This window comes from Ixodes scapularis, unplaced genomic scaffold (assembly GCF_016920785.2).
Source record: "Ixodes scapularis isolate PalLabHiFi unplaced genomic scaffold, ASM1692078v2 PGA_scaffold2__306_contigs__length_199485367, whole genome shotgun sequence".
Classification (NCBI taxonomy): Eukaryota; Metazoa; Arthropoda; class Arachnida; order Ixodida; family Ixodidae; genus Ixodes; species Ixodes scapularis.
This window is the reverse complement of record NW_024609857.1, coordinates 155,723,502-155,867,680: the sequence shown is the minus strand read 5'-3', so window position 1 is coordinate 155,867,680 and position 144,179 is coordinate 155,723,502. Positions and strand designations below refer to the sequence as shown.

At 47.5% G+C, this 144,179-nt stretch overlaps 1 protein-coding gene across 1 annotated transcript; it reads right to left on the bottom strand.

Annotated features, from left to right (window-relative positions):
• Positions 1 to 48,588: 48,588 nt before the first annotated feature.
• On the bottom strand, positions 48,589 to 80,869 carry LOC8039081 (glucoside xylosyltransferase 1). Its single transcript, XM_040219341.2, has 5 exons — positions 80,728 to 80,869; positions 74,218 to 74,349; positions 68,350 to 68,542; positions 60,747 to 61,060; positions 48,589 to 49,312 (listed from the first exon to the last, which is right to left on the bottom strand). The coding sequence occupies exons 1-5, from the start codon at positions 80,866 to 80,868 to the stop codon at positions 49,136 to 49,138; spliced, it is 957 nt and encodes a 318-aa protein (XP_040075275.1). The 5' UTR covers position 80,869; the 3' UTR covers positions 48,589 to 49,135.
• Positions 80,870 to 144,179: the final 63,310 nt, after the last annotated feature.

Here is a 144,179-nt window from a genome sequence, read left to right as displayed (position 1 = left end):
GTGGAACACCATCGACCGTCAACTATCCATCGGACACCGGGCATTAAATCTTGGCTGGCACGCTTCCGCTTCATCCGATGACGGAGCAATTCGTTTTTGTGCCAGATTGCAACAGTGTCTGGCAACGTGGCACATCGACCGACTGGCATCTACAAAAGCGACCGCACCGGGACTACCAGTTGGGGCACGACATCGACAAGAGAACACCTATGTCATCCTTTTCCGCACTTCAGGTGCTGTTGACCGCTGTCCTGGCAGCGGGATCCCGTGGAACACCATCGACCGTCAACTATCCATCGGACACCGGGCATTAAATCTCGGCTGGCACGCTTCCGCTTCATCCGATGACGGAGCAATTTGTTTTCGCGCCAAATTGCAACAGTGTCTGGCAACGTGGCACATCGACCGACTGGCATCTAGAAAAGCGACCGCACCGGGACTACCAGTTGGGGCACGACATCGACAAGAGAACAGCTATGTCATCCTTTTCCGCACTTCAGATGCTGTTGACCGCTGTCCTGGCAGCGGGATCCCGTGGAAGACCATCGACCGTCAACTATCCATCGGACACCGGACAGATAATCTTGGCTGGCACGCTTCGGCTTCATCCAATGGCGGAGCAATTCGTTTTCGCGCCAAATTGCAACAGTGTCTGGCAACGTGGCACATCGACCGACTGGCATCTACAAATGCGACCGCACCGGGACTACCAGTTGGGGCACGACATCGACAAGAGAACACCTATGTCGTCCTTTTCCGCACATCAGGTGCTGTTGACTGCTGTACTGGCAGCGGGATCCCGTGGAACACCATCGACCGTCAACTATCCATCGGACACCGGGCATTAAATCTTGGCTGGCACGCTTCCGCTTCATCCGATGACGGAGCAATTCGTTTTTGCGCCAAATTGCAACAGTGTCTGGCAACGTGGCACATCGACCGACTGGCATCTACAAAAGCGACCGCACCGGGACTACCAGTTGGGGCACGACATCGACAAGAGAACACCTATGTCATCCTTTTCCGCACTTCAGGTGCTGTTGACCGCTGTCCTGGCAGCGGGATCCCGTGGAACACCATCGACCGTCAACTATCCATCGGACACCGGGCAGATAATCTTGGCTGGCAGGCTTCCGCGTCATCCGATGACGGAGCAATTCGTTTTCGCGCCAAATTGCAACAGTGTCTGGAATTGCTCCGTCATCGGATGAAGCTTCCGCTTCATCCGATGACGGAGCAATTCGTTTTTGCGCCAAATTGCAACAGTGTCTGGCAACGTGGCACATCGACCGACTGGCATGTACAAAAGCGACCGCACCGGGACTACCAGTTGGGGCACGACATCGACAAGAGAACACCTATGTCATCCTTTTCCGCACTTCAGGTGCTGTTGACCGCTGTCCTGGCAGCGGGATCCCGTGGAACACCATCGACCGTCAACTATCCATCGGACACCGGGCATTAAATCTTGGCTGGCACGCTTCCGCTTCATCCGATGACGGAGCAATTCGTTTTTGCGCCAAATTGCAACAGTGTCTGGCAACGTGGCACATCGACCGACTGGCATCTACAAAAGCGACCGCACCGGGACTAACAGTTGGGGCACGACATCGACAAGAGAACACCTATGTCATTCTTTTCCGCACTTCAGGTGCTGTTGACCGCTGTCCTGGCAGCGGGATCCCGTGGAAGACCATCGACCGTCAACTATCCATCGGACGCCGGACAGATAATCTTGGCTGGCACGCTTCGGCTTGATCCAATGGCGGAGCAATTCGTTTTCGCGCCAAATTGCAACAGTGTCTGGCAACGTGGCACATCGACCGACTGGCAGCTACGAAAGCGACCGCACCGGGACTACCAGTTGGGGCACGACATCGACAAGAGAACACCTATGTCGTCCTTTTCCGCACTTCAGGTGCTGTTGACCGCTGTACTGGCAGCGGGATCCCGTGGAACACCATCGACCGTCAACTATCCATCGGACACCGGACAGATAATCTTGGCTGGCACGCTTCGGCTTCATCCAATGGCGGAGCAATTCGTTTTCGCGCCAAATTGCAACAGTGTCTGGTAACGTGGCACATCGACCGACTGGCATCTACAAATGCGACCGCACCGGGACTGCCAGTTGGGGCACGACATCGACAAGAGAACACCTATGTCGTCCTTTTCCGCACTTCAGGTGCTGTTGACTGCTGTACTGGCAGCGGGATCCCGTGGAACACCATCGACCGTCAACTATCCATCGGACACCGGGCATTAAATCTTGGCTGGCACGCTTCCGCTTCATCCGATGACGGAGCAATTCGTTTTCGCGCCAAATTACAACAGTGTCTGGCAACGTGGCACATCGACCGACTGGCATCTACAAAAGCAACCGCACCGGGACTACCAGTTGGGGCACGACATCGACAAAAGAACACCTATGTCATCCTTTTCCGCACTTCAGGTGCTGTTGACCGCTGTCCTGGCAGCGGGATCCCGTGGAAGACCATCGACCGTCAACTATTCATCGGACACCGGACAGATAATCTTGGCTGGCACGCTTCGGCTTCATCCAATGGCGGAGCAATTCGTTTTAGCGCCAAATTGCAACACTGTCTGGCAACGTGGCACATCGACCGACTGGCATCTACAAATGCGACCGCACCGGGACTGCCAGTTGGGGCACGACATCGACAAGAGAACACCTATGTCGTCCTTTTCCGCACTTCAGGTGCTGTTGACCGCTGTCCTGGCAGCGGGATCCCGTGGAACACCATCGACCGTCAACTATCCATCGGACACCGGGCAGATAATCTTGGCTGGCACGCTTCCGCTTCATCCGATGACGGAAAAATTCGTTTTCGCGCCAAATTGCAACAGTGTCTGGAATTGCTCCGTCATCGGATGAAGCTTCCGCTTCATCCGATGACGGAGCAATTCGTTTTCGCGCCAAATTGCAACAGTGTCTGCAACGTGGCACATCGACCGACTGGCATCTACAAAAGCGACCGCACCGGGACTACCAGTTGGGGCACACATCGACAAGAGAACACCTATGTCATCCTTTTCCGCACTTCAATTGCTGTTGACCGCTGTCCTGGCAGCGCGATCTTGTGGAACACCATCGACCGTCAACTATCCATCGGACACCGGGCAGATAATCTTGGCTGGCACGCTTCCGCTTCATCCGATGACGGAACAATTCGTTTTCGCGCCAAATTGCAACAGTGTCTGGCAACGTGGCACATCGACCGACTGGCATCTACAAAAGCGACCGCACCGGGACTAACAGTTGGGGCACGACATCGACAAGAGAACACCTATGTCATTCTTTTCCGCACTTCAGGTGCTGTTGACCGCTGTCCTGGCAGCGGGATCCCGTGGAAGACCATCGACCGTCAACTATCCATCGGACGCCGGACAGATAATCTTGGCTGGCACGCTTCGGCTTGATCCAATGGCGGAGCAATTCGTTTTCGCGCCAAATTGCAACAGTGTCTGGCAACGTGGCACATCGACCGACTGGCAGCTACGAAAGCGACCGCACCGGGACTACCAGTTGGGGCACGACATCGACAAGAGAACACCTATGTCGTCCTTTTCCGCACTTCAGGTGCTGTTGACCGCTGTACTGGCAGCGGGATCCCGTGGAACACCATCGACCGTCAACTATCCATCGGACACCGGACAGATAATCTTGGCTGGCACGCTTCGGCTTCATCCAATGGCGGAGCAATTCGTTTTCGCGTTAAATTGCAACAGTGTCTGGCAACGTGGCACATCGACCGACTGGCATCTACAAATGCGACCGCACCGGGACTGCCAGTTGGGGCAAGACATCGACAAGAGAACACCTATGTCGTCCTTTTCCGCACTTCAGGTGCTGTTGACTGCTGTACTGGCAGCGGGATCCCGTGGAACACCATCGACCGTCAAGTATCCATCGGACACCGGGCATTAAATCTTGGCTGGCACGCTTCCGCTTCATCCGATGACGGAGCAATTCGTTTTCGCGCCAAATTACAACAGTGTCTGGCAACGTGGCACATCGACCGACTGGCATCTACAAAAGCAACCGCACCGGGACTACCAGTTGGGGCACGACATCGACAAAAGAACACCTATGTCATCCTTTTCCGCACTTCAGGTGCTGTTGACCGCTGTCCTGGCAGCGGGATCCCGTGGAAGACCATCGACCGTCAACTATCCATCGGACACCGGACAGATAATCTTGGCTGGCACGCTTCGGCTTCATCCAATGGCGGAGCAATTCGTTTTAGCGCCAAATTGCAACAGTGTCTGGCAACGTGGCACATCGACCGACTGGCATCTACAAATGCGACCGCACCGGGACTGCCAGTTGGGGCACGACATCGACAAGAGAACACCTATGTCGTCCTTTTCCGCACTTCATGTGCTGTTGACCGCTGTCCTGGCAGCGGGATCCCGTGGAACACCATCGACCGTCAACTATCCATCGGACACCGGGCAGATAATCTTGGCTGGCACGCTTCCGCTTCATCCGATGACGGAAAAATTCGTTTTCGCGCCAAATTGCAACAGTGTCTGGCAACGTGGCACATCGACCGACTGGCATCTACAAAAGCGACCGCACCGGGACTAACAGTTGGGGCACGACATCGACAAGAGAACACCTATGTCATTCCTTTCCGCACTTCAGGTGCTGTTGACCGCTGTCCTGGCAGCGGGATCCCGTGGAAGACCATCGACCGTCAACTATCCATGGGACACCGGACAGATAATCTTGGCTGGCACGCTTCGGCTTCATCCAATGGCGGAGCAATTCGTTTTCGCGCCAAATTGCAACAGTGTCTGGCAACGTGGCACATCGACCGACTGGCAGCTACGAAAGCGACCGCACCGGGACTACCAGTTGGGGCACGACATCGACAAGAGAACACCTATGTCGTCCTTTTCCGCACTTCAGGTGCTGTTGACCGCTGTACTGGCAGCGGGATCCCGTGGAACACCATCGACCGTCAACTATCCATCAGACACCGGGCATTAAATCTTGGTTGGCACGCTTCCGCTTCATCCGATGACGGAGCAATTCGTTTTCGCGCCAAATTACAGCAGTGTCTGGCAACGTGGCACATCGACCGACTGGCATCCACAAAAGCAACCACACCGGGACTACCAGTTGGGGCACGACATCGACAAGAGAACACCTATGTCATCCTTTTCCGCACTTCAGGTGCTGTTGACCGCTGTCCTGGCAGCGGGATCCCGTGGAACACCATCGACCGTCAACTATCCATCGGACACCGGGCAGATAATCTTGGCTGGCACGCTTCCGCTTCATCCGATGACGGAGCAATTCGTTTTCGCGCAAAATTGCAACAGTGTCTGGAATTGCTCCCTCATCGGATGAAGCTTCCGCTTCATCCGATGACGGAGCAATTCGTTTTCGCGCCAAATTGCAACAGTGTCTGGCAACGTGGCACATCGACCGACTGGCATCTACAAAAGCGACTGCACCGGGACTAACTGTTGGGGCACGACATCGACAAGAGAACACCTATGTCATCCTTTTCCGCACTTCAGGTGCTGTTGACCGCTCTCCTGGCAGCGGGATCCCGTGGAAGACCATCGACCGTCAACTATCCATCGGACACCGGACAGATAATCTTGGCTGGCACGCTTCGGCTTCATCCAATGGCGGAGCAATTCGTTTTAGCGCCAAATTGCAACAGTGTCTGGCAACGTGGCACATCGACCGACTGGCATCTACAAATGCGACCGCACCGGGACTGCCAGTTGGGGCACGACATCGACAAGAGAACACCTATGTCGTCCTTTTCCGCACTTCAGGTGCTGTTGACTGCTGTATTGGCAGCGGGATCCCGTGGAACACCATCGACCGTCACCTATCCATCGGACACCGGGCATTAAATCTTGGCTGGCACGCATTCCGCTTCATCCGATGACGGAGCAATTCGTTTTTGTGCCAAATTGCAACAGTGTCTGGCAACGTGGCACATCGACCGACTGGCATCTACAAATGCGACCGCACCGGGACTACCAGTTGGGGCACGACATCGACAAGAGAACACCTATGTCATCCTTTTCCGCACTTCAGGTGCTGTTGACCGCTGTCCTGGCAGCGGGATCCCGTGGAACACCATCGACCGTCAACTATCCATCGGACACCGGGCAAATAATCTTGGCTGGCACGCTTCCGCTACATCCGATGACGGAGCAATTTGTTTTCGCGCCAAATTGCAACAGTGTCTGGCAACGTGGCACATCGACCGACTGGCATCTACAAAAGCGACGGCACCGGGACTAACAGTTGGGGCACGACATCGACAAGAGAACACCTATGTCATCCTTTTCCGCACTTCAGGTGCTGTTGACCGCTGTCGTGGCAGCGGGATCCCGTGGAAGACCATCGACCGTCAACTATCCATCGGACACCGGACAGATAGTCTTGGCTGGCACGCTTCGGCTTCATCCAATGGCGGAGCAATTCGTTTTCGCGCCAAATTGCAACAGTGTCTGGCAACGTGGCACATCGACCGACTGGCATCTACAAATGCGACCGCACCGGGACTACCAGTTGGGGCACGACATCGACAAGAGAACACCTATGTCGTCCTTTTCCGCACTTCAGGTGCTGTTGACTGCTGTACTGGCAGCGGGATCCCGTGGAACACCATCGACCGTCAACTATCCATCGGACACCGGGCATTAAATCTTGGCTGGCACGCTTCCGCTTCATCCGATGACGGAGCAATTCGTTTTTGCGCCAAATTGCAACAGTGTCTGGCAACGTGGCACATCGACCGACTGGCATCTACAAAAGCGACCGCACCGGGACTACCAGTTGGGGCACGACATCGACAAGAGAACACCTATGTCGTCCTTTTCCGCACTTCAGGTGCTGTTGACCGCTGTACTGGCAGCGGGATTCCGTGGAACACCATCGACCGTCAACTATCCATCGGACACCGGGCAGATAATCTTGGCTGGCACGCTTCCGCTTCATCCGATGACGGAACAATTCGTTTTCGCGCCAAATTGCAACAGTGTCTGGCAACGTGGCACATCGACCGACTGGCATCTACAAAAGCGACCGCACCGGGACTAACAGTTGGGGCACGACATCGACAAGAGAACACCTATGTCATTCTTTTCCGCACTTCAGGCGCTGTTGACCGCTGTCCTGGCAGCGGGATCCCGTGGAACACCATCGACCGTCAACTATCCATCGGACACCGGACAGATAATCTTGGCTGGCACGCTTCGGCTTCATCCAATGGCGGAGCAATTCGTTTTCGCGCCAAATTGCAACAGTGTCTGGCAACGTGGCACATCGACCGACTGGCATCTACAAATGCGACCGCACCGGGACTGCCAGTTGGGGCACGACATCGACAAGAGAACACCTATGTCGTCCTTTTCCGCACTTCAGGTGCTGTTGACTGCTGTACTGGCAGCGGGATCCCGTGGAACACCATGGACCGTCAACTATCCATCGGACACCGGGCATTAAATCTTGGCTGGCACGCTTCCGCTTCATCCGATGACGGAGCAATTCGTTTTCGCGCCAAATTACAACAGTGTCTGGCAACGTGGCACATCGACCGACTGGCATCTACAAAAGCAACCGCACCGGGACTACCAGTTGGGGTACGACATCGACAAAAGAACACCTATGTCATCCTTTTCCGCACTTCAGGTGCTGTTGACCGCTGTCCTGGCAGCGGGATCCCGTGGAAGACCATCGACCGTCAACTATCCATCGGACACCGGACAGATAATCTTGGCTGGCACGCTTCGGCTTCATCCAATGGCGGAGCAATTCGTTTTAGCGCCAAATTGCAACAGTGTCTGGCAACGTGGCACATCGACCGACTGGCATCTACAAATGCGACCGCACCGGGACTGCCAGTTGGGGCACGACATCGACAAGAGAACACCTATGTCGTCCTTTTCCGCACTTCAGGTGCTGTTGGCCGCTGCCCTGGCAGCGGGATCCCGTGGAACACCATCGACCGTCAACTATCCATCGGACACCGGGCAGATAATCTTGGCTGGCACGCTTCCGCTTCATCCGATGACGGAAAAATTCGTTTTCGCGCCAAATTGCAACAGTGTCTGGCAACGTGGCACATCGACCGACTGGCATCTACAAAAGCGACCGCACCGGGACTAACAGTTGGGGCACGACATCGACAAGAGAACACCTATGTCATTCCTTTCCGCACTTCAGGTGCTGTTGACCGCTGTCCTGGCAGCGGGATCCCGTGGAAGACCATCGACCGTCAACTATCCATCGGACACCGGACAGATAATCTTTGCTGGCACGCTTCGGCTTCATCCAATGGCGGAGCAATTCGTTTTCGCGCCAAATTGCAACAGTGTCTGGCAACGTGGCACATCGACCGACTGGCAGCTACGAAAGCGACCGCACCGGGACTACCAGTTGGGGCACGACATCGACAAGAGAACACCTATGTCGTCCTTTTCCGCACTTCAGGTGCTGTTGACCGCTGTACTGGCAGCGGGATCCCGTGGAACACCATCGACCGTCAACTATCCATCGGACACCGGGCAGATAATCTTGGCTGGCACGCTTCCGCTTCATCCGATGACGGAGCAATTCGTTTTCGCGCCAAATTGCAACAGTGTCTGGAATTGCTCCCTCATTGGAAGAAGCTTCCGCTTCATCCGATGACGGAGCAATTCGTTTTCGCGCCAAATTGCAACAGTGTCTGGCAACGTGGCACATCGACCGACTGGCATCTACAAAAGCGACTGCACCGGGACTAACAGTTGGGGCACGACATCGACAAGAGAACACCTATGTCATCCTTTTCCGCACTTCAGGTGCTGTTGACCGCTCTCCTGGCAGCGGGATCCCGTGGAAGACCATCGACCGCCAACTATCCATCGGATACCGGACAGATAATCTTGGCTGGCACGCTTCGGCTTCATCCAATGGCGGAGCAATTCGTTTTAGCGCCAAATTGCAACAGTGTCTGGCAACGTGGCACATCGACCGACTGGCATCTACAAATGCGACCGCACCGGGACTGCCAGTTGGGGCACGACATCGACAAGAGAACACCTATGTCGTCCTTTTCCGCACTTCAGGTGCTGTTGACTGCTGTACTGGCAGCGGGATCCCGTGGAACACCATCGACCGTCAACTATCCATCGGACACCGGGCATTAAATCTTGGCTGGCACGCATTCCGCTTCATCCGATGACGGAGCAATTCGTTTTTGTGCCAAATTGCAACAGTGTCTGGCAACGTGGCACATCGACCGACTGGCATCTACAAATGCGACCGCACCGGGACTACCAGTTGGGGCACGACATCGACAAGAGAACACCTATGTCATCCTTTTCCGCACTTCAGGTGCTGTTGACCGCTGTCCTGGCAGCGGGATCCCGTGGAACACCATCGACCGTCAACTATCCATCGGACACCGGGCAAATAATCTTGGCTGGCACGCTTCCGCTTCATCCGATGACGGAGCAATTTGCTTTCGCGCCAAATTGCAACAGTGTCTGGCAACGTGGCACATCGACCGACTGGCATCTACAAAAGCGACCGCACCGGGACTAACAGTTGGGGCACGACATCGACAAGAGAACACCTATGTCATCCTTTTCCGCACTTCAGGTGCTGTTGACCGCTATCGTGGCAGCGGGATCCCGTGGAAGACCATACCGTCAACTATCCATCGGACACCGGACAGATAATCTTGGCTGGCACGCTTCGGCTTCATCCAATGGCGGAGCAATTCGTTTTCGCGCCAAATTGCAACAGTGTCTGGCAACGTGGCACATCGACCGACTGGCATCTACAAATGCGACCGCACCGAGACTACCAGTTGGGGCAGGACATCGACAAGAGAACACCTATGTCGTCCTTTTCCGCACTTCAGGTGCTGTTGACTGCTGTACTGGCAGCGGGATCCCGTGGAACACCATCGACCGTCAACTATCCATCGGACACCGGGCATTAAATCTTGGCTGGCACGCTTCCGCTTCATCCGATGACGGAGCAATTCGTTTTTGCGCCAAATTGCAACAGTGTCTGGCAACGTGGCACATCGACCGACTGGCATCTACAAAAGCGACCGCACCGGGACTACCAGTTGGGGCACGACATCGACAAGAGAACACCTATGTCGTCCTTTTCCGCACTTCAGGTGCTGTTGACCGCTGTACTGGCAGCGGGATCCCGTGGAACACCATCGACCGTCAACTATCCATCGGACACCGGGCATTAAATCTTGGCTGGCACGCTTCCGCTTCATCCGATGACGGAGCAATTCGTTTTCGCGCCAAATTACAACAGTGTCTGGCAACGTGGCACATCGACCGACTGGCATCTACAAAAGCAACCGCACCGGGACTACCAGTTGGGGCACGACATCGACAAGAGAACACCTATGTCATCCTTTTCCGCACTTCAGGTGCTGTTGACCGCTGTCCTGGCAGCGGGATCCCGTGGAACACCATCGACCGTCAACTATCCATCGGACACCGGGCAGATAATCTTGGCTGGCACGCTTCCGCTTCATCCGATGACGGAGCAATTTGTTTTCGCGCCAAATTGCAACAGTGTCTGGCAACGTGGCACATCGACCGACTGGCATCTACAAAAGCGACCGCACCGGGACTACCAGTTGGGGCACGACATCGACAAGAGAACAGCTATGTCATCTTTTTCCGCACTTCAGATGCTGTTGACCGCTGTCCTGTCAGCGGGATCCCGTGGAACACCATCGACCGTCAACTATCCATCGGACACCGGGCAGATAATCTTGGCTGGCACGCTTCCGCTTCATCCGATGACGGAGCAATTCGTTTTCGCGCCAAATTGCAACAGTGTCTGGAATTGCTCCCTCATCGAATGAAGCTTCCGCTTCATCCGATGACGGAGCAATTCGTTTTCGCGCCAAATTGCAGCAGTGTCGGGCAACGTGGCACATCGACCGACTGGCATCTACAAAAGCGACCGCACCGGGACTAACAGTTGGGGCACGACATCGACAAGAGAACACCTATGTCATCCTTTTCCGCACTTCAGGTGCTGTTGACCGCTGTTCTGGCAGCGGGATCCCGTGGAAGACCATCGACCGTCAACTATCCATCGGACACCCGACAGATAATCTTGGCTGGCACGCTTCGGCTTCATCCAATGGCGGAGCAATTCGTTTTAGCGCCAAATTGCAACAGTGTCTGGCAACGTGGCACATCGACCGACTGGCATCTACAAATGCGACCGCACCGGGACTGCCAGTTGGGGCACGACATCGACAAGAGAACACCTATGTCGTCCTTTTCCGCACTTCAGGTGCTGTTGACTGCTGTACTGGCAGCGGGATCCCGTGGAACACCATCGACCGTCAACTATCCATCGGACACCGGGCATTAAATCTTGGCTGGCACGCTTCCGCTTCATCCGATGACGGAGCAATTCGTTTTTGTGCCAAATTGCAACAGTGTCTGGCAACGTGGCACATCGACCGACTGGCATCTACAAAAGCGACCGCACCGGGACTACCAGTTGGGGCACGACATCGACAAGAGAACACCTATGTCATCCTTTTCCGCACTTCAGGTGCTGTTGACCGCTGTCCTGGCAGCGGGATCCCGTGGAACACCATCGACCGTCAACTATCCATCGGACACCGGGCATTAAATCTTGGCTGGCACGCTTCCGCTTCATCCGATGACGGAGCAATTTGTTTTCGCGCCAAATTGCAACACTGTCTGGCAACGTGGCACATCAACCGACTGGCATCTAGAAAAGCGACCGCACCGGGACTACCAGTTGGGGCACGACATCGACAAGAGAACACCAATGTCATCCTTTTCCGCACTTCAGATGCTGTTGACCGCTGTCCTGGCAGCGGGATCCCGTGGAACACCATCGACCGTCAACTATCCATCGGACACCGGGCATTAAATCTTGGCTGGCACGCTTCCGCTTCATCCGATGACGGAGCAATTCGTTTTCGCGCCAAATTGCAACAGTGTCTGGCAACGTGGCACATCGACCGACTGGCATCTACAAAAGCGACCGCACCGGGACTACCAGTTGGGACACGACATCGACAAGAGAACACCTATGTCATCCTTTTCCGCACTTCAGATGCTGTTGACCGCTGTCCTGGCAGCGGGATCCCGTGGAACACCATCGACCGTCAACTATCCATCGGCCACCGGGCAGATAATCTTGGCTGGCACGCTTCCGCTTCATCCGATGACGGAGCAATTCGTATTCGCGCCAAATTGCAACAGTGTCTGGAATTGCTCCCTCATCGGATGACGCTTCCGCTTCATCCGATGATGGAGCAATTCGTTTTCGCGCCAAATTGCAACAGTGTCTGGCAACGTGGCACATCGATCGACTAGCATCTACAAAAGCGACCGCACCGGGACTACCAGTTGGGGCACGACATCGACAAGAGAACACCTATGTCATTCTTTTCCGCACTTCAGGGGCTGTTGACTGCTGTACTGGCAGCGGGATCCCGTGGAACACCATGGACCGTCAACTATCCATCGGACACCGGGCATTAAATCTTGGCTGGCACGCTTCCGCTTCATCCGATGACGGAGCAATTCGTTTTCGCGCCAAATTACAACAGTGTCTGGCAACGTGGCACATCGACCGACTGGCATCTACAAAAGCAACCGCACCGGGACTACCAGTTGGGGTACGACATCGACAAAAGAACACCTATGTCATCCTTTTCCGCACTTCAGGTGCTGTTGACCGCTGTCCTGGCAGCGGGATCCCGTGGAAGACCATCGACCGTCAACTATCCATCGGACACCGGACAGATAATCTTGGCTGGCACGCTTCGGCTTCATCCAATGGCGGAGCAATTCGTTTTAGCGCCAAATTGCAACAGTGTCTGGCAACGTGGCACATCGACCGACTGGCATCTACAAATGCGACCGCACCGGGACTGCCAGTTGGGGCACGACATCGACAAGAGAACACCTATGTCGTCCTTTTCCGCACTTCAGGTGCTGTTGGCCGCTGTCCTGGCAGCGGGATCCCGTGGAACACCATCGACCGTCAACTATCCATCGGACACCGGGCAGATAATCTTGGCTGGCACGCTTCCGCTTCATCCGATGACGGAAAAATTCGTTTTCGCGCCAAATTGCAACAGTGTCTGGCAACGTGGCACATCGACCGACTGGCATCTACAAAAGCGACCGCACCGGGACTAACAGTTGGGGCACGACATCGACAAGAGAACACCTATGTCATTCCTTTCCGCACTTCAGGTGCTGTTGACCGCTGTCCTGGCAGCGGGATCCCGTGGAAGACCATCGACCGTCAACTATCCATCGGACACCGGACAGATAATCTTGGCTGGCACGCTTCGGCTTCATCCAATGGCGGAGCAATTCGTTTTCGCGCCAAATTGCAACAGTGTCTGGCAACGTGGCACATCGACCGACTGGCAGCTACGAAAGCGACCGCACCGGGACTACCAGTTGGGGCACGACATCGACAAGAGAACACCTATGTCGTCCTTTTCCGCACTTCAGGTGCTGTTGACCGCTGTACTGGCAGCGGGATCCCGTGGAACACCATCGACCGTCAACTATCCATCGGACACCGGGCATTAAATCTTGGCTGGCACGCTTCCGCTTCATCCGATGACGGAGCAATTCGTTTTCGCGCCAAATTACAACAGTGTCTGGCAACGTGGCACATCGACCGACTGGCATCCACAAAAGCAACCACACCGGGACTACCAGTTGGGGCACGACATCGACAAGAGAACACCTATGTCATCCTTTTCCGCACTTCAGGTGCTGTTGACCGCTGTCCTGGCAGCGGGATCCCGTGGAACACCATCGACCGTCAACTATCCATCGGACACCGGGCAGATAATCTTGGCTGGCACGCTTCCGCTTCATCCGATGACGGAGCAATTCGTTTTCGCGCCAAATTGCAACAGTGTCTGGAATTGCTCCCTCATTGGAAGAAGCTTCCGCTTCATCCGATGACGGAGCAATTCGTTTTCGCGCCAAATTGCAACAGTGTCTGGCAACGTGGCACATCGACCGACTGGCATCTACAAAAGCGACTGCACCGGGACTAACAGTTGGGGCACGACATCGACAAGAGAACACCTATGTCATCCTTTTCCGCACTTCAGGTGCTGTTGACCGCTCTCCTGGCAGCGGGATCCCGTGGAAGACCATCGACCGCCAACTATCCATCGGATACCGGACAGATAATCTTGGCTGGCACGCTTCGGCTTCATCCAATGGCGGAGCAATTCGTTTTAGCGCCAAATTGCAACAGTGTCTGGCAACGTGGCACATCGACCGACTGGCATCTACAAATGCGACCGCACCGGGACTGCCAGTTGGGGCACGACATCGACAAGAGAACACCTATGTCGTCCTTTTCCGCACTTCAGGTGCTGTTGACTGCTGTACTGGCAGCGGGATCCCGTGGAACACCATCGACCGTCAACTATCCATCGGACACCGGGCATTAAATCTTGGCTGGCACGCATTCCGCTTCATCCGATGACGGAGCAATTCGTTTTTGTGCCAAATTGCAACAGTGTCTGGCAACGTGGCACATCGACCGACTGGCATCTACAAATGCGACCGCACCGGGACTACCAGTTGGGGCACGACATCGACAAGAGAACACCTATGTCATCCTTTTCCGCACTTCAGGTGCTGTTGACCGCTGTCCTGGCAGCGGGATCCCGTGGAACACCATCGACCGTCAACTATCCATCGGACACCGGGCAAATAATCTTGGCTGGCACGCTTCCGCTTCATCCGATGACGGAGCAATTTGTTTTCGCGCCAAATTGCAACAGTGTCTGGCAACGTGGCACATCGACCGACTGGCATCTACAAAAGCGACCGCACCGGGACTAACAGTTGGGGCACGACATCGACAAGAGAACACCTATGTCATCCTTTTCCGCACTTCAGGTGCTGTTGACCGCTATCGTGGCAGCGGGATCCCGTGGAAGACCATACCGTCAACTATCCATCGGACACCGGACAGATAATCTTGGCTGGCACGCTTCGGCTTCATCCAATGGCGGAGCAATTCGTTTTCGCGCCAAATTGCAACAGTGTCTGGCAACGTGGCACATCGACCGACTGGCATCTACAAATGCGACCGCACCGAGACTACCAGTTGGGGCAGGACATCGACAAGAGAACACCTATGTCGTCCTTTTCCGCACTTCAGGTGCTGTTGGCTGCTGTACTGGCAGCGGGATCCCGTGGAACACCATCGACCGTCAACTATCCATCGGACACCGGGCATTAAATCTTGGCTGGCACGCTTCCGCTTCATCCGATGACGGAGCAATTCGTTTTTGCGCCAAATTGCAACAGTGTCTGGCAACGTGGCACATCGACCGACTGGCATCTACAAAAGCGACCGCACCGGGACTAGCAGTTGGGGCACGACATCGACAAGAGAACACCTATGTCGTCCTTTTCCGCACTTCAGGTGCTGTTGACCGCTGTACTGGCAGCGGGATCCCGTGGAACACCATCGACCGTCAACTATCCATCGGACACCGGGCATTAAATCTTGGCTGGCACGCTTCCGCTTCATCCGATGACGGAGCAATTCGTTTTCACGCCAAATTACAACAGTGTCTGGCAACGTGGCACATCGACCGACTGGCATCTACAAAAGCAACCGCACCGGGACTACCAGTTGGGGCACGACATCGACAAGAGAACACCTATGTCATCCTTTTCCGCACTTCAGGTGCTGTTGACCGCTGTCCTGTCAGCGGGATCCCGTGGAACACCATCGACCGTCAACTATCCATCGGACACCGGGCAGATAATCTTGGCTGGCACGCTTCCGCTTCATCCGATGACGGAGCAATTCGTTTTCGCGCCAAATTGCAACAGTGTCTGGAATTGCTCCCTCATCGAATGAAGCTTCCGCTTCATCCGATGACGGAGCAATTCGTTTTCGCGCCAAATTGCAGCAGTGTCGGGCAACGTGGCACATCGACCGACTGGCATCTACAAAAGCGACCGCACCGGGACTAACAGTTGGGGCACGACATCGACAAGAGAACACCTATGTCATCCTTTTCCGCACTTCAGGTGCTGTTGACCGCTGTTCTGGCAGCGGGATCCCGTGGAAGACCATCGACCGTCAACTATCCATCGGACACCCGACAGATAATCTTGGCTGGCACGCTTCGGCTTCATCCAATGGCGGAGCAATTCGTTTTAGCGCCAAATTGCAACAGTGTCTGGCAACGTGGCACATCGACCGACTGGCATCTACAAATGCGACCGCACCGGGACTGCCAGTTGGGGCACGACATCGACAAGAGAACACCTATGTCGTCCTTTTCCGCACTTCAGGTGCTGTTGACTGCTGTACTGGCAGCGGGATCCCGTGGAACACCATCGACCGTCAACTATCCATCGGACACCGGGCATTAAATCTTGGCTGGCACGCTTCCGCTTCATCCGATGACGGAGCAATTCGTTTTTGTGCCAAATTGCAACAGTGTCTGGCAACGTGGCACATCGACCGACTGGCATCTACAAAAGCGACCGCACCGGGACTACCAGTTGGGGCACGACATCGACAAGAGAACACCTATGTCATCCTTTTCCGCACTTCAGGTGCTGTTGACCGCTGTCCTGGCAGCGGGATCCCGTGGAACACCATCGACCGTCAACTATCCATCGGACACCGGGCATTAAATCTTGGCTGGCACGCTTCCGCTTCATCCGATGACGGAGCAATTTGTTTTCGAGCCAAATTGCAACACTGTCTGGCAACGTGGCACATCAACCGACTGGCATCTAGAAAAGCGACCGCACCGGGACTACCAGTTGGGGCACGACATCGACAAGAGAACACCAATGTCATCCTTTTCCGCACTTCAGATGCTGTTGACCGCTGTCCTGGCAGCGGGATCCCGTGGAACACCATCGACCGTCAACTATCCATCGGACACCGGGCATTAAATCTTGGCTGGCACGCTTCCGCTTCATCCGATGACGGAGCAATTCGTTTTCGCGCCAAATTGCAACAGTGTCTGGCAACGTGGCACATCGACCGACTGGCATCTACAAAAGCGACCGCACCGGGACTACCAGTTGGGACACGACATCGACAAGAGAACACCTATGTCATCCTTTTCCGCACTTCAGATGCTGTTGACCGCTGTCCTGGCAGCGGGATCCCGTGGAACACCATCGACCGTCAACTATCCATCGGCCACCGGGCAGATAATCTTGGCTGGCACGCTTCCGCTTCATCCGATGACGGAGCAATTCGTATTCGCGCCAAATTGCAACAGTGTCTGGAATTGCTCCCTCATCGGATGACGCTTCCGCTTCATCCGATGATAGAGCAATTCGTTTTCGCGCCAAATTGCAACAGTGTCTGGCAACGTGGCACATCGATCGACTAGCATCTACAAAAGCGACCGCACCGGGACTACCAGTTGGGGCACGACATCGACAAGAGAACACCTATGTCATTCTTTTCCGCACTTCAGGGGCTGTTGACCGCTGTCCTGGCAGCGGGATCCCGTGGAACACCATCGACCGTCAACTATCCATCGGACACCGGGCAGATAATCTTGGCTGGCACGCTTCCGCTTCATCCGATGACGGAGCAATTCGTTTTCGCGCCAAATTGCAACAGTGTCTGGCAACGTGGCACATCGACCGACTGGCATCTACAAAAGCGACCGCACCGGGACTACTAGTTGGGGCACACATCGACAAGAGAACACCTATGTCATCCTTTTCCGCACTTTAGGTGCTGTTTACCGCTGTCCTGGCAGCGGGATCCCGTGGAACACCATCGATTGTAAACTATCCATCGGACACCGGGCAGATAATGTTGGCTGGCACACTTCCGCTTCATCCGATGACGGAGCAATTCGTTTTCGCGCCAAATTGCAAAAGTGTCTGGCAACATGGCACATCGACCGACTGGCATCTACAAAAGTGACCGCACCGGGACTACCAGTTGGGGCACGACATCGACAAGAGAACACCTATGTCATCCTTTTCCGCACTTCAGGTGCTGTTGACCGTTGTCCTGGCAGCGGGATCCCGTGGAACACCATCGACCGTCAACTATCCATCGGACACCGGGCATTAAATCTTGGCTGGCACGCTTCCGCTTCATCCGATAACGGAGCAACTCGTTTTTGCGCCAAATTGCAACAGTGTCTGGAATTGCTCCGTGATCGGATGAGGCTTCCGCTTCATCCGATGACGGAGCAATTCGTTTTGGCGCCAAATTGCAACAGTGTCTGGCAACGTGGCACATCGACCGACTGGCATCTAGAAAAGCGACCGCACCGGGACTACCAGTTGGGGCACACATCGACAAGAGAACACCTATGTCATCCTTTTCCGCACTTCAGGTGCTGTTGACCGCTGTCCTGGCAGCGGGATCCCGTGGAACACCATCGACCGTCAACTATCCATCGGACACCGGGCAGAAAATCTTGGCTGGCACGCTTCCGCTTCTTCCGATGACGGAGCAATTCGTTTTCGCGCCAAATTGCAACAGTGTCTGGCAACGTGGCACATCGACCGACTGGCATCTACAAAAGCGACCGCACCGGGACTACCAGTTGGGGCACACATCGACAAAAGAACACCTATGTCATTTTTTCCCGCACTTCAGGTGCTGCTGACCGCTGTCCTGGCAGGGGGATCACGTGGAACACCATCGACCGTCAACTATCCATCGGACACCGGGCAGATAATCTTGGCTGGCACGCTTCCGCTTCATCCGATGACGGAGCAATTCGTTTTCGCGCCAAATTGCAACAGTGTCTGGCAACGTGGCACATCGACCGACTGGCATCTACGAAAGCGACCGCACCGGGACTACCAGTTGGGGCACGACATCGACAAGAGAACACCTATGTCATCCTTTTCCGCACTTCAGGTGCTGTTGACCGCTGTCCTGGCAGCGGGATCCCGTGGAACACAATCGACCGTCAACTATCCATCGGACACCGGGCAGATAATCTTCGCTGGCACGCTTCCGCTTCATCCGATGACGGAGCAATTCGTTTTCGCGCCAAATTGCGACAGTGTCTGGCACCGTGGCATATCGACCGACTGGCATCTACGAAAGCGACCGCACCGGGACTACCAGTTGGGGCACGACATCGACAAGAGAACACCTATGTCATCCTTTTCCGCACTTCAGGTGCTGTTGACCGCTGTCCTGGCAGGGGGATCACGTGGAACACCATCGACCGTCAACTATCCATCGGACACCGGGCAGATAATCTTGGCTGGCACGCTTCCGCTTCATCCGATGACGGAGCAATTCGTTTTCGCGCCAAATTGCAACAGTGTCTGGCAACGTGGCACATCGACCGACTGGCATCTACAAAAGCGACTGCACCGGGACTAACAGTTGGGGCACGACATCGACAAGAGAACACCTATGTCATCCTTTTCCGCACTTCAGGTGCTGTTGACCGCTCTCCTGGCAGCGGGATCCCGTGGAAGACCATCGACCGCCAACTATCCATCGGACACCGGACAGATAATCTTGGCTGGCACGCTTCGGCTTCATCCAATGGCGGAGCAATTCGTTTTAGCGCCAAATTGCAACAGTGTCTGGCAACGTGGCACATCGACCGACTGGCATCTACAAATGCGACCGCACCGGGACTGCCAGTTGGGGCACGACATCGACAAGAGAACACCTATGTCGTCCTTTTCCGCACTTCATGTGCTGTTGACCGCTGTCCTGGCAGCGGGATCCCGTGGAACACCATCGACCGTCAACTATCCATCGGACACCGGGCAGATAATCTTGGCTGGCACGCTTCCGCTTCATCCGATGACGGAAAAATTCGTTTTCGCGCCAAATTGCAACAGTGTCTGGCAACGTGGCACATCGACCGACTGGCATCTACAAAAGCGACCGCACCGGGACTAACAGTTGGGGCACGACATCGACAAGAGAACACCTATGTCATTCCTTTCCGCACTTCAGGTGCTGTTGACCGCTGTCCTGGCAGCGGGATCCCGTGGAAGACCATCGACCGTCAACTATCCATCGGACACCGGACAGATAATCTTGGCTGGCACGCTTCGGCTTCATCCAATGGCGGAGCAATTCGTTTTCGCGCCAAATTGCAACAGTGTCTGGCAACGTGGCACATCGACCGACTGGCAGCTACGAAAGCGACCGCACCGGGACTACCAGTTGGGGCACGACATCGACAAGAGAACACCTATGTCGTCCTTTTCCGCACTTCAGGTGCTGTTGACCGCTGTACTGGCAGCGGGATCCCGTGGAACACCATCGACCGTCAACTATCCATCGGACACCGGGCATTAAATCTTGGCTGGCACGCTTCCGCTTCATCCGATGACGGAGCAATTCGTTTTCGCGCCAAATTACAGCAGTGTCTGGCAACGTGGCACATCGACCGACTGGCATCCACAAAAGCAACCACACCGGGACTACCAGTTGGGGCACGACATCGACAAGAGAACACCTATGTCATCCTTTTCCGCACTTCAGGTGCTGTTGACCGCTGTCCTGGCAGCGGGATCCCGTGGAACACCATCGACCGTCAACTATCCATCGGACACCGGGCAGATAATCTTGGCTGGCACGCTTCCGCTTCATCCGATGACGGAGCAATTCGTTTTCGCGCAAAATTGCAACAGTGTCTGGAATTGCTCCCTCATCGGATGAAGCTTCCGCTTCATCCGATGACGGAGCAATTCGTTTTCGCGCCAAATTGCAACAGTGTCTGGCAACGTGGCACATCGACCGACTGGCATCTACAAAAGCGACTGCACCGGGACTAACTGTTGGGGCACGACATCGACAAGAGAACACCTATGTCATCCTTTTCCGCACTTCAGGTGCTGTTGACCGCTCTCCTGGCAGCGGGATCCCGTGGAAGACCATCGACCGTCAACTATCCATCGGACACCGGACAGATAATCTTGGCTGGCACGCTTCGGCTTCATCCAATGGCGGAGCAATTCGTTTTAGCGCCAAATTGCAACAGTGTCTGGCAACGTGGCACATCGACCGACTGGCATCTACAAATGCGACCGCACCGGGACTGCCAGTTGGGGCACGACATCGACAAGAGAACACCTATGTCGTCCTTTTCCGCACTTCAGGTGCTGTTGACTGCTGTACTGGCAGCGGGATCCCGTGGAACACCATCGACCGTCACCTATCCATCGGACACCGGGCATTAAATCTTGGCTGGCACGCATTCCGCTTCATCCGATGACGGAGCAATTCGTTTTTGTGCCAAATTGCAACAGTGTCTGGCAACGTGGCACATTGACCGACTGGCATCTACAAATGCGACCGCACCGGGACTACCAGTTGGGGCACGACATCGACAAGAGAACACCTATGTCATCCTTTTCCGCACTTCAGGTGCTGTTGACCGCTGTCCTGGCAGCGGGATCCCGTGGAACACCATCGACCGTCAACTATCCATCGGACACCGGGCAAATAATCTTGGCTGGCACGCTTCCGCTACATCCGATGACGGAGCAATTTGTTTTCGCGCCAAATTGCAACAGTGTCTGGCAACGTGGCACATCGACCGACTGGCATCTACAAAAGCGACCGCACCGGGACTAACAGTTGGGGCACGACATCGACAAGAGAACACCTATGTCATCCTTTTCCGCACTTCAGGTGCTGTTGACCGCTGTCGTGGCAGCGGGATCCCGTGGAAGACCATCGACCGTCAACTATCCATCGGACACCGGACAGATAGTCTTGGCTGGCACGCTTCGGCTTCATCCAATGGCGGAGCAATTCGTTTTCGCGCCAAATTGCAACAGTGTCTGGCAACGTGGCACATCGACCGACTGGCATCTACAAATGCGACCGCACCGGGACTACCAGTTGGGGCACGACATCGACAAGAGAACACCTATGTCGTCCTTTTCCGCACTTCAGGTGCTGTTGACTGCTGTACTGGCAGCGGGATCCCGTGGAACACCATCGACCGTCAACTATCCATCGGACACCGGGCATTAAATCTTGGCTGGCACGCTTCCGCTTCATCCGATGACGGAGCAATTCGTTTTTGCGCCAAATTGCAACAGTGTCTGGCAACGTGGCACATCGACCGACTGGCATCTACAAAAGCGACCGCACCGGGACTACCAGTTGGGGCACGACATCGACAAGAGAACACCTATGTCGTCCTTTTCCGCACTTCAGGTGCTGTTGACCGCTGTACTGGCAGCGGGATTCCGTGGAACACCATCGACCGTCAACTATCCATCGGACACCGGGCAGATAATCTTGGCTGGCACGCTTCCGCTTCATCCGATGACGGAACAATTCGTTTTCGCGCCAAATTGCAACAGTGTCTGGCAACGTGGCACATCGACCGACTGGCATCTACAAAAGCGACCGCACCGGGACTAACAGTTGGGGCACGACATCGACAAGAGAACACCTATGTCATTCTTTTCCGCACTTCAGGCGCTGTTGACCGCTGTCCTGGCAGCGGGATCCCGTGGAACACCATCGACCGTCAACTATCCATCGGACACCGGGCATTAAATCTTGGCTGGCACGCATTCCGCTTCATCCGATGACGGAGCAATTCGTTTTTGTGCCAAATTGCAACAGTGTCTGGCAACGTGGCACATCGACCGACTGGCATCTACAAATGCGACCGCACCGAGACTACCAGTTGGGGCACGACATCGACAAGAGAACACCTATGTCATCCTTTTCCGCACTTCAGGTGCTGTTGACCGCTGTCCTGGCAGCGGGATCCCGTGGAACACCATCGACCGTCAACTATCCATCGGACACCGGGCAAATAATCTTGGCTGGCACGCTTCCGCTTCATCCGATGACGGAGCAATTTGTTTTCGCGCCAAATTGCAACAGTGTCTGGCAACGCGGCACATCGACCGACTGGCATCTACAAAAGCGACCGCACCGGGACTAACAGTTGGGGCACGACATCGACAAGAGAACACCTATGTCATCCTTTTCCGCACTTCAGGTGCTGTTGACCGCTGTCGTGGCAGCGGGATCCCGTGGAAGACCATCGACCGTCAACTATCCATCGGACACCGGACAGATAATCTTGGCTGGCACGCTTCGGCTTCATCCAATGGCGGAGCAATTCGTTTTCGCGCCAAATTGCAACAGTGTCTGGCAACGTGGCACATCGACCGACTGGCATCTACAAATGCGACCGCACCGAGACTACCAGTTGGGGCACGACATCGACAAGAGAACACCTATGTCGTCCTTTTCCGCACTTCAGGTGCTGTTGACTGCTGTACTGGCAGCGGGATCCCGTGGAACACCATCGACCGTCAACTATCCATCGGACACCGGGCATTAAATCTTGGCTGGCACGCTTCCGCTTCATCCGATGACGGAGCAATTCGTTTTTGCGCCAAATTGCAACAGTGTCTGGCAACGTGGCACATCGACCGACTGGCATCTACAAAAGCGACCGCACCGGGACTACCAGTTGGGGCACGACATCGACAAGAGAACACCTATGTCGTCCTTTTCCGCACTTCAGGTGCTGTTGACCGCTGTACTGGCAGCGGGATCCCGTGGAACACCATCGACCGTCAAATATCCATCGGACACCGGGCATTAAATCTTGGCTGGCACGCTTCCGCTTCATCCGATGACGGAGCAATTCGTTTTCGCGCCAAATTACAACAGTGTCTGGCAACGTGGCACATCGACCGACTGGCATCTACAAAAGCAACCGCACCGGGACTACCAGTTGGGGCACGACATCGACAAGAGAACACCTATGTCATCCTTTTCCGCACTTCAGGTGCTGTTGACCGCTGTCCTGGCAGCGGGATCCCGTGGAACACCATCGACCGTCAACTATCCATCGGACACCGGGCAGATAATCTTGGCTGGCACGCTTCCGCTTCATCCGATGACGGAGCAATTTGTTTTCGCGCCAAATTGCAACAGTGTCTGGCAACGTGGCACATCGACCGACCGGCATCTACAAAAGCGACCGCACCGGGACTACCAGTTGGGGCACGACATCGACAAGAGAACAGCTATGTCATCCTTTTCCGCACTTCAGATGCTGTTGACCGCTGTCCTGTCAGCGGGATCCCGTGGAACATCATCGACCGTCAACTATCCATCGGACACCGGGCAGATAATCCTGGCTGGCACGCTTCCGCTTCATCCGATGACGGAGCAATTCGTTTTCGCGCCAAATTGCAACAGTGTCTGGAATTGCTCCCTCATAGAATGAAGCTTCCGCTTCATCCGATGACGGAGCAATTCGTTTTCGCGCCAAATTGCAGCAGTGTCTGGCAACGTGGCACATCGACCGACTGGCATCTACAAAAGCGACCGCACCGGGACTAACAGTTGGGGCACGACATCGACAAGAGAACACCTATGTCATCCTTTTCCGCACTTCAGGTGCTGTTGACCGCTGTCCTGGCAGCGGGATCCCGTGGAAGACCATCGACCGTCAACTATCCATCGGACACCGGACAGATAATCTTGGCTGGCACGCTTCGGCTTCATCCAATGGCGGAGCAATTCGTTTTAGCGCCAAATTGCAACAGTGTCTGGCAACGTGGCACATCGACCGACTGGCATCTACAAATGCGACCGCACCGGGACTGCCAGTTGGGGCACGACATCGACAAGAGAACACCTATGTCGTCCTTTTCCGCACTTCAGGTGCTGTTGACTGCTGTACTGGCAGCGGGATCCCGTGGAACACCATCGACCGTCAACTATCCATCGGACACCGGGCATTAAATCTTGGCTGGCACGCTTCCGCTTCATCCGATGACGGAGCAATTCGTTTTTGTGCCAAATTGCAACAGTGTCTGGCAACGTGGCACATCGACCGACTGGCATCTACAAAAGCGACCGCACCGGGACTACCAGTTGGGGCACGACATCGACAAGAGAACACCTATGTCATCCTTTTCCGCACTTCAGGTGCTGTTGACCGCTGTCCTGGCAGCGGGATCCCGTGGAACACCATCGACCGTCAACTATCCATCGGACACCGGGCATTAAATCTTGGCTGGCACGCTTCCGCTTCATCCGATGACGGAGCAATTTGTTTTCGTGCCAAATCGCAACAGTGTCTGGCAACGTGGCACATCGACCGACTGGCATCTAGAAAAGCGACCGCACCGGGACTACCAGTTGGGGCACGACATCGACAAGAGAACACCTATGTCATCCTTTTCCGCACTTCAGATGCTGTGGAACACCATCGACCGTCAACTATCCATCGGACACCGGGCATTAAATCTTGGCTGGCACGCTTCCGCTTCATCCGATGACGGAGCAATTCGTTTTCGCGCCAAATTGCAACAGTGTCTGGCAACGTGGCACATCGACCGACTGGCATCTACAAAAGCGACCGCACCGGGACTACTAGTTGGGGCACACATCGACAAGAGAACACCTATGTCATCCTTTTCCGCACTTTAGGTGCTGTTGACCGCTGTCCTGGCAGCGGGATCCCGTGGAACACCATCGATTGTAAACTATCCATCGGACACCGGGCAGATAATGTTGGCTTGCACACTTCCGCTTCATCCGATGACGGAGCAATTCGTTTTCGCGCCAAATTGCAACAGTGTCTGGCAACGTGGCACATCGACCGACTGGCATCTACAAAAGTGACCGCACCGGGACTACCAGTTGGGGCACGACATCGACAAGAGAACACCTATGTCATCCTTTTCCGCACTTCAGGTGCTGTTGACCGTTGTCCTGGCAGCGGGATCCCGTGGAACACCATCGACCGTCAACTATCCATCGGACACCGGGCATTAAATCTTGGCTAGCACGCTTCCGCTTCATCCGATGACGGAGCAACTCGTTTTTGCGCCAAATTGCAACAGTGTCTGGAATTGCTCCGTGATCGGATGAGGCTTCCGCTTCATCCGATGACGGAGCAATTCGTTTTGGCGCCAAATTGCAACAGTGTCTGGCAACGTGGCACATCGACCGACTGGCATCTACAAAAGCGACCGCACCGGGACTACCAGTTGGGGCACACATCGACAAGAGAACACCTATGTCATCCTTTTCCGCACTTCAGGTGCTGTTGACCGCTGTCCTGGCAGCGGGATCCCGTGGAACACCATCGACCGTCAACTATCCATCGGACACCGGGCAGAAAATCTTGGCTGGCACGCTTCCGCTTCTTCCGATGACGGAGCAATTCGTTTTCGCGCCAAATTGCAAAAGTGTCATGCAACGTGGCACATCGACCGACTGGCATCTACAAAAGCGACCGCACCGGGACTACCAGTTGGGGCACACATCGACAAAAGAACACCTATGTCATTTTTTCCCGCACTTCAGGTGCTGCTGACCGCTGTCCTGGCAGGGGGATCACGTGGAACACCATCGACCGTCAACTATCCATCGGACACCGGGCAGATAATCTTGGCTGGCACGCTTCCGCTTCATCCGATGACGGAGCAATTCGTTTTCGCGCCAAATTGCAACAGTGTCTGGCAACGTGGCACATCGACCGACTGGCATCTACGAAAGCGACCGCACCGGGGCTACCAGTTGGGGCACGACATCGACAAGAGAACACCTATGTCGTCCTTTTCCGCACTTCAGGTGCTGTTGACTGCTGTACTGGCAGCGGGATCCCGTGGAACACCATCGACCGTCAACTATCCATCGGACACCGGGCATTAAATCTTGGCTGGCACGCTTCCGCTTCATCCGATGACGGAGCAATTCGTTTTTGCGCCAAATTGCAACAGTGTCTGGCAACGTGGCACATCGACCGACTGGCATCTACAAAAGCGACCGCACCGGGACTACCAGTTGGGGCACGACATCGACAAGAGAACACCTATGTCGTCCTTTTCCGCACTTCAGGTGCTGTTGACCGCTGTACTGGCAGCGGGATCCCGTGGAACACCATCGACCGTCAACTATCCATCGGACACCGGGCATTAAATCTTGGCTGGCACGCTTCCGCTTCATCCGATGACGGAGCAATTCGTTTTCGCGCCAAATTACAACAGTGTCTGGCAACGTGGCACATCGACCGACTGGCACCTACAAAAGCAACCGCACCGGGACTACCAGTTGGGGCACGACATCGACAAGAGAACACCTATGTCATCCTTTTCCGCACTTCAGGTGATGTTGACCGCTGTCCTGGCAGCGGGATCCCGTGGAACACCATCGACCGTCAACTATCCATCGGACACCGGGCAGATAATCTTGGCTGGCACGCTTCCGCTTCATCCGATGACGGAGCAATTTGTTTTCGCGCCAAATTGCAACAGTGTCTGGCAACGTGGCACATCGACCGACTGGCATCTACAAAAGCGACCGCACCGGGACTACCAGTTGGGGCACGACATCGACAAGAGAACAGCTATGTCATCCTTTTCCGCACTTCAGATGCTGTTGTCCGCTGTCCTGTCAGCGGGATCCCGTGGAACATCATCGACCGTCAACTATCCATCGGACACCGGGCAGATAATCCTGGCTGGCACGCTTCCGCTTCATCCGATGACGGAGCAATTCGTTTTCGCGCCAAATTGCAACAGTGTCTGGAATTGCTCCCTCATCGAATGAAGCTTCCGCTTCATCCGATGACGGAGCAATTCGTTTTCGCGCCAAATTGCAGCAGTGTCTGGCAACGTGGCACATCGACCGACTGGCATCTACAAAAGCGACCGCACCGGGACTAACAGTTGGGGCACGACATCGACAAGAGAACACCTATGTCATCCTTTTCCGCACTTCAGGTGCTGTTGACCGCTGTCCTGGCAGCGGGATCCCGTGGAAGACCATCGACCGTCAACTATCCATCGGACACCGGACAGATAATCTTGGCTGGCACGCTTCGGCTTCATCCAATGGCGGAGCAATTCGTTTTAGCGCCAAATTGCAACAGTGTCTGGCAACGTGGCACATCGACCGACTGGCATCTACAAATGCGACCGCACCGGGACTGCCAGTTGGGGCACGACATCGACAAGAGAACACCTATGTCGTCCTTTTCCGCACTTCAGGTGCTGTTGACTGCTGTACTGGCAGCGGGATCCCGTGGAACACCATCGACCGTCAACTATCCATCGGACACCGGGCATTAAATCTTGGCTGGCACGCTTCCGCTTCATCCGATGACGGAGCAATTCGTTTTTGTGCCAAATTGCAACAGTGTCTGGCAACGTGGCACATCGACCGACTGGCATCTACAAAAGCGACCGCACCGGGACTACCAGTTGGGGCACGACATCGACAAGAGAACACCTATGTCATCCTTTTCCGCACTTCAGGTGCTGTTGACCGCTGTCCTGGCAGCGGGATCCCGTGGAACACCATCGACCGTCAACTATCCATCGGACACCGGGCATTAAATCTTGGCTGGCACGCTTCCGCTTCATCCGATGACGGAGCAATTTGTTTTCGCGCCAAATTGCAACAGTGTCTGGCAACGTGGCACATCGACCGACTGGCATCTACAAAAGCGACCGCACCGGGACTACTAGTTGGGGCACACATCGACAAGAGAACACCTATGTCATCCTTTTCCGCACTTTAGGTGCTGTTGACCGCTGTCCTGGCAGCGGGATCCCGTGGAACACCATCGATTGTAAACTATCCATCGGACACCGGGCAGATAATGTTGGCTTGCACACTTCCGCTTCATCCGATGACGGAGCAATTCGTTTTCGCGCCAAATTGCAACAGTGTCTGGCAACGTGGCACATCGACCGACTGGCATCTACAAAAGTGACCGCACCGGGACTACCAGTTGGGGCACGACATCGACAAGAGAACACCTATGTCATCCTTTTCCGCACTTCAGGTGCTGTTGACCGTTGTCCTGGCAGCGGGATCCCGTGGAACACCATCGACCGTCAACTATCCATCGGACACCGGGCATTAAATCTTGGCTGGCACGCTTCCGCTTCATCCGATGACGGAGCAACTCGTTTTTGCGCCAAATTGCAACAGTGTCTGGAATTGCTCCGTGATCGGATGAGGCTTCCGCTTCATCCGATGACGGAGCAATTCGTTTTGGCGCCAAATTGCAACAGTGTCTGGCAACGTGGCACATCGACCGACTGGCATCTACAAAAGCGACCGCACCGGGACTACCAGTTGGGGCACACATCGACAAGAGAACACCTATGTCATCCTTTTCCGCACTTCAGGTGCTGTTGACCGCTGTCCTGGCAGCGGGATCCCGTGGAACACCATCGACCGTCAACTATCCATCGGACACCGGGCAGAAAATCTTGGCTGGCACGCTTCCGCTTCTTCCGATGACGGAGCAATTCGTTTTCGCGCCAAATTGCAACAGTGTCTGGCAACGTGGCACATCGACCGACTGGCATCTACAAAAGCGACCGCACCGGGACTACCAGTTGGGGCACACATCGACAAAATAACACCTATGTCATTTTTTCCCGCACTTCAGGTGCTGCTGACCGCTGTCCTGGCAGGGGGATCACGTGGAACACCATCGACCGTCAACTATCCATCGGACACCGGGCAGATAATCTTGGCTGGCACGCTTCCGCTTCATCCGATGACGGAGCAATTCGTTTTCGCGCCAAATTGCAACAGTGTCTGGCAACGTGGCACATCGACCGACTGGCATCTACGAAAGCGACCGCACCGGGACTACCAGTTGGGGCACGACATCGACAAGAGAACACCTATGTCGTCCTTTTCCGCACTTCAGGTGCTGTTGACTGCTGTACTGGCAGCGGGATCCCGTGGAACACCATCGACCGTCAACTATCCATCGGACACCGGGCATTAAATCTTGGCTGGCACGCTTCCGCTTCATCCGATGACGGAGCAACTCGTTTTTGCGCCAAATTGCAACAGTGTCTGGCAACGTGGCACATCGACCGACTGGCATCTACAAAAGCGACCGCACCGGGACTACCAGTTGGGGCACGACATCGACAAGAGAACACCTATGTCGTCCTTTTCCGCACTTCAGGTGCTGTTGACCGCTGTACTGGCAGCGGGATCCCGTGGAACACCATCGACCGTCAACTATCCATCGGACACCGGGCATTAAATCTTGGCTGGCACGCTTCCGCTTCATCCGATGACGGAGCAATTCGTTTTCGCGCCAAATTACAACAGTGTCTGGCAACGTGGCACATCGACCGACTGGCATCTACAAAAGCAACCGCACCGGGACTACCAGTTGGGGCACGACATCGACAAGAGAACACCTATGTCATCCTTTTCCGTACTTCAGGTGATGTTGACCGCTGTCCTGGCAGCGGGATCCCGTGGAACACCATCGACCGTCAACTATCCATCGGACACCGGGCAGATAATCTTGGCTGGCACGCTTCCGCTTCATCCGATGACGGAGCAATTTGTTTTCGCGCCAAATTGCAACAGTGTCTGGCAACGTGGCACATCGACCGACTGGCATCTACAAAAGCGACCGCACCGGGACTACCAGTTGGGGCACGACATCGACAAGAGAACAGCTATGTCATCCTTTTCCGCACTTCAGATGCTGTTGACCGCTGTCCTGTCAGCGGGATCCCGTGGAACATCATCGACCGTCAACTATCCATCGGACACCGGGCAGATAATCCTGGCTGGCACGCTTCCGCTTCATCCGATGACGGAGCAATTCGTTTTCGCGCCAAATTGCAACAGTGTCTGGAATTGCTCCCTCATCGAATGAAGCTTCCGCTTCATCCGATGACGGAGCAATTCGTTTTCGCGCCAAATTGCAGCAGTGTCTGGCAACGTGGCACATCGACCGACTGGCATCTACAAAAGCGACCGCACCGGGACTAACAGTTGGGGCACGACATCGACAAGAGAACACCTATGTCATCCTTTTCCGCACTTCAGGTGCTGTTGACCGCTGTCCTGGCAGCGGGATCCCGTGGAAGACCATCGACCGTCAACTATCCATCGGACACCGGACAGATAATCTAGGCTGGCACGCTTCGGCTTCATCCAATGGCGGAGCAATTCGTTTTAGCGCCAAATTGCAACAGTGTCTGGCAACGTGGCACATCGACCGACTGGCATCTACAAATGCGACCGCACCGGGACTGCCAGTTGGGGCACGACATCGACAAGAGAACACCTATGTCGTCCTTTTCCGCCCTTCAGGTGCTGTTGACTGCTGTACTGGCAGCGGGATCCCGTGGAACACCATCGACCGTCAACTATCCATCGGACACCGGGCATTAAATCTTGGCTGGCACGCTTCCGCTTCATCCGATGACGGAGCAATTCGTTTTTGTGCCAAATTGCAACAGTGTCTGGCAACGTGGCACATCGACCGACTGGCATCTACAAAAGCGACCGCACTGGGACTACCAGTTGGGGCACGACATCGACAAGAGAACACCTATGTCATCCTTTTCCGCACTTCAGGTGCTGTTGACCGCTGTCCTGGCAGCGGGATCCCGTGGAACACCATCGACCGTCAACTATCCATCGGACACCGGGCATTAAATCTTGGCTGGCACGCTTCCGCTTCATCCGATGACGGAGCAATTTGTTTTCGCGCCAAATTGCAACAGTGTCTGGCAACGTGGCACATCGACCGACTGGCATCTACAAAAGCGACCGCACCGGGACTACTAGTTGGGGCACACATCGACAAGAGAACACCTATGTCATCCTTTTCCGCACTTTAGGTGCTGTTGACCGCTGTCCTGGCAGCGGGATCCCGTGGAACACCATCGATTGTAAACTATCCATCGGACACCGGGCAGATAATGTTGGCTTGCACACTTCCGCTTCATCCGATGACGGAGCAATTCGTTTTCGCGCCAAATTGCAACAGTGTCTGGCAACGTGGCACATCGACCGACTGGCATCTACAAAAGTGACCGCACCGGGACTACCAGTTGGGGCACGACATCGACAAGAGAACACCTATGTCATCCTTTTCCGCACTTCAGGTGCTGTTGACCGTTGTCCTGGCAGCGGGATCCCGTGGAACACCATCGACCGTCAACTATCCATCGGACACCGGGCATTAAATCTTGGCTGGCACGCTTCCGCTTCATCCGATGACGGAGCAACTCGTTTTTGCGCCAAATTGCAACAGTGTCTGGAATTGCTCCGTGATCGGATGAGGCTTCCGCTTCATCCGATGACGGAGCAATTCGTTTTGGCGCCAAATTGCAACAGTGTCTGGCAACGTGGCACATCGACCGACTGGCATCTACAAAAGCGACCGCACCGGGACTACCAGTTGGGGCACACATCGACAAGAGAACACCTATGTCATCCTTTTCCGCACTTCAGGTGCTGTTGACCGCTGTCCTGGCAGCGGGATCCCGTGGAACACCATCGACCGTCAACTATCCATCGGACACCGGGCAGAAAATCTTGGCTGGCACGCTTCCGCTTCTTCCGATGACGGAGCAATTCGTTTTCGCGCCAAATTGCAACAGTGTCTGGCAACGTGGCACATCGACCGACTGGCATCTACAAAAGCGACCGCACCGGGACTACCAGTTGGGGCACACATCGACAAAAGAACACCTATGTCATTTTTTCCCGCACTTCAGGTGCTGCTGACCGCTGTCCTGGCAGGGGGATCACGTGGAACACCATCGACCGTCAACTATCCATCGGACACCGGGCAGATAATCTTGGCTGGCACGCTTCCGCTTCATCCGATGACGGAGCAATTCGTTTTCGCGCCAAATTGCAACAGTGTCTGGCAACGTGGCACATCGACCGACTGGCATCTACGAAAGCGACCGCACCGGGACTACCAGTTGGGGCACGACATCGACAAGAGAACACCTATGTCGTACTTTTCCGCACTTCAGGTGCTGTTGACTGCTGTACTGGCAGCGGGATCCCGTGGAACACCATCGACCGTCAACTATCCATCGGATACCGGGCATTAAATCTTGGCTGGCACGCTTCCGCTTCATCCGATGACGGAGCAATTCGTTTTTGCGCCAAATTGCAACAGTGTCTGGCAACGTGGCACATCGGCCGACTGGCATCTACAAAAGTGACCGCACCGGGACTACCAGTTGGGGCACGACATCGACAAGAGAACACCTATGTCGTCCTTTTCCGCACTTCAGGTGCTGTTGACCGCTGTACTAGCAGCGGGATCCCGTGGAACACCATCGACCGTCAACTATCCATCGGACACCGGGCATTAAATCTTGGCTGGCACGCTTCCGCTTCATCCGATGACGGAGCAATTCGTTTTCGCGCCAAATTACAACAGTGTCTGGCAACGTGGCACATCGACCGACTGGCATCTACAAAAGCAACCGCACCGGGACTACCAGTTGGGGCACGACATCGACAAGAGAACACCTATGTCATCCTTTTCCGCACTTCAGGTGATGTTGACCGCTGTCCTGGCAGCGGGATCCCGTGGAACACCATCGACCGTCAACTATCCATCGGACACCGGGCAGATAATCTTGGCTGGCACGCTTCCGCTTCATCCGATGACGGAGCAATTTGTTTTCGCGCCAAATTGCAACAGTGTCTGGCAACGTGGCACATCGACCGACTGGCATCTACAAAAGCGACCGCACCGGGACTACCAGTTGGGGCACGACATCGACAAGAGAACAGCTATGTCATCCTTTTCCGCACTTCAGATGCTGTTGACCGCTGTCCTGTCAGCGGGATCCCGTGGAACATCATCGACCGTCAACTATCCATCGGACACCGGGCAGATAATCCTGGCTGGCACGCTTCCGCTTCATCCGATGACGGAGCAATTCGTTTTCGCGCCAAATTGCAACAGTGTCTGGAATTGCTCCCTCATCGAATGAAGCTTCCGCTTCATCCGATGACGGAGCAATTCGTTTTCGCGCCAAATTGCAGCAGTGTCTGGCAACGTGGCACATCGACCGACTGGCATCTACAAAAGCGACCGCACCGGGACTAACAGTTGGGGCACGACATCGACAAGAGAACACCTATGTCATCCTTTTCCGCACTTCAGGTGCTGTTGACCGCTGTCCTGGCAGCGGGATCCCGTGGAAGACCATCGACCGTCAACTATCCATCGGACACCGGACAGATAATCTTGGCTGGCACGCTTCGGCTTCATCCAATGGCGGAGCAATTCGTTTTAGCGCCTAATTGCAACAGTGTCTGGCAACGTGGCACATCGACCGACTGGCATCTACAAATGCGACCGCACCGAAACTGCCAGTTGGGGCACGACATCGACAAGAGAACACCTATGTCGTCCTTTTCCGCACTTCAGGTGCTGTTGACTGCTGTACTGGCAGCGGGATCCCGTGGAACACCATCGACCGTCAACTATCCATCGGACACCGGGCATTAAATCTTGGCTGGCACGCTTCCGCTTCATCCGATGACGGAGCAATTCGTTTTTGTGCCAAATTGCAACAGTGTCTGGCAACGTGGCACATCGACCGACTGGCATCTACAAAAGCGACCGCACCGGGACTACCAGTTGGGGCACGACATCGACAAGAGAACACCTATGTCATCCTTTTCCGCACTTCAGGTGCTGTTGACCGCTGTCCTGGCAGCGGGATCCCGTGGAACACCATCGACCGTCAACTATCCATCGGACACCGGGCATTAAATCTTGGCTGGCACGCTTCCGCTTCATCCGATGACGGAGCAATTTGTTTTCGCGCCAAATTGCAACAGTGTCTGGCAACGTGGCACATCGACCGACTGGCATCTAGAAAAGCGACCGCACCGGGACTACCAGTTGGGGCACGACATCGACAAGAGAACACCTATGTCATCCTTTTCCGCACTTCAGATGCTGTGGAACACCATCGACCGTCAACTATCCATCGGACACCGGGCATTAAATCTTGGCTGGCACGCTTCCGCTTCATCCGATGACGGAGCAATTCGTTTTCGCGCCAAATTGCAACAGTGTCTGGCAACGTGGCACATCGACCGACTGGCATCTACAAAAGCGACCGCACCGGGACTACCAGTTGGGACACGACATCGACAAGAGAACACCTATGTCATCCTTTTCCGCACTTCAGATGCTGTTGACCGCTGTCCTGGCAGCGGGATCCCGTGGAACACCATCGACCGTCAACTATCCATCGGCCACCGGGCAGATAATCTTGGCTGGCACGCTTCCGCTTCATCCGATGACGGAGCAATTCGTATTCGCGCCAAATTGCAACAGTGTCTGGAATTGCTCCCTCATCGGATGACGCTTCCGCTTCATCCGATGATGGAGCAATTCGTTTTCGCGCCAAATTGCAACAGTGTCTGGCAACGTGGCACATCGATCGACTAGCATCTACAAAAGCGACCGCACCGGGACTACCAGTTGGGGCACGACATCGACAAGAGAACGCCTATGTCATCCTTTTCCGCACTTCAGGGGCTGTTGACCGCTGTCCTGGCAGCGGGATCCCGTGGAACACCATCGACCGTCAACTATCCATCGGACACCGGGCAGATAATCTTGGCTGGCACGCTTCCGCTTCATCCGATGACGGAGCAATTCGTTTTCGCGCCAAATTGCAACAGTGTCTGGCAACGTGGCACATCGACCGACTGGCATCTACAAAAGCGACCGCACCGGGACTACTAGTTGGGGCACACATCGACAAGAGAACACCTATGTCATCCTTTTCCGCACTTTAGGTGCTGTTGACCGCTGTCCTGGCAGCGGGATCCCGTGGAACACCATCGATTGTAAACTATCCATCGGACACCGGGCAGATAATGTTGGCTTGCACACTTCCGCTTCATCCGATGACGGAGCAATTCGTTTTCGCGCCAAATTGCAACAGTGTCTGGCAACGTGGCACATCGACCGACTGGCATCTACAAAAGTGACCGCACCGGGACTACCAGTTGGGGCACGTCATCGACAAGAGAACACCTATGTCATCCTTTTCCGCACTTCAGGTGCTGTTGACCGTTGTCCTGGCAGCGGGATCCCGTGGAACACCATCGACCGTCAACTATCCATCGGACACCGGGCATTAAATCTTGGCTGGCACGCTTCCGCTTCATCCGATGACGGAGCAACTCGTTTTTGCGCCAAATTGCAACAGTGTCTGGAATTGCTCCGTGATCGGATGAGGCTTCCGCTTCATCCGATGACGGAGCAATTCGTTTTGGCGCCAAATTGCAACAGTGTCTGGCAACGTGGCACATCGACCGACTGGCATCTACAAAAGCGACCGCACCGGGACTACCAGTTGGGGCACACATCGACAAGAGAACACCTATGTCATCCTTTTCCGCACTTCAGGTGCTGTTGACCGCTGTCCTGGCAGCGGGATCCCGTGGAACACCATCGACCGTCAACTATCCATCGGACACCGGGCAGAAAATCTTGGCTGGCACGCTTCCGCTTCTTCCGATGACGGAGCAATTCGTTTTCGCGCCAAATTGCAACAGTGTCTGGCAACGTGGCACATCGACCGACTGGCATCTACAAAAGCGACCGCACCGGGACTACCAGTTGGGGCACACATCGACAAAAGAACACCTATGTCATTTTTTCCCGCACTTCAGGTGCTGCTGACCGCTGTCCTGGCAGGGGGATCACGTGGAACACCATCGACCGTCAACTATCCATCGGACACCGGGCCGATAATCTTGGCTGGCACGCTTCCGCTTCATCCGATGACGGAGCAATTCGTTTTCGCGCCAAATTGCAACAGTGTCTGGCAACGTGGCACATCGACCGACTGGCATCTACGAAAGCGACCGCACCGAGACTACCAGTTGGGGCACGACATCGACAAGAGAACACCTATGTCATCCTTTTCCGCACTTCAGGTGCTGTTGACCGCTGTCCTGGCAGCGGGATCCCGTGGAACACAATCGACCGTCAACTATCCATCGGACACCGGGCAGATAATCTTCGCTGGCACGCTTCCGCTTCATCCGATGACGGAGCAATTCGTTTTCGCGCCAAATTGCGACAGTGTCTGGCACCGTGGCATATCGACCGACTGGCATCTACGAAAGCGACCGCACCGGGACTACCAGTTGGGGCACGACATCGACAAGAGAACACCTATGTCATCCTTTTCCGCACTTCAGGTGCTGTTGACCGCTGTCCTGGCAGGGGGATCACGTGGAACACCATCGACCGTCAACTATCCATCGGACACCGGGCAGATAATCTTGGGTGGCACGCTTCCGCTTCATCCGATGACGGAGCAATTCGTTTTCGCGCTAAATTGCAACAGTGTCTGGCAACGTGGCACATCGACCGACTGGCATCTACGAAAGCGACCGCACCGGGACTACCAGTTGGGGCACGACATCGACAAGAGAACACCTATGTCATCCTTTTCCGCACTTCAGGTGCTGTTGACCGCTGTCCTGGCAGCGGGATCCCGTGGAACACAATCGACCGTCAACTATCCATCGGACACCGGGCAGATAATCTTCGCTGGCACGCTTCCGCTTCATCCGATGACGGAGCAATTCGTTTTCGCGCCAAATTGCGACAGTGTCTGGCACCGTGGCATATCGACCGACTGGCATCTACGAAAGCGACCGCACCGGGACTACCAGTTGGGGCACGACATCGACAAGAGAACACCTATGTCATCCTTTTCCGCACTTCAGGTGCTGTTGGCCGCTGTCCTGGCAGCGGGATCCCGTGGAACATCATCGACCGTCAACTATCCATCGGACACCGGGCAGATAATCTTGGCTGGCACTCTTCCGCTTCATCCGATGACGGAGCAATTCGTTTTCTCGCCAAATTGCAACAGTGTCTGGCAACGTGGTACATCGACCGACTGGCATCTACAAAAGCGACCGCACCGGGACTACCAGTTGGGGCACGACATCGACAAGATAACACCTATGTCATCCTTTTCCGCACTTCAGGTTGGTTACCTTTGAAATGCCCACTGTTCTTGAAGTAACGATACCTGTCTTATAACGGTGTCGTGTCCCAACGACGTATTTCAGTGTTTGAAGCGTTTGCTCTGTTGCCTGGCCAAATGTACATATTCTGTATGCCTAACCCATTTACTACTTGAACTGTCGGGGGACTCCGAAATGAATCCTGGGCCCTCAGAGCTGGAAGACATTTTGGCTATCATAACAAGAATTGAGAAAAATCAGGGCTACATGCTTGCTGAAATTAAAACCCTTAAGAACGATCTACGGGAAACGGACGGACGCGTAAATGAACCTGTAAGTAGAACGTGCACACCGTCTGGGTAAGTTTTCGACAAACAAATGTCGACCCATAATTGTTAAGTTCGCACATTTCAAAGACAAGCAAACCTTTTTATTTTCAAGTTCTAAACGAAAAGATACGAATTTCGCAGTGCGTGAGGACGTCACAGAAAAGGTTCTTTTCGCACGCAATCAGCTGTTTCTTTTTGGGCAGGCTAAAGGAATGATGTTTAAGATCCGTTTTGACAAGCTATATGCTAATAACGCATGCTACTACTACGATACAGTAGATGAAACTGTCAAAGAATTGCATAGATAACGACAAAAAACTGGGAATATTTCTCGCAATACTGCTAGCGTTTTGATAAAAGAAACTACTGTTCATTCTGTCACCTTCGCGAACATAGGCAGCTTCATGCAAAAACGTGATGAAATATATAGTTATATCAACGATAACAACTCTGACATCGTCATTCTAACTGAAACGTGACTGAAACCGGATATCAATGATAGCGAAGTTTTTCCGCTTGAAATGCAGTTTGAAGTTTATCGATGCGATAGGAGTACGCAACGTGGAAAGGGAGTCCTTATCGCGATAAAAATAAGTATTTCATCGTTTCGGATTAATATTACCACTAGGCTCGAGGCGGTTTTTATTTGTGTTACTTCGTCTTTCATTAAAACGGTTATTGGTGTTTGTTATAGGGCGCCGCATAGTGACGCTGTATTTTCAACTGACCTATATGCCGTTTTGCTCGAAATCCAGAAACGTTATCCGAAGGCCAATATTTTTCTATTTGGAGACTTTAATTTTCGAACATTGATTGGGAACGGCTGCTTACGACGGGACCAAACGAGGCCGGACAATTTCTTGATATGTGTCGAAACTATAACTTCACCCAAGTTATTGATCGGCCTACTCGAGGTGGAAACATCCTTGACCTAGTACTGACAACCTTTCCTGATCTTGTAAAATCTGTTAATTATGTCAAAGGTCTCAGTGACCACAACTTGTTGCACATTGAATTGTCCTTTCCTAGTATTACTAAAAACCCAACCTCGAAGACAATACGTGTCTACAAGAGAGCAAATTATGTAGCTATTAACGAAAATTTGGACTCCTTCTTTGAGACCTATGCTAGTAACTTTTTTTTCTAGGTCTATTGAAGAGAACGGGCAATTTTTTAAAAGTATATTGAATAACCTTGTTGATGCGTTTGTGCCGCTTGTACGAATATGTGGTGATAGTGGTAACCCATTTTACAATAAGTCACCTAAAGCACTGAGCAATAGGAAAAAACGCCTCTTAGCTTTCGCAAAGCGGAAAAACAGATTCTGCATGGGATGCGTATAATGTTTGTCTGAAAACATATAAAAGTGCTCTTCGCTCATAAAAAAAAAGTTTTCTTTTTGAGGACCTTCCATCGATATTACGAGATAACCCCAAAAAGTTCTGGAAAATCATATCCCCCCAAATCAATGATCGGTCTGTCCACCTGACGGATGAAAATGGAAGTCCTGTCTCTGAAGCTGACGTTTCGAGTACACTGAATGAGTATTTTTCGTCTGTTTTTACTGTTGAAACAGAAGACAACTTTCCCCTGTTAAGTAGTTTGGATTTAGAGCCCATGACACCTATGGAGATTTTCCCTGCTGGAATTTCGAAGCTCATCGAAAGACTTAAGCTCACTTCTTGTGGGCCAGATAATATCTGCTCAAAAATATTTGCTAACACAAAAATTATTTCAAGCGCGTACCTCCACTTACTATTTGCGCAATCATTGTCCCAATCACGTCTTCCGGCGGATTGAAAATTAGGCAGAGTTGTTCCCGTTTTTAAAGCTGGCATTCGCTCCTTTATTTCGAACTATCGCCCGATATCATTAACCTGGATAGCATCAAAACTCCTAGAACATGTTTTGTTCTCGCACATTGCGTCGCATCTGGAATGTAACAATATATTTTATAACCATCAACATGGATTTAGGGAAGGGTACTCCTGTGAGGCACAACTTCTGGAATTCACCCATGATCTTCTTATTAACCTACAAGCACGTATCCAGACTGATGCCGTACTTCTGGATTTTGTAAAAGCATTTGATAGGGTTCCTCACAATCGTCTCATCGCCAAACTCTCATGCCTTAATATTGACCCACTGGTTCTGTCTTGGATTCGAGATTTCCTTTTTCACGCTCGCAATTTACATCCATTAACAATCATGAATCTAACACGAAACCAGTGACATCAGGAGTTCCCCAGGAATCAGTGCTGGGATCTTTACTTTTTTAATTTTTATTAATGATCTCCCTGTGTCTGTCGTTTCCACCATTCGGCTTTTTGCCGACGACTGTGTACTTTACCATACAATTGTTAATCAGAATGACCACTATGTGCTAAAGAGCGATTTAAACAAAGGTAGCACATGGTGTAGTAACTGGCTTATGTCACTGAATAAATCAAAATGTAAATTAATTCGCTTTACTCGTAAACAATCATTATCAGCATTTTCATACTCAATAGGAAACGATCCGATTGAGGCTGTAGATTCCTATAAATACATCGGTGTAACAATCACGGCTAACCTTACCTGGTCTGACCACATTGAAAACATTACAGCTAAAGCTTCCCGAACTCTGGGTTACATTAGACGCAATCTGAAAGCCTCTCCATCGCATATAAAGAAAATGGCTTATAACACATACGTAAGGTCAAAACTAGAATATGTGGCATCGGTTTGGAACCCTCATCAGATCTACCTTATTAACAATCTGGAATCAGTTCAGAACCGGGTAGCAAGATTTATCTTGTCCGACTATGACCGCACCACCAGCGTATCTGCTCTAAAAGCTCAACTGAACCTAACACCATTATAAGTCCGCCGTAAAATTGCACGCCTTTCAGCCCTTCACAAAATTTACTATTATCATCCTACGCTTCGCGACGCCCTACTGCGTTCTCCCCTCCGATCATCGACCCGACAAGGAAATTCTAGAGCATTTCCCCGCTTATCTGGTAGCACGAACGCATTCAACCACTCTTTCTTTCACCAGTCAATCGTCGACTGGAACAACCTGCCTGATGCCATCGTAACAATTGAAAACTCTGACGCATTCAAAACGGAATTATCGAGATTATTTGATTAAACAGCAAGGTTTAATCTTGAAATGTGGTTGTTGTGCCTAATGTTTTTTTTTCTTTTTTTCGTGTTTTTTTATTTTCGTGTGTGCTTTTATGTGAACACGTGTTAATGTGTGTATATTTATTTTACCTTGTTTGTGTAATTCTTGTATAAACGTATCCATGGCAGCCCCCCTTATGTAATGCTCTCACGAGGGCCTTTAAGGGTATATGAATAAATGAATAAAATGTGATCCCGTGCTACGCTTGATTGGACTGTGCTTTACCAGCCTCCGTACTTTCCAATTCTTTAGTTTGTTTTACTCAGTATTATTTCCTTGCACGCTGCACCGAGACTTCGAAGTTTTTAAAAGGGGAAGTAATGCCATGCGCATCTCCGAGCAAGCGCGCCCGTGGCCGAATGCTTATCGTGCTCGGGTCGCCCGAAATGGGCCGAGGTTTAGGTTCAATGCCTCGGAGCGGGTGCACCTTTTTGTTATTTCTGTAAATGCCGCATCGTGGTATAATCAAGAACCCAGGCTGGCTGCTTGTTTGAGGTCCCAATTTTCTACGTGCCGAACCTTCTATTCCGAATATTCCAGAAGCCCAAGCGTGTGCATAAGGGGCTCCGCGTGGCGAGCCGGAGTCAGTTCTTCGGCAGCGCTCTTTCCTGATGCTACGCCGTCATCGAAGCCTGCGACGCTAGCCTTCTTCTATTTTGTTTTGGGCAGAAGTTTGTCCCACTAAATGTTTAGTATCTTTCAGTCCTTCGTCGCGTCATCAATCATCATTCGTGACAACATGAGTCCAAAGTTTCAAACAAACATAATGTTAATTTTGTCACAAGTCATGGCATCATCAAGGGATTCATTTTAGGTACACTATTTTTATATATAATAATATCGCCCAGATTGACCGGAAATGGTTATGCATGCGAACGGCATTGACAATGCAATGTTTACCTTCTCAACCTTAAAATGTCGTTGCAGTCAAAAAGGTTAAAGGGAACCAAAACCTGGCATGCAATTTCGAACCAGCAACAATGCGTTTTTTTAAAAAAAAAAAATTTTAATTTATTTTTAAAGCTGGATTATGGGAGATAAATTTAAATGGTGGGGGGGTATGGTTAAAAAAAATTTAAACACCCCCGTCAATAAACCATTCTCCGGATTATCTCCAGTTGTAGGTTGCATTTGCAAAATATTAAGGGTATTAATGCCACATATGTACTATATTCAAGAACTAGTACCGCGATCCATGCTTAAAATAATATACAATGCACTGGGGACATTTGTACTTCAATATTGAATAACAGCTTACGGGCCCTGTGCTAAAAATTAACAACTAAAAATAGAATAGAATAAAAAAAGTATAGTTAGGAATATTGTCTACCGAAGCGAAGAAACATATCTCTCTGATTATATGCATGAAGAACTAGGAATGTTAAGTTTCGGAGATCAAATGAAGTATGATAATATTATAAAACATTTTTGAACAGCAAATTTAGGCGGGAAAATCAAAAAGAAAGAACATTGGGACAAAATTAAAACAAGAAAACTGTTGAACCATTTATAAGGACAAAATATGGATAGTCCTCAAAGAAATATTTCTTGCCTAAGCTTTTTAATAAATTACCGGATGAGCTACAAAAAATGAAATCCCCTAGAATGAACAAAGAAAGCTAGCAAGAAGGCAGATAATTGAGCAGGGAAAAGTGACCCATAAAATGTGATAGAAATAAACAATTGAGTATCCCCTAAAACGCATAATACCAAATGTTCTATTTTCTCTTCATTTATTAGAATTACCTTGTACACGAATTCTAGTATACCTCACTGTATTTAAATACTTATTCAATCTGGTTTACGTGTTTTACATATTTACTGATCAATTTAGAGGAATTAATATAAGGTGTAAAAGGAGGTTGAACTGCAGTAATTGATACTCATTTCGGTATGCTCTGTTGTTTTTCGTTATCTGCGCAATAAAAGTAGATGCACCTGTCGCGTCCTACGCACAAGCCAGTATCGGCTTAAGTGGGCTTTATATTGTATTACTTTCAAAGAAAGTAAATAAAGATGGTTTTTGTATTTTATTGTATTGTACTGTATTGTATCTATAAACTAGCATGTCCATTGCCTAGGTAGCTCATGCAAACATTGCATGAGCAATGTTTAACCTTTAACCTTGTGGGCGTAGACTGGACTATTGGCAGTTTCGATCGTTGCGATTACCTTACAGTAAGCAATGCTTCTTGGTTTTTGCCGATTGTTGATTTTTATGGCTTTCCCAGTACAATGATCTCACGAATGCGGCAGGCAATACACTTGACCTACTTTTATCGAGCTTCCCTATCGGCACGCTGACGGCTTCGTCACACTCTTTAGTGAAGGCAGATGCCAATCACCCGCCCTTCGAGGTCGAGTTCTATTTGCCTTGCTTATCTCGAGAACTTGCAAAATTCATTTATTGCTATCAAAACGGAGATTACTTGAGCCTGTTCAAATATGCCGAATCATGCGATTGGTCTGAGCTATATGCTTCAAATGATGCTAATTTTACGGCCAGAGAATTGACGTCGGTTTTGAAAGAAGCTATTGACAAATATGTACCTAAGAAGCTTGTTAAAACTACTAAGTTTCCAAGCTGGTTTTCTAGGAAACTGAAGATTGCTTTGCGGAAAAAGTCTCGTTTTCATGGCCTATTTCAAGAGAACGTGCCAGCAAGTGTGATACCATAAATTTAGCAACTTCCGATCGTTAGATAAGATTCTGCACGCGCGTTAGCTTCTAAGACTCTGCATCCTGTATTCTGCATTATGCATTTTAAGATTCTGCATTCTGCATTAATACGCCTCCTAAAGACGTGTTGAAGACCGTTTATATTCTGACCCAAAATGTTTCTGGAGATTCGTAAATGGCAAAACGCGGTCGTTTTCCCAACATTCATCACATCGTTCTACTCGTAACGGCGCGGTTTCTTATGTTTCTTCGACTAAAGACATTGCCGAGGAGTTTGCCTCATTTTTTAGCAGCTGTCACTTACCGTCCACTCGTTCCGTGAAATCAGACTGAGTGAATAATCCCACTGATGATGACTCTTTCTACCAGTTTCGTGTTACTACATGTGACGTCGTCGCGGCGATAAAAAAGCTAAAGCCTAAACTGTCGGGTGGTGCTGACGAAATTCCACTTTTTATTATTAAAGGCTGCTGTGGACTGATAGCCCCCGCACTAGCTCATATCTTTGACGTGTCATTGCATTCTAGTATATTTCCCGCAATATGGAAGGAAGTGATAGTTGTGGCCATTCATAAAGAGGGCGATGCCTGCATTGTGTCAAATTACCGCCCTGTGTCACTTTTGTGCGGTTTTGCTAAAATATTTGAAACAATCGTGCAACAATGTCTTTTCTCCCATTAATCAAAGTATCTTACGCATCAGCAACATGGCTTCATTAGAGGACGTTCCGGTGAAACTAACCTTTGTACATTTCTTCATTACGCAGCCCCGGTCGTTTCAAAAAGCGGTCAGATTGACTCGATTTATTTCCATGTTTCAAAGGCTTTCGATTAGGTTGATAATTTTTTGCTCGTACAAAAATTGGAACAATGCGGTGTTGTACCTAAGCTTTGTGATTGGGTTTCCAGTTATTTGTCATCGAGAAGAAACTTTGTTCGTGTTGATAATGTTTTATCAAGTGCGTTCTCTCCAACTTCAGGAGTACCCCAGGGGTCAGTAGTGGGGCCATTGCTATTCATAGTATTCATTAATGATATTTCAAAGTGTATTACACCTGCAAGGATGCTTTTATTTGCTGATGATATAAAGGATTTTTCACATATTCATTCCGAAAAAGACCGTGAAGCGCTACAATCTGATGGGTTAAGCATTTCTATGCGGTGCCTGTTAAACCGCTTGCCTTTGAACGCCAACAAAACTAAGGTAATCTCGCCAACAAGACGCAATAATTCCTTACACTTTAAATACAAGTTGGGAAACTGTGCTATTGCTCGATCTGATGTAGTCAGGTACCTTGGAGTGCTAGTAGACTGTAAACTATTGTTCAGATCTCATGTCACTAACATTTATGATACCGGTCTTAGAGTGCTCGGGCTGATGCGACGTTTGACACGACACTTCCAGGCTCCTGATACCTTATTACGCTTATTTTGTACTTTGTTTAGGCCACGACTTGAATTTGCGTCTGTTGTGTGGAACTTTCTATCACATAGCGATTGCAGACGCGTTGAAATGGTACAAAGGCGTCTGATACGCAGAGTCTACGATAGGCATTTTAACAGGAGACTCTATTTCGAGTATAATTTTTTTGTTAAAGTTTTAAACCTCAGAACCCTAATTGACCGTAGGCACTGCCGAGATGTGGTGTTTTTACGGAAAGTCATACAAGGTCGTTTCGATGTACCTGATCTTTTGAGTAGTACAAGCTTACGTGTGCCAGCTAAACATACGCGACTCTGCGACACGTTTTATGCTGACAAGCAGATTGAAGGGCCACCAATGCATAGAATTAAACTTTTTCGTAATAGCCTTGTGCAGCATGATTTCTTTTCCATGCCTAATTTTACTTATAATACCGAGTTGTCTCTGTAATTTATTTTATTATGACTGATGTGTCACTCCTGTATTTCACGTCTTTGCATGTTCAACTCACTGTGACTTTTATGTGCACCAATATCAAAGCCTTCACGGTGTTTTGGGCACGCAATAAATACCAATACCAATACCAATTGTTCTACTTCCTATTGTGCTCAAACTGTTGCTATAAGATTCTTGTTTAAGGTACAACAATGTTCAATTATGAAATAGCACTAATCTCAGGAAAAAAGTTTTGCGAATACTCAAATATGTAGGGGCAACCTAGGAAAAGAGGGCACTCAACCATTATTTATAAGAACAAAAATTCAGTGGGATACTTTACATAATGTTAAGTAATTTATATATTAAACCAACGTGTTATGATCGGCAACACGGCAAAAAAGAAACAGCAGAGTAAAATTAAAATGTTTTATTTGTGTCCATTTCGGAAGGAGCGGAGGTAGCGCAAACAACAAACAATTTGGTTGCTCTACGAGCCTCTCTACCTCCGCAGCATAACGGGGAAACACATGCTAAAAACACGGACGTATTGTACATTTATAAAGCAAGACCAGAAAAACTATATACTAGTCTTTCAAAAATAAAAAAAGACATGCAATTTATTTATAACTCAATTATTTAAACCACCTGTGGAAGAAGCAATTATAGAAACATTGAAGATAAAATTTGTGGGCGCTCGATATTCCTATATGAAGTTAACAGAAACGATTTAAAAGTACCCGTGGCGTCGTGTTAACAGAACACCCTGTACTGTGAGTAATTACGAAATGCAGAACCCACATTAGGAAGCAATTATTTTAATAAATATTCTATCAAAAATAAGTCTTAAGCACTCATTCCCGATATAAAACAAATCCAGCGCACAACTGTGAGGCGGAGATATAAAATTCCAATAAAACTTTAACCATATTGCAGCAGGAATGAAAAATGTCTTATGAAGTGTTTGATAAATATTCTGAACGGACTGTTTGTACCATATGATAGTTTCTAAATACTTAATGCCTAATTCTGAGGTTTACATGTTTTATTTGCATCATTCTATTTTTTATTTGTGTTTTTCTAGATCATCCCGAATATTTGGACCATTATTTTTGTGCGTGTGGCTTTGAGCTGAATTCTTTCCCTTCCTATCATGTACTGTAACGCGTCGGTGACTCGTCGGATTTTTGTGGTCAATGGAAATAAACCTTTTTTTAAAAACTGTGAAAATAACATGGACTTTTTTTTGCACTATTTTTGGCAGAGGCAGGAGTAACACGGAATGCATTCCATGTTGGTTTACCGTAAGGACGCACAGGCGAACTTGGCACACACATTTCGAGTTCCAGCGGCGAGTACGAGCTTTCTAAGTGTAGGCGCCAATTTTTCCGGCTCGTTTTACAGTGAACGTTCTGCTTGAGACACCCTATAAATTGGAGTTTGTGAACTCACTAAAACCGTTGTGAAAAAACAAAAAACGAAAAAGCTTTGTTTTTACAGGCAAAGAAAGGGTTAAACTCCATATATTTGAGCAGCCACAAAAAGGAAAAAATATGCAGGTCACTTTCAGAGACTCAAGTGCTAACTTGCGAGAAACGTTCACATGACTAGGTTTTTAAAGCATGAAATGCGTAAAAAGCAAGAAATTCCAAAATTCTTTCCGGCCGTTCATCTGTCTGTGCATTTCTCCCTAAAGTTAGCGGGAAAACAGATTTCACGAGACCTATACACGAATTCAGTTTTTCGACTAAATTTAGCGGGAAAATTGATGCGACGTGGCCCGACATCACGGGACATATAGACCAATTGAGTTTCCTCGCTAAATTCGGCGTAAAAATTGACGTCACGTGATTTATAGACCAAATCAACTTCCCTGCTAAATTTGGCGGGAAAGTGGCGTCACGTGACCGGTAAGTTAACTCAGTTTCCCTACTAAATTTAATGGGAAATTGACGTCACGGGGCCTCGGCACCAATTCAGTTACCCGCAAAATTTAGCGGGAAAGTTCATGCCTTATGACACAGACACCCAATTCAGTTTCTCTGCTAAATTTAACGGGAGAAATCAATGTCATGTGACCTGACGTCACTTTAACCTATACACCAAATCAGTTACCCTCTAGATATAGCGGGAAAAATCACGTCCTGTGACCTAAACACCAGTCCAGTTTCCCGCTAAATGTAGTGGGAGAAATCGGCAGCACTTGACCTGACGTAATGTGACTTACCGAGCCATTCAGTTTTGTCGCTAAATTTAGGGAGAAAATATACGTGGCCTCAACATTCACTGCTAAATTTAGCGGACAAATTAAGTTTGCCCGTTAAATGTAGCGGGCGAATTGACGCCACGTGACCTTAACACCAATTCCATTCCCTGCTAAATATAACGAACAAATTCAGTTTCTCCATTAAATTTAGCAAAAAAGCGACGTCATCTGACCTCAACACCAATTCAATTCCCCGAATTTAGTAGGAAACTTTCCCGCTAAATGTAGCAGAGAAAAGGAGTTTCGTCATAGGTGACGGGACACCAAGTCCTGTGACGTCATTTTGCCCGCTAAATTTAGCGGGGAAACGGAATTGGTGTTGGGGTCACGTGGCGACAATGTTTCAGCTAAATTTAGCTGGGAAACTGTGGGAGGAAAGGTTACGCCGGAGGAGAAGGGTAGGGCACGGAGGAGGAGGAGGGAAGAGGAGGAAAGGGATCGGAGGAGGAGGAGGGGCATACCCTCCCTTCCGCGTACTCTCCCCTCCTCCTCCTCAAGAGCTCTCTAATTTCCCATTAGAAAAATTTGTAACCTTCTTTCACCTTTTCATATTTCCATTAAGAAATTTTCTTAAAAGTAAACCTTGACAGAGATCTGTCTATACTCTGTTTCACCTTACGATGTACCGCAGGAAAGGCCACAAGCGCGAGCTCCTTGCTCTGGGGCACATCTCGGCGGCACAAGCTCTCGTGCACCAAGGGCAACTGCCAACGCTATGAGCTCGCGCTTCTAGCCTTCGCTGCGGCACAACATAAGGTGAAACGAAGTATAGTTGGGAACAATTAATTATTAAAAAGTTCAAACATCAACCAAGCCGTTCTAAGGGACCCTACGTTTCGAAGCCAAGTCGGCCACCTCTTTAGGGGCTCAACGGCCATAGCCGTAGTCGGCCCTGGAGGGCATTAGAAATGTGGGGTCCCTACAGAAGAGTTTAGTTAGTGTTTGAACCTTCTAATAAGACACTTTCTTGTTTGTTTTACTTTCTTCCAAAGTTATCGTGTTAGGTCAGGATTCAGGCCGCGCTCCTTGTCCAATTGACGCGCCAGGGCCTTCCAGTCCTTCATATATTCGAGGAAGCGGAGGGCGCAGAGTGTTTTGTTCACAATCTTGCGAAGCCTTTCTTCGAAGGGACCGATGAAGTTACGCTCCAAGCTTGTTCCCAGCTGGTACTGCGGAAACAGAACAAGATATTGTCACGGGTGGTGACCAATAAACAATAAACAATAAATAAACAGAAAGAAATAAACGTTTAATGTGGCGAACTTGTGCCAAAAATAAAAGGGTACAAAAGATAATAACGGAGCGTCGCGGGCGTCGAAGTCGGCGTAGCAGCAGAGTCGAACGCTGGGCGAAAAACTGACTGCAGATCGGCACGCGGAGTTCCTTATGTACGCGCGTTGGGTTCTGGAACAATCGGCCTAGATTGTTCGGCGACTGGAACATTCAGAACTCGATCTGACGAGAATGTTCTCGAACTCACGAGAACACAATGAAAGAACAAATAAAAGAGCATTCCACTGACTGGAATCGAACCCAGACTTTCTGCACGACAGTCAAGCACGGTAACCACTCCGCCACGCGCGCGGTCGCTCGCTGACGAGCGTGGAAATATAATGTAAGACGTAGGCATCTGGAATCCGCTTTTTTTTTTTAACAGGAAGCCCCAGATATTTGATCACTGCATGGCTTTACTACCTAACTTGAAACATTTCATTGAACGATAACGTAAGGCCGGGATGTGTTCTCGGTGGTCGAAATTGTGCGTTTTATCTTTCACGTTTTGCTAGACAAAACATTTTCTCTATTGAGGATAATTTTGAAATAAATTAATGATTTAGAATACACTTGATAGGAAGGAATAAAATGAAAAAGTATCTGGCAGTCATTATTGAGAGCTTTTTGCTTGCTTCAGCGGATCTGACAAGAGCCACCCGATTCTCGTTGGGCGTGGCAACGCTCAAAACGCCCCCATCCGGAGTTTTATTTGCTCCGGTCGGCGCTTTCTTGTCGTAACCGATGTGCCTGGAACAGTGTTGCCAATTTGGCGGTTTGTTGAGTCGTCCAACTGAAGATGAGGCCGTTTTGCGCGCGGCGGGAGTTTTAGCGATTTTCAAGTCATGGTAGCGTTTCTTACTGGCGGCCTAAAATGCTCTCAAATTTACATTCATGAATCATAAGTATCTTAATTTTTGTATTAAGCTAGTGTCATGGTTAAGACAAAAACACAAAAAAACAGGAAATATTAATACATACATGGACAAAGACAGACAGTACTGTTCTTCGTGCTGTCTGTCTGTCTTTTCGTTTCCTTAGAGTCATAACCTTTTCGTCTCCTTAGTCTCTTTTTATTTTCGTAGAGTCCAGGGGGTTCCCATTTTACCTTACTACCAGCACGGTTCTTGTCAGTAATAGCAACGTTTGAGACGCCATTGACATATTACAGTGGCAAACCTGGAAATTCATCTTCAACTGATTTGTGTGTGAATGACTGAGTTCGTTTTCCAAGTCTCCCAGATAAAACGGGCCATTAAACTTGCTCACAGATCCATAAAACGGGTTTGCAATATCGTTCTAAACTTTCATAGCGGAGTTTGGAAGCTCCAGGTGACGGCAGATGAGTCAGAGACCCCGGAAAATACTATAACTTTTTCCAAATCATGCGAATCTAGTCACTGATGTTTCGAAATGCCAAAAAATATTGCATTAATGATCGGAACGATGGAGGGAAATGTCTGTAGGTTTGGCAGAGAATGCACCTGGTAACACATGAGTGGTAACAGTAAGATTATGCAATGAACTTTAGTTCGTGCAGGGAAACATTTAGTGTCCAACACCTAAGTCCCTTTCAAGAGTCTTGTAAAAACAATATTATGATATTTTTCACTAAATAGAGCAATACATTATGTGTGCCAAATATTGAGCGGTTTTAAGCGGTTTTCCAGAATTCCTACAGCTGGTGTTAGATTTGTGAGTTGGCAAGGCTGCTTTGTAAATTATACGTACAATGTCTCCAACAATAGCATAAGAATGGAGTTTTGAAATCCCGAAAGTTTTCTTTTTTCATCCATTCTCAATACATTCTCCTCAATATATTATGACACCTTATTAAACCTCTAGAGTTTTATGCTATGAGAAGAATGCATTAAATTTAAAATAAATATTTTTTATCAAAAAGGGTTTGAATTTAAAAGAAAAATCTGGAGTCACTTAAAACACGCGAGCTAATATATAAATTTTAGGCTTTTCAGATAAGGACTATCAAAGTGGTGTCACCTGCATTTTTTGTTGTCAATTAATCTTTTTATAAGAGTTACCAACACATGCCGTACACAAAACAGTTCTTACTTCTGCAAGATATTTTCTTGTTTCCATGATAAAAGTGTCGCATGAGAGGAGGTGAAAACAACCGCTTTCTTAATTGCACGTTGACGTAGATTTAAGGGCCAGAAAAATGAATTATACTACATTTAGTGGTCAATATTTTTTTTTGTCAGACACACGCGAATTGATCTGGCATATTTAGATGAATGTAATTTTTTTTTAGTTCAATCCTAAAAGAAAATAGCTTCTGGAGCAACTCTTTTCTAAGGAGGCATTTTTGGGCGACCTTCTAAAACATATTAGGATTGGGTTTTTGAGCAGAAATTAGGGGCAGAGTATATCATGCATTTCGCACTTCCAACAAAAAGTCAAGTCTCTTCACTGTTTTAACAGGTTCTCGCATTGTGCCCGGAATTTTTTTTAATCGATAAAGTCAAAAGTATGAAATATTTGTGCAATACTTAAAAAAAAATCTGCTCGAGCATTTTAAAATGCACTTAATACATCTTTGATGACCGGTAATTTCAAATCTGTGAAATAAGTACGCTGGCTTATATTGTTTCAAGGTAAAAACAAACCCTTAACCAAGTATAGTTGGAAGGGGGGGGGGGGGGGAGGACTGTTCTAACGACTAGTCGGTGGCCTACCGTCGACTACTCTCGTTTTCACCTCAAGAAAGGAGCAAGTTTTGCGTATTGTTTACGCGTCGCACGAAGTAATTCTTGCGAGATTTGGTTGTCAGATGAAGAAGCGATGCCTTTGGCGTTTGCAGCTTGTTCGGGTTGACAACACATATCTAATCTAAAATAAACTTGCATATATCTTAATACTCTACATTAAGGGGGAAATTCGTAATGCCCCTCGAGGAGCCGGACTTTTTTTAGGACGGTTCTTGAGGTGAAAACGTGTATGGTCGTTAACACAGTACCCCCCCCCCCCCCCTCTCCCTATCGGTACCTGGTTAAGCGTTTAATTTTTGCCTTAATCCAAAAGAAGCAACATATTTTGTACACATTCCGAATTAGCGTTTGTCAAAGATTCATGAAATGCAGCTAAAGAAAGCCGAGAATAATTATTGTTTATTGTCGCGCAAGGATTGCATACCTTAGACTTTCTTGACTAAAAAAAAAAATCTTCCGAGCGCAATACGAATATTAGTTACAACTGTAGAGGGCTTATCTTTCTGTTGAAAGTGCAAAAAGTATGATGTAGTATTTCCTCTTTAGCGCAGCAAACTCTGGAGAGTGAGTCACCTCCTCTCCAGTGTCTAAAGTGGGAAGAGGTGGGAGGAGCTACCTCCATAACCCAGCCTGTCACCGACAAAATATCTTCCTGAGCACTGTTTGCCAGGGCTGTGGTAGCACTTGGTGCTATTTGTGAGCAGACATTACGGAGCATTACAATAGAACGTGCGAGGCTTTTTGTATTAGTGGCATCGCTGATATTGTGTATGAAAACTGAACTTTATGGCATATTCGGTGGTTAGGGAGTTGACTTGGACACCACGTTCATTGCGCTATTTGGTGGAACGTGTGCCGGCAAAAAGACTAAAGTTGAGGCTTGAGCGAGTTGTTACGTACTTCGGAATTTAAAACAGCGCGAAAAGACGAGGACCAGACGAAGAAGTAACACGGACGGCGCGCTGCGTCCTTGTTACTCCTTCGACTGGTCCTCGTCTTTTCGCGCGGTCTTTTAATAACGACAAAAATAGTTTGATTTATTTTTCTAAATATCGTTTTACTCAGTTTCCCATTGCGATGGACGACAGCGCATCACGTGACAGCGCGATGCTGCGCCCCTCTAAGGGGTTACGTGACGCTCACGTGACATTAAAATGTCTTTATTTAGTAAAGTCCCTCGATGCTTCGTTTTACAAGTAGTTGTCGTAACTAAACGAATGGCGAAGCACAATCTGGAGGAACAAAATGGCGTCATTCAGTTCCCTCTTCTGCTTTGAGTCGCCATTGTTTTTCCTAAAATCTGCACCGTCAAGCAGTCGGTGCTTCAAAGACTGTCGCGACTTGTAGGAAGCACTTATCTAGGAGCTTTAGTCTTCGATGGCTCGTAGCGCCCTCTAATGCCGTCGTCTAGTAACACGTGCTACAGCAGGAGGCGACGCTACTGGCGCTCCTGCGACAACCGATTGCGTACGTTGTCCAGGGGGGAACGGTAAGGCTTCCGTTTACGAGAAGAATGTCGCAGAAATGGGAAGTGATACCCCGTGATAAATGACACCCCTGACGTTTGTGACGCCGCTGCACGTCCGGGATGTCTACACCGCGCAGCGGAAGACCCGTGGAAACTGAAAGAATAAATAAACAGAGCTTCGTACACCAGCACTTTTTCCTTTCTCAATTCCATAATGCAACATGGTTTTTCGTAAGCATGGATACCGACAGAATGTAGCGTAAGTAATGGAGAGGCAAAAATATTAAAGCTGGCTTTTTTTTTCATCGTCTCAGTAGGTTTCTTTCGGTATTGATCGCGTGTTTGGGTGCCAACATCTCGAGAAACATTTTGTATAAATGCTCTATATTTATATCGCTTTACAGCTGCGTGCAAAGTACATATTCTTGAAGTAAAATTATTTGGTAGGAGTGTCTGAGATACGTACCTGCAAATTTCAAAGATAATGATAGGTGAATGTGCCGTTCGTTCGAGTTTTTTTTTGTATTATACGCCTAATGTAATAATCAATCAATAATATTTTTTTACTGATAATTTATCAGTACTAACCAACTTTTCGTAATAACGTGCTTCTGATTAGCGTCTTCGCCATGCGCCAATACAGAAGTTTGAACTCGGTGCATGTGAAATTTCGACGAGGCTCTTTTTTTTTCCTAAGCAAAACTTTTGGTACCTTATTCTTAATATTTATGTTATTTCTTAATGTTGTTACTACAAAACGGTGATGCATGCAAGTGCGAGTGCCTTCCTTTTTAAGGTCTCTGACTTCTCACTGCAAGCAATATTGTTTTTTCTTGACAAAATATTTTAGCAATTGTTTAAACTAAATATTAGTAAATTACGAAAAAAATTACGAGGGAATTAAAAATTTAAAACAGACGCACTCTGATCGATCTTATATGAAATCACCCAACACCATTTTAGAGGGTGTTTCCAGCGGACCTGCCGCTGTAAAACGAGTGGGACAAATGGGCGTCCTCGCATAAAAGGGTCATGTTTTCACCGAAAGTTCACTGAGCAGGTCAGTCGTGCAGCCTGAAATTGCAAAACGTAATTCTCTTTCTATAGAAAAAAAAAAAAAGAAGAGCAAAAAAACTTACCAAAGTCCACGTTACAGCAGTTTGCAGACCACCGAGTTACCGACGCTATTGGGAGACAGCCTCGAGATTGCAAGACGCGAGAGAGCGCGACACGAGAGCGCTCAACCAGTTTAGCGCGCGTCATTAGAGAGCTATTGGCGCCACTGGATGGAATGCATTACCTAATTGAATTAAATTTTTTCTTTATCGTTTTTTTTTAACTTGCACGAGCTGTTACATGCAGCACGATATTGTATGACGCGTTGGAAAGATGGCCGTATCCAACCGACTATAAGATTCATCTCGGTGCGCAAATATCTGTACGACCATCTTGTACAAGATGATTTCGGCCAGGATTTGTTGCCCCCTCCCCCCCTTTCCCGTGCCGTGACAGTGTTAGTAGATTTGGCTATAAATAGCCAAATTGGTTTATTTGTTTCTAAGTGGCATCAACATCTGGTGATGGCCTTACGTTAGTTAACTTTTGCGGCCTTTTCTAGTCGTTGCTTGAAATCGGCAGCAGATACCCTCAAATAAATTTTGGCTGGTTAAAACGCAAGACGAAATTTTATTTCGAAGATACAAGATATGATCGTGTTCATAGTTTCTGAAAGCAGTTTCTAAAAATACTCGCTCACAATATTTTCAACAATTGCATTGAGCAGACAGAACACGATGCCTTGAATGCTGCCTGCTTTATTAAGTAGGGACCCCTCAGGTTCCATCCTCGAAACTTTCCACGACGGGCACATGCGCTCTCGTGTCGCGCGCTATTAACTTGTAGCGCCATCTCCTGATAGGCGCTGCGAGCAGACCATAGAGTTATTACAATAAACCCTAGATGTTCAGCTGGCGCTAGTGACTACGGGACTTCCGGTTGAAAATTGAAGCAGACAGCGACCGGTCTACTTCTCCAGCCTTCCTGTGTATTCCTATGGGAAAGCGTACGTGATGCTTTTCTCCTCGCCAAGGAATAATAGAAATAAGCTTAGTTTCTTTACTTGTAACGGGTACTCTGTCGCTTTATTCACATTATAAAGGTGTAATTTATTTAGTTAATGGTTTCTTTTATTACTAAGAGATGTTTAAGTTAGGAAAAATTGAGGCCCAGGTCTGTGTTGTACAGCATGATACCCCAATACAAGCTATCAAATCAAGCAAAAAGAACAACAATCGCATTTATTTCAGAGCAACAACACTCGGCTACTATCTTATTTTGATTATTCATGTACAGTTTTATACTAATCCAGTACCTGTTCTTCGTTCCATAACACCCTGCTTCTTTATTGTCGTCTGTTGTGATTGTTTGATTTGGCATATATTAGCTTCCTTTTGGTGCTCTGTCAAGTTGATTCACTTTGCGAGCTAAATACCATTGACTATATGCGTAAATAGGTGCACTCTAATAGCAGTCTTCAACGTCAACACGTATTATGCATCTGTTTTGGGCTATTTTAGCGCAGTGTTTGACGCCATGAATTCTAAAGAAAAACGCTCTAAATGACAGATATTCATGTACATCAGATTGAACAGCGTTCGAAATTTTTGTTTCTGTCACAACACTAAGTATTATCTGCTCTTACAATCAAGCGCGAAAAGAAAATTCATTTACGTTTTCCCATATGAATGCATTACCGGAAGTCAAATTTAGACTGGTTGCTGTCTGGTTCAAAATGCAACAGCATAGTAGCGCCGCCTGGACCTCTAGCGTTTTTTGTTAATAACTCTATGGAGCAGACGGCCCACTTGGTTGTCTGCTCGAACCTGGGTTGAAGAATGGGTTCATCTCAAACCATGGGGAACTTTCGGAATTTAATGGCGGACGCCTCCTGCCAACGTACTTCCTGCGGAAATTCGTCGCAAGAGCAGATGCGCTGCGCTTTGGCGTGGCGAGGAGACAGTTAGGCAGAAAGTCGATGACGTTTGAATACAATCAAAGCTTTTGGCACCTCCTCGCAGGTTATATTGCAAATGCGGCCCATAAACCACGTGACGCCGATCGGGCAGTTGGAAACTCTAATGCAGGCTCTCTGGCGTTGGTAACTCGGTCATCTGCGAACGGGCCAAACGTAAACTTCGGTAAGTTTTTGCCCTAATATTTCACAGGAAAACACCTAACCTATGTCTTAAGATTTCACACGCTAAGTCAAAACACACCAGGTTTTGAAAAAAAAACAAAAAAAAAACAACAAAAAAGACGTAACCCTACCTATAATATAAAGGCCCCCCCCCCCCCCCCCCCCTGTTTCCCAGATGTATATCCCGGCCATCTCAGCGTCCCTTTCGAATAATATTTCTCGCCACAGAGCTGTAAGACACTAAGAACCGAACGCGCCACGAAATTCAATTTGCTTAAGCGATTTCAACCACAAAACTAAAAAAATAAGTTCTAGCGTTTTCTTATAGTACTTCACGTTGCCTGACGTTCACATGACCAGGTACGGCTAAAGTCCCTTCATGTTTCAAAAGTAACACAATGTTCGTCAATGCACGAGGCACGTGCAACGTGCAGCCCTTGGGAAGATCATGGCGGCACACCACAGCCCTAGAGTGTACTAGAAGGAACGAGTGGGGCGACCGGAGTGCTATTTAGGTACCTCCGCATGAGGAAAAAACCGGCTGATCCAAGCCACTTCGCTCGTAGCGCTCTCTCGGCCACTAAAAGCGAAGCAGTTCGGATTAGCCGGTTTTTATGAAAAACGCGTTGCGTTCCAACGCCAAGATAGTTCCACAAGCGGCGGCGCCGAAAAAAACGCTTTGGTCGTTTCACTCAGTCCCTTCTAGTACCCTCTACGAAGGTGGCGCTACGATCGATGTGGCTTGGGTTCACCTGATCGCTTTCCACATTTTGAGGTGCAACTGAAAGCATGAGCGGAGCCTGAAGCTCGACCCACTCGCTCCTTCTAGTACACTCTAACAGCACTGAGCTAGATTTCAGACGCCAAGAATTTCCCAGAATCGTGCTTCGAGCATTTCTACAACAATGAATGGCGTCACTTTTCCCAGGGTAGAGGGGCTTTAGGTACGGCCACTATGGCATTCGGTGCTGGAGTGCCACTAGTTGTTAATAGAGTCACTGGATCCCGGGAAAACAGCGCCAAGCTCCCCGTATGATCGACATTTTGATTCATAGATTGAACAGTTTCTTCTTTACTTCCCCATTCTTTGTGAGTCGGTCTGAAGTCGCGGTGACAGGTTGCTTTATGAAGACATGTCTTGTACACAAAGATTCGATTATCCAGACAACGGCGAAACAACATTTTCGCACCGTCACAATGTGGGGCATCGGTGCTTGGTGGCATTGGAAAAATAATTTTGTCTTGAAATACGCATGAAGAGCAATACAATTATAAGGGATACGTGGATGTAACCGTGATATATAAGTGCATTGAATACACAGCGCCAAAAACGCTTGTATTGGCAAGTAACGTTTTCGGGACGATGACGCTCCACGGCGATCTTGTCGCGACTAGGGGGCCTTGATATGCGCTTTGCTTAGGGTGATGACATTGTAGGACCTGATGCCCTCAGCACGCGCTCTATAGAAAGATACAAAAAAATGGCCGTACAAAAATACCGTCGTAGCACTCTCAATGGCAAGAGCTGGTGCAGGGAGGCGCGCTTGCTCGCACTCAGGAACAAAAGAGAAACGAAAGCGTCGAGAACAGGATGGTCAGATGGCACCACCCTAAGCAAAGAACACATGAAGGCGACCTAGTCGAAACTGGTTAACATCGACCCCTTCAAAGCTTAAATGATTGGAAAGGACCTAAATGGCAATTGCCATGGAAACAACGACTGATCAGAAAATCGCTGGTTAGGTTTCTGTCGTCTGTATGTTAGTACCAGTCTGTGCCCTCCTAGCAGGCAGACAACGTAATGACGCAACTTTCCCAGGGGACAGTGACTGTAGTTGTTAAGACAGAAACCGCAAAACGGTAATCGATTGCAACTTAAACCTGATTACACGTTTATATTTTTAAATTCAAACGTGTTCCTGTAAATTACGATTCAACAGCTGCCAAGGATCGATAGACTAAAGTTTTAAAAAAATCGAGGATGCTTATTTCTTTATTGATATACAAGAGTGCGCCATTATTTCAATATTTAAAACGCATGCGGGCGCCACGAAAAAATGGCATACAGCATAAGAACGCTACACGCTTTGTTAAATGTGGCCAAACCATAAAATACACTGCACAAGACGTTTAATCTCAAACATTTGGTTCTAATGTGTTCTAAAATGATCCAAAATTGCCTCGTCATACAAAAGTTGCCCAAAAAGCCAAATTTTCATTATATTTATACTTGAACATAAGCCCCCCCCCCTCCAAAAAAAAAAAACAAAAACAAAAAAAGCTTTATTCTAGAATGTTTGCTTACAAAGCCAAATTCCCATTTTATTTATCCTTGAGTATAAGCTCAAATAAAATAAATTTGTTCTTCTAGGAGAGTTGCTAAAAAAAAATTCTCATTAAACTTACCTTTAAATTTAAGATCCAATAAAATTAAAATATTTTATTCTACTTGACACATTTTTGTGCATTACAGGTTAAAATGATGACTGTGTTGAAACTAGAATACTTTATTTCCGTTACCCGGAATTTGTGTCAACTCGCGTTTGGGAAAGACGTGGTTTCAGCCTCCACTCAGACACGAATTTTTCTCTAATGAACAAGAGAGTATCTCGTAAATGTAAGATGCAATCCCTTGTTTCGACATATTTTTCTTTTTCGTATAGAAAATAACAAAACACAAAAATATAGAGACATGACAACCCCCTGACTGTCCTTATCTGAAGACACTCTGGTACGAATAATCGTAAACGCTACTTTTACAATATGAAGCGGCGATCTCTGGGAGAGTGTAACATTTTGTTACGGTTAAGCACATTGTCTCGTAGACATTTGTTGTAAAAAGTGGACTTTTTTTTGAGAATCATTTCTAGAAAAGAGCAATTTCGGGAAAACCTTGAAAACATAATTTTAATGTCAACATCACTCGGGAAAGTATGAGGTAACCCTCACAAAGAAAGAGCTGCTGTCGCTAATTTGTCTAGCGATGTACGCGTTATCACATAGAAGAGTGCCATATTGAATACACTTTGTAGTCTATGCCTGTCTAAACGTTCATCTTGTACGTCGTGCGGACAATCCAGAGTTGGGAATTATACTGCCGTTTTTTTCTTATCGCTTCTTACGACGAGGCACACGAATTTTAAATGGCAGAGCGTGTCAATTAAGTTATATGTATTATGCAAGCTTCTTCGTGACGCTATAAAGTGCGAATATGTCAAGGTGTAATATGTATACAAATTCGTTTACCTGCGGACTAGGCAGAAATTGCGGACCACGCATCGTGTGTCTACTACGCGCCAGCCTCCAGGTGTGAACTATCCAAGGAAGTACTTCTTATCACGCAAACATTTCCCCCTTGGATTTCACACAAAACCAGCACCCAGTGTATAATCCTGCTTTTTGGACTCTAATTCCGGAAAATAGGGTGTACAGTTTTACTTATTCTTAAAACCTAACCATATTGCACTTATACCGTGCAAGCTCTATACTTGGTTTCACGCTAGGTTTAACCTGGACCAACGATATATGACCCGAGGGAGCTAATCAAGTACTGCAGAGACCCCCTGTAACGAAATAGCTGCTACAGCGAAGCGATCACGATTTCCAATTACCTTTTGCACTTCGTTACAACCGAAGTCAGTTATAACGAAATAGCGGCAATCGCAAAGTGATCTCCGATTCCCGTTGACTTCGTTATAACCGGTCCCGACGGTTGCGCCAAAAGTGTATCGCCATGGTGGTCGTCGCCTTTCTGCGTTTGCTATGACCGGCGAAACAAATCAGCCCATGGTCCTTCTTTCCTCGCGTCATCGGTCCAGCTCCATCACATTGGTGATGGAGCTGGTCACATTGGCAGCGGACAGATTATAGCCACCTATCTAGAAGATCAAAAAGGACTGGTCTATCCTTTAGTTACGGTATTCGGCACACTTGTTTACCTCGCGCATGGCCAGCTGCGCAGCTCTGAGGGCAGGTTCGTCGTTCTTGAGGAATAATTTTTGGTTGGCGTGCAGGAGGCCCGGAACCTCGCCCTTGCAGGACTCGTGGAACTCGCAGTTGTCTCGGCGGAAATTCCACGTGCACGGCATCAGGAAGAGCTTGTCCGGGTTTTCGTTGAAGATGACGTTCACAATATCCTGGTCAGCCCACTTAAGGCGCGAACCGTACTGCTCCAGAAGCGGTTCCATCCTCGATCCCCAGGCGAAGTTTCGCATCCTCGTCAAATTCATCGGCATCACTCCAGCGTTTACGCCTGCAATTCATTGTTCGAAGGATGAAAAATCACGCCACGCTTAACGAAACAACCACAAATTATTAAAAAAAAAATAAAGCGTGCCTTTAATTTACTGTTTAAATGTCCGGTATGAAAAATGCATTAGCAATATACAGTGTGTTTCACGGACGACTGATAATGCTTAAAAAAAAATATAAATTTCAAAATGAAGGTATGGTCCCTTCGCCATGACATTTCGACCGCGGTGGACGTCATACGGAGAGTGGAACATGAGAATTATCAAATTATGAGCCTAAAGGATACTAGTTAAGTTCTTAAAATATTTGGCCGAGCTGGCGCACTCTAAAAATCTCTTGGACGTCGCCAAAGTATCCCATAAATGTTAGAATTCAGGATACTAAGATCTGCCTCGCGTTTGTCTCTCGGAAAGCTAGGCTGTCTAGAGTGAACCACACTAAAGCTCCGACAAAGAAAGCTGTTCGGCCGAGGAGACAACCGAGTGTGGCGCGTCTTTTCTACGATTACGTGGGCTGACGCTGCTAGTTCCACCCGCGATGACACGTTACCCGCGTTTGCTTTGGTGAGTGACGTCGCTTCCGGGACAAAATTCCGCGGGTATTCTGGGCACAGGTTTAGAATGTGAGTCCCCTCAAGGCATATATTTGCTAGAAAATTGAGTGGAGTAGAATATATGTGTGTGAATTCTAATGACTACACTTCGTTGTCAAGACACGGCCGATGCTACGAGGTAATGGGATTGGGGAGACCACAAGTAAGGTTTCACACATAAATATATTGGCAAGTATTTACAAGCGCAAGGAGACTGTAGTTCGCATCGCCCGATGCTGCAGCCGAGCCGTTCCGTTGGTGTCTCGTGAAATCTCTGCCGCGCGTGTCCCGAGCTCAGCGGTCGCACTTGCCGACGTCTTCGTCGTCTCTGTGGCACAACTGCCACAGGATCAATGAAGCAGCGTCAAAAGCGGGAGTCACTGGGCAGTTTCTGTATATGACTGGTTCAGCGATTGTAGATAGACATGACGAACACCATGACGCCTCACTTTTGGGGCTTTTTGATTGGTCCCACCAGCACGTAGCGTCGGCTGCGTCTCTACTAAGGATGAAACAAAGTATGGGACAGGTTTCGACGAGGACGGCCAGAAAGTATGGAACGGTCTTGTCTCCAACCTTCCCTGCCACAAGCTGCGGTGCGTCTTAAGCTTTCGTGCCCGAGGCCAGCCCCGAACCTATAGGACTGTCGTTTCCGAAGACTTTGAGGCTACCGTCGCCTTGCAGTGCTTGGGTCGTACTTGGTGCCCGGAAAACGCGCCTCCGACTGGTACGTTTACCACATGTTCCTAGATTTCCTCATGATGACGTCATATAAATGTTGTCGTAGGCCGCGATTCTGACGGTGACAGTGGTGGTAAATATGAACAATAATTGTTCCGCTGCAGGCCCCTTTACAGCTGGACAGTATGCGGAAGCTCTGGCAGCCAGGAGTTGGGACGACGCAACCGCTACACTCGCGTTCGCAAGTGCTTCGGTATTTTAAATGCCTCTCCGACTGGTATGTTCACCGCGTCCAAAACAGCGGTCCGTCGATTTCCGCATGGGGACGTCATACGTGTGTCATGCTGTCGCAGGTCGCGATTTTGGTGGTGTCACAGCACCGGTGGTGGTTGTGGCAGACGCGTGTTCACTTTCGATTCGCTCTCCAGCTTGACAGTCCAAGGAACCTTCGGCAGACTGCAGGTGGGACGCCGCGCCCTATAGGAAATTTGTCTATGGGGCCCACCAGGATTTCTGAAATGTTTTCACGTACCCATCAAAAATGTTTGGCGTATTTGAGATGTCCGTCAATGTTTTCCAAGGGGCCTGACGTACCCTTTAAGAATTCCTAAAGGGCGTAAGAGACCCGCCATAGCTTTTTAAGAGACCCGTGGGTTCCGTCCCTATTTTTTCCGTGAAACCACAGCATCCATCAATATCGTTTTAACGTATTTGTGGGAGAGATTACGGTGACCCTTCGCGATATATGCGTCGGGGAAGCCGCTTGGCCAGTTTTCCGAGCGGCCGCGACGGGTTTTCAAAGTTGAGGAGAAGTTTCCCCGTCGCTTCCCGTCGTGCACTGACGCGCGCTCCGCCGCCCCCCCCCCCCCCCTCCCCTTTCTGAAGGGGATACGAGAGCGCACACGAAAAGCCGTCCTGGAAAGGGGGTCTCCTTTTCAATAGGGCCACAACAGCTACATTCCTGCTTGCTCCTGCTTTTTGCCGCAACTTCTACGTTCAACTACCAGGATTGCGACATTTGACAGCGCGGCTCTTCGGCTTTTGTGATGTCATTTGTTGCCACTTAGAAACCACTATCGATGCATGGGCGAAATAGGACGCTAAAAACACCACTCTGAGACGCGGTCCAGGTGCCGTACGCTTTGGCGGTATTTCTATACATTACCCACCTGAATCGCGGAACCTAACACGCCGGCTTTTATGATGTCATTTTGTTGCCTCGTCGGATAACGTTTGATGTATGTACAGAATTGGGCGCTATAGACCGTTTTCTTTGCGAACTCCACCAGGTGGTGTCCAGTTTCTGACATTGCAGCAAACTTCCGGTTCACAAACATAATGAACAAATCCCACGTTAAAACCACTTCTTAAAACGTTGATGAAACATTTAATCACCCATTCTCCAGGTGAAAGCCAAAATAACCAAGGAACGCGAGATTCGTTCGACTTTTTCGAATATCCTTGTAAACCAACTTGTCTCCTCCAAGAGGCTACAACGTACAACCGACGATGCTCGCTAAATCTTCAACTTTTGTTGTCTCTGTTGCTGTGACCTCCAACTTTGCTGTTGTCATGTGGTCAGATATGTATGGAAAAAAAGTGATGGTACCAGGACTGTCTTTTGGCAATCGGGTGCTGTGCATGAAATCAGAGATTCAATCAGGATTAGAAATTCGACAAATAAGCGTGGGCACATTGGCACTGGGAGCACATGGAAAGACATCAAACGAGGGAGTACAGGGGGACATGGGCTGGTCGTCTTTTGAGAGCAGGGAGGCAATCAGAAACTTGGAATTTCAACACAGGCTGCCCGAAATGGATCATGCGCGGTGGGCACGGAAGGTATTCAAGCATGTATATGTGAAATGTTTAAAAAAAATGGAGAAACGGAATCCGAAATCTTATATTTAAATACCTACACACTGGCGATGGGGCTGAGCAGACTACTTCAGTGGAAAGGAGAGTGAAAGAAATAAAGAGGAAAATGTGGGAAGTTAGAATGCAGGAAAAAGCTGCTCTAATAATGTACAGGTCACAAAAACACAATATAAAAAAAAGAAAATTTTGTTTGACAATTCACTGGGAAGTTATTCACGGTTTGAGGCGAGAACGGTGTATTCGAGAGTACGCATCGTCGCGTGACGCGATTCCAGCGTTACCGCCTTCGACCATTTGTCCTTCCCTCATTTAGAGCTCTCTCTACAAACACGCGCATGTTTCAATTCCAAATGGTATGCCATTTGTCAACAAAACTTTGTTCGTACACGACCACAGCTTGGACGTCACTTTGTGACTCATCTCTCTAACGAAGCTTACCCTCTTCTTCGACGCCAGAGTTACGCATTTCGACATCCCTCTAATTAAAAAAATACTGTCCTAAAACGGATCATGAGAAATAAATATAAAAAAATGAGAATGTAAAAATGCATTCAAGCTGGTGAAGTAACTCCAAAATAACAAAACCCAGACTAAGAGCAGGTAACAAAAAACAAAAAAAAAAAAACGAAAAAAAAAAAACACGCAGAGACATTTTCTTTTTTTTTTTTGGGGGGGGAGGGGAGGAGGTTGTTGTTTTTGTGTTTTTACTATAGGATCCGAAATGAGAATGATAATCTTTTTTCTATTAAAGACGGATACATATTGTTGCTGAAGGGAATAGATGCTCTCCTCAACAAGTAGGAAGGGATCACACATTTGAACAATAGAGCTTGTAGGAATGTCGCTCAGCAAGGTAAGCTTTTTGACCAGCACCCTCCCTGTTTTGTGGCGGTTTTGGTAAACATCACTGCAGTTCCCGGTGACTGACAAAATTAAACTCCATATAATCGGTAGTTTTTATGCGTCTTTTATTTGTTGACGAAATGAATCCCTGGAGAAGGGGAACAAGAGGGACAAAGGACAAACATAAATCTCCAAACACAGCTAGGTGACTGGTGAGCGACCGAACAGGGATTCATTTCGTCATTCATGTCCAGCTCGCTTGCACCTTTGCACTTAATTGCATTATCATCATATTTGTTATTTTTGTGTTTTTCGGTATAAAAGAAAAATACATTTGGCGGGACATTTTCTGCAAGGTTCGGTAAATACCCAATGGTTGGTTTTCCCTTCACTTTGCGTGCTGTAGGAATAGTGACAGCACTAAGTTCTTCATTCTACAATAGAACAGCACCGCTGTACAGCCTTTGTCAGTTAGTTCTAGAAAATGTCTTTTGGGAGCTGACGTCGTGCGGCGAAGCCCGTATAACGAAGGTAAGCTAGGTTAATTGGAGTGGAGGTTTGTTGTCGATCGTCTCTTTTGAAGGTCATATGTTACGCAACGTTTTGGTATCACAAATTCGTTCAAGACACTGCAAACAATTAAGGAGAGCTGAAATAAAAAAATAAAGATATTTGTAAGTATTGATGGGCGAAAATATTTATATTTAGACAAACTAGCTGTGTCGGTTGACAAATAACCCAACCACAATAACGGTTAAGCCGTGCCTTTTTATATATTCGTAAAATGAATTTATATATGCTCATTTTGATGTAATTTATGCAATTTTATATATGTTACTTGTTTATAAATGGCCTGTGAATGCGTCACTAAAACGTGTTTACTTGACAATGTTTGTAATTTCTTTGGATATAATGCTTTTATTGTTACTTTTAACATTTTGTGGGAATTTTCTAAACCTTTCATAAAATAGGTAGGAAAAATTACTACTATGTGCGGGCTTCGGTGTGGAATTGACGGTGTGCAAAGTGCTTTAGTGAAACCTTGGCAATCTCCACACCTCGAGCTTCTAAATTGTATATTTCCGCAAGAAAATAAGCTACGGCTTGCACATATAGTTGAATGCTCTTCCCAAGAGCACGGCTTTAACATATTGTTCACATAAATATAAAAAATAAGTCCCGACCATCATTGTACGATCAGACCTGTACGATTTGGCGATTGAACAGCAATGTACGTGAAGTCAGATGTCCAAACGAAGTCGTGAAATGTTTCAATCACTTCAGGCTCCTTGAACATGTATATTGAATTTTTGCCGCGGCGATGAAACATACCTCCCATTTCGGCAACCCGATGGCACCAGTGGCATCGAAACACCTCAAACCTGTCAAACGATTTATAATCAAAGATAGGTGGTGGCGTTCCTGAGTTCTAACAGACAAACCCAGAGATCAATAAGGGTGGTGCCAATGGTCTATTGGGCAGGAGATCCAACCGTCGCGCCCCTAGTGGCTAAATTGAGAACTACACCAATGGGACAACAACAACATAGATTATTTGGTTGGGTTCTGAGGCAGTGCTTGGCCCCCTCGTGGCCGAGCTTTGCGTCAGTGTTAGGCTGGGGCTGGTGTTCAAACATAGCCTCCTTTATACTCACAAAGCCTGGCAGTTCGACGACGGAGTCATAGTGTGCCCGGTCGCATATTTGGACTGCGAGGATCTGGTATCGCAGAGGATTTTGACGGAAGGCCTGTAGTCAGCGTAGAGCTTTTGCAGCGGCGAGCAACCGAAACAGGGTTTTCAAACCCGACGAGAAAAGAAGCGGTAGCGCCAGGAACGCAGGGAGCACGAGCGGACATTCTATCGCTCCGGACGAGTGCGTTTCGGCGTCTCGCCGCAGCTGGGCGGCCGTTACATGCCTCTCCTCTCATCCGTTGTCTGCCGCTCCACCCTTTCACTTTCAACGGCCGCGTCTCGTGGCGATCTGCAAGGCTTTGTCAGTATAGAGGAGGCTACGGCTCAATCAATGAAGTCAAGCGTTGACGCAGCAAAACATTGGGCACGAGCTGTGTCCAATATTTTGCCCGCGCTCAATCAAGAAAGATGAAGTAAATAATCCAGTGCACGTGCCTTCTGTTGCTAAACACAGAACTGTGGGGTAAACAAGCAGAACGTAGCACACACCAATAGCTGAGCAGATAGATAGCGGCGGTCTTTGATGTACGATGACTGCAGCTGCTTATCTTGTATCAATGAGAAGGAGTGTGTCTTAGCAGCGCCTTTTGTGGCCTGTCCTGATTCAGTACTGCGCGCATCTCTTTACGTAGTCCTCGGAATTTGTCATTCAGTACTGTGCGCATCTCTTTACGTAGTCCTCAGAATTTGTCGTTGACACAAATGAAACTGTATAAAGCCATAGGTGTACACCAGGCGCGAGAAAAAAACAACAGATATCTGTATGATTACAGTTTTCATAAGCCGTTGAATTTACGGTAACACGTTATTTGCGAAATTAAAAAGATTAGCGTCACGATACCATCACAAACAAATTGTATTTGAACGTTGTTCAAAAGCACTATATACAAAAATAAACCGGATTTTATGGTTTTAATATTCAAACACCTCGATCGCCACTACTTTGCGCAAACACCAGAAGAGAGTTATGCGTCCAGAGAAAGAATAAGGATGCGTATATAGATAGTTGTACTACACATGTTTCATATATGCAAAATGTGTTACATACGGCCATAAGAGTGGATGGGGGAACATAGGCAAAATTGACGTGAACACCACAGCTGCCTCAGTAACTTGGTTAAGGTCAGTACGCTCTCAGGGTCGAGAGTCGACTTAAAAAATAGTTCAATTGACCGCTCCACCTGACTTGTCACACTCGAACGGTATGCTGTAGAAACGCTCGCAGGGCTGCAATTACTCAACCTTATAGAAGTACTTTTGACCATCGCATTGATTAGCGTCACTCAGCTGCCATGGATCAGCAAGAAAAAGCTACAAACTTCTGTCAAGACCCTTTCCCGCCCCCACGCACGCACACACATACACTCACACTCTTTCCCTAAATATTGAGCACTACTATTATGGCCGGGTTCCCCACCACGTTTAGCGCAAAGCGATGTTGGTGCCATTAGTCTGAACCACAATTAAGTTAAGGTTTTCGACAAAGACGCGTCTTGAACTGTGACGTCGGTGCAACCGGCTCTACGGGTCAACTAGGGCAGATTATAAAGAGCACGACGAGGTTGGCACTCTCAAGAACTAATGTTTAAGAAAGATTACGCACCATATGGTTTTACGTAGGGAACAAACCCGTAATGACGATATGGATTTGTGTCAATGTCTTCAATCTCATATGCCTGCGCTATCAGGTGGCTAGGGCCCATTGAGTGGAAGATACGCCAGAGTTCTTCCACTGGGCGTAGCAAAAGAATATCGGCGTCCAGGTAAAGCACCGCCTCTTCCTTCGGCAGCATGTCCTGTAAAAGACCAACACAGGACATAATCTACATAAGACAAACCTGCCATTAAACTTTAAACTAACTATATATCAACAGCAACACTGTAAAATATATAGGATTCAGATTCACTTTTTTTATACTGAGCATGTAGATTTTGCTCTTAATAACTTTGAACGTTCAGACATAGAAATATTCAGGCCCTTTCCTTCAAAGGAAAACGCTTTTACGCTGATTTATATCCCAAGCATAGACTGTACTGAGCTATACGAACTAGAAGAAATCAATGCGGAGCGCAAGACCGTCTGATTGCTTTGCAGGGGCTGTAGCGATGTCAAAACGCCGCGCTCTGGTTGGCTCTGACTGAAGGATAGTGCGTAGAACTGAAGGCAGCTTGCTTTGAGGTCTACCCACTATCCTTCAATCAGAGCCAATCAGAACTCGGCGGTCTGACGTCAACCCCCCCCCCCCCTCCCCCCCCCCACACACACACAAAAAGAGAAAATGCAGACGAACTTGCGCTCCACATAGACTTAAATAATTACAAGAATTAAAGCGAATGGTAGTTTTTTTTACGCAAAATAATTGTAACTAATATACAGTATTTTTTAAATACTTCAATAAAATTGAAACAGTAAGCTGTAGTAATAATACTACCAGCGGCTCAGTGATTTATTTATCTGTTCAAAAAAATCAAGAAAACACCAGATGTATATTGAATGTTATACAGATAAACGCAATCGATCTTTCGCGCCTTGTTATCTGTTGTGATACAAATATGTCGACGGCTTTAGAACTTTTTGCCTTCGACAGCTAATTCGCCTTAAAAGTGACCATCGATGTTTTCTATTGCGAACAATTTCTGTTCTGCATAAGCAACGGGCCGAACTTCGTAGATTTGACTGAAGTATACTTAAGCAGAGAGACCGGAGGTTTCTTCGCCACGTGTCGAAGATGTTTGTTAGGTGTGTTATCTTGTGTCTGAAATATCACAAGGAGCGGAAAGCTTTCTTATCTCACTTTCGTCACCTGCCTGTTGCAAACTACGCAGGCTGTTTTTCTCCAATAGTTTTCATATCTTTCAACAACAGCGACAATATACTGCAGATGAACACAATGTTCTATCCACCAGGCTGTATTTCTTAGGATGACTCATTTATCCCTAATATTATACTCAGCCACTTTAACCTTTTTCTGTCCTTCCCTCGCCCGAAGCGGAGTGCGACTTGCCCCTTATAGGAGAACCACATCTTTCCCGGCATCCCCTCCCCCCTCACCCATCTCTGTATTTCAACACCTCCACTACACTAAACCCTGTTGGTGTTTTTGTCTCCGCGACACAAATTTTCTAATCACAAGTATCTCAACGGATTTCATAATAGTGGCTCGTATTCGGTCTTTCTACAAATGCTGTTACAAGCTTACTATTATAAATTTAACCCGAGACTGGAGCAGGAGAAAAACATTTCAAGAGTGGCAGTTAAAAAAAAAAAAAAATCTGATGACACCTAAGCACTTGTTATGAGTTGTGAATGCGAAAGCATGTAATTTCGTTCTTCCGCTCCCATAGTTCGTCTGCGGCGTACTGGCGTGGACGGCCACGTTTCGCTACTGCCGAGGTAGCGGCCGACGGCGGAGCGCACGCTCTCGTGAAGTGGCCGCGCCGCGCTGAGCTCGGCCGTGCGGCCACTCCGGAGTTTGCCCGTGCGGGCTCTGCGGCCACCGCTCCTTCTTACCGGCGGCCGGGCCGCTGCGTGCGCTGCGCCGCCATTGTGAGGGCTTCTCTGGTGGCGTTCCTTAGAACTACGCGGCGCGATTTCCAATGGGAGACTAACGACAGGCTTCGCTCCATTCGGACGGGCGAAGGTGCCGTTTGCCGCAGCTTCAAAAGCTGATGACGCGGTTTCTCTCCATGGGACAGTTAATGCTTGAGCATTAAATCAAACAGGGAGAGACAACGTCTCTAACTCAGCTAGTGATTTTATTTATTCGCCCCCTTATAAATCTATGGGTGCATATAATGAGTGCATATAAATCGCTGTTACAAGCATTCCCACCGACTTCTCCCCAGTTAAAAAAATATGTGTCCATCAAGGTATGGCAGCGTGAGTTATGATTGAGATATCAATTTAAATATGCTGTCTGTTTGTAAAAATACATAAAAACATCGTATTGGTTTAAAAGTAGAAGCAAAACAAGAACTTTGGCAAGACGTATCTGGATTAAATTAAAAAAGCCGGCCATTGGGAAGTTTGATTTACCAAATCTGTTTATTCGGGATTGTTTTTATATGAACCAACTGATTTAAATTACCATTTGCTACCTCTTAGAGTCACAATTGGGAATATTTTTATCGGATTTTTATGTCAAGGAATGCAATTATTTATTTTGTCATTGTTGCACAATGACATGAACGACAAGAATAATAAAATAAGTAACAACAATTATGCTATTTTATAGATAAAAAAAATAGTTTTATTTAATCACAAACACACTATTGAGGTGCACACAATATATACATACATTACTTCATAAATAAAGTTTTATAACAATCGAATTCGGTTAGATTCACTCCTGATTTCCACGCTACATTTTATATTACCGATGTACACTAAAAGTTAAAAAAAAAATGAAAACTGGAGACATCAATCAGTTAGGGAGATATTTTTGTGCCGAAACGACACAAATATTTCATTATTTTGGTTGATGAAATAATTAATAATTTGAGAAACAATACGCTCTTTTTGCGCCTTCTTCCCTTGTACAGCACAAGAATTCTAGAAATGATTCGCTTTATGTCACAGGATATATTAAGAAAAAAATTTCATGCTAAAAATGTATTTCCAGTTTTACTTTAGACTTAAAGTTCTCTATGTCTGCATGTGCTATTAATGTGTTTAGATTCATGAAAGCTTAAATACAATTGAAGTTGTTTTGCATCCATCAAGATTTATAACAGAGAGGTTCGAGTTATGAAAGTTCTGAATATTTTAATGGAAGAATATGGCGCGCTTCTGGCAAACTGGAGTGGTGATTCAGTTAAAGTAATTTCTCATTGTAGTTCAATGCTTTCAGCAAAAAGTATTATTAGTTGTAATATTTAATTCGAAATCCTCCAGAAAAAGAACACATGTCTCAAAAGCATGTGAGAAGAATATATTCTGGGCAAATTCTGCACTTTGACAAAACTGAAAACTGTCCTCGCGTTGTATTTTTAGTTCCCGAGTTTCTAAATTCTGAACTACCAAATGGGTATTATTGGATTAAACCATCGTCACAGGCCACGTGCTTGGAAGCTTCGCTAGGCTCAAATACTTTCTTCACAACACAGAAGATCTTTACATGGCTCTGTAAACTACATACACGGTGTACATCAGCAATGGTCTTCAGGTTGATCAAGGCCAGACTTTGTTTTTTCGAGTGGACTCTCACTAGCAGTTCTGCGGAGTAAAGTTTATTAACATGAAAGTCTTCTGCGAGGCATGAGTCAGCAACTTGTGCAACAGCAAAATGTGTCAACGAAGAGATTTGACGATGTTCATGTCCAGAATGAAGCACGAAATCTTAGTAAACATGTCAGACTAAAACTCTTTATCTGTGACAATAGGTTCGGGGATCGGGCGCTTGCCCACTCGCCGCAACCCGGGTTTTGGTCTAGAAGGCGACAGCCATAAAAAGCAAAAAGACTCCGGCGCGTCTGGTGCACTGCCAACCACGGAGGTCTACACGGGGACAGCCAACATACCATAACAAAAGAGAGCTGTGCGGTATATGTTGGGTTGTCATTACTGCCCAAGCACTAAACACAACTTGGTGTAAAAACACAACTTGGTGTAAAAACAATTTGGTGGCAATAGAAAAATATTTCTATTGCCACCAAATGTTGACCGTTGACGCCAAAAGAGAAAAAGGAAAAACGAAAAAGGCAAAAATGAGAGAGGGGACAGTAGAATAATAGGCGACTGACTGGATCATCCTGGTCGGGCTTTTCCAGAAAGCCCGTCTGCGAGAAGTGAGTGCCGAAGTGGTGTGCTGCCTCACCCAAGGTAAGAGGGGGGGGGGGGTCGGGGGCGAAGGGTCTAATCTACCCTGGGTTAACCTCACACACCAGGGTGCCCTTTTCCTCGGACACGGGAAAGATACGCACATGGCTCATGGCTAAGTGGGTGAACACACATGGCTCGGGGTTCGTGGTGACGCCACTCACCAAACACCTACTAACCGAGGTGTCCCCTGTGGGGAACGTAACAAAAACTATCAACCAAACCAGTAAAACATTTCGTCAAAAGGGCCAGGTCTTGGATTTTCTTTTTTCAAAATAAAAGCAAGAAACACGTTTTATAAACAGTTGGCGATTTACTGCGATTTACAAATCGGAATAAAAAGTTCATCTGTTGCGCGAAAGGTATCTGAGAGGGGCGAAGCCCCCAAATAAACGACCTGGGACAATCGATAAAATTCGAAAATCTCTTTGATATTTGAGCGCAAAAATACTCGAGAACTAAAGCTACAACGCAAAATCAGTTTTCAGTTTTGTCCTGGTGAAGCACTTGCCCAGCATTGTATTCTCTCCAAGTTTTTGAGACCTGAACTCTTTTTTCTGCAAGCTTTGAAACAAAATCGCCCAGTTTAAATATACTTACTTTTTAGCCGAAACAATGGCTAAATTGAAATACAACTGCAAATTATTTTTCATAATATTATCACCCACCTTGAAATTACGTTTATAAATTCACGCAGCCAAAGTCAGTGCACCCACAGAAGGGCACATAAGGCATAAAGGGAAAGCCCATTCATTAATAATGAGAATTTTGGCGAAAGAACCAAAATTATGCAAGTGATTGTACATCAATTCCCTTATCATGACTCATTCAGGCCACTTCCTGAGTTTTAAAAGTGTTAGCCACTGCAGACTCTTTCAATGCCTACTAACATTAATATGCAGTTATTTCGAACTGCCATTATAAAAATATCACTAAAATTATGTTGCAAAATAATAAAACAACTCACCCATATGCTCAGAGATTAGAATCAATTTTATATCATGATTAATGTCAGTAACACAATATTACAAAATCTGATGAGTGCAAAATGCCATCCCATACAGTACCTTGACGCGAATTTCAGACCAGAAGTATGCTATCCCATCTATATCATTAGACTGGGGCTAGCTTTTGAATTAGAGTAATTACAAAGTAGTAGCGTTACTTTCTGGAAGTAATGCATAATTGTAAAACATAACTTTTGTAAGCTAACATTTTATTAATAATTTATCTATTTATGCAGCGAAGTCGCTGTACTTGTATTTATATTTTATTTTCGAAGTACCCAAGTGTGATATCTGGTAGCTGACACCATTCCGCTGTACGTATTTGTGGACTTCGTCGGCCGATATTTTTCATATAAAATTTTCAGAAAACCAATTAAGATTTTTAAATAAGATAGCAGTTATTTGTGAAACTTCGACATCTGTTCTGTACCCCGAGTGCTGTATTAGAGCAGAGTAAGCCTTCGGCGACGCAAAACTTTTTTTTTTTGAAACATTAACTGTTTTTCCGGGCACCTTATATCAAAATTAATTGAGGTTCAAAGTTACAAAGCATCAAACATCGGTACGGTATAATTGCTGCCGGAAACGACCGGTGCTATTATTGCGCGAATGGTAATGCCTTTACCACCATAGTCCCGATACTTACTGGAAGAAAGAGTCGTTGTGTGGTACAAGGTGCAAATATACTCTTCCACTTATGAAAATACTTTTTCGGGAACATTACAAGACGGAGGTCGTATTTGAGTCGCTTCAGGATGTTGTCAGGAAAATTCATTATCTGAAAAAGGCACCGTCAGAAATTTCAGAGAATATCGGTGCACAAGTCACTTACTGTCATTGCCCATAATTTTGATTTAAACAAACCTGCGTGCAGAAGTGTCAAAAAATCACGTCAAACCTTATTTGCCTCTGTTCGTGGCTTCTATTTCACTGTACGAAACCAAAGCGAACAAAACGTAGCAGTTTCGGTTTCCAAATGCCACTCACGGCATGCACAGCAAGAAACCCACCTCGTGCGAGCCGAATGGATATGATACACTTTTAAACATTTTGCACACAAAATAATGACAGCCATCTACATTGAATATTTGCCGTAGTGTTTAAAATGTGCACACACTTTGAAATGTTTGTACCAATATCTGGTTTTACACGATCTACATTTATAAAGTGCAAGTTCTTTATTGGATATAATATTTTACTTTATGACACACCATGAATGCAGCGGAAGATGTCAATCTAAAGTATTCATACCCTCCGCCAGAATTTCGCTTTAACCCCTTTGCTTTCACGCTGGGACGTTTGGAACAAACTTTCCTCAGTATTCGCGCATTCATCGAACAAGTCTGGCTAGGCTGACTTAGCGCTGCTATTTGTGTTTTTGTCTTGATTTTTTTAGTACTTAAGGCAGGTGCTGAACAAAAAGTATGAAATTTGCCAGGGTAACTTCAGGAGCAGCAGACCCGCTGACGCCCACTGAGGATCGAGCATTACTATCATGATGGATTTGGTTATGATGCTAGCATATTAGCCTAGGCAATGCCAGTAACTGGTTTGAGTAAATAACTTTAAAATAACTTGTTTCAGAACGTTGCATGTGGAACACATGGTTTCAATTTAAAGCGAGCAATATTTGGAGGTGTTAATTTAGGAAAGGTTTTAAACTACAAACTTCTATTTTTTCTGACAGATTCGAAAAGTGAGGGGTCGAAAACTCCCTCAATACCATTGTGTATAGGACAAATGCCAAGGGTAAAAAATAGAAACTCGCATTTGTACAACGTATTTCGTGGCCTTATATCTACGTCAAAACACAAAAACAAAGTTGCACTTTTCTTCAAAGTCACTCGTGCTGCAAAGAGATGGCACAGATCAGAACGAAATATTTCAGCTTGAAATTTTCTGATAACTACCGGAGTCGACTGAAAAGTACTTGGACGCCACTGTTGCCCGTTTCAAGTTTGTATACGTGCCGGTGGTAAATTTGGGCCGAGGACCCCCATTTCAGTCACCGCAGGTGTATTTGAGGCGTATTAAGTGAGCAGAAGCGAGCGATTAAAAAGAACAATGCATTTTAAGATCTTGCTAAATGTGTTTCCGGTTGTTCACATATATGTGTTCTTTGAAATGATTTTAAAGTCACGAATAAAAGAAGAAAACGACTCCTAGAAACATCTCGTAAATGTTTCTTTGAGATTCGTTAGCATGCAAGGATTCTTGTTTTGATGGCATGTCTGTGCTTATGAACGAACCTATTAAAACGTTTTTGTTAACTTTCCTTGGGAGGGGGGGGAGGGGGTTGGCCAAACTTTGTTTGTTGTTGTTCTTTTTACTCCTTGTGTGCGGTGGGGGAGGCCGCCAAGTTGGTTTTGTTTTGGTGGTGGGTTGCGGATTTGTGTTGGTGTCCCTAATTGTCTGTCTTTATTTGTGAGTTTTTCCTGGTTTCTTCACGTGTTGCTTTGTTCTGTTTATTGTTCAGTGTGAACTTTTGCTAGGTTGCTAGTACCTACCTTCTTTGCGGCTTTTGTGTTTCCCTTTCAGTGTGTACTGCTAGGCCATGGGCCTACTTAAGAATGTCATGGCTTAATAACGTTTGAGTTATATTTAGTGTTCTTTGGCATCCGTCCTATGTTATGTACCCTGCTCCTGGCTTACTTTGTCTATTAAACCAGGTCGACACTTTCTAGTTCGTTCCAATATTCCCTCCTACTGCAGGAATTGGCCCCCTTGTTGATGCTGTATTATACCGGATGAATCCAATAAACCTGAAGTTACACGCTTTCTTTGTTTTGTGCCTGTCTGCCATCCGTGTCGTAGGAGGTGAAGCCAAATATGTTTTTGTTCAGCTTGCCGTTTTGTGTATAAATTATGGGAGGAGCTTTTTCATTCAACGATAAACAGGTTGAACATATTTATTGCTCAGTGTATACTTCTGTTCGTTTAGCAGTTCCAGGTTTCTTTGATGTGTTGTGTTTACCATTCAATGTGTGCCTCGCTAGGTCGATGGCTTATTTCAGGCTGTCTTGGCTTAATAAACTTTTAACTGTGCTTGGAGGTTTGTTTTATCCGCCCACCCTTTATTCCCACAGCTCCTGTGTTACGATGACAATCTTATACCATACCAGCTCACTTTTAACACCGCTTTAGCTTTTTACAGTACTTTCTAATGCAGGCGTTGTCCCACTTTTTGTTTCTGTTTTAACCTTAATGAATTCTATCAACCGGAAGTTAATGGTTTGTTTTGCGCGAATTAGGTATCTGTGCGACAGAGTTGGAATCCAGCGGAAATTTGTTTTAGCCTTCCGTTTTGTGGACGAATTGATGGAGGAGCTTGTTTCATGTTTATATAGAGCAACATCTTCAGGGTATAGCGTTATCACAACATCTTCAGGGTGTAGCGTTATCACAACATCATCCAAATAATAACAAAAGGTATACAGAGTTGCGTAGACTTGTCTTTAAGGAGGAAAGATGCTGCTATGTAATGCAGCTATATTGGAATCGAACATCATAAATTTTCTGCTACTTCGGAGTGGTGCAAGAAAGTGAAACTCGCTGAGATTCAGAGCCTACGCAATTAACAACGACACGATTTACGACTTCAAAAACATAAAGTCGCACAAAGTCGCCTTTTTAAGTTGACTATTGTTGACGACGGGGCTAGTTGGCTTGTTCTATATTAAAAGCGAACAGGGTAAAACACACATAAAAGAGAATCGAAGACACTGCAGCGCAGTATAAGTGGACAATTTAGTAAACGTTCAATGTTTTAGAAAACGCGCCACAAAAAGAGTTTATTATAAAAGTTTCGAATCCAACTTTTCCGAACAAATTTGATGTTGAGGACTATTTTAGACATTTAGTTTTATAACGCGATTGTCTATGAAAATTGCGCCTCATCAAAAAACAAAAAAAAAGTACCAATTAGTGGGGGTTTTACAATCGCGTCATGAATCGAGACATGATTTACATGCGTATTGCTCTACAAACAAATTTAATTTTTAAGTGCCAATGATCTACTCTCACGACGGATTTTCTCCCCGAGGAGAGGATTAAACGTCATGAAGTTTTGAGGTCACGTGCTACGCGTCACAAATGTTTGCTTATCCTCCGATCTCGCGGCGAGCCGAGGAGAATCTGTGACCGGCCTACAGAATATCCGCAGTTCTGTCGGAGCGACCGGGCCCCCTCCTTTGTCCCCCTGCTTTTGAAGGAGGATAATGATGAACAGCTTTGAAGGGGGCGGGGGGGGGGGGGGGCGAATTTACTTTATTCTTTTTTTTCTGCCTTTTCTACGATGAGCTCCCGAAAATTGACAGCAGGTTTGTGAAACGAAAGACTGCGGTGACTCAACTACATGCGACTCCGTCGTTCGAATGCTCGCTTGAATTTTCTGCACTGCCTCCTCCTTCTCGGTGCTCTATGACGCACTCGGTTTCCTCCGGAGATAAAGCTGTCTCGTGCCGAATATACCATAACTCCCCAACATAACTCACGGCAACATTTTTGCATGTATTGGTGCTCTATCTTAAATCTACATCTAGCATAGACAAGAAAATCATGACATCGACATAAATATGGAACACTTCGGCTTATACTGATTAGTTTGCTCTCTTTTTAGTTTACTTTACTGCAAAATGTATGACGCAGTAAACTGTAAAATGTTCAGTGATAAGGGACGATTTTTGAGATATCGAAACGCTACAAGTGAAATGTTGTGACTTTTGCTTTTCATCGCTGGACGCGATATTGCATTAATGGTCAAAGGTAATTTTGAAAAGGACAGTGTTGAAACAAAAACCAAAACAAAATTATGTCACAGAGAAATAAAATTTAACTTCTGAACCAGGTGCGTTACTTTTTACACGCGCCATATAAAATAATTCTACAGATGAATAATTTATAACGCACTTCCTTAAAAGCATTTTACACGTCAAAACAGGTTGTGGCTACTTGGCCTTTGTTCAAAACAGAGAGTTTACAATACGTCACAATACGTTTCCTCGACAGACTAATCACTGAAGAAATCACGAGGCATAAATGCAATATGCTTAACCAAAGTTGAAACAAAGACGTTCAACAGTCCTTGATCTACAGCGAAGTGCGGAAGCCGGGTGAATTTTTTAAAGGGGCCGCATAAATCAACTTGGTAACATATTGCACTACGATTTACAACAGAGGTGTTAAAGGGTGGAGGAAGCATCCATATCGAAATTTCAAAAACAAACTTACAGTAAGCGAAAGGTAAAAAAAAAAAAAAAACGATTATTGGTTTTTGTTGAGCACGGCTCCCGTCTGCTAAATCCGCTCCTCCTGACTGGCGCATCAACCGACAGGTGGCGGCAGCTGAACGGGTGGCTGCTGAGTGGCCGCCAGCAGCCGCAGAGCCTCTGAGCCGCGGTGCCGTTGCTGCCATCTGTCGGTTGCTGGGCCAGTCAAGGAGTGGCCGGTAAGCAGACGAACGCCGTAGGTAGAAGAAAAAAAAAACAAAAAAAACACCGTTTTTGTACACTTTGTTTGGGTAAGTTCGTTCTTTAAAAATTTAATACAATGCTTCCACCACCTTTGCGCACCTCTGCAGTATATCGTATGGAGATGTGTTAGCAAGCCGATTTATGCAGCTACTGTAAAGGCCTCTCCCGACTTCGGTACCTTCCTGTCGTAGGGACCAGAAAACCGTCCATGGGAAAGATATGACAAACTAAATTAGAAAGCGGCATCCCTGCTATTTAAAAGATGAAGGTCACCGTTGCCTTTCAGAGCGACAATTGGAGGAAGGGCACCCGAACTAAGAGAAAGGCTAAAAATGCGCTCAGAATACCAATAAAAATTGACATATTTTCAAAATAACGCGTGCTATGCTCTAGATACCATCAAACGCTTTAGTGTAAGAATTATTATCGACTTCACGAATTTGGTAATACCAAATCGCGCTGACAACGAACATCAGGACTGTTCATCTCTAGGCCAAATATTTCAGTTGGTAGGCTAGGAAAACCCAAGACAGAACATACATATAAGATCTTAAAAACCTTATCAATCGACACAAAGAAAACCGACCACTGGCATCTGTAGATGTATAATTCAACAAGGTGTCGAGACGGGCAACCTCGTATTATTCCCTCCGCAGTGCATTACAGCGAAGAAGCCTCACACTTCGCCCTACAGCTCGGTTCACGTTACGATGGATCGCAGAGGGCGCTGCGAGTCATCAGAGGCAACCCAATGCCATGTGAGCGTCAAGCGACCTTCGGAAGGCGCGCAACAACATACGGGACGCGTGGTCACGTGATGCCTTTAGAGCGCCTGATTGACTGGATTGTATCGTAGCGTCCGCTCAGGTCCATCACAAGGTAAAGCAGAGCATAGATGTGGCTTTGCTCGGCTAACCCGAACAAGGAAACTTCCAATAATCAAGTATCGATGGAGTTGTGATAAGTTACATCAAAAGTTGAAGAATAGATTGTCATATTCAATATACCTTTTTCTTACCACGCGTGCTTCATCGATACAATTGGGTACTTCTTGGTTCATAACGGATGAGGACGGCTTGCTTGCGATAAAAATAGTATACTTTCCTTGCTCTTTCACACCTTTTGGATTCATGATCACGACACGCTGTTAATTATTGAAAGGGGCGCTATAGTGGATTTCGAGATCGTCTTTATCGTATACGATCTCCATCTATTCACCATAAGTATCCTCGAAAAGCCAGAATAACAATCTCGCGTGTCTTTTTCTGCTCTTAAAAATTCGACGAAACATCGTGATACGCCCATTTTTTTAGATCGCAGAAAACGAGCATGTTGCTGTGTTTGGTCGCACTTTGATTAAAAAAAAAAAGGCCACGCATTGTTCTAATTTTGTGTTTTCGAGGATGCTTACGGTGGATAGACTTAGTTTTCGCAATAAAAAGAGTATCTCGAAATACCTAGATGCCCTTTATGACAGAGTTGAGAATAGGTCTTATTATATATCCGTATTTCAATTGAAAATCACGGGGTTTGCTGTGTATCTGGGTTGGATTATGTCGATCCAGCTGGGAGGAAAGTCAGGACTAAGGTATTTTCAGATTGCTTTTCAGATGTTTCCTTTTTCGTAATAGTCAGGAGCCGAACGACGCAAGACAACAAGTCAGGCATCCACTCTTGAAGCTTACCCTCACTTGGAGATCGTTGATGTTCCTGGCATCCGCATAAATGATCAACCGGAAGGACGCTCTCGAAAATGCCAGGATGGACTTGAGGTTGGTTAGAGTAAGCTCCAGGCCACTCTCGCAGGTCACCATCACAATGGTCATATTGTCGCTGCAGAGAAATCAAATGTTTGCTGCACGACTGACCCGTCGGGTAATGACGACTAGATTAAAGAATCCTTTTATAAGTAAATTGTTGCTGTCATCTGACCATTTCATAGACGAACTATAATGGCAGCTCAAACGATCCCGTTGCACTGTAAGATGTCATACCCAGTGCCTTTTATTTTGTTTGCGAGAGGGGAGGGAGAGGGGCTCTCTCTTCAAGGACGAACTATTGACCTTGTACAAAATGTGAAGGTTCTTTGCGTGCTATTTAAAGGGATACTACAACGAAATTTCGGTGCTCCTTTTTTGGTCTATATGTGTTCAAAAAAGCAGCATCACCTCGAACATACCAATATCTTGTTCAAAAAGTCAAGAAAAGGGATTTTAAAACGAATTAAATGATTAGCAAAGAGCACCTGGTGGATGTCGTTAACGCCTCGCTTGTACTGCTCGTCTAGGAACCTTGACAGCTAGTGACGGAGGTTGTCTCGTCTCCGGCCACGACGAGAGAAGAGGGGCGGGAGAAACTCCCCTCTTCCCGAGAATGCCTTTTGTGTGTCGCAGAAGTCGCTATTGTACCCCTACAAGATTACAGAAGATCAACCCGCCACTCAAAATTCGTACAAAAGCAGCCGCTTCGGTGGCTGGAACGAGTAGAACATCCTCTCGACGTTAGCCTCGCCGTAGCTTTGCTCGTCCTGAGACGACCTACGTCAGGATTGCGTTGGATGTCACGTAGTCTCCGCTGGGCCTTCTCCGAGCGCTTGCCAGAGTGGGCCGTTTATAACGAAAAATACAGCCACCAGGCTCAAAATACAAACGTGCGATTGTCATTTACGGATATTGTGGATCATATTCAAACTATTTTTGAACACGCGTGAATATTTCAAATTGCGTTGAAGTATCCCTTTAATGAGTACATGAGCTGGGACGCGGAAGTACAATGTATAGCTGAAAGACTTTCAAAAGTTGTGGTCATTACTTATAAATCCCGTCATATATTGCCCCTTTCGGTCTTAATCCTTCTCTATAACCCCCTCTTTTACTCTTGCAATAATTACTGCGTCCTTTGGCGTATCACAACGGTTAAAAATATGCACCACTTGCATTTTCTCCGGAAGCAAATAATCTTAAGTGTGTGCAAAGCGGAGTTCAACGCTCACAGATTACAACTTTTCCCCCCAAAACCTTCATATAGATCTATATACAGAGCGTTACAATCATAAACTTCTTCAACATATCAAACGTCTGTAAGGCAAAATCAACTTGTTTTTCTATCAGTCGCCAATATGAAGCGGAGGGTGCCTGCATACGTTGGCCGTTATGTTGACACGTGGCCAACACCTCGCTCAAGAACGGGCTACGGCCTCCAGAGGCTGCAGTACTCGTTGCCTATATAATAAATAATAGACACAGATTCGACACGAATTTTGCGAGTTTGAGCAGAAAGGATATTTGTTCATTGTTTCTCTAGAGTTATTTGTGCCTATTCTTGATGGGACATCTGACCTGCAAGAAACGTTTCGTGATGTATGTCGGATTCTTTTCCTTTTAATGCTGTGTGTTTTGCTCCTATGTAAACCTTGTTTTACGGGTCACTAGTAAGTAAAATGGTTTCTCTTGTTGCTGGTGGGGAAGAGAAGCTCTGTCAAGCGACAACAGTCTGCTCTTTTTCCTCCCTCCCCTTTCCCCTGGAGAGAAACCATGAAGTTGAAAGTTGAAAGTTGTTTTCAGAGAACAAACAGTTACAGTTTGCCGTTTATTATAGCAAAGACAGTTTCTAGCGATTTTTAAAATTTTTGTTTCTTTCCAAACATTTTTTGTGGTAAAGTTGTTACGTTGAAGCATAATAAGGTTGCGCTGTTGGATATGTCAGGTGGTTCTGGGCAGTTCTTGATAGTAGAATCGGCTGTTATATATCTATAAACAAGCTAGTTTTTTTTAATTGCTCAACCAATGTTTCCTTTTCGAATCAAGTTAAAACACATAATATAGTGTTATCACTGCGTAGAACCGGCTAAGTAGTTAATGCAAAGTATATTCATAATTGCAGGGCACAAGATTGCATTTTTGAACTGCCTCTCGAAGGCTGGAGTCACTCTAACACATAGCCAGTATAGACCTTTGCAAAAAACTGCCTTCTGTGCGCTGCCATCTTAGTCTGCTGAGCTGTGGAACGGCTTCTGAGCATGCGCTGTTGATATCCGGTGCGGTAGATCGGACGCTGCGCATGCGTCAACAGCTCAGTGACGCATCATTTTTCGCCCGGGTGATAAGCGATGCAAAGGTCTACAAGCAGGTCAAAAATAAAACAAACAAAAAATATGTACGGCAGCAGTACATGTCGAACACGACATCTGAAAGACAGGTTTTTTTTTTGAAAATGTGCTCTGCCATAGTGATCTCTTTTGCAAGTAAGGAAACAGTTAATAAACTAACTGGGGAACATATCTGAGATAGAGTATGAGTTTAGTGCGACGGTTGCTAATATATCTTACTGAAAATATTAACACAAGAGCGGAAAAGACGACACGTTCATTTCTCTATTTTGTCTTGAAACTTAAAAAAAATTCTAATCTCGAACATGTCTACATACCTTAGTTTTCTTAACAGAATCGCCCTCATAATGCGAATAAAAATTTGATTTATTTGAGTTACAAATAAAAGTATAATTAACCTTTATTTATTAGGATAACCACAAACGCCAAGGTTAACTATGCCGATAAAATGTAACTAAGACAAATTCAAGACACGAACCAACGTGAAAATATGTTATTTGTGCTTCGAGCACCCAAAAGTGATCATATATTTCAAGGATTTATAAATAATTTTTATGTAACTTATGTCAAGTCTAAAGCAAGGCAAGCGGGGACTCGAAAAACAACCTGTTCTTCCGGACTACACACAAATTCCAATTTTGATCGCGGGGTGTATTTCAGACGGAAAGCATGGCCTGCATTCCGGGACACGGCGGCCTAGTTCCAGGTTTCCTCGCCACGTGGCGTATCGACGTTTAAGAAGCTGAGGCCTTTAAAGTGGGATAGGAAATAGCGGAATTGCCTCTATCTTAACCTCAACTCTTAGGCATCTTTCAGGCCTCCCATCTTTTCGCCGCCTGAATCCGGAAGCAGCCGTTTCCGAGGAAGTGCTGCATCATGCGACAAAGGTAGACAACCGGGAAGCGTGTGTGTGTGTGTGTGTGGTGGGGGGGGGGGGGGACTGAATTAGTGTATACTAGGGTTGTCTTTGAGGCTTTTTCTTCTGGTGCTTAGATCAAGCAACATTTACAATTCTCAAGATGTGAATTTCCTACCTTATTTACACTTCGAGGTGTAGTTCACTTGCGTTGGACATATCTGATGTATAAGTATATTTTACACTGACTAATTTACCTCGCTGTATTTTTTTTTTCTACGTGTTTTAATTGCGTGAACTGTGTATGCGCGAGTAATCGCATTTGATGTTTGGTTACGAATTTTCACTTCGCAAAAATTGTGTATAAGGCTTGTAGTGTTAATACACGAATAAGTAAATACATATATAAGAATATCGAGACAGCTAGGGTATTTCGAGCTGCCTCCACGTATTATGTAAGCACGACTCTCAGGACTTCTAAAAAAAACGCACTTTTTAAAGTGATTTTACAGGCGTATAAGACTAAAAATAACAGTGCACAGAAAACAAGCGAAACAAAATTATTACATTGTTATCCACCTAGTTTGTACACTAAAGTGATTTCCGTGTGACGACAAATTTCTGTAAACTATTCTTGGGTAGCTGAGCACCATCCGACACAACACCATAACTACGAAGGAAAAACAAGAACGGCAGTTGTGCTTTTTGATGTTTGATATCAAGCTCATGTCTATTCGCGTCCGAATATTTCACCAAATAAACTTTTCTTCGTCCGTATATTTTTTGTCGGCGCCGTTACGGAATACATATGTAGTTGGGAGCAGTGGTTGTGGTTTTGCGTCGCAAGTAACTGCGTTACCGGTAACACGTTACTTTTTCCGGTAACGTTGTAACGTACTCGTTAGTTTTTCTAAACTGTAACGGGTAACGTACCTGCATTACCTATATTGAGTAACGTGTAACGTAGTTACGTTACTCGTTACATAATCTGCCCAAAACGAATTTATTTCGTGTTTATAGGCCCAAGACTTATAAAGTTTTGAGTTTTTTTTTTAACGTTTTCTGTTTGCTCTATTCTCGTGAGTATTTAGTTCGAACCGTAAAAAAAGATAAGGTATGTTCAGGTTCTGGATGGGCACAATGTTTCTCTAATTAGGGCGCTTATGCATACCTTTAACGTCCAAAGAGTAAAGCGTGATAATTCAGAATTGAAAAAAAGGAACGCAAAAGGAACGTGCGTTATTTTTTATCTGTGACGGTAACGCGTTCTTTTTATTTTGAGGTTATTGTGTTGGTGGTCGTTAATGAAACAGAGTATTACCGGTAGCCTTCTATCTTTAACGCCATCTTTTTATTCTATCTCGTCCTCGTCGTCTTCCACCTAAGCCCATAACGGCACATCTTCCCTTTTTAAAACTGAAGTCTATTTACAGGTTTCACAACTCGCCCACTTCTTGTTGTGTAAGTATCCTGGCCAATGTCCGGCACAGGACTCTCTTTGGTGAAATCGGCCCCAGGCATTGGTTCTAGGTGGAATCTATTTCGGCGAAGGGCTTCTCTGTCGGTGCCCACGAAGTATGATCTCGGAGACTCCGCTGTAGATTACACTACGCCTTGTTTTTGCTGATCGGTGATCCAGACGATATCACCTCTTCTCAGTGGTTCCCGTTTTTGTGCACCACGTCGTCTGTCATAGTTAGACGTTTGCTGAGTTCTTCTTCTTTCGCACTTTTTGAGTTCTTGGGTGTTCACAAGTTTCGGTTCCAAAGTGGAAGGAAATAACGGTAGGTAGGGATCACCGATCCCTACCTACCGATCACAGGTCAGCAAAAACAAGGCTTAGTGCAATTTCTGACCGATGTTGCCAGTACTATTTACAGTTGACAGAACCTTCTTTTCGACTGGGTCACCCTTTTCCACTGTACCCTGCGAGCTGTTTGCATGTAGTGTCCTTGGTCTGCTTTTCTTTGATTTCTTGAAGTCTCTTCTCGTCGCAGGAAGGCCTGCTGTCACACCTTTGATGTATGCAGCCACTTCTTGTTCCAGGTCGGGGTCTCCTGTTTCCTTTAGAGGCTGGCGGGACAATGTGTCTGCGGCAATCAGCGCTTTTTCTGGAATGTGTTTCATCACATATGAGAATCTCATCATCCTCATCTTCACTCTTTGAAGCCGAACCGTGATGTCCGCTAGGTTTTTCGACGTGAAGATCGGCACAAGCGGCTTGCGGTAAGTTTCAATCTCGTTGTGAAGACCAGACACAAAATCTTGAAACGTTTCGCACGCCCAAACTACCGCCAGGCCCTCCTTCGCAACCTGCGCATACCTTCTTTCCGTCTCTGTGAGTGTTCTTGACGCGTATGCAACTGCTTGGTAGGATCCATCTGTCTGAAGCTGACGAAGCACAGCTCCCAAGTCGCATGATAAAGTATCGGCAGAGATCACTGTGTGTTTTCCTGGGTCAAACAGCCTCAGCACGGGAGTCATGGTCAGCGCGCGCTTGGGTTCATCGAAGTTTCTCTGCTGCTCCGAATCCCTAACCCAGTAGCTCTTGGAGCTCAATAACGAATTAAGTGGGTAGACGATGTGTGACATGTTCGGTATGAACTTTGTCATATAATTCACCTTGCCTAGAAAACTTCTCAGCTCACGAACAGATGAAGAAGGCTCCAAGCCCACATGGCCCTAACTTCGGCACTGTCTGGACGTATTCCTTCACAGTCGATGATGTGACCCAAAAATTTTACACTTTGGGCGCTGAATTCATACTTGTCCGCATTGAGGGTCATTCCTTGAGCCTGAAGACGTTCTAGAACACGCCGCAATCTGTCATCATGTTTTTGTTGAGAGTCCGCATAGGTGAGCACATCGTCCATGTTGCATACAAAACCTTCGAGACCACTGAGCATTTGCGACATCTTGGAAAAATTCTGGAGCGGATGATATTCCAAAAGGCAGTCTCATAAACTTGAATCTTCCAAAGGGTGTGTGAACGTTGTGAAAGCTTGAGACTCCTTGGCAAGCTCAAACTGCCAAAATCCAGAATTGGCATCAATTTTCGAAACATAGCGTGCTCCAGAAAGCTGTCCAAAAACGTATTCTCTTACAGGAAGTGAGTGAACTTCTCTTTCGACGTATTTGTTCAGTTCAGTCAGGTCTACGCATATTCGAACGTCTCCGTTCGGTTTGCTCACTATCACCATCCCAGAGCACCATTAGGTTGTCTCTTCTACGGGCTTAATTATACCCATCTTGACCATTTCCTCCAGTTTCGTTTTGGTCTTATCGAGAAGTGGAATGGCCACTCTTCGAGGTGTCATCAGCGCCACTGGTTTAGTGTCAGGTCTCAGTTGGATCCTCCATGGAATCTTGACGTGGCCTAACCCAGAAAATAACTTCAGGTATTCTCTTTTTGGGTCCACAGTGTTGCCCCCTGAGGCGCCATCTTGATCCGGACGCTGAACGACGCCCAGTTGTTCACGTGCATCCTTCGATAGAAGTGGCTGTTCTAGCTCTCCTACGACATAAATTTCGGTCTTGAAAGTTTTCTCTTTGTAGTGAAGAGTTTCATTCAATATACCAAGAACAGCCAATACCTTCTTATTTGGACCTTTCAGGATTTTCTTGGGCTCTCTAGGGAAACATTCTTGAAAAAGTCTTGGTAGATCCTGTCAGGAATCACGGTGACTTCAGCACCGGTGTCGCCTTTAAACGTTACGGGAATGTCTCGGATGTCGACCGTGACATTCCATCGCATCCCATCTAACGACGCCACGGAGCCAAGAAATGCCGCCTCCGACGTTGTTACTTCTCTGAGGGCACCAGAACTCCTGCAAAGCCGTGAGTAGTGCCCAAGTTTCCTGCATTTGTTACAGGTTGCTTTTCGTGTGGGGCACTTACCTTTTTAATGGTGTGTGTAGCCGCATTTCGGGCAGGTTTTGTCATGAGTTGGTAAACCAGACCGAGATAGAGTCGCTTCTTCATTTCGTGTCTTCCCCTTCCGTTGACTTGCCTCCTTTTTGAAGACTCTGTCAATGTTTTCACTCGGGGAGTTCAGGAGAGTAACTTGCTGTTTCTTGACCGCTTCGGACTCTCGAGCAAGGTTGGTAGCCTTCTCGAGTGTCAGTGCTGCATCCAGTTGCATTTTCTCCAACAGCTGATGGTTGAGGACTCCACCAACAATTCGGTCTCGAATCATCTTCTCGCGCAGAGCTCCGAATTCGCAAGTCTTGGCGAGGTTGTGAAGATTTGTTAGAAATACTTCCACGCCTTCGTCTTCTCGCTGACTTCTTTTGTGGAATTTTGCTCTCTCAAAGATCATGTTTCTACGGACGACGAAGTGTCTCTCAAAGGCCGAAAGCACTTCTGCATACTCCGCCACTTTGGCTTCCGATAAGTTCAGTGAGAAGAGAATGTCGTCTGCTTCGTCGCCCATGAAGTATATTAGAGCGTTAAGCTGCTCTGGCTCAGGTTTTGTGGAAAGGCCACTGATGGTCCGAAAGCGTTCGAACCGGCGCTTCCAATGGGGCCAGTCATCGGGGTTTGAGAAATCCAATTCCGCAGGCGGTTGGCACTGGAATGAGCTGGTGGCGACAATCGACGGCAAAGCCGTCGCTCACCGTTCCTGGTCGATCCTGGGTCCTTGTACTTCTGACACCATGTGTTGGTGGTCGTTAATGAAACAGAGTACTCCCGGTAGCCTCCTATCTTAACGTCCTCTTTTTATTCTGTCTCGTCCTCGTCGTCTTCTACCCAAGCCCATAACACCACAGTGATGTAAATCGGTATCACGTTCCTTTTATTTGTAAGTACCGAGTTAAGTATTTCGCTACTTTGTTTCGGTAACGCCCACAACAATGGTTAGAAGTTCTCTTTTTATGATATAGGGCAATCGGACAAAGAGGGGAGTTATGATTCCCTGCAAATTTTAGAAGAGACGTCCGAGGCGTTTTTGTTGCAGCATCACTTGATATACATTTTAGGCCTCAATCTAATGCAGACAAGAATGACAAAAATATATATATATATGTTTCTTTTTATACAATCACTTTGTTTCAACGGGGAGAAAACGTCCGACGTTTCCTCCCCGCTGACAAAAAAGTAATTGTTTGAATAAATCAATATATATATATATATATATATATATATATATATATATATATATATATTGATTTATCATTACCCACCACATTCCAACAGATTAGTGCGCCCCGATGTCCCCTTTGTTTAGGGTGATGCCATTCCTTGTACTACCAGATTCCGACAGCACGTGCTCATACAGAAGCTTCAAAAAATGTGCCGAAAAGAAGATGCCATCGTAGCACAGTCAAGGGCACGTGCAGAGGGACGCTGTTCCACGTTCACTGCGTAATTCGCTACATGGCGTCGTTTCGCTTGTCGTAGGGCTCGCGGGTGGCAGCGGACGACGGGCGTGGGACCTCTACTTCAGAACTGTCGTTCACGGTACCGGCGAATTCTGTCTTCCTTCGAAAGAGAAATTTCGGACCGATCAAAAGAATTGATATTCATCCCGTACGTCACGCCCGACCAGCAAGCCGATTGCACGAAGACGTCGCCGAGCCGTCGTCCCTTCTCGTGGCTGAAGACATCGCTCGCTCGAACGTAAAGCACGAACTGCGTACTTCGAGTTGAATACGCACGCGTACGGTTTCTTTACAAGGTGCGAATGCGGCCAATGCGTGGTGCTGCGCAACTTCAAGCCGGGTGTGCATACACTGGATGGAAATCAGCAGCAAAGTCTCTGACATACAGTCGACCGGCTGCAATACTACGCACGAAAAAGTTAAGGCGTCCGCTTTACACGCAGCGGGCATGGGTTCGATCCCTAGTGTGGGCGTATTATTTTTGTTTCAAACATTTTGCGATATTTACCTTCTTTTTACAATTATCACTGAGTAAAATAATTGCTGTGGGCGATACGTCGCTGAACTAAATGATATGGCATTCCATTTTTTACACGTCTTGCACACAATGCCACATTCATATGCAGGACATCTTGGGGGAATACTCCCAAGATGTTGTATCTTCACGCAAAATCTTGGGGGTACTCTTTTCGGAGCCGATAATGGGAGTTCACCACGGGCACTCACTACTGATTGCTAACACTTAAATGTACAAAACTACTCATTTTAAAGTACAGAACAGCGAGCGGAACAAACATAACTGCAAAGGAATCGTACGGCGAACTGATCCCGCAAAGCATTTCGTCTGCTGCACTGTTGAGTGTAGCGACGTGATTTCCGCCACTCTCTTCTCTCCACTTCTCCGTGCGGTGCGGGGGTTTCGGTTTCAACTTCCAGCAGTTGCGTTTTTTGGCTTTGTTAAGCAAATAAATGACTCTGTAGTAAAATATTAATTCGGTAGTATTCCGACACCATAATAAATCGCCTGGCAAAAAAATTAAAAAAAAAATTTGGTGGGTGTCAGTGTCCCTTTAAGGAGGCCTCGTTGCAATGGCAACTCGTCCTTCATGCTTTTTATAAACCGACAGCAAAAACTGGAGCACAGTCTGGTGGCATTTGCCATAAAAAGGATCTATAGTGCAGTGAGTAATCGTTCCAAGTGATACCACAGCTTTGCTGTCCAACCACATTCACAGCGTGGATTGGAGCATTAATTGTTTTATTATTACAATTCAGAGTGCCAAAATTATAGTTATTTGTGGCACCGCTCGTTCGGATAACGATGCAGTGCAGTGTTTTAGTCGGTCAAAAAGTCCAATTTGGAGGTTTTACGTGCCAAAACAACGACGGGCATCTGGCACGCCCCAGCGGAGGACTGAGGATTAATTTGGACCACCTGGGGATCTTTTGACGTGCAACCGAAAGCTCGGATACACGGCGCCTTTTCCGCAATAAGCCTCTGTCAGATTGCGGGCACCTCGGCCGGGATTCGAACCCGCCACATGGGGATCCGTAGGCCAGCGCTCTCGCCTCGGAGCCACCGAGGCGGCTTGTTTTAGTAGGTTACAGTGCTGTTAAACGTTTAGACGATAAGATTGCTTTTTGCATCAAAGAAATCAAGGAAAGCAACGCTGATTGAATTGTTCGGTCTCATTGTTTAAATAACAGATACAAACGTTAATTTTTGCGAAACAAGTATGTATTACCCCCAAAGCCCAAATGCTAAAATTGTAGTTATTTGTGGCATCACCTGCTTTGGATAAGGGTACAGTGCACTCATTAACTCAGTTATAGTGATGATATACTTTTAAACGGTAAGATTTTTAATGCGAAAGCATTACTGTCCCATGGAGCGAACCAGCGTTATCAGCTTTTAAAGCCGCGTCAAGCGGTAGCTAAATTCCTCTGTTCCAGAAAGCGAAGGCTGTAGTCTGTAGCAGCCACCCCCTAGGCTGACACGCGGGGCAGTTCCAAGGAACGCCACCCTACAGAAAATCCCTCTCCATGGTGGCGCAGCGGCCCGGCCGCCAGTGAGAGGGAGCGACCGGCCGCAGAGCCAGCAGAGCCCGCCCGCGCAGAGACCGGAGAGGCCGCACGGCCGAGCTCAGTGTATTCCTACAAGCACAGCTTGTAGGAATACGCTACATCCACGAATGCTTTCGCATTCTGACAAGCTAAGAATCTTAAGTGTCCTTGTAGTTTTTTTTTCTTTATTCTAAGGGTCGAAGTATGGTGAATCAAAGATCTATCCCTTGCCCAGTGAAGTTAGACAGCATATATCAGTCACTCACACGCGCCTTTTAGCCTGTTTCACTTTAACGCTTAGTCATTGAGAAATAAGCATGACGAAGATAAGCATTGCTTTAAATTGTTTCAAATTTTCTTTCAAAATAATCATGTTAACGGAAACATAGGGCAATTCTGCTACTGATGTACCGCATCTAGAAAAATATGAGGTGCATACTCTAAACCGCTCTTCAAAGCGGGGAGGTGGTGTCTGTTTATATATGAAAACTATTCTTGTATGCACCCAACTTAACGAGTTTACGACGATGCATTGCGATTATAAAGTTTGAACTATTAAGAACGTAAAATTTGTTTTCTGCGCGATTTATCATCCTCCAAATGGAGACATGGCGCTTTTTTTTTTTTACCTTTCTCCAGTATTTGGTTGCGTTTGTGGGTGAATATAATTCTACTCTTTTCCTAGGAGGGGATCTAAATCGTGACATGCTTGCCGTCACCGAGGCAGTCGGAGTTTTTGTCCTTACCTCAGTCATACGGATATTTTAACGCCAATCCTAAACCCACTAAGATAACAGCTTTAAATGTGACGTTACTTGATTTGTTTTAATAAATTTTGATGAATCCAACGTATCAGGTGGGGTCATTGTGAGAACAATAAGGGATGACGTACCAATCTGCATATTCACTGACTCCAATGTCGGATTACGTAGGCATAGGAATTACTGCCCTGTTTATTATCGAGATATCACCACTAAACGTTTGGAGCCTTTTAAACAGACTGAAGAACGGTGCTGTCCAGGGATTCAACTGATGAGGTATATGAAAATTTCATCAAAATATTGATATATATCTATGAGTAATTTTTTCAGTTCAAAATTAAATTGCACGCAAGAAAATTCGAAAACCCTGGGTGACCAGAGAAATGTATAAAATTATGCGGCTACCTCAAAAAGAGAAAAATAGCGAAAGTGAAAAACAGGCCGTCATCGCCGATCTAAAAAAAAAAAAACAGAAAAAAAACGAAAAAGGCTACACCAACAGCTTTATCAGCCGTGTTGCCCGTCGTCTTGGTCAGCGCCTTGAGCAAACACAGAACAGTACGCAGTCCCGCCCTAGCATCCGCTTCTGTGTACCTTATATAAAAGAAACTGGCTAAACGCTGTCCTGTACGCTGGCCAAAAAGGTATTCAGGCAACACCACCTAGACAGAAGGCCTCCACACGCGTCATCATAGTCAGATCGATCGAGGCGAGAGATTGGGCACGAGTGCTGCGTCAGTGTTCGGCTGCGGCTCGTGGTCAATCAGCGCGTCAAAGGTCGGGCTCGGGTCCAATAGCCGACCGAGCGCGATCCGACTGTGATGACGTTTCATAGAAGAAGAGGAAACCATGCGGAGGCCTTCTGTCTAGGTGGTGTTGATTCAGGTGGCTCACAAACCTGTTTCGACAAATTTGGGTGCCTAATGCCTCGTCCGAAAGACAGTCCATCAAGACAAAAAACACAAGGCGTTGTGTACCGTAATCCATGTGCTGAGTGTTCCGCTTCATACGTCGGCAAAACGAAAAACCACAATGGGAGAGTCCGCCAACATAAGAATGACGTACGCAAATTTGACCGAGAGCGTTGCTGTTGCGAAACACTGCGACGACAATGACCACCGCATCGACTTTGAAAATACCTGAATCCTGGATGTAGAAACTAACTGGAGCCAACGGCTTTTTATGGAATCGTGGCGCATACAGACCACACCAGGAAACATTAACTGATCCACCGGCACCTTGTCATCGGCATCCGTCAGTGGACTACGACACTTAGAAGGAACACCAAAGAAACAGGTCTGTACCACAGAGGAAAAATGAAGAGGCTGGTCCTCGTTTGTAACTTACCAACTCTGAAGAAAACAAAGGTATCGCACCTCGTTTGAAAACTAACCGCCTTAAAAAACGAAGATACTGCTCTAAATTCACCGCAGAAGGAAAGAAAGAAGCTGCTTTTCCTTTAAATAGCCCCCTGAAGAAGGTGCCGAGCCGGCACCAAAACGTTGGAACCCTAGCTTCTTTTAGGGATTAATTGGCGTTTGCTCTTTATTTATAAGGTCTGGGCAGTTGCTTCAAAAATTGTCAAAAGCTTCTTTTTTTTTTTAATAATGTCACTGATGCGTTGAAGTAGAGAAGGCAGCGGTCCGGCCTGATAAAGATTATACCATATGTGCCACAGGAAAGCACCCTTGAACCCCTTTGTTTTAACTTGTATTTAAATGATATAGTGAATGTAGACGACCATGCAAATTTCATTATATACGCCGACGACTTTAGTTTGTTCTTTCCAGGTAGTGTTCTGGATCCGGGTTCTCCACGCAGCGAATAGCAGCTTGGAGAAAATAAATGCCTGGACGCTTTCCAACTCTTTTCTAATCTATAAGAATTCGCTGATTGTAGGAACAATTTATAAATGTCGTCAAGTATTACCCCGTTCAATGATAACCCTCGTGTACTACTCTTTATTTTACTCATTCTACAATTACTGCTTTCTTGGTTGGGTAAACGCAATAGAAAATATACTCTCCCTATATTCTCTCCAGAAGCGTTTTAATCGGCGGACGTTTGATGACAAAATAACCGTCCCCGTAAGGTGGCCAATTAACTAAATTTTGGTAATTATACTGTTAATTATAAGTTTAATGGGCCATGTGGCAACCGAAGTATTCATGGCAATTGCAATTGAAGACTATATAAACTGAAAGACTGCGGAAAGGCAATGATTCGTTTTACATATGAATTGATCAGTTTTCGCGTTACTTTTTTGCAAGATGAGAAAATTCGACGAAAAAAAGCATCGCAAGCTCTGGCTAGAACGACGATTTTAAGTGTGTTGTAGTCGTTTCCATCCGGCCATCCCTATTCGGCAGCGAGTCTTCGGTAGATCCACCAATGGCACAATACCGATATAGTGGCTACGTGGCTGAAAAGACTGTCAGTCTATTTTGGGCAGGACACGGGCGCTCTTTATGTACTCAACTATAAATCAGGCAAAGGAAAACGCGCGAACATTGATCGAGGAATATTTCGAAAGTAATATTATTTCCGGAAATCACCTATATTGATCCAGCCTCTAATATTCACCCCCGTTAATACTGCAGTTGTAACACGCCCAATAAAACCAGCAACAAAAATTTTAAGTAGCGAATTTTAGTTAACTTGCGTATTGATTACGACGGTACCTTCCCATCCAGTACCTGCTGCACCTAATAAATAAATGGTGGAGCGTGCACCCTTTGTAACTCCCACTTCTTTAATAATGCGAAAGCATTAACTGTCTCATGGAGCGAGCCGACGTCATCGGCTTTGAAACTATGCAAAACGGCACCTTAATGAAACCACGCTCTAAGCTAGTCAACGGCACCTTTTACACTTCGGTCCCATTGCTTTGCGCGCGTCAACGAGGCTCCCATAGGCCGCTGCGCGTCAGTTTTTGTGGTGTCATCCTGACTGTGTTATCACACTGTTGTGTTATCACTAATCGCCGCGTTCGCTCGCCTCTTATTGGTTGTACGGCGCGTGGCAATATATACGGCGCCTGGAATAAACCAATGACCTCGTTCTGCTGGGAACTACGTTGTTGTTTGTTCCATCCTCGCGCCGTAAGGCACACGACGATTTGAACGATCGCTTACCCGATGGCGCTGCGTGTCCGCGAGGCAGCGGCTCCACCGTTTCACGCCCAAGGCCAGCGCGTTGTATGCCACAAATTAAAAAAGGGAGCGAAGAGCGGCGGTATGTGCTTTCGCATTCACAACTCGTAAGAAGTGCTTAGGTGTACCTCGAGCTTTTTTTTTTTAATCTGGTCAATTTAAAATCATACACCCTTTCTACGTACCGGGTCAGTGATCAGTTCATATAAAGTAGGTAGGCTGTTGGAATGTCGGGGTTGTGCATGTGTTGTACTTAATAGGGAGTTGCAGTAGACCATTAAACTTGAGGAGGACAACAAGAAGGGATGGACAAACACAAAATTCCAACTGGCAACAACATTTAATGACAAAAAGAGTTTGCTTATATACAGGAAAAGGGGGGGGTGAAAAAAAGGTTGAAAGGACTAGCACTATGCCGTCAAGGGTACGTCGCTGTCGGGAACGTTGGGGGAGAAAGCTCTGAACTAAGAAATCTTATTTCTTTCCCCGAAAGGGCAATGGAGGTAGAACTGATGTCGTCCTTGGATTGACACATGGCGAAGGCTTCAAGAATCTCCCGACCATACCTCGAGGGGTGAACCCCGATTCTTGTAGTAGAGGGTAGGACGGCCGAGCAGGAAGTACATTCCGATGCGTGTTTGGCGATCGTGTGGTGAATAACCTCTGAACTGTTGGAGACCGCTTTTTTAACCTCGTTCGCGTGCTCTCTCAGGCGATCGTTTAAGCAGCGCCCCGTTTGGTCGGTGTATCGGGCACCACAGGACATAGGAATTGAGTAAACACACTCTTTGCGGCAAGGAACGTAACAGGTGTTGTAGTTCTTTCGGCAAGGGGGCGCCGGTCCGGGGCTGTTGACTTTTTTGCAAATAGATGCCAATTTAAACTTACACGGGAAAACCACGTTGGTGTTAAAGCCCTGCGCTATTGATTTCAGTTGATTCAAAATGTTATGCATGTAGGGGATGCACGCGAAGCGGGACCTTGCAGGCGGCTTTTTGGATTGAGGCCCTGTGACAAGTCTTTTGATGGTAAGCTCGATCAAGTGGTTTGGGTAACCTGCCTTGAGAAGGTGGCCTGTCTGATTGGACAGACTAGTTGCGGAAAGGTGATGACACGACTTGGATTTGGCAGCAGCAATAACGTTTCAGACAATACCAGTTTTTACGTTTTTTGAGAGCGAGCTGCTGAACGGCAGAACAGGCTTCGCAGACCTCTGCTGATTGGACCAGCAGATCCCGACACTGGTGGGGACCAATCTCAGATCAAGGAACTGTAATCCCTCACATGAGGGGGTCTCTTTTGTGAACGTGAGCAGCCCGAAGGAGTTCTTCTGGAAAACGCATTCAAATGCTGCGGCATCTGAATTAGTAGTAGACCGTTTCCGCAGCCCTCCAAGCACTCCGTAATCCGCCTCAAGACCTTGAACTACGCACACAAGGTTGGCGGCGCGCATGCGCAGCTGCGGCATTGTCTTTACGGATACCGTAGCGGAGGAGAAGAGCGTTCTACTGCAACTCCCTAACTACGTTTCAACCGCTTGGGACGTTTTGTGCGCGCTTCGTCCGCGTCGGCGTCACATCGCGTCGGTGCGCGCAGCTCAGTGCCGATATCTATCCCGGCCAGAGCTCAGCGTCGCATTGTTCAGGGCAGAGTGCCGAACCTAAATTGTTATCGGTTCGATTCGGGTTTGGGTTTTCGAAATTCAGTTGAGATCCGGGATCAGAAATAACAATTCAAACCTGCTTGAACCGCCTCAACAATAATTTATTTTCCGCGTTTTTTTTTTGTTGCAATAAACGTAATTTTTGTTGCTAAACGAGTTTTTTTTTGCTTGTTTTTTACTGTTTGTAAAAATACACCTTTATTCTTGGGTACCGAGAATAAAAAGAATTGCGTGATTTAATTTCGACGAAGCAGCAACATATAACTTCACATAAAAGCTTCGTGGTTATACGACTCAACATCGATATCTTTACCTCGTTCACATATATATTACCTGAATCGAAAGGTTGTCGCGAGGCATGGTAGGTCGCCTGGGAATACCCGTGATTTGCTCAACTTTGGATCGCAGTACTATAAGTTAAAACGTAGTTGCGCTCCTGAACTAAGTAATTAATTAGAGTGCACCAAATTATAGAATTTGTACCTCGTCGTCATATATTTCGGGAAATAAGGTTTAGGAAATACGTTTCACAATATATGTGATGACGACACCACTCAGTTGAGAGCGAAAATATTTTTAAAATGCCAGGAAAATTTTAGGACAAGACCTTTCAGTCTACATTCTATATAATCACTGAGCGCCAATTGCAACGCTTGTCTTCCTAACCAACACTGTTTACACCCAGCACCGTGATTCAGTCGAGGAATCATGCAGAAATGACTGATCGAAATTGTTTACTCTAATCTATACGCACTTTCGTACTCAGATCGCATCTGGCCGAAAAACAAAACATTTATTCAAGTGAACATTTCCTTATGGAACATAGATTGGCATTACCTTGGCTGGAGGTTTTTTCCTGATAAAATGGTGGTCAATTCTATTTGCACATAACTATTACCTTTGCTAATTGATGATTGTTTGGTAAATAAAACGATGTAGCATCTCATGCTTTACTCAACATGGCAGCTACTTAATTGGTCGCTTTATGACTGCCTGCGTGCGTATTCATCATAGTTCCGCCACGCGCCCCATGCACTTTGTTTTTGTTCAACCCACAAACATATAAAATTACTGTGCATCAAATAAGAGATGCATTAACAAACTTCTACGGCTTTTGGAAGTTTTATATGTGTCAGGAACACAGCTATTTTAATAAGTTTTAAGATCGAAAATTTGTTTAAGGCTTTTCCAAATCACTTTTACACGTCTATTGATCTTAAAAACGTCGGAGAAGATTTGCAGAGCATATTTAAGATAATTTTGGGTTGCATTTAGTTATGATGTTTATCTTTAAGGCTTTAAGGCCATTTAGTTATGCTCTAAGATCTTCCATCAGTAATTAAACATATCTTCTCGTCACCAATAAATTTGACAGTATGATGCTTACCTAACTACTTGAGACGGACACGAGAGTATGATACTCGAAAATATGCAAGCTGTTGAGCCGATCTCCGGAAACGTGGTTTTCTGTTCGCTGTTTGGCAGTGGGAAACAACGGGTCGTGAGGTATGCCAAAAAGGACTTTGTGCTCACATGAGAGATTTGAAGGCAAATAGACAAAATATAAAAAAATAATAATAAATGGTAATCTTAAAAAAAAACAACAGATACACGATGAATTGCTGCAAACAGAAATACATAGATATGCATTGACATTCATAATTACATATGCATAGCGCGAAGCACAGCTTGCATAAACTGTAAACTGCGTGAAATACTGCCTCGAGAGGCCAATGTTATGTTCGGTTTTACGTGCACTTGTCTTGGGCCCTCACCTTACAACTCTGTGCTTTATCAGTCATGCGCTTTAACGTTTTGTTAGGCTGCCGTATATCATCGCTAGACTGCTGCATATGCTGCACAACTTTACAATTTGGACATCTGTCTTTGCTAGCGTTGCGAACATTGCATTTAACGATCAAATTGAACTGTTTAACATGGTTTCCATGTGACGTCATCGTACCCTATGCTGGTGACCATTGCGATTAGTTTTTGCTGAAAATCAAATCAGGTGGTGCAAAATGAACGCTGCAGAAGGTTCGCGCTTTGGGAAGGATTGCACAAAGTTGAGAGGTGTAAATTAGTCTTGCTTGGTACAGCGTCGTGAGGAACGTCGCGAGCATCTGACACCGAGAAAACGCGATTTCTGGCAAGACTGTTTTTCAAGCAAAGCAGTTTTGGGGGCCATACTTTGTTGTCTGTACCGAAGATGCGAGGCAGAGGAACCTCTACAGCGCAGTGTGTTTTTAACCCCCCCCCCCCCCCCCCCCCCTCCCCCACACCTTTTCAGTTTTCATTGCCCCTCTCGAGAATACTATTCATTCCTGAGGGCTTCTCTCCCCTGTTTGGGGGTGTTGATCTGGCAACTATATTTGCTGCGTCACATCGTGTTTACAGTAATCTTGAATTGCTCATATTATGCACTCATAAACTTTGAAGTTAAAACAAAATAGGGTGGTGGTTGAAGCTTGTGAGGCTAAAAGCCCGTTCACACTCTTGCAACCGAGTACGGGCGAGAGAGACGAGACCCTTTGAAACCTCTTAAAATTTCTTAGGACGAGAGAACAGACTGGCACTCTAGTGCCATCTATGCGGTGACTCTGAAACTGCATTTCACAAGAACGAAGGTTTTGCGGGATTTATGACGCCCAATGTGCGTAATACCTACGAGAAAGGCTCGTTTAAAACGTTGACAAACGTTTTTCGAGCCAAGAAAGAAGGATAATGCGCGAGAAAAATTGAGAATATTCCGGACCGCCAAGTTTACACTGCTACCCAATAGATGGCGCAAGTGTGTCCTGTCGTTGTAAGGGGTATTTAGAGGTTCCAAGACACCCGGTTTCAAGAGATTGTAAGTGTGTGAACGGGCCTTTACAGCGGCTGCCAAAGTGCCGCTGTCCTTTGAGGCCTCTATACTTCGTTTCACCTTAGGTCCGGGCGCGGCCGATGTTATGAACCGAAGGGCCAATCAAACAGCGCAAAAAGCGCAACGTCATGGCGTGCGCTCTGCGCTTGATAGGACAAGCCGGCGGAGGAGCATGCACAGAGACACGGCGAATGCCGGCTGGTCCTCTCAGCTGCAGAGAGCGCGCCATGCCGTTTTGCCTTTTCGCTGTTTAATTGGCCCTTCGGCTCATAACATCGGCCGCGCTCGGACCTAAGCTGAAACGAAGTATAGGATTGTTGTTCTCAGGTATCCCTCCCGTAAAGACTGGTAGTTCTACGTAACGTCGGAATGATAAGCCACATTTAGTCCTTTCAATGCTTTTCTTCTCGGGGAAAACTTTCTGAGGCAGTTCAGCAACAACGAAAGGTATTTGGGTGCCTCAGTGATGTGTACATGTAAAATGGGCCGTGAAAGATTTTTTTTTTTACTGTTTACTAATTGCCGTTAAGAACTGATCATTTATGTTTATACCTTACAAAAAACAGCCCTTAGTCTTCCTGTCCGGGCAATGGCAGACGCATAAAAATTTAAGGAGAGAAACAGCTTTTCCTTTCTCACCTTACAATTAGAACAAGCGGCCACGTGATCTGACGCTAATTATAGACCGTCAGTGTTAACTCATAGTTATGCGCTGGGGTTAGCAAAGCATAAAGCAGGGGCTGAGCTTCAGACATTGTTAGAGTTGGGATACTCTTACCTTTGATTGAGCACGAGCCATTAGCAGAATGTTTGGCGATTCTGGTTGTCATGAACCCAAGCACTAAATTTGGGCTTATGATAGTCGAGTACGCCAAGCTGTAACGTGGCCCGCGGGGCGGGTTCTTGATATTATGTCACATCACGTTGTCAACAACGCTTACAAATCTAGTGACGTTCTCAATGTAAATCCACTTGACGCGGTGAGGGATGTGACTACGTTGCGTGACGTCACAAGGCCACGTGACGTGACTTAACTTGACAGCATATCTTGACACTATGATGTCACGTGACACATGACTAATCATAGTGACAATAGAAAAGCGGCTCTAAAACAAACGATCTCTCAATGTAAATTTGTATACGACAATTTGAGCAAAACATAGAAATAAAGCTGCCAATTTTTTACTCTCAAATATCTATTTTGTTATAGTAACAAAAATAAAATAATACCGTGAACCGTTCTTAAGCGGTCACCGTTATATTTTTTGCCGGTTCAGTTCCAAGATGGCGGCGAAGGTTTCGGTTCGGTTTAGTTCGGGTTCGGTTAAAAATAACGGTCCGGTTCCGGTTTCCGGTTACGTTCCGGTTCGACACTCTAGCTCTGGATGAACCCGTGCGACGCGCGCGGACGCTGACGTGGGCGAAGCACGTGAAAAAAAGCGTCATGTGGTTGGGGCTTTACATGTGCCTGCATATTCTTGTATGTTCTGATTCGAAGTGTTCGGGCTCATTCTGTACATGCTCGTGTACAGGCTGCCTTAACGCTGTGCACGACCTTTGTAGATGGAAGATGAAATTCCAATCTTTTCTATTATATTTTATCGCCATCCGACAATGCCTGCAATTTCGCTTTTGTTAGTGTAAATGAGACTGGGAAAAATAAAGTACGGGCACACACAGATGTCTAAAAAAAGCAAGAAACGTTAGAGCCTGCGCTCTGGGTTGACTAAGCACTGAAACACGCCATCTTTGTCTATAGGACCATTGTGATAACCAAGGAACCCATTTACTTGAATTCGAATCTGTGTTCCAAATGCCGTGTCGTGTACGCCCACTCGCTTTCAAATCAGTTAGTCGCCTCGCCTAAAATAAACGAAACAAGGGGCGATCGAAAACAAATAATAATCGGCTGTTGCGTCAGTACAGCCTTTGGTCGGTGCCAGTTGCGGACGGAAAATGCCGAGCGATTCGTGTTCGTTTACGTCGAGACGTTACATTCGATAAAGTCAAAAATACCTAGCGATGTGCGGCGTGCCTGATAAAACGTAGCCACGTAGAGTGGGCATACGCGCCCAATTCTCTCACTTCGCCGAAAAGCCTGTCAGTTTGCTAGGCCTTACCGTCTAAAGTACGAAACTACTACTTATATAACTACTATTGTAACTGAAGCACCCGGACAAGCATTACTTGATAGGGCCCTTTATTTGAGAGGCGCTGCAACTGCAGCTTCAATGCAAAGACCGCAATACACTGGAGTGGTAATAAAAATACACAACCGACTGGCGCAGGCGTGGCAGTTCAGTAACATGAGTCAAGAGTGCTTTGTCGTGGTAGTCGCTCAAAACGACATACCGTTATCACATGCGTGATACCCGATACAGCATTCACTTCACAACTATATTTTTTAACGATAATAAATGAACCGGTAAGCACGCCGTCTCTCGAGGAGGTGCGTTATTACCGAGCACCTGAATGGCGGCACTCTGGTGAGTGACAGCTGGAGCGAAGACCAGGTGAGAGGCATAAGGCAGGCAAACTTCATGATTACTCACCGTTTGCTGTCAGGAATTTATGCACGACCAACGTAGATGATGAACAATGTGCACAAACCGCACCTTGTGTCCGACGACCACCAAATATGTGGGCGAAGATTTCACCTGGGTTACCCGGCAATCATTTCACCACCTCCCCACGCACAGAGTGTACAAGAACACAGTCTCCTACGACGAACGACTTCGGCGCAGATGGGCGCTTGTCGATAAACATTTTTACTTACGAGTTTTTTTCAAACATTGCATTCGTCATGTCTGGCAAGTCCCTTGATACTTCTTTTTACCAGTAACGGCGACCAATACAAATGACAAAGTACACTCCGCTGGAACAAAATGGCGTCATTCAGATCAGCCTTCTGCTGGGCGCCGCCATTCACTTCCTAAAACCTGCACCGTCACGTTGTCGGCGCTTTAAAAAATGTCGCTACTGGTAGAAAGCTCTTATCTAGGAACTTTAACAATAAGCGGGTCCGCAGTTTCCGTCGCAACAATGTGTTTCCCGTAAACATGTGTGGTGTTGTTCGATTGGAAAACTCAAAATTATCCATTTCGTGGTGCAGTGATGTTGTATTGCCTTTCTCTTTGTCCCCTAGCGAATGCTTGAGGTGTCGTTTGCACTGCACACTCCGCCGCTCTATTTGATTGCTGACTATAAGAAGGCGTGAGTGTGTGCTTGACACCGTGTGCCTTTAGAAAGTCCTCAAACTCGGCGGCGCGAAAGTGCGTCTCATTATTAGTGACTACATCCATGGGCAGCTACGTGACGCGAACAATGAACGCACAAGTTCGATCGTCTTTGCAGCTGCTGTCGAGCGCATGATTTTGATTTCCAACCGCTTGGATTAGGTATAAATAGCAACAAGAAATATCTTTCCTCCTTTCTCCGAAAATCAAGGTGCATTCGTTCCCAGGGGTGTTTGACACACTTCCCATGAGGACAGTAGTGCGGGCTGTACGGCGTGCGAAACACTGACAAATCTATCATTTTGTACAGTTTGCTCTAGTGTTTCACCGATGCCAGGCCACCAGACAATTGATCGCGCAGCAGCTTTCATTTTTATTATGCCAAGATCTTCTTGCAAGAAGCCCAAGACAACATCCTGCATACACTTCACAATGACAATCCTCTTTGTCCTGACAATAAAGCCCCCTTCGTCTGGAAGTTCTAAACGACGTATTTAAAAGGACTTCGTCTCGTCCATTACATTTTTGGGCCAACCACGTCATATCATAGTTTGAACATTTCTTAGATGGCCGTCGCCGGCTGCCTTACGCTCAATATATTTGGCACTGAGCGGCAAGTCCTTGATTGGAAAGAAATAAAAAAAATATATATATATATATATTTTCCGAATGTTCCCCGGTGTCATTAAGTGGAAAGCGGGACAACGCATCGGCGTGACCGATGGCTGTACCTTGCTTCTGCGTTACCTTGCAGCGGTAATTTGGTAGAAATTTCAACAATCGTAACGTGGTAAGCGGGGCGAGTTGGTAAACGTTGAACGTGATGAAAAAACACACACAAAGAGACAAGGACAAAAGAGGAAGGAACACATACGCGCCTGTCTGTTTCCTCTGTTCCTTGCACTTTTGTACTTGTTTCTTTGTGCGCGATTTTTCAACATATCAACTATCGATGCTTTCTTGCTGTTGCAACCTCATTTCTCTGTCTCTTTGGGTCAAGCACAATGGTCAGTGGTTAATGGTGTATCAGTAGGTTAAAGGTTACTCAGTATTTGTGGAACTTACTTAAGCAAAAAGCAATGCTCAAGGCCTCTTTTTTGATTTGGCCGTAGTTACGCTCAGAAGCAGACAAGGATGAAGACGCGAATGCGATGGGTCTTTCTTCTCCATTGGCAATGTATGACAACAGTGTTCACAGCCCATGTTCTGACGCGTCACACGTAAGTTGTCTGCCTTTTGTGATACCAGCCAGTTCTAGAACGCTCTATTTGTCAGCATCTCTTTGCACGTTTTGAACGCGGCGTCACAGTGACGGGGCAAGTGCCATTTATTTTGCCTGCGAATCAAGTCAAGCAACATTTCAACACAGTAGCTAGATGAGGCAAACATTTGACACAAATGTTTATCGAGCCCAAAAATGTTTTCAGCTGGGTCATGTTAGCCGCTTTCTGTGTCTCTTTTATGGGTTTCACCTTCTTACCGTGTTTGCTCATAAGATCATTGTCACTCTGTCTGTCTTGTAGCTTTCTCCTGCAGTGGTTGCGTCATTTATGCAGCAGGCGATTCCCGGGAAACCGTACCTGATTTGAAACATTACGGACTGAAAGGAAGCCTGTGCACATGCTATGCCATTAGGCAGACGCTAGAAAACTATGTAGTGCCAAATTATGTGTTGACAGTAAGCAGTTTCTGTGCTCGCTCGTCCAGTTTGAGCTGCAAATACACCTTCGTTAGGTCAATGACCGAAGACACGGTAGCGTGTTGTAAGACTGCAAAAACATCCTCGGGCAGCGGCAGAGGATGGTGGTAAATTTGTGTGGCAGGGTTCATCGCGACTCGGTAATCACCACACCTTGTCGATAATCATCGACAAGATAACGAGAGAAAAAGCAAGAAAGAGAAAACTTCATTCTGAAAATTCAAATACGAGCCGCGATGTGTCTTTTTGGAAGAAAAAGATGAAGTACAGTAGCTTCTAAGTCTTTCAAGGATAGTGCTGGTGGCTGGGTTGCTGAAATATTTTTTTTTATGTTAGGTGCTACTTGGAGCAGTACGGTAGCTTGTACATCTTAAAGGGAGCGGCCAACTCGCCCAGGAGTTGGGGTAGAGAGATGTAGAAGCTTTCATAGCTCGTGTGTACTGCCAGTAGGTGTGTTCGTTGTTCGGGTACTGTAAAACCCTCCAAGTTCACAAGCCCTTGACTTTCGCGAATTTCGCAAATGGACAAATTCGCGAAATTCAAGGGCACGCGAAAATCTTTCTCATTAAGAGTTTCAATGCAGGCGTCTGGAATTCGTGAAATTTAGTGGCCGCGATTTTGAACTCCGTGTACGATTCGCGAAAAATAGGTGCTGTGAAAATAAAGGGTTTTACAGTATCCACCGCAGATCTGGCAGTGCGGACGGTCTACACGTCTGTGGATGTAGTTCGTATAAGTCACTTGGTAGAGACATAGTTTGTGCCTGTTTAATTTATGTGGCTTCTCTACATGATAAGAGTAGTGATAGGCAGGAAACCGGATGTGGTGCTTTGAGGAAATCCTTGAGAAATTTTCGACGTTGTTTGCGGTGTAGGGCCCTTACCTCTCTTGAATCGTGGGTTTCTGGCCACTGTTGACGTTTGTCCGAAGGAATATTCTCGCCGGCGAGAGTATGAGCTCGTTCCTTTCCTTCAGTGCCCTAGTGACCAGGGATCCGTTTGAGGAGGCCATGGAGTCTGGGGTATGCTTTTATGTACTCTGTGAGGCTCGTGTATAGGTGGTCTGGGATATTATTTATGGTGAAGTCTCGTAGGGCGGCTTGGCTATCAGTTTGAACAGTAATTAGGGTCTTGTGGAGTTCGTGCAGTAGAATGGCTTCCAGGATGGCTTGAATTTACGCTGCTCTGGTTGACGGGACGTTGGCACGGTGTTGTGAGTGGGTATTACGGGGGTCCCACTGATGTCGTCCTAGTAAGGGCGTGTTCATATAGGAGCGGTCATAGGGGTGTTATGCCTATTTTTGTTTTCAAAGAAATTTTTATATCAGGTAAAAAAATGTGCCCATACAGCGAAATGAACCTTACTTTTCGGAAAAAAAAATACTTTACTGTTTGCTTTGAAAAATTGCATCTGAAAGGAGGTTAACTACATTTTTTTCTTTCAACTGCGTGTGGACACAACTTGAAGGGCCAGAGGAATAAAAGAATAAACTTTTTCTACAACATAAATATTTTGATGTACAAAACATGATAATGGGTCCACTCGAAGTAGTTAGATTTATTGCATTCCGTTTTAAGGTTCAAGTAAAATAATATGGCGAACTTGTCATCTTGCGCAACTCTTTTATATTTAGGTATATTTATCAGATTTCTAACAAATCTTAGAATCAAGTATTTCGGCTGAAACTTTTCGTACAGGGTATTTCATGCTTCGATCATTTTTAACAAGAAAGTGAGCGCTCAAATATTGCGAGTGCTTTTTGCATGGCGGCCGGAATTTTCCAAATAAAAAAGTAAAATGTGCGCAATTTTTGTGCAAGAAAATGAAGAAAATAATCATCCTCCATTTCCTTTGAATTTACGTCGATGAGCCCTTAGATACAGGTAACTCAAAGCCCGCAAAAAAAAAAAAGTCGCATTATATTGTTTTAAATTAAAAAAAAGCGTTTACAAGACATATGTTGCAGTAAAATGGCTAAGTAAGCTACTTGGTAAATGTTTAACTGAGAAAGCGCATAAAAAATACGTGAACACGAGAAAGAAGAGACAAAACCAAGCCTGTGTGGCAGTGGATCACCGCTGGAGGCTTTCTGTCTCATCGACTACTGGCACTCGAACACCGTATCAACAGTGGCCGTAGTTGGTCGCATTTATCTCCCGGACATCATACAGCATTATACCAAACAAAAACAACGAAAAAAAGCTTGCTAGCTTTTCCATTTGTGATGTGGCGGATATTGCGCATGAAAATTGAACTGGGAAGAGCATACGGCCCTTAAGGTGTTGTGTTTGATTGATTGTTTCGCCACTACTCTACTTTCCCAGGGTTGTATTTTGACACGTGTAGCCTGTTGACAAAATGACGCTATTTTATGTAGACATCACTGGATTCCTTTTTTAATTACGAGGAATTGTAGCGGATGTTACAAGCTATCTCAATCAATTTATTGTATCGAGTGACAAAGCGTCACTGCGCCCCTCTGCCAGGTCACGTGACACTCAAGTCACATTGAATTGACTTGTATTGACTCGTAGCGTCGTCCGTGGTCATCGTAAGGCTCAACAGAGCACATGAACGGTAGGCGTTAGGAATCTCATGACCCAACCTATGGCAGCCATGGCGAGGGCGGAACAACAGTGGGTTGCATCTAAAAAAAAAGATTAAAAGAAAAATGGACGAAGAAGTGGGAAGCTGGGCAGCGTCATTGGACCAGTGTGGTGCCGTCGGGCAAGTGATATCTTCGGTGTTTCTAGCGCCAGTGATCATCGGGTGAAGTTTGCACCGCAGGCTTAAAAGATGTACTCCACGAAGGAGGCGTACCTCCTTCCAGAATTATCTGGTAATTGTCAGAAAATGTTGTTTGTTTCGTAGTGATCGCATTTTTGCGTACCAATATCTGAAAGTTCGCAGACAGTCGCTCAAGGTTTCAACTTTGATAGCTTTTACAAAAGTTTAGTGATGTTATGAACAGTATTATTTAGGACAACTGAACTGTACAAAGACATTGTTGCTCATAGGTCACGCATCATGAACACGGCATTGCGTTACGTCAAGTGGCTAGGAGCATCCACTGCAACAAATTTGCTTACCTTTCTAAGACGGAATCATTCTTTTTGGCTGGTGGCGTCGGCTGGTGTGAGCGGGAGAATTTCAGGACGGCGGGAAACAAAAGGCCCCTGAAGTGAAGAGCCAGGAGGCACAAAACCGCAGCGAGTAGCCCAATCGTCAGGGCCCCGGTTCGGCTCGATGCGAGCCTCATGATGATTTCTTTCTGGTGTCTCCACTTGCGATCCCCTGCGCTTTCACAAGACCGTCAATACACCCACTGCCTTTCATGTGCCTATCCTTCGACTCCTCTCTTTGAATATAACAATTGCTGCCTGCGGAGGCAAAGCCCCTCCCAGAGCACATGTGACGCAGTTATTCTGAACTTTGATTTCTGGACAATGATTCGACTTGCGTAAGCTTGCAAAGAGCCAGCAGATGCATTTATAGATTTGTACATGAAGCGTACCGATCCGGAAATCAGAACCGAACCCTTATTTTTATTCGTACCGGAACCGTACCAAACTGAAATCCTCGCCGCATTTTCAAAACTGAAGCGGAACTGAATCGGAAGAAGGTTTTAATCGTAAGTAGTTCAACACGTGGGGTGAACCCCAATGTTTTTTGTTGTTTTTTAAATAAAACTAAACCTTGGATAATACAAAAACAAATCGTTAGCTGTATTTTTTTTTATCGGTCAAATCGTCATATACGTTACAGCAATGTATGAGAAATAGTGGGATTTTGTGGCGTGTTTGCATTAGCACTCTGATTAAATATGTGACGTCACTTGTTGAGCGATATGCGACCTGGTTACCTGATGTCTACGTGTCAAGTCATGGTATCAAGTGGCAAGATGCCACGTGGGATAGTGCCTCTCGGCACTATAAGATCACGTGTCCTTATGTCACGTGGCGCCACGTCATGAAACGCCATGAAAACACTCTTTACAACGACTTTAAAACAAATTTTTCTTGATCCAATGCGGATTTCAAGTTCGTCTGCTTTTTTGCGAGGGTTGCGGTGACGTCAGAACGCCAATCTCTGATTGGTTCTGAATGAAGGATAGTGATTAGACCTCAAGGCAGCTTGCTTTGAGGTCTACCCACTATCTCTTCAATCAGAACCAATCAGAGTTCGGCGTCTTTCTGACGTCATCGCTACCCCTGCAAAATATGTAGATCAAATTGCGCTCCGCATAGCGTCATCGACACCGTGAAGTCACGGACACCACGACTTCGCACCGCGTGTACCAACCTACTTGATTGTCATGCTCCCGAGCGCTCAACTCGGTCTCTCATGGCAACAAACCTCGGAAATAACTGAGTCGGGGGTCGTGTTCAATCAGAGATGATAAGAGCCGAACTCTAAAAGCGTCCTGAGCTCACCTTGGCTCAGTCCGTGCACTGTGCTTTGCCATTCCCAGCATGTGGTTATAATAGACTTTCGAGAGTTTTAGAATAGGTGTGACTAACGTTATGGCGCTCTAAGCCATGCAAGAACACGAGCGTAGCGATAGTCACGCTGCCAGCCTATATAATAGGATATAATATGGAAAAAAGTAATATATTTATGCTTAACAGAAGCTGTGTGTTCCTTCCGTCACAAATATTAAGTACGGTAAGGTCAAACCTACCCCCTTTTCAAATAAAATTATTAGATGTTAGGATGGTGGAATCTAAGGCCTAATCAACACGATTTTGGATTTCGACGGTTTCGTAAAACATTGCTTATTCGATCAAGTACGGTTCCTTTATCCGCACATTTTCGATTCTTTCCTCTTTGGAGACCACGTGTGAGGATGAAGAGTGCCCGTGATATATTCAAAACGTGGCTCTTAATTCTCGCAGATTATGACGATACCGTGTTTTTAAACCTCCTAAACAAAAATAATACACGTGCACGTGACGTGAAACACAGTGAGAGATTTTCTGGAGCACAACGAGCACCTACAACGTGCCAGCAAGCGTCATACCGCGTTCCACGCGGCGGCGTGTCTTTCCAGAACACCTTTGATTAGATGCATTTCGTTTCTTGTGCATTAATAAGAAGGATAGAAAACGCAACAAAGTCAAGGTGGAGTTGAGTACGGGATTCCATTTCTGGAACGCCCACGCGAGCGGACATGGCATCGTGAGCCCCCGTGGAGCAGCCGTGGAGCGGTTTCAGCGGTACTCGCCGGCAGCGGTAACAGGGCTGGGGATAACACCCAGGACTAGAACGTTATCCTGCCTCCTTTGCCAGCAGGGTCAGTGGTTTTAAACACCGTTTTTCTTCACGCGGGCGTGAAGGGCCGGCCGTACCGTCTCAGAGACTTTCACGACGCGATGATTCGTCTGGCTTTGCTATCCGAGGTCTCCACCCTCGGGGCTTACCAGATGAATCACGTGTGGGCAATAAAGTTAAAAAATGACAAAGGTCACACAAAAAAAAAAAATGCTGGCCACGCCGGAGCTGGCGGTCAAGGGCCGCCGATGCATCGTTATCGACCCCAGACACCAGGACGTTCGCGTCAAGCTTCGTTTACTGCTCTTTAACGTCGCCGACAGTGATGTGAGAGAGGTCCTGACACCGTACGGCAAGGTCATCGAAGTGGCCGAAGAAGAAATGGCGTGTCGACGGCTGCCAGAGCGTCGGCACCATGACGCGCACGGCGGTACTTCGGCTCAAGGCGGGCGTCACCTGCGACGACATCCCGCACCAGTTGCGGGTGGGCGGAGAGCTAGGCCTCGTCGCCATGCCTGGAAGAGCTCCGCTTTGTCACCGGTGCCAGCACTCCGGTGCCAGCACGACACTCCTTGCATTCGCAAGGAGTGTCGTGTCCCACGCTGCAACGTTTGTCGTCGTTTGCCATGAGGGCGCTCACTGCGTCTGAATGTACGCGGCGGCGGCTGCTGTGCCCGTGGGGGGCCCGGAGAAACTCTTTTTAATGTTTGCGTCTCAGATGCTGTTAGAACTTCCGAGGGTTGCTCTTTGTTTTTCCGCCGGTCTCTGAGCGTCGTTGAGACGGCTATGGTTCCGTGTGCGTCTGGCCGTCTTTTATTTTGCGATTTTTCTTTTTCAGGTATAGACTGGCGCGTTATATGTGTTTATCCCACGACTAGCGAGCGTGAACGTAGAAAAGCTTTTGGAGGACTGACTGAGTTCCTTAAAGGTGAAAGAGTTATTTTCCTTGGAAATTTCAATTGCGTCTGCGCGCCAGAGGATCGCGCTAATAAAAACCGGGTTCGCGACTCAAGTGATCTTTATTTGAATGTCATTGTCACTAAAAATGCGTTCGAGGACGTGGAAAACGTTGCCGCCAAAACTAACGTTCATTTCAAACACTTTCAGGGCCTTATCCACGCTCGGCTTGACAGGACCTACGTTTCGCTTATCTTGTCCCGTTGCGCGACAATTACTGCGTTCAACCTGTTTCTTTTAGCGATCATGCGTTATTTATCTTCACCCTTGGTAAACAATTTAAAATGTGAAGATGGGAACGGTCGTTTTGAAAAATGAACAGTAGCCTCATGAAGGATGAAGTATTTAAATTTAAAGTAGATGATGTTATTAGGAAATTTTACGAGGACGAGAGGAAAATGTGGAGTGCTAGGTCGGAACTTTTTGAAGAAGTAAAAATTAACGGATTTGAAAGGAGCTGCACCCTTAACTATAAAAAAAAAAAGAAAAAGATTAAAAGACAATCAAAAGTTTTATTCGAAGTCGAAACCACAGCTTTGGAGAGTCTATTTCACTGATATATTGTTGGAGGGAAAAATGACGAGTGAAAAACAGATGTGCGGCATGCTATTTTTCGTATTTTTTTCGTGTGGTAATCTCTGGGAAGTAGAAGTATGGGATTTTAGGTAGATGTTAATATCAATGCCGATACGTTCACGATCCACTTTGTTAAAAAAAGAGTACCTTAATAACCTCCGGCGAAGTTCGAGCGAGTCCCATGGCAATGATTTCTGTAATTTTGAACATTGATATCAAAATGATAAGAGTTAGTAACAAAACGGACAGAGCGATTTTGGATGGCCTCAAGTTTATTAATTATGGTTTTAGTGTCCGAATCTAATGCTACAGCCGAGTGTTTGATGTTTAAGAGGGAGGTATTGAACTCTTTGTACGAAGTGCTCTCGGAAGCGTATTGTACAAATGCGTTACCGCCATCCTTTTTGAAAAACCATGTTTTCCTCATTCCAAAGGTCGATGACTATGTAAAGGTATTGTCTGCTTCCTCTTGCACGCCAATTCGACTGACTAATGTCGACTAAAACACTTACACAAAAGTCTTGGCTAGACGTTTGCAAAGTGTTTAAAGAAAGAGCTTGTGGGACTGCATCAGGCCTGCTGTATTGAAAGCCGCACTAGCTTTACCAACATACGTATAGTAAAGAGCATTCTAGAATATTGAGATGCCTTTGACGGATGAGTTGCTATGTTGCAGCTAGACTTGGAGAAGTCATTCGATCGTGTGTCGCATGAGGTTGTTTTTTTTTCGTAATTTTGAGCATGCTCATGTGGGGTCTATGATTTTAGACGGGTTAAAAACGGTGTACGCAAAATGTTCGATGTCAATCATTGTAAATAAGAACGTCTGCGAACGTGTACAGGTGCGATCTTTTTTAAGGCAAGGATGTCCACTGTCACCCTTGGTGTTTGGGATTCACTTGGAACCCTTTGTTTAAGACTGATGAACAGTGACAGCATACATGGTTTTAGGTTACACTCTTGCGAAGTAAAAGTTCTTTCTTATGCAGACGACGTTGTTTTTTTTGTGTGTGTCTGCGAAGACAGCGTTCGTGATGTAATCGGTAGTGATTCGTCCTTCTGTAAGAAAACGGGTAATGCTATCAACAGGGTCAAAAGCGTAGATCTATGATACCACAATTGGCCACCATACCCGATAATTTGTGAATGTTCAGTGGACAAATTTACCTGCGAAGTACCTCAGGGTGCCGCTCGAGCACAACCGGGACAGCAGGCAACCATGTAGTGAAGTGACGGAGAGGGTTAAGCCCAAACCGGAGAGCTGCAGGGGTAGGGACTTCTCCCTGTTCGCACGCGCTACCGTTTCTAATTTATTTTAAAACTGCGAAACGTTTATACATGTTGCAAGCGCTGTGTATGCCGCGCCTCAACGTGCAAAGAGTGCACAGAGGTTTGGTGGTTTTATGTGGAATCCGAGCTGGGAGCGTTCTGCTCGTCCCAATTTGTTCCGATCTGTTGGTAAAGGTGGTCTAGGATTGTCCCATTTATTTCGATGACAATTTGTCTCTAGGTTTGTGTTTTTACGTGATTAAAAATATGTATTTTGGGTACTATTATGTTGGTGCGACTGCACTATGCACTTCCTCTGTTCGTGGTGTCATCTAGAAATCAAATGCGTTCCAGTGTACAAGGTTATTTGCGTGAAGTTGTGCCTTTTTTCTGAAAACTCAAGGTGCGCTTTCCCTTAGAGTATCTCGGTTCAGTTACCCGAAAACGATTGTATAAAGGTTTAATAGATGCACTGTAGCCGATACCTCTCTATAGGTCATTTTACTGTGAACGTCCAGGGCTAGATCTGCTTAAGAGGGTGAAGAAAATGCAAATCAAATTTTCGGTGTAATGTTCTTTCTTTTAATTGCACTGCTTCGTACTCCCTGTAAAAAAGTGGAGAGAAAACCGAAAGGTATTTTTGTACCGTGATTAATACATTGTATCCTCTGCAAGAAACCCGAGAAGATGAAGCACGTATTTATTGCGTGTTCGGACGCTGTGTTCCATTGGGACATTCTTCAGCGCACGCTGAAGAACGATCTACCTTTAACTGCGCACGACATTCACCTTTTTCCTCTGGAAAGCGAAGGGGGCGTCCTCTACGATATGTTCGTGCATCTCGGTCCCCCTAGTCTGCGGAGGATAAGAATGTGTGTTAATAATGCTGATGTGAATACCAAAACCAGCAAGAGAAGATTTAATTGAATGTGTGGCATATATTCGCGAGGTATATCGTGCACTCTCTGAAAACCCTGATTGCTTGCCATTACTATATGAGTTGGTATGTTTAAAAAGATCTTAATGCGCTGGCACCCACCGCTAAGTAGCTGATCTGCTCTTAAAAATAGTAAGCGTGCGAATAACTGTGCATTTTAGGGGCGAAGCTCCTTAGGGGCTAGCCATGTCCGTATGTCCGTCCGCCGTCGGGTGCACGTGCTCCTGCTCGTGAGCTCACGCGCTCACATGCTCACGAGCACGTGAGCACGTGCTCCCGTGCTCGTGTAGGTCGAAAAAACAAAACCGCAACTCCACGTGGTGAATGATGTTGATTGGGGCGAAGCCCTGGTGGTGCTTGTCAGCATAGGCGGTGAGCCGCAGCATGCCGAGCCTTTCATTCGTTTTCATTCATCTCAGAAAGAGAATGTGTGGTATGGAACGTGGTTATATACGCATTTGAGCATTTCACCGCAGCGTGACATAGATGAAAACGAACGAAAGACTCAGCATGCTGCAGCTCAGCGTCTACGCAGACAAGCACCACCAGAGCTTCGAACAATCAACATCATTCACCACGTGGAGATGCGGTTGCTTTTTTCATTTTGTCTTAACATACAATAATAATAAAAAAAAGCATAGTTGTGTCGTGGTTAGCACACCTGACCAGACATTGGGGGCCCAGACTTCAAATCATGGCTCCGCCGTTTATTTAGGCTTTCGGCAGTTTCGCAAAACACTGATTCATTCGAACAAGTACGGACCATTCATCTGCATATTTTTGATTATTTCATCTTTGGAGACCACATACGATGATGAAAAGCCACCATGATATACATATATCATATACACTCTGAGGAAGACGGAGACCCGGCGACCTGCCTGAATGATGTTTAAATTGGAACTGGCTCGCGCTTCCCCGGTCGGCCCACGCGAGCCATCGGAGATGATGGTGGTGATGTGCGCCGGCGGTGATAAAGAACCCGTCACAATATCCCCCCAGAGGAGGGGAGCGGGAGGGTTAGTGGTGTAGTGAAGTTGTGGCTGGGGGCGGGCGGTAAGTTTTCGTGCGGTTGACATGGAGAACCTCAGTGGTCCGTCGGCGGCCACCACTGGGTGATGGCAGAGGAGCGGCAAGATAGGATACGGGGACGCTTGCTTGATTATGCGATAAGGTTCAGTGAATCTTTGAAGAAACTTGTCTGCTCGGCCAGGTTATCGTGAGAAAGTCTAAGCACAGACAAGGTGGCCAGGAGCGTAACTGCTTTGAGTGTGGTGCTAATCGTAGCGTTGTTTAGCAGCTCGCTGGTGTCTTTATGTCCGTAGTTGTGCTAGTTGATGGCATAATTCGACGCGGCAATAAAGTTGGTGAGGAGTTTGTTTTTATCGGATGAAGCGTTAACAGGAACGATTGTGTTCGAGGGGCACAAAACTTCGTGACCATATACCAGATGGAATGAGGAATAGCCGGTGGTGAACTGAAGGGTTGCATTGTATGCACAACTCACGAACGTTAGTACTGTGTCCCAGCTTGTGTGGTCAGGAGGAACGTACATGAATATTCTGTTAGAGTGCGTTTTGTGAAAACGTACCGTCAAACCGTTAGTTTGTGAATGATAAGATGTTGTTGTCTTGTGAACTACGTTAAAGGTTTTTAAAATAACTGCAAGTGTGGTAAACAAAAACTGTCATCCCCAATCACTTAAAAGGACTTGTGGCGTACAATGACGGAGAAGCATGTTATGAACAAAAGATGGCACAATTTCCTTAGATGTCGCAGATGTTGATGCAGCCGTCTCGGCGTACCGAGTTAATTGGTCAAGTGCTGTGACAATCCATTGACGTCCGTGTGAGGAAAGTGGGAAGGGACAAAACAAATTTATCCCTACTTCTTTGAATGGAGTGCTAGGACAAAATAAGGGTTGGATTAGTCCGGCAGGTGGAGTCGTTGGGCGCTTTTGATGCTAGCATTTTAAACACGACTAGACATACTTGAAATTATATTTGTAGTTGGGGCCAGAAGAAGCGTCGTCTAATGAGAGCGTATGTTTCCTGAAATACTATGTGCCTTGAGGTGGGCTAATGATGAAACGTTTGAATAATGTCCATAGGCATTTGACTAGGCATAACAATAAGCCAGTGATTTCCGTCCGGTGACAAGTAGCGGCTATAAAGTATGCCGTCTTGTAGTGAGAACTGCCGTAACAAGTTTCTTCTTTTCTTATTGAAAAACAATGTGCTGGTTTACAATTATGGCCGGCTGTTCCTTTTATCCAGTGATGTCTGGACTGTACAGAAGAAATACATTCAAAATGAACTGCTGAAATATAAAAAAACAGTACTTAATTTACCGAGGAAATTATCAGGTTTGTCTATAGGGCATGGAAATAGACCATCGGCGTCTGTATGTTTTCGACTAGATTTGTATACTACGGTATAGTCATAACTCATGCAGTGCAAGCGACCACCGGGAAATTCTGCCAGCATGGTCTATTCAACAAAGGGTGTGGCGGTCAGTAACAACGGTTAAATGTGCTCGTAAAGGTATGGCCGAAATTTGTTAGAGGCCCAAACGACAGCTAGACACTTTTTTCTGGTAATCGGGTAGTTTTGTTTGGCGGCGGACAGCATTCGACTTGCATAAGCTATAACATATTATGGTTTTACGATCACGCTGCAATAGAACAACCCCAGGACCATACCCACTAGCTTCGGTATGCATCTCTGCGAGAGCAGAGTTGAAGTGTCTAAGGATGGGGTCGGACCGAAGAGTGGTTTTAAAAAAGCTGGATGAGTCACAGCATCCGGGAGACGAAATTCACGATTTCACTAGCGCGTAACAAACGCGCAAGTGGAGCAGCGAGCTGGACGAGATGGGGGACACAACGACGGAAATAAATACGAAGTCCTGGGAAACTGCGGAGTTGTTCGATGTTAATGCGGAAAGGAAATTCGTTTGCCGCTTTTATGTTGTCTTAGTTCGGACGAACACCTTCCTTGTCTACGATATGGCCGAGGATCCTAATCTGTCGATCACCGAAGTGGCACTTTTTTGAGTTGAGTACGAAATGAGTCTTTTAAAGGCAAAGCAAAACTTAAGACATGTGAAGAAGATTGTCATTAAATGTAAGGTATAAGTGTCAGCTGGAACATAAAGAGGAACACAAAGGATAGAAATGGACAAACACACCACTGACTAGCAACAAGGTTATAATTCCTCTTATTCGTCTTTAACCCTAACTACTTCCTCTTACTTGTCTTTAACCTACTTTATCTTCAAAGAGCTTTCACACGCACCACATAGTTGAAAAAAAATAAATAAAAGTTGAAGTAAATTCGGAAGACAAAATGAAGGAGTCATGTCCGCCTAGCTGGTTGTCACAAGACTGAGCGTTTATTCGTCGTCGTCGTCGTTTTGCCTTATTTCTCGGCGCGGCCGATCTTGATAGATCGGCGGTTTAGAGTAAAAGAAGAAAACAAAAACAACTTCGGTCAGCCGCGTGAACCGCAGCGCGTGCAGCGTCATTCGCTCCCCAACACTCCTTTCCCCTTGTAGAAGAGACGTGATGGCGAGCGAGACACGGATGTTGGTACCGCCTCAGGTGGGACGGTCTCGAGAGCGGGGTCTGGCGCGGAAGCCGCCTCAGGTGGGACAGTCTCGGAAGCGGGTGCTGGCGCGGGAGGCTCAGTAGCTGCGTCACCGGGATCACGACGGCGAAGCTGGTCGGCGTGGCGCCGGTGGTCATTGCCATCGCCTGGGGACTGAACTTGTACCAGGCGGGAACCAGTTGTTGCCTTTACGATTCCGGAGCTCCACTTGTCGCCAGGACCGTAGTTTCGGAACCACACTGGCTGGCCTGGGCGAAAGGGACTAGCTTCCGATTGACTGCAAGGAGTGGGTAATGGAGGCAAGGCGGCGTCCAGACGTGAACGTATATCGTAGCCGAGTAAACGCTGAGATGGGGAACAACCGTCTTTGCCGGGTGTACGACGATACTCATGCAGAAATCGCGCTAGTCGTGTCACCATACTGCCCCTGCTCAGCCGTTGGAGCCCTTCTTTTACAGTGCGGACGGCTCGCTCCGCGAGTCCGTTTGATTGGGGGAAATAGGGAGGCGAGAAAATGTGTCGGATATTGTTCCGCTCGCAAAATCGTTGGAACTCGGCGCTTACGAACTGGGGCCCATTATCGGAAACCACAGTCCGTGGTATTCCGAATCGGCTGAAGATAGAGCGTAACGCGGACGTGGTTGCTTCCCCTGACGTGCACTTGAGTGGAACTGCTTCAATCCACTTGCTATGAGAGTCAACGAGAACTAACAACATGAACCCGTCTTTTGGGCCGGCGAAGTCCACATGCACTCTCGACCATTTCTCGTTCGTCTCCGGCCATGGCACAGGATCTCTGGCCGGTGGGGCTGGAGAAACTTGGGCACATTTCGTGCACTGACTGACCATACGCTCCAGATCTTGGTCAATTCCGGGGTACCATATAATGAACCGAGCTAACGCCTCCATGGCCGATGCGGCGCGGTGGCTTTCATGCAAGAGAGCAAGTACAGTCTTCCGAGCCCTTTGCGGTATTACGACTCGAGATCCCCAATATACCAAGCCGTGCGAGGTGGTTAGTTCGCTCCGCCTTTCCAGGAATGGCTTTAGGGTCATTTTCCCGTTATGACTCTCCTGAGGCCAGGACCCACTTTGAACCCACTTTTGGACCTGCCTTAAGTCATTGTCTTCAGCCGTCAGCCGCTGCAGGTCTGCCGTTGAAACGAAGTTCTCATCGAGCTGCTCCATCAGAAGAACATACTCAGACAGCTCCTCGGTTGATGATTCACCTTCCTTTGAGCACGGCAGCCGGCTGAGAGCATCTGCATTCAGGTTCTCAGTTCCTTTTCGGTACACCAGATCGAATGAATAAGCCCGCAGTAACAACGACCAACGCTGTATGCGAGCGGCGGCCATCGATGGGATTGGCCGATCCGGACGAAAAAGGCCAATCAACGGCTTGTGATCGGTGACCAACGTGAAATGGCGGCCCAGCAAGTACTGCCGGAACTTCGTTACTCCAAAAACCAGAGCTAAAGCCTCCCTTTCGAGATGAGCGTAATTACGCTCGGCTACGGATAGCGTACGTGAACGAAACCCGATCGGTCGATACTCGCTTCCAACCTTAATGGACAATACCGCCCCAATGCCATAAGGCGAGGCGTCACACTCCACTCTTAGAGGCTTGCTGGGATTAAAGTGAGCAAGAAAATTTGCGTTTTTCAAAGCTGCTTTGCTACCTTCGAAAGCCTTGTCGGCGGCGCTAGACCACTGCCACTTTTGGCCTTTCACTAGCAGTGCATAAAGCGGAGCTAACAGGGTCGACATGTTCGGCAGGAACCTGCTGTAATACGTTATGAGACCGAGGTATGACCTCAGTTCCGAAACGTTCTGCGGTCTAGGGGCTTGCATGATTGCTTCCATGTTCTCTTCCTTGGGATGAAGACCTGCGGCATCTATTTTGTGACCCAGGTAATTGACCTCTTTCTGACGGAACTTACATTTGTCCCTGTTCAACCTGACCCCGTACTCCCGCAGCCTTTGTAGCACTTGCCGCAGCGTTGATTCGCCATGTTTCTCGGCTACCAGAACGTCGTCCAGGTAAACTTGTACTCCATGGAGATCTTTCAAAATGGACTCGATTCTGCGCTGGAAGACGGCCGGTGCGGATGCGATGCCGAATGGCAATCTATTGTAGCAAAACAACCCCTTGTGCGTGTTGATCACGGCCAACTGTCTCGCGTCTTCGTCAAGGCAAAGCTGGTGATACGCGTTTTTCAAATCCAATGTGCTGAAGACCTCACCACCACAAAGAGATGCAAATATGTCTTCGATAACAGGCAATGGGTACTGTTCGGTATGGCATGCCGCATTTACCGTGAGCTGGAAATCCCCACAGACTCTGATGTCACCACCCTTTTTAACGACCGGCACTATCGGGGCAGCCCAAGCAGAATAGGGCAAGGCAGATAACACGCCCTCGGCCACTAAGCGATCCAACTCATTGGATACCTTATCGCGTAGCGCGTAAGGTAGAGGCCTTGCTCTCGCGAACCTGGGTTGCGCGTCTGGGCGCACGAGCAGACTCACCGGCGGGCCTTCCACGGTTCCAAGTCCAGGCTCAAACAGATCCGAGAACTCCTCGAGTAGCTTTTGAAGGTTCCGATCGTCCATTGGTGCTCCGGGCCCGGCGGCAGGAGTGGAAGTAGGCGTTCTAGCACCTGAAAGACTGAGGACAGGAACTCCGCGAGCATTCATGTCAGTAATCAGGTCCCGGCCACACAAAGAAGGACCTGAACAGCCGAGCACAATAAGACTACCCTCTGTAGTCTTGTCCTGGTACTTCACGCGCATGTTCAGCTCGCCTAACACGGGCAATGTTCCAAGGAAACACGACAAACGAACAGACGTTTTCTGAAGTTTCGGCCACGAGTTTCGGTACTTGTGGTAGACGTCTTGGGGAATTGCGCTCACGGGAGACCCTGTGTCCACGAGCATCTTGAGGGGCACGCCGGCCCAAACAAACTTTCGTATTACTGGTTCTACTAAACCAACCAAGTTGTCAGACCTAGCGTGAGAACATTGGAGCGTAAACAAGCTTCCTTCCTCGCCTGATAAGCTGTCGCAGTATTCGACGGCGTTCATTCCAGGTTCGTGGTTGGCTTTGAATCCACGGCCCCCTTTCCTGGGAGTAGTAAGGTCTCGGCAGCACCTGGCAATGTGCCCAACCCGACCACAGTGATGACACGAGGCTCTCTTAAATTTGCACGATTCCGCGTCGTGCGTGGAGCTTCCGCAGCGTGAGCAGGCTAGCGTCGCACGCCTCCGGGAGCTCTGAGGAAGTGGCGATCGGCGATGTGGGCCTTGTGTAACCGCGTTGATATTGGACTCCGGCGTCGGCTTCATGGCTGCGATGTTTACGGTAGCGGATTCCGCGGCGAGCACTATGTCCTCGGCCACTTGTAGCGTTAAGTCTCTTTTCGTGAGCAGCAACTTCCTTACATCTTCGTTGGTGATTCCGCAGACGATGCGATCACGGAGAAGGCGTTCGCGAATGTCCCCGAAGTTGCAGGTCTCGGCTAGACGGCGAATCGCGACGAAGTATTCCGGGACGGTCTCGTCTGGCTTCTGATCTCTTTTAAAAAACTTGAAGCTCTCAGCGATTTCGTTCAGTTTCGGTGCGTAGTACGTTCCTAAGCGCTCCACGACTTCGGTATATGTAAGCGAATTGACCGCTGTCGACGAACTGGACGCTTGCAAGACTTCAATTGTCTTCGAACTTAAGGCGGACACGAGCAACGCTCGTTTCTGCACCGCGTCGGTCACTGCATTCCCCTCGAAGAACGCTTCCAAGCGTGTCAAATAGGTGGTCCACTTATCTGATCCCTCGTTGAACTGGGGAACAGAGAAGGCCATGGTGTGCTTGGTCGAGGTGGGTTGACCGGTTTCAGACATTGGATCCCATCCTCGTCGCCAATGAAGTAAATTCGGAAGACAAAATGAAGGAGTCATGTCCGCCTAGCTGGTTGTCACAAGACTGAGCGTTTATTCGTCGTCGTCGTCGTTTTGCCTTATTTCTCGGCGCGGCCGATCTTGATAGATCGGCGGTTTAGAGTAAAAGAAGAAAACAAAACAACTTCGGTCAGCCGCGTGAACCGCAGCGCGTGCAGCGTCATTCGCTCCCCAACAGAAGTCAAAAGTAATTCACCCGCATATTCACCACAGTTCACGGAGGTTTGAAGCGCCACAAATATTGTTTTTCTATCTTTTGGAGTGCAATCGAAGTGTTGCCAACTCACCCTTATGCTTTTCGTTCTATCGCCAACACCTCTAACATCTTGCGTGCATGCGGATTCTTGTTTCGAGCAAGCACTGATGTGTTTTGGGTACTGGGCTGCGTTTGCACGCCGGCAATGAGCTAGTAAATGCCCTGCTGCTGTGGTCTTCAAAGGTGCTTGATACGGGGACTTTAGAAAAAAAAGCTTCTTCTGCCTCAGAAAAAAAACCTTTACTCGTGTGAATGATAAGCAAAGTAAAGGCTGGAAAAGGAGCCGTTATCAGGGTACTTGAAGCAAGTAACCTAAACACCCTTTGAACAAAGCTGATAAAGATGAAGGAGAGACAGCTGGAGGTTTCCTTCTCGGCGAAGACGCACAAGGAAGGCGCACGTTTTTGGACCATGGGATCATATACTGCCTCGATCTTTCTCGAACTACATAGTCTGAAGTTGAATAAGCTAGACGGTTTCCCAACAATCTAGAACCTTCTATTTTCATACAAAAAGATAAAACGGCAGGCAGTGCCGATAATCGAACCCGAGCCACCTGTGTGTGAGCCAAGCGCGCTGTCGACATTGCTACGTAAACGCGCGGCATTACTCCCTCCACCCCTTTAAAAAGCGCATCGCCCTGACGCAACACAGCACAAAACAAAACAAATCAAAAGAACGATTAACAGAACAGAACAGAACAGTTTTCAAACAACTATAGCGGAAAAAGTCCACAGTTGTATTGGGTGTAGAATGGCTTGAGTCGAACGACGTGAGCCACCTCGGGTAGCGGTCGGCTTCGTGGTGATTCTTGCGTTCCGTCGGACACCACTTCGTAGTTGAGCTCCCCGAGGTGACGAAGTACCTTGTAGAGTCCGAAGTTCGGTTTCAACAGTTTCTGGCTGAGGCCGCGGCGAGGGATGGGCGTCCACGCCCACAGCCTGTCTCCGGGCTGGATGTGGACGTCCCGGCGACGAAGGCTAAAGTAACCAGCGTCGACGAGTTGCTGGTCTTGAATCCGGAATAGGGCGAGCTGGCGGACTTCGTTGTCTCGTTTAGCAACCACCTGGGCGTCGTCTCTTCCATTGCCAGCTGGCTCGTGGGCAGCATGGTCGTTTCCTTCCGACCATCTACCTGCTGGAAAAGCGTAACTCCAGTTCTTGAGCCGCCGTGTTCTAGGCAAACGTGACGTGGGGCAACAACTCATCTCCCATCTTGTGCTCTACGTCGACGTGCATGGAGATTATGTCGGTGATTATCTTGTTGAGTCGCTCCGACAGCCCGTTTTTCTGTGGGTGGTATGCAGTGGTATGATGATGGTGGCTGGAGGGACTGAGCCCATGGATTTATTGGGTCAGCTCTGACATTACTGATGATCCCAAATCAATGCTCAGGACCGCGGTTGCACCGCGGCGAAGGAAAATGCAGTCGACGAAGAATTAGGAAATTTCCACGCCAGTTCCCGCCGGAAGGGCTTTCGTCTCGGCGTATAGGGTTGCTGCGGGTATCCAACGGTTACCTTGCGTCGACGGAAAAAATGGTCTAAGCAAGTCCATTCACATCTGATGGAACGATTTGGTTGGAGCCGCAATTGGCCGTAGGAGTCCCGTCGGCTTGGATAGCGGTTTCTTGCGCCGTTGACACTCATAGTACAATCGGACGTAGAAGTGAACAGCCTTCGGCAGCTTGGGTCAGTAGTACTCCTCGCGAATTGTGGCAAGTGTCCTGCTGTAACCGAGGTGCCCCGCCGTCGGGTCATCATGCCATCCCTGGAAGATTTCTTCTCGAAGGCTGGGAGGAATAACCAACACCCACGCTGTGTTGTTTTCGCCGAAGTTCTCTTCGTACAGCACCCTTTGTCGAATGGCGAAGGTAAGCAGGCTTCGTAAGAAAGCACGGGGAACTGTACTCCCCTGCCCCTCTAAGTGCTCGATGAGTGTCTGCAGTTCAGGGTCGTCTCGTGGAAGTGCTATCATGTCACTGACATCGAGAGCGCCGAGGAAACACTTATCGTCGTCGTCCTCGTTGCAGGTAGGACCGGCCTCAATGGGGGTCCTAGACAGGCAATCGACGACATTGTCCTTCCGGCCAGACTTTAACTCCACGGCCATGTCAAACTCCTGTAGTCATAGGTTCCAGCGCGAGAGGCGCCCGAAGGGGTTCTTCAGATTCGTGAGCCAGCAGAGCGAGTGGTGGTCTGTGACCACAAAGTCTTGTGGTCACAGACCACAAATCAAAGTCTTTGATTGAGCACATCGAATGACCACGTCCGCTCAAACTTTCTGGCTTCCTGCGGGAAATCCGTCAGCGGTGTGGAGAGCTTGGCGAAGTCCCGAACAAACCGCCAGTTGTAGGCACAAAGTCCGAGAAATCTTCTCATGGCCTTGTCAGATAGCGGCGTAAACGCGGCTACGGCGCGCGTCTTCTCGGGAACAGAGCAAACACCTTTGTTGCTCACGACGTGGTCATGAAACTTTAGTCCACTATAGGCGAACCGACACTTTGTAGGCTTGAGTGACAGGTCGGCGGTCTTGGTGTCTTGAAGCACGGCTCGAGGTCGCCTCCGGCATTCGTTGAACTCCCTTGAAAGTACTACGACATCGTCGAGGTAGAAGAGACAGCTTTGCTATCTCAGACCCGTCAGTACGGTGTCCATGACATGCTGGAAGCTGGCCTGTGCTGTACAAAATCCGAACGGCTTCATTTTGAATTCGTACTGTCCGTTGGACGTGACGAATGCAGTTTTCTCGCGATCGCGTTTGTTGACTTTAATCTACCAGTCGCGAATCTTTACGTGCATTGACGAAAAATATCGGGAGTGGCGCAGTCGGTCTAACATATTGTCAATGCGGGGGTGCGACGGACGTCCTTTTTGGTCACAGCGTTCTGTGGACGATAGTCCACGCAGAACCTCAGGGTTCCGTCCTTCTTCTTTACAAGGACGACTGGGGACGCCCACGGATTTCTTGAAGGTCCAGTGATGTCGTTGTCAAGCATATACTGGACTTGATCTTGAATCATCTCTCTTTTCTTGAAGGAGACTCGGAACGGCAACTTGTGGGCAGGGAGCGCGTCGTCGTCAGAAATGATACAGTGCTTCACTACCGTTGTTTGTCGCACCGTTGATGTTTTGGCGAAACACTCGCCGAATTCGCTCAGGAGGTCAAGCAGCCGTCCTCGTTCCGTTGCTGGAAGCTTCGGGTTGATGCCAAGTTCCAAAAGTGGTGTTTTGGCTAGCTGCGATGAAGTTGGCTCATCCGAAAGTGCAGCGATAGCGGCTGAGATTTGGAGTTCGTCAATGTGGCCCACGGCGATATCTTTCGTAAGGCGCATAACCTTACGAAAGGCTCTTGTCGAAAATTTGTAACCAGAGCCATGATGCGCCCTTCTTGAAGTTCTGTTACACCTTTTACGACATCGATTCCTCTTTCTTGAAGAAACTGGACACTTCGCTCGAGTAGAACTTAGCTGCAGGAAGCTTCATCGGTCCAGAAGGGTACGAAAACACTCGACTGCGGCGGTAAGTTCACGTGGTTTGCGTGGACTGGGACTGCGGAAAATGTCGCTTTGGGTTTCTCTGGTGGTGGGAGAGCTTTATGTAGCGTCAGACGGCTTGTTCCGAGATCGACTATGGCGCCGTACTCGCATAGAAAGTTAATTCCGAGGATAACGTCCCTCGAACAGTCTTGTACAATAATTAGCTGCACAGGGCAGGTCTTACCTTGGATTTCACTTCGCGCAGTGCTCATTACAGACGGCTTTATTAGGTGGCCTTCTTGGCATTTAGCTTCAAGTTTGCCTTTCTCAGACGGTCAAATATGAATGACTAATTACAAAGTGATTTTTGGAAAGTATTGCCGTGCACAAGTATATCGTCCAGATACACCAAGCAAATGTCAAGCGGCAGGCCCTTTATGACCTTGTCCATGAGACGCTTAAACGTTGCAGGGGCATTACAAAGGCCAAATGGCATTACTTTGAGTTGCCAGAGACCATCTCCAGTAGAGAATGCCGTCTTCTCGCGGTCTCTGGGGTCCATTTCAACTTGCCAGTATCCGCTCCTGAGGTCTACTGTGTAATACCAGGAAGACCCCGCAAACACGTCGAATGTGTCATCAATCCTATAGCGTGGAAGGAGCCCTTGATGAAATCGTTCATTCGTTGGGTAGTCAACGGAAAACCTCGTGCTGCCATCTTTTTTTTTTTTTTTTTTTTTTTTTTTTTACCAAGCCGTTCGGCGACACCTGCGGGCTCGATGAATGCTCAATGACATCCTGTTGTTGCATATCTGGTATTATCTGACCGACTTCGTTACGTTTGGTGAACGTAATTCGGCGGGGCTGTTGCTCAGTCGGAGCTGCACCTCCTGTGTCGATGCGGTGTTGAGCAGCACCTGTCCGTCCTGTCTCTAAAGAAGAAGCAAACACACCTCTGTATTGGTTGAGTAAACTCAGGAGATGTGCTTGTTGTGCTTGATCAACGTGGCATTTGGAGCGGTCTGCTAGATTCAGCAAGGAAGCCGGCAATTCCTCTTGTGTCATATGGACAAGATCCTTTTGCGGGGGAGTAAAGCTCACAGCACGGGACCACTTCGCAATGAGACACCCCTTCTTCAGGTGGATAGGTTTATCCGTTGGGTTGGCAATGCTGATCGGAACCTTTTCTTTGCCAAAATGTATTAGCGTATTTGCTATATCAATTCTTGAAAAAAAAACAAAAAACGATATAGCTTCGCCAATATTGGAAACCCCTCCCAAAACCTATTGGAGCGGCGGCGAACGTGACAGTGGCGCCTTTAGCGGACTCGGAGTCTATGGAAGCAGACGACGCAATGGAAAAGTATAGGCTCCGCCACGTCCTCGAGCTTTGCGCGCCACATTCCGTCGCCCCAACCGCAGAAACAATCCTTTACGCTCAGTCCGCTTGCAAAGCGGAATCCACTGATGGCAACTGACACAACAATGAAATAACGACGCTCGCAGAGACAAAGACATAGTAGTTTATTTCGCTGTGCCAAACGCCACTCAGGGGATTACACGCGTTTGAAGTGCATCTGGGAAGCAGAAAAAAAAGGCGTTTAGCTACGTCGTATGAGGTTATCCTTGATCCGTTACAAACTGCATTGTCATGATTTCTTATCTGAATAGGTGATTATTAAAATGTGCGCAAAAAACATTCATGATACAATTACCAGAGCAAGTGCACCAGCCCCTCTGCAGCATTACAAAAACAAAAAGTATCGAGAAGAATTACAGTGCAAACACTTGCCGAACTTTGGCGGAAAGATTGGGTCCCCATCCCAGATGAAAAATAAAACGAAATGGGGAACAGTTGCGAACAACGGCGAATGAAACAAAAAAGTTAGCAGACGATACAAAGCTACAAATCACCCAGCAAAGACCTTCTTCAACGACGACCATCGCACGAGGCGTCGGAAAGAGCATTGAAAATTAACAGGTGGTGCTCGCCGTTGGTGTTGAGTCAAACAAAGCGGAAGCAACACAACAAAACTATAAAAAAAAGAGCTTCACTTTTGTTTTTCAGCTGCTTGTTACACGTTCGTTTATTCGCTTTCGTGGCATTGGCAGGAACTAAGAACGAAACAACGGAAAGGAATAACGTAGTCCAGCTCACACTGTCCGGTAATAAGAGTCGCACGCTGCAATCTGCTACGTGCTAGCAGTGTGTGACCTTTTTTTTGCTTTCGCATTTTTGTTTTTCCCAGTGACTTTGGCAGGTTGTTTGTTTACTCGCTTGGCGAAGCAGTTCAAAAGTACATTCAAGTACTCGTTGACGTACATGTCCAGGCAATCCTTGCACACCGTGCCTTTGTTCTGAGTGTCGATCGGCGGCCTCAAGTGCGTTTTCAGCTGAACATCTTGTTTGGTGAAATATATAAGTGAAATGTGTGTCGAAGGCACGACTGATGTTGCCGGCTAGGTGACGAGCTAATTCTTAAGGTGGTGTCATTTTCGCATGCGAGTATTTCTTGTTCTTCAACAGAATGTCTTTTGAGGTGGTACCATATTTCTGATAGCGATCTCTCGGGAGTTGTCAAAATCGTCTGTTGAGGCGCCAGTGAAGCCAGGCTTGGATAGCTGTTCCAGTTTAATTTCAAGTAACTTAATTACTCCCGTTTGTTCGGTCTTTGGGAAGCGGAAGAATTATTTTCCACCACATCACAAAAACTTGTTTTAGCAGTGGTAAGCAGCACATGGTATGCCTGCCATCTGCAAGTATGCGCTGGTGTATGCCCGAAGGCGGCCGGTTGATCAACCAACGATGACCCATAGCCAGATGTTACCGCGTATTCAAATAAAATTCGAATAGAAATGTATAACGACCTTACAATATTTAATACATTTATTAAGTATCAAAAAGTACATAGGCATATTTCCGATTAGAAACTCAATCGAAGGCGAAAATAGGAGGTTATCGCAGACGGCAGTGAAAAAAAAAACACAAAAAAACTATAACAATAATGTTGCAGACGGCCCTCCAGTTGTCCGAGCAAAGCGTAGCAGACGAACCGGTGGTAATAAGCGAGGTAGCGAAGGAAAGAAAGTAAAAACTAAGCCGAACAAGGGAAAGCAAAATACGCGATGGTTCGAACGTCAAGTAAACACAAGGAAGAAAAAAGCAAACAAAAACAAAAACGCAGGAGGAACAAAGGCCACGGCGGCGTAGCGTCGCCTCAAACATAAAAAGAAAGTCTGAAAAATGGAAGGAGTTGCACGACCGTCCAACGTGTGATTTTCATTTTTTTTTTTTTGTGTAACTCCGCTTTTAATAGTTTCAGTAATTGCGTCAGATTTGCATGTGCACTATCGACTTCTTCCAGAGCATACTGAAACCGCAGTAACGTACATGGTTTGAAATTGCCTTTTGCTTCTTCATCCCGAGACAATCGGGATTAGCCAGCTCGCCTATTTGACGAAACAGTATTAAGCATTACATTGATGAGACATTGAAATTGCAACAACAAAACGCATTGATCGATAAGAACAGTAAAGTTCAAACGTAGCTACGTTCTCAAATTATGGTACATTGCCCTTTTTCAAGAAACAGGGCGAAGGTACATTCGTGTTTTGCCTGGTTTACGTAAGTCTGACAGAGTGTTTTCTTCAGAAGAGCCCGGAAATTGCACCCTATCAGCTGTAACATCTTTCCCACGCGAAGAAAATGTCCTTCACTCGTGAGGTGATACTTATTTTTTAACACTCAAAGCAGCGAATGCTCGTGAGAATTTTTTTTCATTGGTCACTTCGCACGGAGTTAAGCGAAACCAATGCGTTGTGGAGAATCCGTCCGCTAGCGGAGACTCTGAGTTTCTCCAGAGTCTCCGCTAGCGGGGACTCTGTCTAGCTGGGCCGAGACTGGCTCGGCTCGCCGCCTGGCAAGCCGAGTCAGTCTTGCCCCAGCGCTCAATCCTGCAGTTTCGCCGACATCAACGCCCGCGACGCCCTGCTGTTTTCTTCTGCTCCCTTTCTGTTTTGGGAACAAGTTCGCCCCATTAAACGTTTAGATTCTTCAGTTATCATCGCCTCATCAATTGTCATTCGTGACATTTTGGTGGAGGTGCGGGGTACGCATGTCCGTTCAACGCTCCCCTACGGGGGCCTGCAGTGGAAGTCCGACCACGAGCTCCCGAGGACCCAGCGAAGAGAGGACCGAGACCAGATCAAGTTGCCGCAACCTAGGCCTACCCCCGGAACTTGGACCGCTGCCGGACAGGACAAAAAAGCTATTGAAGCCGACGATAAACACCAAGTCGCAGCCGGACGAAACGCCACAGACGTTTATTGTCTACGTGCAGGCCCCACCAAGGACGCCGCCGAATTTCAGTGGCAATCTTCATGAGGATGTGGACGACTTGTTCTGCCAGTACGAACCCGTCGCACGATTCAACGGATGGGGTCCTGAGCAGAGCCTGCGAAATGTCTACTTCGCTCTGGAAGGCACTGCACGCACCTGGTTCGAGAACCACGAAGCGTCAATTTCGTCGCGGCAAGACGTCCAGGCAGAGCTTCGACGCACTTTTTCCAGCCAGCAGCGACGTCAGCGGGCCGAAGAACTTCAAGCAAGAAGCCAAGGGCCAAACGAGTGCGTCACAAGTTTCGTCAAGGACGTTCTGCGCCTCATGAACCGCGCCGACCCAAACGCTTCTGAAGAGACGAAGCTGCGGTTCCTTATGCGACGAGTGAAAGAAACCATTTTCGGGGGCCTTGTGCGGGACATGCCCATCACCGTCCAAAACTTCATCACCGAGGCAACAAACACCGAACGTGCCCTTCAAGCACGCGCCTCCCAGTATCAGACACTTCCTGGCTTCGCTGCCCTCTCGCCGTACAGCAGCAACACCCCGGACATACGCGAGATCATCCGGGACGTTGTCCGGAAGGAAATCAAGAAGCTCCTTCCTGCTACCCACCAGCCTGCTTCGGTGTCAATAGCCGAAGTTGTTCGCGAGGAGGTCCAGCGGGCATTCCAACCAGGCTCCTGCCTGATTAGCAGCACCCGATGAGCCCTCTTTGACCTACGCCGCGGTAGCTCAGAGACTTTCGCCAGCTGCCCAGCAGTATTCGACGCCACCTCGACGTGTCCTACCAGAGCCACAAACTTTTCGACGTCGGGAAGGGCAACCCCAGTTCGTCCGCACTGAACAACCGGCGCCAAGGAAGACGAATGTGTGGCGCACGACCGATCGACGACCACTGTGTTATTGCTGCCGCGAGGCTGATCACGTATACCGGAGGTGCCCGTACCGACAAATGGGCCTGCGAGGCTTTGCGCCAAGCGACCCGCAACCCCGCCTTGGGGAGCGACCAAGGGACGTCGAGGAGTACCGCCGACGACCCTGTCCCCGGTGCCAACTCCACCCCGAGGTTCCCGTTCGCCTTGGCAACGACGTGCGCTTTTTCGCCCTTCCGCCGCTCTCGTCGGGAAAACTAAGTGCGGCAACGCCCGCAGGTGGCGTTGCCGAAGACGACAGAAGCAAAGAGCCTCCAAGAACGACGGAACGCTCCCACTCTCCCAACGCTCCGCCTCATAACGACACGCCTGCATCGGTGTTCAACAACCTAAACGTTAGTATCGACGGCTACGACGCATCGGCACTCGTGGACACCGGAGCAGACTACTCAGCCTTGTGCTGGAGGCTCTCTCACCGCCTGCGAAAGGTGACGACGCCGTGGGGGGGGGGGGGGGGGGGGGCGCAGATACGATCTGCTTAGGGACACCTCATTACTCCTGTCGGGAGGTGCACTGCTCGAGTCGAAATCCACGGTGAGACGTGCCCTGTCAAGTTCGTCGTTCTGCAAGACTGTTCGAGGGACGTTATCTTTGGAATGGACTTTCTCTGCCAGTATGGCGCCCTCATCGACCTGGGAGCAAACCGGCTGACGCTACGAAAACCTGCTCCACCACCGGAGGAACCCAAAGCGACGTCATCCGCGGTACGAGTCCTCGCAAACCACGTGAACTTACCGCCGCGGTCGAGGGTTTTCGTACCCGTCGGGGTCGATGAGACTTTCTGCGGCGAAGTTCTGCTCGAACGAAGCCTCCAGTTGCTTCTAGGAAGAGGGATCGGCATCGCAAGAGGCGTCGCGGAGCTCCAAGACGGACACTCTGTCGCACTCGTAACGAACTTCGGACGGGAGGCCCAGCACCTTAAGAAAGGCACCGCCGTGGGTCAGGACGAGGAACTCTAGGACTCAGCCGCAATCGCCGGAATATCAGAAGACCTCTCTTCGTGGCCACCCAAGACAACGCCGCCTTCACAGTTTTTACATCGAGCCAACCCTGCCTACCCCACAACGACGACAACTCGGTGACCTTCTCGCCGAGTTCAATGAGTGCTTCTCCACGTCGTCAAAAGAGCCCAACCACCGTTGCGAAACACCGAATTGTCACTGAAGACAACGCGCTTCTTGTTCATCGGTCGCCGTACCCTGCCTCTGTGAAGGAAAGAGAAATCATCCAGAAGCAGGTCCAAGAAATGCTCGATGACGACATTGTCCAGCCCTCAAGCAGTCCGTGGGCTTCACCGGTAGTCTTGTGAAAAAGAAAGACGGGACTCTTCGGTTCTGCATGGACTATCGCCGACTAAACGCCGTAACAAAAAAGGACATCTACCCGCTGCCACGCATCGACGACACCCTGGACCGGCTCCGGCACGCCTGATACTTTTCGTCGATGGACCTGAAGAGTGGGTACTGGCAGATTGAGGTCGACGAACGAGATCGTGAAAAGACTGCCTTCGTCACGTCGGACGGGCTGCACGAATTTAAAGTGATGCCCTTCGGACCGTGCACAGCACCGGCGACGTTCCAGCGCGTAATGGACACCGTTCTTTCCGGCTTAAAATGGCAAAGTTGTCTCGTCTATCTCGACGACGTCGTGGTATACGCAAGCGACTTCGACGAGCACCTGAGACGTTTGCGAGCCGTGCTACGGCTATTCAGATAGCCGGACTGACACTGAAACCGTCAAAATGTCGGTTCGCTTACGGCGAGCTCAAATTCCTGGGCCATGTGGTGAGTGCTCAAGGTGCAAGTCCTGACCCTACAAAGACATCCGGTGTCGCCGAATTTCCGAATCCATCAGAGAAGAAAGCGAAGATTTCTTTGGCTATGCGCTTACTACAGACGTTGCGTTCGTGATTTTGCCAAGAGCCCTGCACCGCTCACGCATCTGACGAATGACGACGTGAACTTCCAGTGGAGGGAGGAGCAAGAACAAGCGTTCAACGAACTGAAGGAAAGACTCGAGTCGCCCTTTATCCTCAGACGCTTTGATCCATCAACGGAAACGGAAGTTCACACAGACGCCAGCAACGCCGGGCTAGGAGCGGTGCTCGTCCAAAGACACGACGAAGCAGAGAGGGTGATCCCTTACGCAAGCCGGGCACTGTCCAAGGCAGAGAAAATATACTCAACAACCGACCAGGAATGTCTCGCTGTAGTCTGGGCGTTAACCAACTTCCACCCGTACCTGTACGGGATCCCGTTCCGCGTTGTCACGGACCACCACGCTCTCGGTTGGCTCGCCAACCTCAAGGACCCGTCAGGACGCCTCGCTCGCTGGAGTTTTGGACTGCAAAAATTCGACGTGACCATTGTGCACAAGTCTGGCCGCAAGCATAATGACGCCGATTGTTTGTCTAGGGCCCCAGTCGAATCTCCTCCCGACGGCACCGACGACGAAGATGACGCCCCTTTTCTTGGAGCAATTACAGATACCGACATGAGAGCACTTCAACGAGACGATCCCGAACTTCATGCCGTGATCGACCACCTTAAAGGTCAAGGAAGTTCCGTTCTGCGATTCTTGGCCCGAGACTTGTCAAGCTTCGTTCTGCGGCGAGGCGTGCTCTTCAAGAAGAACTTCGGAACCAGCAACCCTGCCTGGCTTCTGGTTGTTCCTGCCAGCCTGCGAGAAGAAATCTTTCAAGCACGCCACAATAACCCGACGGCTGGACACCTTGGCTACAGCAGGACGCTTGCCCGGATTCGTGAGAAGTACTATTGGCCAAGACTCCCGAAAATCGTCCATTTGTATACACGGTCGTGCCATCAGTGCCAACAACGTAAGAAGCCTCCGACGAAGCCAGCAGGACTCCTGCAGCCGATATCTGCCCCGACTACGCCCTTTCAGTAGGTCGGAATGAATTTACTTGGGCCGTTCCTTACACCGGCGCAAGGAAACCGTTGGATTATCGTCGCGACCGATTATCTTACACGATACGCCGAGACAAAAGCCCTTCCATCGGGAACAGCGGTGGAAGTCGCCAAGTTTTTCGTCGAATCTATTCTCCTTCCACATACATCTTGTCGAATGACGAAGGTCGGCAGGGCTCTTGAGAAGACACGGGGGATAGTAGCCCCTCATCCTTCGATGTGCTCGATTAGCGCGGGTAACTCAGGATCGTCTAGCTGACGTCGCGCCATGTCGTCGGTTTTCACTGCGCCCAGGAAGCGCTCGTCGTCATCATCGTCACTGCTACCGGGAGATCGTGTGGGGGTCTGGACCCCGATACGACGGCGCGGTCTAAGCGAGAAACTCTTGAAACGCTACTTCGGACCCTACCAAGTGCTTTGTCCACTCGGGGATCTGAACTACGAGGTCATGCCCGACGGAATACGGACTTCATTACGCTGCACTCCACGACCGGCAGTCATCCACGTCGTGCACCCTCAAGCCGTCAAAGTGCCGGTTCGCCTATGACTAACTGAAATTCTTAGGTCACATTGTTAGTAACGAAGGCGTCATTCCAGACCCCGAGAAGACTCGCGCCGTCGTGGCACTTCCAGCGCCCACAGACAAGAAGGCTGTGCTCAGATTCCTTGGTCTTTGTGCCTACTATCGACGCTTCGTTCGGAATTTCGCAAGGATTTTTGCACGCGCTGAAGCAACGACTCCAGACTCCTCCTGTTCTTGGACACTTCGATCAAGACGCAGAAAACCGAGCTTCATACGGACGGAAGTAACGAAGAACTTGGCGCGATACTGGTTCTAGTGCAAGAAATGCTGAACGACGACATAATCCAACCTTCAAGCAGTCCGTGGGCCTCCCCAGTCGTGCTGGTAAAGAAGATGGACGGAACTCTTAGGTTCTGCGTGGACTACCAGCAGCTGAACGCGTTGACGAAGAAAGACGTCTATCCACTCTCCCGCATCGGCGACACGCTATACCGGCTGCGCCACTCTCAATACTTTTCATCGATGGACCTGAAGAGCGGATGCTGGCAGATCGAAGTCAACGAACGGGACCGAGAGAAGACAACTTTCGTCACGCCGGATGGGCTGTACGAGTTCAATGTGATGCCCTTCGGACTATGCACGGCGCCAGCAACTTCCCAGCGTGTCGTGGACACTGTACTGGGAGGACTAAAGTGGCAGAGCTGTCTCGTCCACCTTGACGACTTCGTAGTGTTTTCAAGTGACTTCGACGAGCACTTGCGACGACTCCGAGCTGTTTTCCAAGGCATAGAGACCGCCGGACTCACCCTTGCGAATGCCACCCAAGACCAAGCAGTCAACGAGGCCGACAATGGATGACCAGCAATCGCAGGCCCCGACCGCCGCCGCCGTCATCTACCTGCCCGTTGCCCAGCGAACCCCAACGACCTTTCATGGCGAGACCCGCGAGGACGTGGAGGACTGGCTTCTGCACTACCAACGTGTAGCACGCCATAATGGATGGACCACTGAGCAGCGCCTCCAAAACCTATTCTTCTCTTTAAAGAGTACCGCGAGGCAGTGGTTCGAGAACCACGAGGCGTCACTAACGTCGTGGAACACCTGTATCGCCGACTTGAAGGAGACATTCATGAACCAGACACGACGACAGCGAGGGGAAGACCTCCTGCAAGTACAAACTCAAGGGCCTTACGAAACGGTCACCAGCTTCGTTGAAGACGTCCTCTGCCTGAGCAGCCGCGCCGACCCTCAGTCCACCGAGGAGAAGAAGCTGCGCGTCCTGATAAGGGGAGTGAAGAGTGACAATATGTTCAACACGGAAAGTGTTTAAAGGGGAACTCCGTCAATTTTTTCATAGCCTTCGACTTGGCTATAAATTGGCAAACCTCATCAATAACATTTCTCAACTGATAACCAAAATATTTTATACAAATAAAACTTTTCCGTGAAATTATTGAATCTTTAATTTACGCCGGCGGCGAAGGTTCTAGGACGCGACTCTCTACTGGCAACAATGAGTAATCCCTACTTTTCCCTACCCGCGTACGTCACGGGCGGGCAGGCGGATGAGCGACCGGAAGATCCACGAAGCAGCTTTCTGGGCGCCAGCGATCAACGTTATTTATTCACAGCATCAAAGTTGAAAGTTCCTTTGCCATGGGTAGCAATCGGGGCTCCGCGGTAGATTGTAGAAACAGTGCCGAGAAAAAGCTTCTCTTTTACTTTTGTTTTCCTGGGACAAACAAAAAATGCGCTCCCCGCAGCAATGGAGGCCAGCCACGTCAAGGTGCTTTTGCGCGAGCTGTGTGCCCAGAGAATTAGTGTCACGTCAAACATTCTCACTTATGCTCGGAATACTTTATAAACACATGCTGCGAGTTGAGTGTCCTTCTGCAGCTGGAACAGCCTCAAAAGCAGCAAGCGCAGACTCAAGCTGGCTGTGACCACTGCGACATCCGTCCAAAAAGGAGCGCTAATAATATCGAGTGCACATTCTAGCACTATTGTCGACATTTTGCACAGTTACATTTGTTATTCAGAATTCCTTCAGTGATTTTTTTTTATATATATAAACACTATCTGTTTTGGACATCGAATGTAGCTCCGGCTACTCTCAGGGTTCTACTCACGTGGCCGATCTGTTGAAAACAAGAAGTGAAACGTCAAAACACAGTTCAAGTCTGAGTTTAGACGTGACATTCAGCACATTGCTATTCCTTTCTGGTATATTATAGAGGTTTATGGAGCAAGTGTTGAGCTCCATTAATATACGATACAGCCTTTGCCTGGTTTGTCAAATGCTTGGCGTGCAATATTGTTTCGCAGAACAAGTAATGAAGACGTCTTTAATTTATTTTATTGCAAATAATTATTATATAGGGCTGAAAAGTTTTTAAAATCATGAAAATATTATTGTCGTTGAGTGGAGTCATGTAAATTTACAGCTGATTGGAACAGTGCTAAACCGAAACTTAAAACCAAATCTTCTATTCATTTACTCCTTTTTTATGGGCACTCGTAAATGAGTGTTTGGGCGGGTTGCATTCTGCTTCAACAGAAAAACAGAAAAACAGCGAGAAATGCGGGTACAAATTTTTCTTTGAGTATCTTTTAACTTCTTTTTAATGAAAAGTATCAGGATGCATTTCTGTGCATTACGCACTACTGTATCTTCAAGCAAATAGTCTTTATATTGAAATGAATAGTGAATCTGTGTATTTTATACGCATTCTATTGCACCTTGAAGTTTGGCTTGGTGGTGGCAGAGTTCTTTAAATTGTCATTTTTACACCCTGCCATCTGGGCAACACGAATGAAAATAGCAGACTACATCTTTTAGGTCGTAGCCCAGCACGCGCGTGTTCGCCGCTTTGGAAGGCAAACGTAGTAGGCGCACACGCACGAACCCTGAAAATGGCACCGACCATTCTGAAATGGTCTATAGATATTTTGCTAAATTTCTTATGCACAACGGAGCATATGCATGCTACAAGAGTAGTTACACGTGCTGGCGTCTATAACAATAACTTTCCTAAAGAAAATCTGAAACAAATATGGCACGTTCCTTCAGGTATACACGAGCGTGTAGGGCACCTTTACCCATATTCCAAGCTTTTTTTATGGCGCTTAGGTAATTTGTCAAAAAATGTATCGCGTGACTCTTCCAACTTTCTTCGCCAGCTAGATTCTAATGAAAAGCGAACGAATGTGCTAGCGATTTCATGAAAGGAGCGAGTTGCGGCTTGAGTGTACCGAGTTGCAATACCAGATTAATTAAAATCCCGATTGCTTCCTTTTTTTTTTTTTTTTTACTTTCTCATAGATTAGCAGATAGGCCAAGGCCATACTTTGCGCAACTATATATTAGGCAGTTTTCGTAGACCGCGCTCTACGAAAACTCTCTATTATCAGCAACTTCAAATAGCGCGAACACCCCCGTTTTCTCGCTGTTTGACGCGAGGAAGGCTGGCGCGAGCGTACCCGATTGCTGGCCGCACACCTCGCTGCCCGCCGGTTGTTGTTTTGGTGTTTTTTTTGGCGCAGCAGCATCAGGGCTATAGTGCGCCAGACTGCCCGCCGGTGACATCACGTCTGAATGGGGGGGGGGGGGGGGGGGGGGAACTGGGGAAAAACTAGGAAGGATGATTAATTGGTTTCGGCAGCGAAGAGAATATAGCTTTTTTAATAATTAACTAGAGTAAATCTGGAGGAACGAGACAGTATTTAGGAATCAGGAAGCCATCCGCATGCAGATGATACCTTTGGATTAGGTAGCTCAGAAAATCGACGGAGTTCCCCTTTAAGGGCTCAGTTATTTTAGGAAAGTGACAAAACGTCATGGATACCGTCACGTAATGTGTAACAAGTACTATCAACGTGAAATGAAACGCGACAATAAAAATGTGCAGTGGAGATGGGTATTGCGAGGGTGTGCGCATCGGAGAATGCAGACGTCGCCCCCTTTCCACTCCGCGGTTTCATCCGCCGCTAGGTAAGTTCAGCATGACAACGAAGGCCACGCGTTTGTCGTTCGCGTTTCATTCCCTTCTGACAATACACTATCGCGGAAAATGGGAGTTGAAACAATCCTTCTTGCTTCTTTCGCGCACCCGCCAGCTTCTAAGAGAGCTGCATTACAAGTTAAGGTCGGGAACTACAGACTACTTGACAGGTTCAGGGTTAGTAGAGCTTCTGGGGACCGCAGATGCAAAAAAGGCCGGACCGGTTGTTTCGCTTCATACTGTCCGCAGAGGTACTTTCATCAAAGGACATTCTGTGCAAACAAACACATAATTGAGATGAAATAGTAATTCATTGACAAGAAAGAACAAGGCTTTGGACACGCTCTGACGGGAATCGAGCCCATGACTCCAACGATAATGACGCGCCCGACAATCTACCGCTGCGCCGGAAGGGCAGCGACAGAATGACGACGCCAAAAGGGCGAAAGGGGCAGTGGAAATGGGCAGTGGCCAAAGGGGAAATGGCCAAAGGGGCAGTGACGTTCGAGCAGTGAGCAGAGACGTAGGAAGCTACCCAAATTTATTTTATCAACTTAGCTACGAGACTACCCATAGACTCTGTTCTCATGAGCAGTACCCCCCTCCCTTCCCCTCGCCCCGTGGTCCACCTTCGGTCTTTCGATCCGTCGCCATTTCAAGGGGTGGGGGGGGGGGGGGGGGGGGGGGGGCTGTTATGGTAACTGTAGCTACACAGGGTTTGTAACACAGCGTCTTAAGGGCGCTTAACCGTAGCGTCTCCGAAGAATACAGTTCTGAAATGCAGCCTCTAGGTGGCGCAAATATAAATCACGGGTGGCGGGCTTGAGGAAGAGAGGGAGGTGACCCACTCCGCAGGGGTTTCATAACTGAATTTATTCAACTACGTTGCAGCTAGTTTTGCGTCTACCCACTATTCATTCTAACCAAGGCTCGACACTCTGACGGCCCAGCGTGCTCTCGTCTCCTGTCTCTCAGGGTATATCAGTATAATCGAAGATAAAAAAATAAAAAAGAAACAATATAATTTTTCCACAACCCCCCAAATACTTACCCGGAAGCACATTTTATGAATGCCTAGTTTATCTATAGGACCAAAATGAATTTATATTTTCTCTTCCGTATGTTTCTTAGAATCGTTTTGTGATGAGTGTATTTCACGTGTCTTTCAATGGCGAGTCCATAATACGCTCTGAAGATATGTGCCCAATTGTGTTTCCGTGTGTGTTGTGGCGAGTATATATTCCTTCGAATATCGGAGACAAAAAAAGTCATACGCTAATCACTATGCACCTTTATAACGTACGAACTTCATGCGAAGATATATTCACAATATATCTTCGCATATATTCGATATATTCACAATGTCAAGCTTCGAGACCTGAGTAATGTGAATACGTTAAAAAAAAAAAAAAAAAAACTTTCTGCATGCAGAAGGAGGTATTGAGCATAGTTGTAAACCCGAGACTGGGGATACGAACAAGGGACAAGACACAGAACGACACGGACTTCGTCCGTGTCGTTCTGTGTTTTGTCCCTTGTCCGTATCCCCAGTCTCGGGTTTACAACTATGCTCAATTTACACCAGCTAGCCTGCACCCTCACCATTGCTTCATTACAAGGAGGTATTGTTTTGCAAGCCCGCAATCGCAGATACTTGCTTCACGAGCTTTTGTATGGAAGCGATCACAATGCTCTGTGTAGCAGCGAGCAAGAGAGTCGTTTCGAGGGCAACGGGAGCCCACAGCACAGAGCTTGGTCAGCCAGCTCGGTGACGTCACAGTAAGTGCGCAGTCAGTCTTAGCCAGACCACCAAGCGATTCGGACGTTTTTCTTTCTCCACAAATGGTGACCCGAAATCTGCAGGCCTGCCGTCGTCTTCTATTAGTGACATATGCGCGATCGAAAGCATCGCTGAGGTCGACCTTCCACGATTGGCCGAACACTATGACGTCAGCAAACGATTTCTCATCGACGGAAATAAGAGTAATCGAAAAACTTCCATTTTGACGGTGCCGGCAGCGTTCGCTTCATAGCAGAATAATTTCAAGCTTCCACCATGCTAATTACAAACACCAATGAACTTGTTGTTCGCAAGGTAATGACGTCACGAGAGGGTACCATTAGAGGGTGCCACCAAAGCATTACACCGCTAATAGCGGCCTCAACTAACATGAACCAAGGCAATGATCACAGCGGCGACGGGGCGGCTCCTCAGTCTTCTGACGTAACGCTCGCAACCATCAACATGCACCTTCCGCTTTTTTAGCCGAAGAACACGAGACTTTCGTTCGCTCAAGTGGAAACGCGGTTATATATTCGGATGCGAAGCTCACAGAGACACGTTAGTACATTTGGACGTGATCATCTTGCCGTGTACCTAACCGTTAAGCATTTCATGGTACATCCTTGAGGGTTACAAGTTCCACGTTCTGACGCACCGTAAGTATCTTACATATGCTTTTAGCGGCAACCACACCGCCTTTTGGGCCTGTAAGATACGCCAACTTGCCTTAATTTCGGAGTTCACGGTAGAGCTCCGCCACGTAAAAGGTAAAGACATCTCGGAAGCAAACGCTCTCTTCCGTGTCGACGCTATCTCGGAAATTCCAGGAGGCGCCGCGTTTGAGGGCATTTCGACGGCTTAACGGGATGATCCGAATTTAATTGCCTACTCTGAGGGGCTATAGTATTTGGTTCTTAAAGCCGTTTTCCTTCCTCATTCCACTTGTGCCATCCCCTGCGACATGTCTACCTGTAGTATTCGACCTTTCGCCCGCTGGCACTTCGTCGGAAGGTCTTCGACCTTTTTCACAACCTGAATCATCCAGGTATCCGAGCCACACAACGTGTAGTTGCGGCTCGCTATGTGTAGCCTAACATAAATGCTGATGCACGCTACTGGGCGAGAATATGAATATAACGCCAACGGTCGATCAGCAGGTGCACCATAACACCTCTGGTGCCTTGCAGCATGCCCGCTACAGGCTCGGACCACGTCCATCTCGATCTCCTGGGTCCCTTGCCACCATGCCGGGGTTTCACCTACATCTCGACTCGCGTAGACCACTACACCAGGTGGCTCGAGGCAACTCTCTATCCCCACATCACCGCCGAGACAATGGCTAGGACTTTTGTTGAAGTATGGGTAGCTCGCTTTGCTTGCCCCTAAATTGTTACTACATGTCGCGGATGCAAATTCAAATCTTTGCCGTTTCTTGTTCGCGGACGTCCAAAAACTATCGCTAGGGAGCACATAAAGCCCGCTTTCAATGACTAAACGCCTGATTGCGCGTAAACCAACCAAATTTCTTGATTCCAGGAAACCAGCGGATCACCTGGCAAAAAACATGTCTCATGGGCAACATTACCTGTCATGCCGCCATTCCGTTGCTACAAGCTAACCTTCAAAATGCTAGTCGTTAATTTTGTTCTGTCACCAGCATTGGATTTATTAGTTTCCTTCCATTTTCTTTTTTTCTTTTTCTTAGCCTCAAGATCCATGCTACCAGGGGGGAGCCTTTTAGGAGCAAGTGACCGAACCCGCTTTGTGGGCAGCACGAGCCAGCATCACGGAGCTTGGTCAAAGACCTCCAGGACGTCAGAATAAACGCTGTCACTCCGAGCCAGACCACGAAGCTATTCAGACGTTCCTTTTTCGTTTTTTTTTTTTTTTTTTGCACACCCTGCTAGCGTTATTGTGTACACGATGATATCTTTTTGAGGCTATGCTATTAGAGCACTCTTCACTCTTAATAAAAGTTGTTAAAACTTGAAATAGTATACTTATTGATACAGACGAAAGACAAATGCATATGTAACCAATCAGCGAAAAAACAAGATCCCACAAAAAAAGCAAAGCGCTCAAATCCAGGTATATGATACGAGATTAAACCAAACACATATGGGTTGAGGCACAGGTCTTTTCGTGCATCCGTTTTATGCGATAGGTGCTGTGTTTCACGCAAAGAAATTGAAAATCATGCAGCTGTTTATAGTTCAGCTTTTCATACGTCTATTAAGAAACAACGAATGTCTAGAGTTTTTTGGTGTGTTAGGTATAGCAACGGGGTTCAATTAAATGTGTTACTTCTAAAGTACATTGAGACAAACCAGGTTCAAATTATTTTATATCATTACTATGGACACGAAAATAAAATGATTAAATCGCATACCAATTGAAACTCTCTCAATGACACTCATAAAATTTCAGTGTACACGTTTAATGCATTGTTCTACACGACACTATTGACTAGACGCAGGGCACCGAAATAACTCCCTCCATATGTCGTTAAAAAAAGCGTTCGAAAGCAAAGCACAATCAAGATACCATAAAATGTGTGAGCGAAAATTTTCCAATGTTTATTTCCAATCAGGTTACATATAAGAACACCATTTTAAAGTGGCTAGCAAATAAAGGACCGTGTTCTCCCTCCCTAATATGTGCTTCACACGGATTGGCGCCAGTGTCGGTATAATATGCGTCAAACCTAGCGCACGTAACCTCCTGAATTCCGATGCGTTACACGGAATCGGATGTTTGAAAGCCAGCTTTCAAACATCCGATCCCCGTCTAATGGCTACCAAGTCGATTAACATGAGGAGTACTTTAGACCCTCTTCGACTCCCGTCAGCTCGGCGTTCGCTATGGCTCCACATATAATGCCTGCTACTACAGATGTGAGCCGACAATTGTCTGAGGAGGTTTACTTCCCCGTGCGACTTGTGCAACAAATAAATCCCGGCAAGTCAACATGAAACCAGGTGCAGCGTGCACCGGCTCGTTCTGGTCGACATTCTCGGAATTCTGTTTTCATTGGCAAGAAATTTGGAGTAGTTCATTGAAAATTACTATATTTATCGACACCATGATTATGATTATGATTTTAAAATTCTGAGACTGGGAAGGAGACTTGGAAGAAAAAGTGTAAGAAGACACAGAAATTAGGGGACAGGCAAACGTTTCAAACTCAGTTTTCAACATACCTTCTGACGAACCCTACACCTGGAGCCATTTCATTCACTTCGACATACAAGACTCTGCCCAGGGTGTTGAGGTGAATTTCTGCTGGTATGGGCGCGACCGAGGAGCCCATACATACGCCTTCTTTTTACACATATATTTTACCTTCCAATTCTTGAACAGTCGACTATAGATACAGATATAAGAAGTTAAGAAAGCCTTTTACCAACATTGCTCACTCAGATTGAAACTTGACTAAATTCAACTCCAGAAACTACAGTCAACTGTTCTAGACATGGAAGGTGGTTATAACCTCGTTATAACCACCTTGGGAGGTGGTTATGACTAAAATTTCGTGTTTTCGGAGTTTATTTCTCGTGAAATTCGGAGGGTGTATTTCGGGTAGGTACGGGCCGTTTGTCGAAAGACAATTCGTAACAGGGCAATTCGTAGTAGGGCAATTGGTCGCGTAGGGCGATTCGTCATTCGCCGCTAGGGCATCTAGTAGAAAACTGACTTTTTTTTTTGTTCGATTACCTTCTTTTTAGAACAATTTAGAACGAACTTTTCAAGGCTTACATTTTACCGGAATTCGGGAGAGGGGGCGGGAGGAGGGGGGGGAGGGGAGGGGGGCATAGACGTGTATGTATAACAGATAAAGTTTCAGAAGCCTTCCAAGGAAAGTTATAAAACCATCTTGTTGTCCGCGTTCTTTTGGAGTTTCGGAAAGGTCGGAGGCTTTTCGTCTAAACATGCGTGCTGTGTTGTATGTTGTTTGGATAATTTACGATCCCTTGTCCGGTTTCTAGTGCACGGGAGGCTGCGTATTCGCCGGGATAATCTTATTACTCAAGGCTGACACTTTGATTTGTTTAGTGAGCGTGCAGCTTCCACCGGACTTTGAAGAATGTTGGGAGAACTCTTTGTTATATCGATTTCGCTCATCTTTTTATATTTTATTTGTTATGCTCCTATTTTCCTTTTTATAGCAACGTTGGTTGCCCTTCAGCAAGCCTCTGGGTATTGCTCGACTCTCTGAAAAAAGAGCAGGCCCTAAGCGAAATGAAGGTCAGTCAGGCGGCAAGTGAGATCAATGCCAGAGGGGTGCCGCGGAAGCGGCAAGCCTCGAACAAGCGCTTTCAAAGACTTCTTGGACGCTACTATGGAGCAGACAACATGGGCATCCTCGAGGCTTTCGCCTCGAGGCTTTCGCCTCGAGGAGGAAAAGTGTAAGCGGTGAGGTATATGCAGAGTTACTGATGCAAATAGAACTATTTTCGTGAACTGACACCTGTGTGGTTGTCCTATCAAAATTAATAAAACATAATTATAACTCGACTGTGGCGTATACCCCCAGACGTAGG

Bases quoted from the DNA above. Each gene is read 5' to 3' on its own strand.
- LOC8039081 (XM_040219341.2), bottom strand. From the start codon at position 80,868: ATGACCATTGTGATGGTGACCTGCGAGAGTGGCCTGGAGCTTACTCTA. The intron at 74,350-80,727 runs GTAAGCTTCAAG...TGCCTTTTTCAG, and splicing joins TCAACGATCTCCAAGTGAGG to ATAATGAATTTTCCTGACAA. The intron at 61,061-68,349 runs GTGCGTAATCTT...AATGAATTGCAG, and splicing joins TCCCTACGTAAAACCATATG to GCGTAAACGCTGGAGTGATG.